This window comes from Haliotis cracherodii, unplaced genomic scaffold (genome assembly GCF_022045235.1).
Source record: "Haliotis cracherodii isolate W230 unplaced genomic scaffold, xgHalCrac1.p SCAF_12, whole genome shotgun sequence".
In the NCBI taxonomy this organism is placed as follows: domain Eukaryota; kingdom Metazoa; phylum Mollusca; class Gastropoda; order Lepetellida; family Haliotidae; genus Haliotis; species Haliotis cracherodii.
In genome coordinates, this window is record NW_027266267.1 from 24,170,289 (window position 1) to 24,306,831 (window position 136,543).

The 136,543-nt window shown below is 42.7% G+C and overlaps 5 protein-coding genes across 6 annotated transcripts; 2 read left to right on the forward strand and 3 right to left on the reverse strand.

Moving 5' to 3' along the window:
* Positions 1-5,953: 5,953 nt before the first annotated feature.
* LOC139457689 (multidrug resistance-associated protein 1-like) lies at positions 5,954-60,654 on the reverse strand. Its single transcript, XM_071239044.1, has 30 exons — positions 60,457-60,654; positions 51,622-51,801; positions 49,697-49,822; positions 48,713-48,841; positions 44,570-44,698; positions 43,491-43,552; positions 41,768-41,905; positions 40,026-40,331; positions 39,458-39,638; positions 38,152-38,472; positions 37,006-37,143; positions 36,261-36,407; positions 34,340-34,424; positions 33,251-33,317; positions 32,599-32,725; positions 31,028-31,204; positions 29,544-29,711; positions 28,516-28,702; positions 22,653-22,746; positions 21,892-22,018; positions 20,500-20,731; positions 19,652-19,962; positions 17,819-18,018; positions 16,257-16,380; positions 15,549-15,650; positions 14,057-14,203; positions 12,522-12,680; positions 11,166-11,332; positions 9,130-9,324; positions 5,954-6,573 (listed from the first exon to the last, which is right to left on the reverse strand). Exons 1-30 carry the CDS (start codon positions 60,496-60,498, stop codon positions 6,462-6,464), a joined length of 4,680 nt encoding a protein of 1,559 aa, XP_071095145.1. The 5' UTR covers positions 60,499-60,654; the 3' UTR covers positions 5,954-6,461.
* Positions 60,655-79,731: 19,077 nt separating this feature from the next.
* Positions 79,732-82,124, forward strand: LOC139457216 (phospholipid scramblase-like). Its single transcript, XM_071238632.1, has 2 exons — positions 79,732-79,827; positions 81,399-82,124. The coding sequence occupies exons 1-2, from the start codon at positions 79,732-79,734 to the stop codon at positions 82,122-82,124; spliced, it is 822 nt and encodes a 273-aa protein (XP_071094733.1).
* Positions 82,125-96,137: 14,013 nt separating this feature from the next.
* Positions 96,138-103,560, reverse strand: LOC139457690 (uncharacterized). Its single transcript, XM_071239046.1, has 4 exons — positions 103,059-103,560; positions 99,808-99,938; positions 98,033-98,163; positions 96,138-96,440 (listed from the first exon to the last, which is right to left on the reverse strand). The coding sequence occupies exons 1-4, from the start codon at positions 103,553-103,555 to the stop codon at positions 96,207-96,209; spliced, it is 993 nt and encodes a 330-aa protein (XP_071095147.1). The 5' UTR covers positions 103,556-103,560; the 3' UTR covers positions 96,138-96,206.
* A 3,871-nt stretch (positions 103,561-107,431) lies between these two features.
* On the forward strand, positions 107,432-123,909 carry LOC139458282 (uncharacterized). 2 transcript variants are annotated; one of them, XM_071239658.1, is made up of 8 exons: positions 107,432-107,523; positions 113,052-113,279; positions 114,717-114,762; positions 116,860-117,026; positions 119,204-119,270; positions 119,977-120,198; positions 122,081-122,194; positions 123,609-123,909. In XM_071239658.1, exons 1-8 carry the CDS (start codon positions 107,479-107,481, stop codon positions 123,845-123,847), a joined length of 1,128 nt encoding a protein of 375 aa, XP_071095759.1. In that variant the 5' UTR covers positions 107,432-107,478; the 3' UTR covers positions 123,848-123,909. The 2 variants fall into 2 exon arrangements, with proteins under 2 accessions (XP_071095759.1, XP_071095760.1); XM_071239659.1 differs by having other exon boundaries at positions 119,204-119,252.
* A 2,233-nt stretch (positions 123,910-126,142) lies between these two features.
* LOC139457691 (conodipine-P3-like) lies at positions 126,143-130,193 on the reverse strand. The gene is made up of 3 exons (XM_071239047.1): positions 130,140-130,193; positions 127,943-128,122; positions 126,143-126,433 (listed from the first exon to the last, which is right to left on the reverse strand). The coding sequence occupies exons 2-3, from the start codon at positions 128,111-128,113 to the stop codon at positions 126,191-126,193; spliced, it is 414 nt and encodes a 137-aa protein (XP_071095148.1). The 5' UTR covers positions 128,114-128,122; positions 130,140-130,193; the 3' UTR covers positions 126,143-126,190.
* Between the last annotated feature and the right edge of the window lie 6,350 nt (positions 130,194-136,543).

The following is a 136,543-nucleotide window of genomic DNA, read 5'->3' on the forward strand; positions in this document are numbered from 1 at the left end:
CTCGAACGTATATAAACAGAGCAGCCAAGGATAAAAATGAAATCATATCAATATAAGAAAATAGAAATCATATCAATGCAAAAACAGAAATTATGTGAACACCGAAATCACAATAGATATGTGAACCCTTCTCACACACAGGAGTCCCAAAGAGGGACAGGTCAGCCGAAATTGCAGAAGGCGACCTCTTAAACACCTAATGCAACAACAACAACAAAAACTTCACCAATTTAAAAGTACTCCCATATATGATAAAGGACAAATGTATCAGAGAAGGTAATTTTTAATCATTAATGTCCAAAGAAGGAATTTAATTAACGGTAGTAACCATAATTTGTACCAAGCACCTACGGTATTCAGTAATAACATCTACAGTGTAAATCATAAGTCCCAAGCACGGAATCTGATGGCATACAAGTTCTGTAGGGTGTATGGTCACCATGTGTGTTGACAACTGCCACACAACGCCTCCGCATGGACCTTGTGATGCTTGTGAACACATGATTGGGAAGACGACGCCATTGTTGCGTCAAAATGGTGCCAAGATCTTGCAAATTCTGTCGGGTTGGTTCTAGAGAGTGCGCAGACTACTGCCAAGAGCATCCCAGACGTGTTCGATGGGATTGATGCCGGAAGACCTTGACGCCCAGTCCATGACGTTGACTCCCGCATTCTGAAGGAAATTCCTTGTCAAAATTGCTGTGTGGGGTCTGGCATTGTCGTGTTGGAAGATCAAACCGGATCCATGTGCCTGGTTGCGGTAAGCAGCAGCGTTGATGTTGCCACGAATGACAAGAAGCCTGGAACGTGCATTGCCACAGAAAGCACCCCACACCATGAAACTTCCACCTCGAAATCTGTCAACTTCCTGTACACAACAGGAACGTTCATGACGGCGCCTCCACACCCTCGCCCATCGAAGATTAAATCGGGATTCATCACTGAAGACGACTTGATTCCAATTCCTGAGTCCATCGTAAGTGTCGCTGTGCCCACAATTGACGTTGACGTCTGTGTAATTGAGTCAGAATTGGCCCGCAGTATGGCCGGTTTCGAACAGTTTGCGCACTCAGTTTACCCCTTAACAGTTCATTTCTGGTTGATGTAACCGTCAAAAGTCGGTAACGGAAGGGGACGTAAGACAATCTGACGATCCTCTATCACGGCGTGTCAGCTTAATGTGGAAGGAAAGCCAGAAGTGATGCAGGTCTCAGACGTTTACCACTTCGGTGAAACCCACGAGCACGGGTATGGTGCTGACAAACCTAGAAACATAATCGGGGCGAATAACATTTTATAGAATTATGAAAGTAGAAATATGGTTCGGATTTGAGTAAAATATCATGTTTGGGCTTTCAGTCCGGGAAGCTTATGGAAAGAATATCTACACCGTCTTCACTGAACCCACTTTTGATTCTCAACTTTAAGTCTAGTTTATTAAAGACGTCCCCAAGATGAGGCTGCCACCACCAATTGCGTGGATCGATGCTCATGATGTCAGTCACTGGATTGTCTGGTCCAGACTCGATTATTTACAGACCGCCGTCATATAGCTGGAATATTGCTGAGTGCGGCGTAAAACAACAAGCAAACCAAACAAAGAAACAAGCTTGAAAACCTTGTCAGCATATGCAGTAAAGGTCTCTCTTATTTTCATTAACAGAACATGCAGGATGATCTTTTCTAATTTTTTGTGGGTGCCAATCATGGGGGTTCATCATGAATACCATCCAATTATTCACTCTGAGTCTCGTTTGCCAGAATACTACTGAGCACAAATCCCAAAATTGTGTTTGTTTGTTGTTTAACGCCACACTCAGAAATATTACAGCTGTATGACGGCGGTTTGTAAGTAGCAGAATCTGGACCAGACAATCCAGTGACTGACATCATGAGCATCGATCCACGCAATTGGGATACGATGACATGCGTCAACCAAGTCAGCGAGCCTGACCACCCGATCCCGTAAGTCGCCTCGTACGACAAGCATAGTCGCCTTTTACGACAAGCATGGGTTCCTTAAGACCTATTCTACCCCGGATCTTCACGGGTTAGATTTTCAAGTACGCAAGACCATGAACTCAATATGTGAATTTAAGTTTTGTTTGTTTTCTTGTTTGTTTAACACCACTATCACAATATTGAAGCTATTCATTACGAAAGTTGTACATTTAAAATACGTACATGTAAATCATTGGGGCTTACCTCCAGCTACTTTCTGGAGGGATTGTTTCTAAATGTGTCTTTAATTTCACTGTATAATCTAAAGTGTTTCGGTAATATAATTAGTTACTTTATGCAAGGGTTTTGTCGCTTTATTTAGAGGAACGACAATTGCAGTCCATTACATGTCAGAAAAGGTTTGTTTGTTGTTTGTGGTTTAACGCCGCACTCAGCAATATTCCAGCTATATGACGGCGGTCTGTAAATAATCGAGTCTGGACCAGACAATCCAGTGACTGACATCATGAGCATCGATCCACGCAATTGGGATACGATGACATGCGTCAACCAAGTCAGCGAGCCCGACCACCCGATCCCGTTAGTCGCCTCGTACGACAAGCATAGTCGCCATTTACGGCAAGCATGGGTTCCTTAAGACCTATTCTACCCCGGATCTTCACGGGTTAGATTTTCAAGTACGCAAGACCATGAACTCAATATGTGAATTTAAGTTTTGTTTGTTTTCTTGGTTGTTTAACACCACTATCACAATATTGAAGCTATTCATTACGAAAGTTGTACATTTAAAATACGAACATGTAAATCATTGGGGCTTTCCTCAAGCTACTTTCTGGAGGGATTGTTTCTAAATGTGTCTGTAATTTCACTGTATAATATATTAGTTTTTCGGTATATATAATTTGTTGATTTATGCAGATATTTCTGTTGGATATGGAAGGGTTTGTCGCTTTATTTAGAGGAAAGACAATTGCAGTCCATTACATGTCAGAAAAGGGTCGAGTCTGGACCAGACAATCCAGTGACTGACATCATGAGCATCGATCTACGCAATTGGGATACGATGACATGCGTCAACCAGGTCAGCGAGCCTGACCACCCGATCCCATTAGTCGCCTCGTACGACAAGCATAGTCGCCTTTTACGGCAAGCATGGGTTGCTGAAGACCTATTCTACCCCGGCGTCTTCACGGGCCTGTCAGAAAAGGGTATACCTGAATGTGTTATCACCACAAATGAATGTCGAGGTTAGAGTTAAACTTAGATAAAGGATGGTAGTATGGGCATATCAGTGAAGATAAGCTACATAAATGATTGAACAAGCGACAATCACTCCTATATACATCAGTGATGTCATTGAGAAGGTTATCAGCATAAACACAGAGACAGAAGTATATCAAGAGTAAGATCCAAACGCTGCTGATGTGATTGTATCTCACATGATTGAATAATGTATTTGCAAGACGTAAGTGATATTGATTAGAGTTTGAGTGGTAAAAGTAGTTTCTGGGTGACTAAACATTTCACATATGCACTCTTCACCAAGCAAACACTACTGGCCGTTCAAAAATAAAGAGGACAAAAATCGATTGTGAGCTCATGCACGAGAATGTAACCCATATACCGTCTAAATGCAAGAAATACCAGAAAGAATTAGAAAACATTAGGATACCTTAAAGTAAAACGATACAGTGCGTCGTGATATAAAAGGAATACGATGAAAGCGTGCAGGGAAGACCACGTGCAGAATGGACACAACTGAAGTCATGACATGTAAGATTGAACACACTTCCCACACCTGATCCGGTAGTTCAATGGGAAAACAGAGGGTTACAAAACGAAACCCATAATATGAGGTTGCAGGTTTGATTAACTTCATCGAATTTTCATGTGAAACATATGGCGACTTTTAACCAATAAAAATCAGTATTAGATTCGTATAATAAGGCCAGTTTATAATCTTCAACTGTAAAACCATGGTCTTCGAATTCAATTGAAGCTGAGGTATTTCCGTCCTAATGCCTGGTCAGTGAATGCATTCACAATTTATCAGCATGTTTAAAGAACCTACTCGCACAGCAATGTTACGTCACAAAAGGTTTATAGGCAAAGTGGTGCGAGAAATGACCCGAGAGTGAGTGAGTGAGTTTGGATAAACGCCGCTTTTAACAGTATTCCAGTAATATCTAAACATGTCAGCTTACTGAGGGAGGAAAGCCCGAAGTGATGCAGGTCTCAGACGTTTACCAATTCGGTGAAACCCACGAGCACGGGAATGGTGCTGACAAACCTAGAAACATAATAGGGGCGAACCGGGATTCGAACCCACTATCAAAGGTTTCTGTCGTGTCCAAGGGACGCATCTCTGCACAGCGAATCGCGGCGCTCTAGACGACTGGGCCACCAGTGCCTCCCTATTACAGCATGACGACCAGTTACCTATTCATTATGCTTACAACCTTGAATGGCAAATTCTACAATTGTGTGAACTCACTATACATTCAATATTACCTTTAACCTTTTGTAACTATGACAAACTGAGGATGGCTGATGATTGTGTCCAAGGCCATTTTAATACGCATACATTTTAGTATGCGGGCGCAGATGTTAGGCAAGGTGAAATGGGGTTTAACGTCGACGATTGCACTAATACAGCGAAATGCATGCACTGGAAGTGTATAGCTGTTTGTACTAGTCCGTACTGATGACGGTATACTAGTGCTAGCCCACTGAGATACCATGCCTCAGTTTAACATGGATAACCAACTCTGAAACAGTATACCGACTCCGAGCCGACCAGTACTTGTTTCATCACCTTACTATCGAACGCCAGGCATGGTAACGACAAGCACCATCTTTTAAAGTCTTTGGGTCTGACGCGACCGAGGGATCGACCCACATCCTTCCCGTCAATGGGTAGACGCTGTATCCACTACCCCATCGATGTACTTTTTCTGACGTGGAATTCCAGGTTATCCCAATCCTATGGGATCAAATAACAATAAAATGACTATGTAGAGCATATTTCTTTCTATTTATTGAGATACACGTTACCAATGGTCTATATCTCAAGTTCAGCTATCGTTAGTGTTCGATACCTATATTTCACATACGATCTTAAATACAAGTCAACAGCGGAAATATCTCCGCTTTAACAATGTTGGGGACGAGCTATAACACGTGCCACATTGTTAAAAAGAACAACTGTCCTTTGTATAACTACTGATTAGTATTATCAATAACAGTAAACAATGATGATTCATGTACACAGAAATACATTAATTCAGAGTGAGTGAGTTAGGTTTAATGCCGCTTTTAACAGTATTCCAGTTATGTCGCGGCGTGTCAGCATAATGTGGGAGGAAAGCCCGAAGCGATTCAGGTCTCAGACGTTTACCACTTCGGCGAAACCCACGAGCACAGGTATGGTGCTGACAAACCTAGAAACACAATCGGGGCGAACCGGGATTCGAACCCACAATCATAGGTTTCTGGCATGCCAAAGTGATGCAACTCTGCATAGCGAATCGCGGCGCCTCAGACGACTGGGCCACCCGTGCCCCCACATCAATTCAGAAGTCAGGTGGCAAGATACTCCTGATAAAAACGAGCACCGCTTTCCACCCATTTCAAAATAAAAATGTCATTTGATATTTCCTGACCGCAAACTTGTTAATTTAAAGTGACAAGCGCATATTTAAACACAGAACCTGAAATTGATAATATAATGATGAGTTTGTTTTCAGTTTTCTATCTGGTCAATGGCAACCTTTTTCATTGATCCCTCCGCTTCTTTGCGTCATTTAACCCGTGAAGATCCGGGGTTGGTCTTCAGCAACCCATTCCTGCCGTAATGCTTGTTGTAAGAAGCGACTAACGGGATCGGGTGGTCAGGCTCGCTGACTTGGTTGATGCATGGCATCGATCCCAATTGCGTAGATGGATGCTTATGATGTCAATCACTGGATTGTTTGGTCTAGGCTCGATTGTTTATAGACCGCCGTAATATAGCTGGAATATTGCTGAGTGCGGCGTAAAACAACAAACCAACAAACTTGCAAACACCCGGGAGACCTACAGCATCCTCTACAACGGGTATATCTGCAATCTTAGACAATAATGAAAACGAGATCAATGTCTTTAATGTGAAGTTCGTGCTATGTACAGAAAGGGGTGGTGCTTAACTTTTTTTCAAGGTGTATATATCCACAATAAACTGACAGCATCAGGTATCACAGTTACAAGGTTATCAAACCATCCATCCATCTATCCAACCATCCATCCATCCATCCGTTCCTGAATCAGTACAGTGTAATTAATACTGAGAGACTGACAGACACTTCATCAAGTTCTTTCTTGGTCACGTGATCAATGTGGTCTTTTGCAGAGACTATATAAGGCTCCTGCGAGTCATAAATGCAGATTCAATAGGTCATATTTGAACCGTGACCTTGACATGTGGTGTGAAAACTTGACCTTCGGTAGCATGTAGGTCAAATTCATATCAGTCCGGCATTTTTGGCCAACCCGTAGAACAAACTGTCTGGGTTCTTGAGCAGAGATTCGGGAGAGTCAAATTCTTTAATTATTCCAGCGTCCATTACGATGATTCTGTGGAAAAAAGAGATAGCCATATTAATTCAAAACGCCAACACCATATAATAATTAATCTCGTATATCCACCAAACCACGTTCCGTGTGGTTGTCGGTTGGCTGGTTTCCAGCGCACTCAGCAATATTCCAGCTATATGACGGAGGTCTGTAAATTATCGCGTCTGGACCAGACAATCCAGTGAATGACATCATGAGCATCGATCCACGCAAATGGGATACGATGACATGCATCAACCAAGTCAGCGAGTGTGACCACCCGATCCCGTTAGTCGCCTCTTACGACAAGCATGGTCGCCTTTTTCGGCAAGCACGGGTTGCTGAACCGAAAACAAGGAATCAATCCTGCGAACAGCACCATGATGCCACTACGCTTCCACACTAAAGTATAACAAGGATAGTCAAATCAGACTCCCAGCCGCCCGGTCCTTGGTTTATCCTCTTAATGCCAAGCACCATGCAAGGTATCAAGTACCATCCTTTAACGGCTTTTGGTACGACGCAGCCGGGGATCTGACACCGACCTTCCGCTCCCTGCCAGACCAAGGATGCGGTGACAAACTTAAGATAATAAGATAAGATAAGATAATACGTAATTATCGCAATGGAAATTCATATTGCACCGCTAATCAGCACTTAAATATGAAAAAAAAAATATGAAAAAAATATGTGATACCGTATTCGACCCATTAAGCGCCCAGGGCGTTTAAAAAAAGACAGAAAGGGTGGGCGCTTATTGTGACCAATTCAGGTCAAATTGGCGTAAATTCATTAGTAAGCCTTACCGTATTTTCTTGAGAATAGTGCGCACTTTTTTCCCCAGAAACACAGCTGTGTACCAGGGGGTGCGCATTATACACGAATTAATGAGTTCTGATGTTTTTTTCCCCCATGGAAAGACATTACTGTGAGCACGTAATACCGGAAATACCATGTCAACAAATCCATACTGAAGTTCGCAAATTATTCATGTTATTACACTGTCTGGCTATAAAAAGTGTTCTTTGTATATCTGGACTTTTGTTTGTAACTTATTTCATTAATTTCATTCAAAATTCCTTTTAATATTGTTTTGATTAATTTCGGCGAAATCGTGTGTGAAGCGATCGGAAGATCGCACAACTCCCCGTTATTAACAGCAACCACGGTCAGATTACCGCTATTGACGCCTTGAAACGAACTTAAGTTGACAGAGAATGGATACATATATCATAAATGCCATACTTTGAATCGTTAAAAGTCATATTTGTTTTCGTTGGACGATTCTATGTCAACACGTAATTCTCGCGATCACGCGATCACGCGATCACGTGCACGGGAGCCTTGACGGTGACTGGTCAGACTGGTTCCATGTAAAAAATAATACCCGACAATAGCGATCAGCTGCTTCGCTTAGGGTTATTATTATTTGAAATATGTTTAGTAAAAGCTGCATCTAAATTAACAAGATATTGGAATATATTATTCCTGATAAAAAAATAGTTTCAGATACAACTTTTGCCGATCCTTGCATTTAAAATCCCGTAAAGTTATATCATTGGGTGTGTCTTGACTGAATCACCGGTAGATTCCAAGAAAACGTGTGTACAGCTGATTGCTTTGTCCGGCTTAGTTTACGAGAAAGTACACAAGGTAATCTTAATCCCTGGATATAAAACGATGCCTAGCTGAACAAAAAATACAATTTAAACGGTAAATCAACATGTCTGGTGATTTTTTTATCTCAAATTTCGAATTGGTATACTGACGAAGTTTCTCATCATCCGTTCGTTTGCCGGACTTCGCTGAAGGGTACGGTGTAATTTTTTTTTTGCGCATAATATTCAAAGTCACAAATATCTAAAATAAACAGAATACAGTCATGCTCCGGGAAGGGAGGGGGGGGGGTCTTATTGGGGGAGGGGCGCTTAATGGGTCGAATATATATATTTATATATTCGAAAATAAGACATCATATTGTCACGGGTAAAAATATGTGTAAAATTGAACATTATCACAGTGACAACAAGGGATGGTATTTAAAAGTATATAGTAACTTTAACATTAGGGATAATTTCCGGGCGAGATTTGTATACAGCGAACTGTTGATAACATATGAAATAGATAATCATTTAATTTCCTAACACCGTCTGGTATGAATACTTGTTTTCGGCATCAACATGCGCGGTCGGCGGCCAGAAGGAGTGAGTGAGTGAGTTGGGTTTAACGCTGCTTTTAACAGTATTCCAGTTATGTCAGCTTAATGTGGGAGGAAAGCCCGAAGTGATGCAGTCTCAGACGTTTACGACTTCGGTGAAACCCACGAGCACGGGTATGGTGCTGAAAAACCTACAATTTTTTAAACATAATCGGGGCAAACCGGGATTCGAACCCACAATCCGAGGTTTCTGGCGTGCCCAAGGGACACAACTCTGCACAGCGGATCGCGGTGCCTTAGACGACTTGGCCACCCGTGCCCACCTAATCAATAATGGTGCCAAGATACTAACATCGTTCAACCAAGTCAATATTTTCGTCATCGATAACAGGCAGAATTTCTGCTTCTTCAGTACCCACCTATCATAATCCATGACCGTGTTTAACCTGTGAGCAATTGTGATGATGGTACAATTGTCGAAGGCTTCCCTGATTGTTTTCTGAATCAAGGAGTCTGTTTCCATGTCAACAGCTGCCGTTGCCTCATCAAGGACAAGGACTTTGGTGTGACGCAATAACGCACGTGCAAGACACACCAGCTGTCTTTGTCCAACGCTGCCAACACAACAAGAATTCATTAAATGTGAGGGTTGATTCAAGAACCCAGTCCGCCAAATGTTCTAATGTCATTTTTTAAATTTTAATTTGTATATCAGCTCATGATCATAATCAAGGATACAATCACAATTAAACACATATTCTGTATATGCAGTAATCACTGATGTAAGTGAGTGTTGTGTAACACCACACTCACAACTATTCCTGCTAAATGACGGCAGTGTGTTAGTAATCGAGTCTGGACCAGACAATCCAAGGATTGACATCATGTGCATCGATCCACGTAATTGGGTACGATGACATGCATCAACCAAGTCAGCGAGCCTGACCACCCGATCCCGTTAGTCGCCTCTTACGACAAGCATAGTCGCCTTTTTTCAAGCATGGGTTGCAACTTGCTGAAGACCTATTCTACTCCGGATCTTCACGGATCAAACTGCTTGTAATGTATACATTCTTTCATTGGCTGATAGTGTGCGTGTAAGGGCGTCACTGTCTGGACACTCGGACATCAGCTGTTCGTGTACGTAAAATGAACACTATCTACACATTCGCACTTCACATCATGCGTTTTGTTAAAAGGACCTGTCTTACACACCTGAGCTTCTCCCCTCTTTCTCCACACTCCTACATCATATATATGTGTGTATATGAAATGGACACTGCCTACACATTCGTACATCAACTCGTGTGTATATTAAAGGGGACTGTCTACACTCGTACATCACATCGTGTGTTTTATTAAAGGGACACTGTCTACACATTCGTACATCACATAGGGTGTTTATTAAAGGAACACTCTCTACACACTCGTACATCACATTGGGTGTTTTATTAAAGGGGTACTGTCTACAGAGTAATACATCACATCGTGTGTTTTATTAAAGGGACACTGTCTACACTTTCGTACATCACATAGGGTGTTTTATTAAAGGGGCACTGTCTACACACTCGTACATCAAATAGGGTGTTTTATTAAAGGGGTACTGTCTACACACTAATACATCACATCATGTGTTTTATTAAAGGGACACTGTCGACACACTCTTACATCACATAGGGTATTTTATTAATTAAAGGGGCTATGCCTACACATTCGTATGTCACATCGTGTATATTAAAGGGGCACTGTCTACACATTCGTATGTCACATCGTGTATATTAAAGGGGCACTGTCTACACACTCATACATCACACATCGTGTGTTTTATTAAAGGGACACTGTCTACACATTCGTACATCACATAGGGTGTTTATTAAAGGAACACTGTCTACACACTCGTACATCACATAGGGTGTTTTATTAAAGGGGTACTGTCTACAGAGTAATACATCACATCGTGTGTTTTATTAAAGGGACACTGTCTACACTTTCGTACATCACATAGGGTGTTTTATTAAAGGGGTACTGTCTACACACTAATACATCACATCATGTGTTTTATTAAAGGGACACTGTCGACACACTCTTACATCACATAGGGTATTTTATTAATTAAAGGGGCACTGCCTACACATTCGTATGTCACATCGTGTATATTAAAGGGGCACTGTCTACACATTCGTATGTCACATCGTGTATATTAAAGGGGCACTGTCTACACACTCATACATCACACCGTGTGTTTTATTAAAGGGACACTGTCTACACATTCGTACATTACATCGTGTGTTTTATTAAAGGGACCCTGTCTACACATTCGTACAACACTGCGTGTGTTTTATTAAAGGGACACTGTCTACACATTCGTACATTACATCGTGTGTACATTAAAGGGACACTGTCTACACATTCGTACATTACATCGTGTGTATATAAAAGGGACACTGTCACACACCTGAGATTCTCCCCTCCTTCTCCACACTCGTACAGCAGCTGTCCAGGGACGTCCACCACGAACTTCTTGAGGTGAGCCCTGTCTAGCGCCCGCCATATGTCGTGGTCACTGAACTCGTTGAATGGGTCCAGGTTCATCCTCATGGTGCCAGAAAACAGCACAGGATCCTGGGAAGGAGAAAAGTGAAAAGAAGTATGAATATTTCGAAAACACAGGGTCCTGGGAAGGAGAAAAGGGAAAAGAAGTATGAATATTTCAACAGAAAACAGCACAGGATCCTGGGAAGGAGAAAAGGGAAAAGAAGTATGAATATTTCAAAAGAAAACAGCACAGAATCCTGGGAAGGAGAAAAGGGAAAAGAAGTATGAATATTTCAACAGAAAACAGCACAGGATCCTGGGAAGGAGAAAAGGGAAAAGAAGTATGAATATTTCAACAGAAAACAGCACAGAATCCTGGGAAGGAGAAAAGGGAAAAGAAGTATGAATATTTCAACAGAAAACAGCACAGGATCCTGGGAAGGAGAAAAGGGAAAAGAAGTATGAATATTTCGAAAACACAGGGTCCTGGGAAGGAGAAAAGGGAAAAGAAGTATGAATATTTCGAAAACACAGGATCCTGGGAAGGAGAAAAGGGAAAAGAAGTATGAATATTTCGAAAACACAGGATCCTGGGAAGGAGAAAAAGGAAAAGAAGTATGAATATTTCGAAAACACAGGGTCCTGGGAAGGAGGGACAGCATAACTAGATATGTCTGATATATACCAGTAGATACCAGGACACAAATAAATATTATACTGCATTTACAGTCAAACCTCTCACTTTTTTAGATGAGGTGAAATGGGCTTTCAGATAGTTGCACTTCTATTGCGACGTGCATGCACATGTGTGTAAGTGCGTGCGTGTGTGTGTGCGTGCGTGCGTGCGTGCGTGCGTGCCTGCGTGCGTGCGTGCCTGCTTGCGTGCGTGCGTGCGTGTGTAGCTGCTGGTACTGGTCTGGACTGATGCCGATTTATACTGCTAGCTCACTGAGATACCATGCCGCAGTTTATCATGAATACCCCACTCAGACACATTATACTGACTCCGAGGCGAGCAGTCATTGTTTTAGCCCATAAATGCCGTGCAGAGGGCAGGGAAACAACAAGCACCATCTTTTAACATCTTTTGGGATGACGCGGCCGGGGATGGAACCCTGGACCTTCCGCTCTCCGGGGTGAGGCTCTACCAAAAGCCACGGAGGCGGTCTGCCTTTTTGAGAATTGCTGGTCTTGACCTGACTTCATTCAGATTAGAGTTATCCATCACAATCTATATCTACATGATGACAGTTATTGACAGTTAATCATATATTACCTGGGGTAGAATCGTCAGTCGTGATCTGACGTCATGCAACCCGATCTGAGCAATGTTGATCCCATCAATCACAATTGAGCCTCCGGCGGCCTCGAGGATCCTGAACAAGGCCAAGGTGAAAGACGACTTGCCGGCGCCAGTTCTACCCACAATGCCCACCTGAAAAAATAAATACAAACTTTAAATGCCATATACTTTCATAATTCATCATGATTACTTCGAATAACGAGCAGAAGAGCCTGGAATTTCGGAATAGGGTGAACAGTTCGGCACAGTTCGGCACAGTTCGGGACAGTGCGGAAAAGGCGGAATATGCGGAAGGGATGGAATATGCCGAATGTGAGTGAAAGGGCCGAAGAGTGAGTGAGTATGGTTTTACGCCGTTTTTAGCAATATTCCAGCAATATCACGGCGGGGGTCACCAGAAATGGGCTTCACACATTGTACCCATGTCGGGAATCGAACCCGGGTCTTCGGCGTGACGAGCGAACGCTTAAACCACTAGGCTACCCGACCGCCCCGAAAGGGCCGAAGAGCCTGGAATTGCGGAATAGGGCGAAACAGTCCGGCACAATGCGGAATAGGGCGGAATAGTGCGGAATAGTGCGGAACAGGGCGGAATAACGCGGAATAGGCGGGAGAAGTGGAACAGGCTTTCAGGCGGAACATGCGGAATGGATGGATTATGCCGAAGATGAGTGAAAGGGCGCAATAGGCTGGAAACGCGGAATAGCGCAGAAAAGGGCGGCATAGCTTGGAAAGGCGGAATATGTCGAAATAAGAAGATGACGAATGTGTGGAATGTGCGAGACAAGGCGGATTAGGTGGTACGAGCAGAACGACCCGAATAGAAGAGTGGGTTCACACACACATTTGCCGGATGTGAGCTTATCTGGAGTAACGAAACATCCAAAGATGGAACAATCCTAATAACAACGCGCGTGTGTCTGCATGATAATTAATGAATAATTTGCATACTCGTATATGCAAGGGGCCGACGTATGGTTCTCAGTAGGAAGTGACAACTTGGAGACGATGGCTTGCGGTATATACAGTTTTACTTTATACATGTACATATATACATACAAAAGACACTATGTGTCAGGTCAGCACATAGTGGTTGTGGTTGTTGTCTAGGTGCCCCGAAACACCCAGCCTAACCCTAGCTAGGCTAATGGTAAGACCTTTTTTTCTCCTTTTTTCTCAGTCTCTCTCGACCAAGGCTTATATAGCCAAGGTCACCTGACATATAGTAAGTAATAAATATAAATGTAAACAGTAATTCATCAGCAGGGTGGCAGACGGTCGATGTACACAAAAATAGGGATCAACAGTTAGGATTAGCATCTTATAAATAAAAGTGTTTCAAGGCATATAGATGTCGTGGCTCCAGGGTAATGAGGCTTTGCAATTAAATGTTCTTCAGACATGGGTGTCGTACATCAGTCGCTATGACAACACATTGAAAGCAAGGTCAGACACATCTTTATTCACACACACACACACACACAACAGACGTTGTACTTGGCCCTTACCTTTTGCCCTCCTTCAACAGTACACGTGACCCCTTTGAGGACGAGGTCAAGGCCATCTCTGTACCTCGTCATGTAGTTTTGCAACTCCACTGTTCCACTCTGGGGCCAGTCCACAGGAGGTCGAGCGTGTGGAAGAACCCAGTCCGCCTGCCAAGATGCATCACCATACACACAGACAATTCCAGACAAACACGTAGAAACATAGAAACAAGGAGCTACATATAATACTTTTTGTTTAACGCCACACTCAGCAATATTCCAGCTATATGACGGCGATCTGAAAATAATCGAGTCTGGACAGGCAACAGTTTGGTCTGGGCGGAAGGGAAACAGTTTGGTCTGGGCGGAAGGACAACAGTTGGGGCTGGGCGGAAGGACAACAGTTGGGGCTGGGCGGAAGGACAACAGTTGGGTCATGGCGGAAGGACAACAGTTGGGTCATGGCGGAAGGACAACAGTTGGGTCATGGCGGAAGGACAACAGTTGGGGCTGGGCGGAAGGACAACAGTTGGGGCTGGGCGGAAGGACAACAGTTGGGGCTGGGCGGAAGGGAAACAGTTGGGGCTGGGCGGAAGGGAAACAGTTGGGTCATGGCGGAAGGACAACTGTTGGGTCTGGGCGGAAGGACAACAGTTGGGGCTGGGCGGAAGCACAACAGTTGGGTCTGGGCGGAAGGGCAACAGTTGGGGCTGGGCGGAAGGACAACAGTTGGGTCTGGGCGGAAGGACAACAGTTGGGTCTGGGCGGAAGGGAAACAGTTGGTGCTGGGCGGAAGGGAAACAGTTGGGGCTGGGCGGAAGGGAAACAGTTGGTTCGTGGCGGAAGGACAACTGTTGGGTCTGGGCGGAAGGACAACAGTTGGTGCTGGGCGGAAGCACAACAGTTGGGGCTGGGCGGAAGGGCAACAGTTGGGGCTGGGCGGAAGGACAACAGTTGGGTCTGGGCGGAAGGGAAACAGTTGGGGCTGGGCGGAAGGGAAACAGTTCGGTCTGGGCGGAAGGACAACAGTTGGGTCTGGGGGGAAGGACAACAGTTAGGGCTGGGCGGAAGGACAACAGTTGGGGCTTATATATATCATATTGCCTTATATTATGACGAATGATATACTTGGACACTAGGAACCGACAATTTCATATTCTAGAGAACTGGCTTTGGTGTTTTGTTAGAGGCAGATAAATTCAGTCTTTGCTCCACGACATATATTTTTGTCTCCCCGAAAGGTTGAGCAGAACATGGGGACCCAAAACAGTTTTTGTATTCAAGCATGTTCAAAGACCATTTACTCATTTATCTATTTCGAATTGCTTTTTCAGCATTTCCGGGAACCGATAATGTTTTTCAGAAAAAGCCACACTGGCATGATATGAGTTGTTTTATGCTAAACAAGACTGATCCACATAAATGTGCTTTTATGTTTTGATATCGATCTACCGATGATAACCATCAGAACAACACTACATGTTTTCCTTTTTTTTTAATTATGTCGGCCTACCTCTGTTTTCAGCTCAGAATACTCCTTAATCCTCTCCACAGAAACAATGTTGGTTTGAAGGTCACTGATCTGCTTGACCATCCAGCCCATAGCGCCGGACACCTGCAGGTAGATGGTTAACAATATTGAGGCTGTCATGTGGACATTTCTTGCCTGTGTTAAAGGTTTATCTGTTTCTATCATGCGGTCTAGATCATATATTCTACTATCACAAAGACAAACACAAATTACATCCTTATACCTATATTAACAACAATAGATATATAATTACAAATACAGTGAGAGGGTAGATTTTCAAGTCGCTTATAAACTATTTCAGCCATATTACGGTGAGGGTGTAAGGAGGTGAGGCGGGGTATAACGTCGCGTCCAAGATTATTGCACTTATATAGCGACGTGCATGCAAGTGTGTTTGTGGCTGCTTGTACTAGACCGGACTGGTGCCGATTTATAGAGCTAGCCCACTGAGATACCATGCCGCAGTTGAACATGAATACCCCACTCAGACACAGTATACTGACTCCGAGCCGACCAGTCCTTGTTTTAGACCCTTAAAGCCGAGCGCCAGACAGGGTAACAACAAGTACCATCTTTTAACGTCTTTTGGTATGACGCGGCCGGGGATCGAACCCCGGGCCTTCCGCTCTCCGGGCGGACGCTCTACCACTAGACCACGGAGGCGGTCACCTTAAACTCGACTATACAAACCTGTAGAGCGTATGACACCGACAGACCCAGTTGGCCGCCACTGGAATCCTTAGAGATCACAGCAAACATGGCGGAAGAGAAGATAATGATACTTCCAATCATGTCGAGATAATAGGCGAGCCATCTGCATCATTAAAGTGAGTGAGTGAGTTAGGTTTAACGGTACTTTAAACAGGATTCCAGTTATAACACGGACTGTCAGCTTAATGTGGAAGCACAGCCCCAAGGTCTCAAACGTCTCAAACGGTTACCACTTTGGTGAAACCCACGAGCACAGGTACGATGCTGACAAACCTAGAAACATTATCGGGGCGAATAAGGGCGAACCGGTATTCGAACCCATGATCAAAGGTTTCTAGTTTTCCCAAGGGACTCAACTCTGCACAAGCGACAGAGCCCGTGCCCCCTGCGTCTTTAAAATTTTGTTTGTTTGTTTGTTGTTTAACGCCTTACTCAGCAATATTCCAGCTATATGACGGCAGTCTGTAAATAATCGAGCAGACAATCAAGTGATTAGTATAATAAGCATCGATCCACGTAACTGGGATACGATAACATGCATCAACCAAGTCAACGAGCCTGACCACCCAATCCCGTAAGCCGTCTCTAATGACAAGCATCGTTGCCTGTTACGGCAAGCATGGGTTGCTGAAGACCTATTCTACCCCGGATCTTCAGACGTAGTCATTAAAATAATATATGGTTAATTATAGAAGTAACGTACTGCTACATCATTGCCCATTGATCTAAGGAGGTAACAGAAGTATATATTTATATTCGATCATGTCGGAATATTTTTTACGATGAGGCCAATATAATTATCAAGACAAATATTCTCATTCTTTGAACACAAACTGGACAAAAACGCTAGGCATCATGAATATTTTGGGGATATTTTTGTAGTGAAACCTGATCACACAATTTCATTAAAAGTGTCCTTAAAACTTTTTGGGTTCAGTACATTATCCGTAAGATGGGTATAAAAAGTGAGTGAGTATAGTTTTACGCCGCTTTTAGCAATATACCAGCAATATCACGGCGGGGGACACCAGGGCCTACTTGCACAAAGCGATCTTAGCGCTAAGATGATCGTAACTCCATACTTTAATACCACACTTTAACATAGGCTTACAATAGTCGTAGCGCTAAGATCGCTTTGTGCAGAAATGGGCTTCACACATTGTACCCATGTGGGGAATCGAACCCGGGTATAAAAGAAAATTAATACAAATGTTTTCCATTTAGCAAACATAATCTGTTTTTTTATTGGAAGAAATTATCTCTCCTCCCACAAAACAACATGGCAACTTATTCCCTCCCGCCATCACCACGCTTCTTAAACATAATAGTAGGGCACGTTCAAGTGTTGCCATGGTATTTTGTCTTTATTGTATGACGCCGCAGTGAGCAATATTCCAGCAATATTCCAGCGATATCGCAGCGGTATTTACATCATTGAGTCTTGACCAGACAAACCATTGAGCCTTGACAAGACAAACCATTGATTCATTTGAGCACCATCCCCCGCATTTAGAGTCGTCTTGACGAGACGCGACCTTCACCTGTTTGAGACGATGCCTCCAAAGTAGAAGACCTGATTCCTGTCCACCCTCTTCTTGGACTCGTCTATAAATCTGTCCACGGCTCCGTAGGCGCGGATGCTGCTGGCGCCGGTGATGGTCTCGCTGAAGTGGATGTAGACGGGGGAGCGGGTGACGGACTCAATACGCTTCAGTTGGCAGGAGGTGGGGATGTAGAAATTCTGCAAAATTTGATGAGGATTTAATCAGAGGAGCTTGATACGCATCCTAGATGTTGGTTAATAATAAGAAAACATACACCTCTATGTATTGCAACTTGGGGTTTATTGCTGCAGTGATAACGAAGTAGTTTTTACATGGAAACGTCGCCAAATGTTATAAACAAGAAGTTGCTATCCATAACGTTATATGGATCCTCCTACGTGGTCTAGTGGTAGAACGTTCGACCAGAGAGCGGAAGGTCCGGGGCTCGATCCCCAGCCGCGTCATACCATCAGACGCTCACAGTGTATGGCTGAAACAAGGACTGGTCGGCTCGGAGTCAATATACTGTGTCTGTGTTGGGTATTCATGTTAAACTGCGACATGGTATCTCAGAGAACTAGCAGCCACAAGCAGTACAAGCAGCCACACGAACTCACACGCACGCACGCACACACGCACGCATGCACGCACGCACGCCGCTATATGAGAGCATTAATCTTGGATGCGACGTTTAACCCAATTTCACCTCACCAAAGTTTGTATGTATTTTGAGTCATCCCATAGTATGTAAACATTTGCGAAAATCATTGTAAACGACATCCGATTCAAGAAAAAACCTGTCGCAATCATCACTTGCATGACTGCGCTCTTTGGTGTGGTGGGAATCACGTTTTATCATTGTACAGTGAACGGGTTTGGTTCTACGCCGCTTTCAGCAATATGTCAGTTTTGTCACGACCGTAAAGGAGATACGGTGAAATGGTGTTTAACATCGCGTTCAAGGTTATTGTACCAAAACGGAGGACTATGTTCGTGCGTGCGTGCGTGCGTGCTTGCGTGTACTAGTCTGGACACATGCGGGTTAATAGTGCAAGACCACAAGACCACATTATGCCAACTTGCGAGCCGATCATTCTTTTTTTTATTCCTTTAATTGCGGGGAATAACCCTGTAACGTATAACGCAGCCGGGGTCGAACCACCGATCTTCCGCTATGTTGCCAGACGCTCCATCCACTAGACCACGGATGCGATCCCAATGGGGAAGAGAAGCCAGAGGAGTTGCCTTATCACTTTGGGTGTGAGTGAGTATGGTTTTACGCCGCTTTTAGCAGTGTTCCAGCAATATCAGGGGCGGTCGGGTAGCCTAGTGGTTAAAGCGTTCGCTCGTCACGCCGAAGACCCGGGTTCGATTCCCGACATGGGTACAATGTGTGAAGCCCATTTCTGGTGTCCCCCGCCGTGATATTGCTGGAATATTGCTAAAAGCGGCGTAAAACCATACTCACTCACTCACTCACTCCAGCAATATCAAGGCGAGGGACACCAGAAATGGGCTTATCACATTGTACCCATGTCGGCAATCGAACCCGTCGTCGGCTTGACGAGCAAACGCTTTAACCACAAGCCTACCCGACCGCCCCTTATCACTTTAGTGAATCCTGAGTATCATAGGTTCGTGTGTACTTGAACATGATTTTTAGCGGTCCATACACGATTATTACGTTCAGTTATGTCCCTTAGATGAAGGTTATGCACATCAGAAGTTGAGTCGTGAAAAACATTTTGACCGATAGAAAATCTTGGACATGCAAATTATTTCACCAAAACTGAAACTCTATAAATATATATGAAATCTGCGTTGTCTCACCTGAACAAAGTAGTATAAAATAAGAAGTGGAACCAACACCGCAATAATGAGGGGTGTATTTATGCTGATGATGACGACAGTGCCAACGACGTTCGTCACCGTCGACATGAACATCCTAACGATGACAGGCAGAGTGTTGTCGACAGTGTCAACGTCACGTGACATCCGGTTGAGGATGCGCCCGAGGGGCGTGGTGTCGAAAAACGACATTGGTGATCTGAAGACGCGGCTGAGGATGGCGTCGTGAAGACGCGCAGCGGCTCTTACTACTCTCGTCCAGAACAGATAGCCACAGACTGCCATTATAGCAACTGAAAAGTAGAAAGAGATATGAAATTAGGTGTAACGCCCCACTCAACAATATTACGATTATAGGACAATAGTGGTTGACCGAGTTGGATTTAACGCCGCTTTTAACAGTATTCCAGTTATATCACGGCGTGTCAACTTTATGTGGGGGGAAACCCGAACTGATGCAGGTCTCAGACGTTTACCACTTCGGTGAAACCCACGAGCACTGGTATGGTGCTGGCAAACCTAGAAACATAATCGGGGCGAACCGGGAATCGAACCCACAATCCTAGGTGTCTGGCGTGCCCAAGGGACGCAACTCTGCACAGCGAATTGCGGCGCCTTAGACGACTGGGCCACCCGTGCCCCCAACTTGCTAACAGCACACACACCTTGCTAACATCACATCCATACCTTGCTAACAACACACACCTTGCTGACACCCTGCTAACAACACATACATTACAAACACCACAAAAACTTTGCTAACAATACACACACACATTGCTAACAACACACCCACATTGCTAACAATATACACAGATAACAGTACACACTCATAGCTAAAGCAAAGGTCCAGTATGTCCCAAGGTACTTCTTATTCAGTGCCGCGTACTCGTCCGGGGGGAGGGAAGAGGAATTGCCAAGTTGTGGATCCTCCGTCCAGTCGGTGAGGTAGAACCCCGCCCCCGTGTTAACGGCTTGGAATGCACAGAAGAGGAGGAGTGACAGGGTGATGGTTGGTAGCCCCGCAGCTCTTCCGTACATCAAGAAAACGTTCCATCCGACCTGAAGCGAGTGACTTGGATTTAAAGGTATACATTGAGCGCAAATTATAAGTCCTGCTTAATGCCAAAACATTATTATGGTAGTTACAGCGTCATGTATTTCAACAGTTCAAAGGGACCGACCATTTGATTATTCTGTGTTCGTGTGTGTGTTGAACGCGATCCGACCACTAGTTTTTTTCCCATAATGTCGAGCCGTTTGATAAAGTGAGTGAGTGAGTTATAATATAACAACTCGGAAACATTGCTGACATCAATGGATGAGTGAGTGAGTTGGGTTTAACGCCGCTTGTAACAGTATTCCAGTTATATCACGGCGCGTCAGCTTGATGTGGAAGGAAAGCCCGAAGTGATGCAGGTCTCAGACATTTACCACTTCGGTGAAACCCACGAGCACGGGCATAGTGCTGACAAACCCTAGAAACATAATTGGGGCGAACCGGGATTTGAACCCACAGTCCTAGGTTTCTGGCGTGCCCAAGGGACGCAACTCTGCACAGCGAATCGCGGCGCCTTAGACAACTTGGCCACCCGTGCCCCCCGTTTGATAAAGACAAGCACTAACATTTAACGTCTTTTAATATGACGAGGCCATGGGGTCGAACCATCCACCTTCCGCTCCCTGGGGAGACGCTCCATCCAAAAGACCACGGACCAGATAATTAAATGATGGGCCCCCAACGCCAGGCAGGGTAACAGTCAGAACCATCTTTTGTCGTCTTTTGGTTCCATTTTCAGCGTAACTATTAAGAGCACACACACAATCCCACGCCTCATCCCACTGTCCCCACTCCTTACGTTGCTTTTGTTTGTTTGTTTGTTTGTTTGTTTGTTGTTTAACGCCGCACTCAGCAATATTCCAGATATATGACGGCGGTCTGTATATAACTGAGTCTGGACCAGACAATCCAGTGAATGACATCATGCGCATCGATCCACGCAATTGGGATACGATGACATGCGTCAACCAAGTCAGCGAGCCTGACCACCCGACCCCTTTAGTCGCTTCTTACGACAAGCATAGGCGCCTTAAAAGCTTTTACGGCAAGCATGGGTTGTTGAAGACCTATTCTACCCCGGATCTTCAATGGTCTCTTACGTTGCTAAACTTACGGAATTACGATTTGTCGTCGGCATGAAACGTTTGAACGGTCCCCTTACCTGTCCTTTCTCCATCGTCTCAATCTGCGTCAATCTCCCTTGGCGTTCCTTGACGGTGATGGACTTCGCTTTCTTTTCGGGGACCGATGTGCTTTTCACTGACTCGGACAATCCCTGGCTTTTGCGCCTGTCACAAACAGAAGATGGGCACGGCTAGAGCTGTTCCTTACCGTGTAGACATGACGTCACATGATTGAAGTAACGGAAGTGAATGTTGTTTGACGTCGCACTCAGCAATATTCCAGCTATATGACGGCGGTCTGTAAACTAATCGAGTTCACACACACGAAAAAGCTCATTAATGCCGAAAAACATTCTTGAAATTCCGATCCGTGTTTAAGGATCATAAAAAAATCCTGATGTGAATCATGCGAAACATAAAGAAAACCTAACTTTAATCATTGGAATCATGAAGAAAATAATAATTATAATGATGATAATCTAAACAAAAGGCTATTTATATTGCGCATAATTCCACACCACTGGTTGGTGCGGAGCTATTATAATCTCGATCACTGGATCAGTGTGCACTCAAGAATCATTCTCAGCTCCCTGGGAAGTATACAACCCAAGCAGCCTGTTAAGGTTAACAACCACATTGGCTTTCGTCCTACCATTCACTGCTGGGTGAACAGAGGCACATTTCGAACAAAGTCACTTGCCTAAGGAGACACCACATGTGGTACATGTGCTTCAGTGTGGGGCAGGACCGAAGCCCTAGAAACTCGCAGGAGCCAAGCCGACGAACATGTGTAATTTACCTCTTTCTGCGCCGTAATGAGGCCTCATCGGCCGATGTACCATCGGATGTCACAGATTCTATCCTTGCGAGCATTTTCTCCTTGATCATCTGAACTGTAAAGTTGATATAAAAAAATAGCTTTATTTTTAAAATGTGAATGGGTTATGTTTTACGCCGATAAGATCGAGTGTGTAACTTATTAACAGTCATACAAATACTTCAAAATTGCATTTTTTTCAAATTGCATTATTTACATATCTAAGAATTTAAAGAGATCTTTCAACTGAAAAAAACAACTACCTATATCTGGCCGCCGTCATTTAGCTCGCTTATTGCTGAGTGCGGCGTTAAACAACAACCAAACAACAACCCTATAGCTGGTGTATTTCTTTACAATAACTATTATTTCTATTCATCATTTTCCAGAATGTCCAAGGCGTGCGCTTACTTGTCTTGGGAAATGCTTTATTTATATATAAAAAAAATATTATTATATATATATATATATATTATAACTTCAGTTACGTTTATTTATAAACATATTATAAAGTACATAGATATCAGATAATGTGCTTCATTAAGTTGCGAGCTGAATTTTAAAAATGCATTTTAACTTTTTTAAACTTCTTTCGCAAAAATGACTTGTTGAGTTTCTCTTATGTTTACAACACGTATAGCTGTTTAACCCCGTCAAGGTAACATTTTGGAACCGTTTTATTCAGTTATCTTCAAATCAATTCAAATTCATGAACAGCAGTTAAACATGGTTACTCCACTCAGACACTACATTAAGTCCGAGACGACCATTCCTTGTCTTATCCCTTAATGCAGAGCGTCAGGCAGGGAAACAACAAGTTCCGCCTTGTGGCATGACGCGGCAAGGGATCGAGCCCCCGATCTTCCGCTCGCCGGGCAGACGCTCTATCCACTAGACTGCAGAGAATGTCACAGACCATAAGCTACTCAGTATCAAGTATTGGTTTCTGGGAACAACGTGATAACCGGGATGCTTTTTCGCAAGTGTAACACGCCTAAGTTTTGTTTGTTTCTTGTCTATCTATGAAGGATTTGAAAACTGTTTGTTTGTTTGTTTGTTTTTTAACGCCGCACTCAGCAATATTCCACCTATAAGACGAAGGTCAATGAATAATCGAGTCTCGACCAGACAATCCAGTGAATGACATCATGAGCATCTATCCACGCAATTGGGATACGATGACATGCATCAACCAAGTCAGCGAGCCTGACCACCCGATCCCGTTAGACGTCTCTTACGACAAGCATAGACGCCTTTTACGGCAAGCATGGATTGCTGAAGACCTATTGTACCACGATTTGAAAACTGAAGACATACAGTAAAAATATCTTAAAACGTTTTACATGGATAATTTCTTATCACCGCAAAAACCTAATAAAAAAACACCAAGCCTTATCTACAAAAGTAAATAAATCTACGTATAAAATAGTTGGCATCTTGAATTTAAAGCAAAATCATTGTCATTATACTTGTTTCTTATGACTTTTTTTGTGGAAAAGTATTTAGCTCAGCTGATGTACTTTTTTTATCCTTCCCGTATTTTTTTAAGTTTGTCGCTTTCCATCGATTTTAGATATATTAATAAATTACACCAGCTCTGTCCAGGCGGCCTGTCCACCATTTATCTGTTGTTGGTTGGTTGGTTTGTTGTTTAACGCCACACTCAGCAATATTCCAGCTTAATGACGGCGGACTGTAAATAATCGAGTCTGGACCAGATAATCCAGTGATTCACATCCACGAAATTGGGATCGATGACATGTCAAGTCAGTGAGCCATTTATCTGTAATCTGGGACCTTATATTTAACATTTCATCAATATAAGCACTGGACAAATGATATAATGATAATAATATAATGACATAACAACAAACAAAATCAAGCATATATATGATGCACAAACACCCCATTAATAGCATTGACAACAACAAAATGTATATATACATAGTTCCTCTTCCTCGTGTGGCTGTGTCTTGCACACAGACGATCCAGCGTTCATCCCGGCGTGCATTAGCAAGTGAATAATGTTTTAAGCCGCAATGTACACTATATTGATCAATATTCCATAATTTGTGTATGTGAACAAAGGGGACCGGAAAGTTTAGCCACCTGATCCTTATTTATGAGTGAGTGGGTGAGTTGGGTTTAACGCCGCTTTTAATAGTATTCCAGTTATATCACGGCGTGTCAGCTTAATGTGGGAGGAAAGCCAGAAGTGATGCAGGTCTCAGAAGTTTACCACTTCGGTGAAACCCACAGGCACGGGTATGGTGCGGACAAACCTAGAAACATAATCGGGGCGAACGGGGATTCGAACCCACAATCATAGGTTTCTGGCGTGCCCAAGGGACGCAACTCTGCACAGCGAATCGCGGCGCCTTAGACGACTGGGCCACCCATGCCCCCCTCTCATTTATGACAAGCATCGGGTACCAGGGTACCAGGGTACCAGGGATCCATTCTGCCCCACGGGAGGCAACTTGAGTCAGCTGTGGCTCTGCGTAGCTTTGGATACCTTGATACAATTACAAAGTCGCCGCTGATCATGATACACCTGATGTCCAATTTAATGCTTGAGGCGCGTGAGTCAGTATGGTCTTAAGTGCATGTATCCAAACTACAGTGATAAGATTTTCTCATCAAACATTGGCTTCACACATTGCGCCCCTGTGAGGAATCGAAGCTCGGCGTTCGGCGTGAAGAGTGAACGCTTTAACCAGCATTTTACTCCACCCCCGTGCATGAATATATGTATATTGGCACGATATGTACACTCAATACATTACAAAATATAAAACATCGATATACAAACACTTACATATATACTAAACAAAAAAGTTCGATCACGAATATTTTTAGGGATATGATTTCGAAGGGAAGAGTATTTTTTAGAATTTCGACGGTATATAAAAATATTTCATGATCTTTTTTTTTGTTCAGTATACAAGCAGGTACACATCAGACATGTTTGATATATCAAATCATGCATGTATAATTTGAAATACAGTAAACTACGGTTGTAGCGAACACGCTTATAACGAACTGACGGATATAACAAACTTTCTTATTTGGTTCAGACTATTTGCTGTAGTTATTCTGTATATATGCTTATAACGAACTACGGTTATAACGAACTTAAGTTAGTAGTCCCCATGAGTTCGTTATAACTTTAGTTTACCGTATATGTTTTAAACCACGGATATCCCTCGTTTCAGTAAAGTTTTTTTAACTTTAAGTTCGTTAATAAACATTTGGGGGGTACGACACATCAAGGTTTGACATCAACACTTGTAACATCTATGGATTTGGAACAACACGCGTAGGATCACAAGCCCTTGTGTCGTTGCTTAAATACTTCAAGATCAATTAATATCACTAGTGCCATAAATGCATTGTCGTATTATACCTTTACAAAAGACCAGACACTCCGTACAACTCCGCTCGCCTTATATCGTTGTTTCTAACGTAACATCGCAAATCATGCACAAATTCATATCTACCTTGTCTGGGGTTATTGTTCTATCGATTCCAAGACATTACACCTCCCAATTCTTTGTTGCTATGAAATTATACCGCCCAAAAGCCGTCGACTCGTCTCTTTGAACCCAACTGGGCACAAATGGCTGGCAGACCCACTCAGAATCGGGGTGTCGGGAAGCAGTTCTGTTATTGGTCGATATTTTTACCATCGTTAATTGCGGGAAGTTCATGCAGTTTTTCAAAATTCGTCTGCTCAGCCTGTAAGCCCCGAATCATAACAGCAAGCCATAGGAAAGCTGATTAGCATCAAGACATGCTAGACCATTGGTGTTTGTTGTTTAACGCCGCACGCAGCAATATTCCAGCTATATGACGGCGGTCTGTAAATAATCGAGTCTGGACCAGACAATCCAGTGATTGACATCATGAGCATCGATCCACGCAGTTCGAATACGATGACATGCATCAACCAAGTCAGCCACTCGATCCCGCTAGTCGCTTCTTACGACAAGCAAAGTCGCATTTTTAGGGCAAGCATGGGTTGCCAAAGACCTATTCTACCCCGGATCTCCACGGGTTCGCTACCAGCCCACTGAGATACCATGCCGCAGGATAACATGAACTCGCAGTCAGGGTAACAAGAACCATCTCTTTACGTATGTTGGTATGATGCGACTGGGGATCGAACCCCGGACCATCCACCCTCCGAATTAACGCTTCACAAATTGAAACCATTGTGGAGTATAGAACCTGGGACTTTCGCGTGATGGGCGAACACTTTAACCACCTTATTGTCCATTTAACAAGCAACATAGTACGATGATCTATTCTAACCCTGATCTAGTGAGGTTTATTGAAATGTTTATCTCTGTATTCCGGTATTTTACATACTCCATTGTATTTACTTCCCTTATAATCACATATGAGTGAGTGAGAGTACGGTTTTACGCCGCTTTTAGCAATATTCCAGCAATATCATGGCGGGGGACACCAGAAATGGGCTTCACACATTGTACCCATGTCGGGAATCAAACGCTTTAACCACTACCCGACCGCAACTAATCACATACGAATACACATGAATATTTTCAACATCAAAATAAAGAATGAAAAACGTGAAACTGCACCTTAACCTGACCAACCCCTCGTACAGTATCTTAACAAACAGAAGCATGCATACACGAATTAGTATGTATGATATACAACATCAATAATATCGACAACGGAACAGTATGTACAGAGCTCTTCCTCATCCTCCTGCGGCAGTGTGTGGAGTTCGTAGGATTGGGCAACGTTTTGAGCAAAATAATCCTCCTCAACGACTGAGCAGTCGTCGCTGAAGTAACTGATGTCTTTGGTCTGTGGACGTCCTGTGTGCAGCGGTAAACACACACATGAATTTATATGTAAATTTTTGTTGTTGATTTACGCCGCACTCAGCAATATTCCAGCTATATGATAGCGGTTTGTAAATAATCGAGCCTGGACCAGAAAATCCAGTAATTGACATCATAAGCATCGATCCACCCAATTGGGATCGATGACATGCATCAACCAACTCAGTGAGCCTGACCACCCGATCCCGTTAGTCGCATTTTACGACAAGCATAGTCGCCTTTTTACGGCAAGCGTGGGTTGCGGAAGACCTATTCTACCCCGGAATCTTCACGGATGTCGCGCACATGACAACAATTGGAAGAAAAAGGTGTGATCATATTAACACTTATGAGTGAGTGAGTTGGGTTTAACGCCGCTTTTAACAGTATTCCAGTTATATCGCGGTGTGTCAGCTTAATGTGGGAGGAAAGCCCGAAGTGATGCAGGTCTCAGACGTTTACCACTTCGGTTAAACCCACGAGCACGAATATGGTGCTCACAAACCTAGAAACATAATCGGGGCGAACCGGGATTCAAACCCATAATCATAGGTTCCTGATGTGCCCAAGGGACGTAACTCTGCACAGCGGATAGCGGCGCCTTAATCGACGAGTTACCCGTGTTTTCATTGTTATGTACAACCAGCATAAAATATAAAAAGCAATATAAAGGTTTCTTATTATTCATTCGACTCTATTCAAAGAATTGTTTTGCGAACTGCAGGTTTGAGACGCTGCCTGAATGTCAACATGAAAACGATTCAAGGGCTGAGATGAGAAGAGGTGAAATTGGGTTTAACGTCGCATCCAAGATTATTGCACTTATATAGCGACGTGCATGTACGTATGTGTGTGTGGCTGTTTGTACTAGTCCGGACTGATGTCCTTCACGGGCTGAGCTGTTGCAGAGCTACGTCTGTGTGCGCCAGCCTTAAGATGACAGGAAGAACCAGAGACGAATTAGAGATCAGTATTGTCACGACACTTACTTTCTTGATCTTCATCCTCATCATCGGATTGTTCTATGAGGTAGGTCTTAAGAAACTGTGCAAAATGGCCGTCGTGGGACATCAGTTGATCGTAACTTCCGGTCTCCGTAATAGTGCCGTCATTCATGACAATGATCTGGTCCACCATGGGAAGCCAATGGACGCCATGCGTCACCAGGATCCGGGTCTGTGAAACAAGGATTTAGTGTTGCAATTGAAAATTTTTTAGTAAATAGTGACTTACGCTGTTTTGAACAACATCTTCAACACCAATGGTAAACAAGGGAAAGGTACCTAAACAGACATCAGTCGATAAAAGACATATTATCCTGTTTTTTTTGTTTGTGTGTTGTTTAACGCCGCACTGACCAATATTCCAGCTATATGACGGCGGTCGGTAAATAATCGAGTCTGACCATCATGAGCATCGATCCACGCAATTGGGATTGATGACATCCATCAACCAAGTCAGCGAACCTGACCACCTGTTCCCATTTGTCGCCTCTTACGACGGGACCAACGATCCCCGTGAGTGAGTGAGTTGTGTCTAACGCCGCTTTTAACAGTATTTCAGTTATATCATGGCGTGTCAGCTTAATATGGGAGGAAACCCCGAAGTGATGCAGGTTTTAGACGTTTACCACTTCGGTGAAACCCACGAGCACGGGTATGGTGCTGACAAACCTAGAAGCATAATCGGGGCGAACCGGGATTCGAACCCACAATCATAGGTTTCTGGCGTGTCCAAGGGACGCAACTCTGCACAGCGAATCGCGGCGCCTCAGACGACTGGGCCACCCGTGCCCCCTCCACGTGATCGCGTTACGGTGACGTGTTATCAGACAAGTCACCAAGCCTGACTACCGATCCACGCAACAGGAGTACGATAGCAAGAAACCAGCCAAGTGACCGAGTCTGTCCTGGTAGTCTTCCACAGTTGGCGCTAACACGACCAGCACTGGGAACATAGTCTTCCCTGAAATAGATTTGATTACATTGAGATGACACATTCTTGTTGTGCTACGTACCTTTCCCTGGAGTAAGCCATTTGGGCCAACGACGTTCTTGAAGATGTGTTTCCCCACGTGACTGTCCACGGCGCTCAGAGGGTCATCGAATAGGTAGATGTCCGAGTTACTGTAGACCGCACGTGCAAGACTCACGCGCTGCTTCTGACCTCCGCTCAAATTGATACCCTGAAGATCAAGGTCACCGATACATATTTAGAAAACGTTGCTTTATGTTGTTGCAAAAAATATTCAAACAATAATTTCTAAAATACATAATGCCATTGTACAATCAGGATTGCCACTTTGGTGAACTGGTATGGTGCTGACAAACCTAGAAACATAAGCATGTCGAACTCGGATTTGATCCCACAATCATAGGATTCTGGCGTGCTTAAGGGACGCAACTCTGCACATCGTCGGTTTCAGAGTCTGTGTCTGGAATAATATACCTCTGATCGCCACTTTCTCTATTCCTTATCATGTTTCCTTCTCGTCATCAAGGGGGCACGGGTGGCCCAGTCGTCTAAGGCGCCGTGATTCGCTGTGCAGAGTTGCGTCCCTTGGGCACGACACAAACCTATGATTTTAGTTTTGAATCCCGGTTCGCCCCGATTATGTTTCCAGGTTTGTAAGCACCATACCTGTGCTCGTGGGTTTCACCGAAGTAGTAAACGTCTGAGACCTGCATTACTTCGGGCTTTCCTCCCACATTTAGCCTACACGCCGTGATATAACTGGAATACTTTTAAAAGCGGCGTTGAACCCAACTCACTCACTCACTCTCGTCATCGAATTGTCTCGTCTACTTCACAGCAATTTCAACTTCGCTTAAGGGTTCCAAACAAAGATAGCAGCTCATTCGACGAGTCGAAATCATCATACCAATATTTAAATATTCTCGTTTTTATTTTTTCTAATCATTATTTTTTTTATCTATTGTCATTTATCATATTTTTTATTGTAGAATTATAACGGGTTGCTATATGTTGTGTGAAGTTTCTTCATGAATATCACTGCCCATGATTCCAATCTTTTATTATTGTTATTGGTAAGTATTAACATCCCTTGAGTGAGTGAGTGAGTGAGTATGGTTTTACGCCGCTTTTAGCAATATTCCAGCAATAACACGGCGGGGGACACCAGAAATGGGCTTCACACATTGTACCCATGTCGGGAATAGAACCCGGGTCTTCGGCGTGACGAGCGAACGCTTCAACCACTAGGCTACCCGACCGCCCCACATCCTTTGAGAGTTTTACAACCACATCATGATGTCATCTCAACTATTTAGGTCCCCATTTCCGGATGAACAGTTCAAGTTTTCAAATTGGAGTGAGTGAGTATGGTTTTACGCGCTTTTAGCAATATGCCAGCAATATCATGGCGGGGGACACCAGAAATGGGCTTCACACATTGTACCCATGTCGGGAATCGAACCCAGGTCTTTGGCGTTTTCAAATTGGAAAGGGCCCGGTTCAACAGGCTATCACAGTATGTCTTACCTTTTCTCCAATTTCGGTCTCGTCCCCAGCAGCCAAAATAGCTAGATCCGGTTGTAGTGCGCATGCGTCAATCACTGCCTGGTACTTCTGCTCACGGAATCTTTTGCCGAAGAGAATGTTGTCTTTGAGAGTGGCGTTTTGGATCCAAGCTTGCTGAGGAACGTATGCCGTTGATGCCTGCGAAATTGTGAGTTAGTGATTGACTGAACAAATAAATGGTTGTTCAAAGGTATTTGTTTTCCCATAGCCAGTTTGGGTAATTTAAAACGTCACAGGCTTTGGTGAATACATGTTGAATGATTTAATGTGTTTGTCAACAGGTTGCCTATCGTGGTCGATCAAAACGTATTGTTTTTGGTTGTTTAACGCCACACTCGGTAATATACCAGCTACATGACGGCGGTCTGTAAATAATCGAGGCTGGACCAGACAATCCATTGATTGACATCATGAGCATCGATCCCCACAAATGGCATACGATGACATGCATCAACCAAGTCAGCGAGCTTGACCGCCCGATCCCATTATAATTAGTCGCCTCTTATGACAAGCATGGGTTGCTGAAGACCTAATCTCAACCTGGATCTTCACGGCTCTCGATTACACCGTCAAGGCATTAGGCAATCACATGGTTAATGTCTGAATGGAGTTGTTAACAGGTTGGGAGTACTTCACTGACGACTGGGGAGAATTAAAACGTCAAAGGTTCAGTGGAATTGATATAAACATATCTATCCCATGACCATATATAAATTCAAGAAAACAAATCAAAACAGGAAAGTTTCATGAATGTATTGCGGGATTGCATTTGGCTGTCGTCATCATCTTCTAAAAGTGTTACTTTATGTAATATTTTGATACTAATTAATATGTTTCGAGGTCAACATCCCCGTCCAGAACTTCGTTATCTCACCAGCATTGTTTCGTTATCTCTCTTGCAATGTTTTGTTGTCTCACAGAAGTGTTTCGTTATCTCACAGCACTGTTTCGTTACCACAAAGAAGTGTTTCGTTATCTCACCAGCACTGTTTCGTTACCACAAAACAGTGTTTCGTTATCTCACAACTGTTTCGTTACCACAAAGAAGTGTTTCGTTATCTCACAGCTGTTTCGTTACCACAAAGCAGTGTTTCGTTATCTCACCAGCACTGTTTCGTTACCACAAAACAGTGTTTCGGAATCTCACCAGCACTGTTTCGTTACCACAAAGCAGTGGTTCGTTATCTCACCAGCACTGTTTCGTTACCACAAAGCAGTGGTTCGTTATCTCACCAGCACTGTTTCGTTACCACAAAGCAGTGTTTCGTTATCTAAAAGCTGTATTTCGTTATCTCACCAGCACTGTTTCGTTACCACAAAGCAGTGTTTCGTTGTCTAAAAGCTGTGTTTCGTTATCTCACAGCTGTGTTTCGTTATCTCACAGATGTGTTTCGTTATCTCACCAGCACTGTTTCGTTATCTCACACCTGTGTTTCGTTATCTCACCAGCACTGTTTTGTTATCACACAGCTGTGTTTCGTTATCTCACCAGCACTGTTTCGTTATCACACAGCTGTGTTTCGTTATCTTACCTTGACAGTAACGCTGCCTGACAGTTTCTCCATCTCACCCAAGATGGCGGATAAAAATGACGACTTCCCGCAACCCACGTGACCAACAATGGCGACCAGTTTTCCTTCCGGGACACTCAGATTGATGCTTGTCAAAGAGAAGGGATACGGTTAATTCACACAAAAACACGGGACTGTGAGAGAGTTTTTAGACATCAGTTATTGCCAGCGTCGGTGGTCAAGTTTTGTTTTGTTGTTTGTTGTTCAACGCCGCACCTAGCAATATTCCAGCTATATGACGGCGGCCCCTTAGGCACGCCTACAACCTGCGAAGTAAGTTAATAATGAGTGAGTGAGTGAGTTGGTTTTAACGCCGCTTTGAACAGTATTTCAGTTGTATCAGTGTGTCAGTATACTGAAGAAAAGCCCGAAGTGATGCAGGTCGATCTCGCCGCCCGAGAAACCCACCAACACGGGAATGGTGCTGGCAAAGATAATCGGAGCGAACGGGTTTCGAACCCACGTTCATAGGCTCCTGACGTGCCTAAGGGACGCAACCCTGCACAGCCACTTGATATGAAGTACACGAACACATAACATGACATTAATCTTTCACACCGTTCCAACAAATAGGTATTTTTTTGTGATTTGAAAAAGTCTTGGGAAAACTTACCCCCTCAAGTTGGGGGACATACTCCTGTCCCAAGTGAAAGTACCCTTCTCTACCTGCACTGCATAATCTGAAACAAACGTACATAATCATATTAGGACCCTTGCTTAACTCCGATTTAAGAATGGTATAATGTATAGTATTACGTAGCATAAACAGTTAAGTACTGTATGAGTGAGTGAGTGAGTTGGGTCTAACGCCGCTTTTAACAGTATTCCAGTTATATCACAGCGTGTCAGCTTAATGTGTGAGGAAAGCCCGAAGTGATGCAGGTCTCGGACGTTTACCACTTCGGTGAAACCCACGAGCACGGGTATGGTGCTGACAAACCTAGAAACATAATCGGGGCGAACCGGGATTCGAACCCACAATCATAGGTTTCTGGCGTGCCCAAGGGATGCAACTCTGCACAGCGAATCGCGGCGCCTTAGACGACTGGGCCACCCGTGCCCCCACCGGGATTCGAACCCACAATCCTAGGTTTCTGGCGTGCCCAAGGGATGCAACTCTGCACAGTGAATCGCGGCACCCAAGACGACTGGGCCACCCGTGCCCCCTAAATATGTTTGAAATATGCATCTGTTCACCCCGTCAGGAGGGGGTGGTAAAGCAACTCTAAACCTTCTGGCACATCAGGGGGTATTTGGATCCCCAGGGAGCTGATATTGAAAATCGAGGGCCCACTGATGCAGCGACCTGGGCAAGAACAACCTTCATCATGGTCTAAGCGCTGTATGATATGAACAGTTATAATTTGGAAAGTGCGCTATACAAATTCATTATACAATACTTCCAACTCAGCAATTACGAACATAGCTTCTTACGGGAGGACTCGTGAAGATCCGGGGTAGAATAGATCCTAGCAACCCATGCTTGCCGTGACTATGCTTGTCGTAAGAGGCGACTAACGGGATCGGGTGGTCAGGCTCGCTGACTTGGTTGAAGCATGTCATCGTATCCCAATTGCGTGGATCGATGCTCATGATATCAATCACTGGATTGTCTGGTCCAGAATTGATGAATTACAGACCGCCGTCATATAGCTGGAATATTGCTGAGTACGGCGTTAAACAACAAACAACAACAACTTACCGGCGTGTTCGTCGTACGTGACGTTGCTCCTGTCGAGGTCTTCACTGCAGAGGTACGCATTCACTCTCTTGACCGAAACGTAGGCCTACAACAGTACGTGAAGCAACATGATATATCTCACTGTATGTTACTAATTCCAGTGCTATCTACGAGTGAGCGAGTGACTACCCGATTCTGGACCAGATAAACCGGTGATACACAGAATCATAGGACCAATGATCAACGTCGTCTGGCAATCAACAAGCGGTCGGGTATCAAAGTGGTTAAAGTCCCGGGTTCGATTCCCGACATGGGTACAATGTGTGAAGCCCATTTCTGGTGTCCCCTGCCTTGATATTCCTGGAATATTGCTTAAAGCGGCGTAAAACCATCCTCACTCACTGTAATAGACAAAGTCATCATTTTAGTCGGATCTTGGGATTTATTCTGCCCTGGAATCACTCTTCATTGCCCGGGTACCATAAACCACATCACCAAGATAAAAAATATGAACATTGAGGGCAAACTCATCAGCCAAAATGTCCACTGGGTTCCTACTCAGCAATGTTAAAAGCCGCGTTAAACCCAACTCACTCACTCACTCACTCACTCACTCACTCACTCACTCACTCACTCACTCACTCACTCACTCACGGGGGAAAACGTTCGACCGGATCAGAAAATGGTTGGAAGGATGAAGAATGGCAAACGCCGTTGGGTATAATGACAGACATCGTCGGGTATAATGACAGACATCGTCGAAGTATAGTGACACACAGTGTCGGGTATAATGACACACATCGTCGGGTATAATGACACACACCGTCGGGTATAATGACAGGCACCGTCGGGTATAATGATAGACATCGACGGGTATAATGACAGACATCGTCGAAGTATAGTGACAGACATCGTCGGGTATAATGACAGACATCGTCGGGTATAATGACACACACCGTCAGAGTATAATGACAAAAGGACAGGTCAAACAGTGTCACCGCCCATTTCGTACCTACTTTCGATACTTATGGACGTATTGGTTACGAGCTCAGAAATCTGATCCGATTTTAAAAATGGCGCAATTTTAAAATGTACTTTCTGCCAATATCCCTAACTTCTGATGTTTTGTATGATTTTCAAGTCAGGAATTAGTGTCCACAATACTAGTATGTCAGCAATCACGTAAACTACGGCTTGTCACTCACTGTGACACGTCGTTGTCTGTGTGTTTGTTTGTTTGTTTGTTGTTTAACGCCGCACTCAGCAATATTCCAGCTATATGACGGCGGTCTGTAAATAATCGATTCTGGACCAGACAATCCAGTGATATCATGAGCATCGATCTACGTATTTGGGATACGATGACATGCTTCAACCAAGTCAGCGAGCCTGACCACCCGATTCCGTTAGTCGCCTCTAACGGCAAGCATGGCTTGCTGCAGACCAATTCTCTACCCGGATCTCCACGGGTCACTACTTAAGTGAGTGAGTGAGCGAGTTGGGTTGAACACCGCTTTTAATAGTATCTCAGTTATATCACGGCGTGTCAGCTTAATGTGGGAGGAAAGCCCGAAGTGATGCAGGTCTCAGACGTTTACTACTTCGGTGAAACAGACGAGCACGGGTATGGTGCTGACAAACCGAGAAACATAATCGGGATTCGAACCCACAATCATAGGTTTCTGGCGTTTCCAAAGGACTCAACTCTGCACAGCGAATCGCGACGCCTGAGACGACAACGGGGAATTGTTCAAAGGACTCTGATTTCAGTAAAGATGTCTAAGGATTATGGAAAGGGTGTTGTCGCTTTTATTTACTGGGAACCTGTTCTGTCCCGAGATTCCCATTAAATGGACGTTTCATACATCCAATGAAAGGTTGTGCCTTATCGTGCCAAACCAGAATGCAGGTGTGCTACTCAAGGGAGATAACTGTCTCTTACCTGAACAGTATACGACATGATGGCGGAGAGAAGGTTCATGGGGACCCGGAGGATGTTGAAGAGGGAGAGGGTGACGAAGGCTTTGTTGGCGTCTAACTGGTTGTTGGGGTCGGCGAGGACGTACGTTGCGAACGTTGCTGCAACTACCTACAACACATAAAAAGCACAAGTGATAATCAAGATTGACTGAGTTTCGATTTGAGTAAAGACAATAAGTATAAGATTATTTGTTTGTTGTTTAACGCCGCCCTCAGCAATATTAAACGTTTTATGACGGCGGTCTGTAAATAATCGAGTCTGGACAAGACAATCCAGTGATTGACATCATGTCAATTGCGATGGATGACATGCATCAACCAGGCCAGCGAGCCTGACCGCCCGATCCCGTTAGTCGCCTCTTACGACTAGCATAGTCACCTTTTTCGGCAAGAATGAGCTGCTGAAGACCGATTCTACCCCGGATCCGCACGGGTCTTTCCCATGTGGGGTGTGAGCCCGTCTGCGGGGTGTTGAGCGAACGCTTTAACCATTAGGTTAACCAACCGCCTCTTCCAGGTATATGACGCCGGCTTGTTTGTTTGTTGTTAACGTTTAACGCCGCACTCAGCACTATTCCAGCTATGACGGCGGACTGTAAATAATTGAGTCTGGGCCGGACAATCCAGTGATTGACATCATGAGCTTCGACCAACGCAATTCTACCCGGATCGTCACGGGTCTAGGAACAATGTATGCGTATCTGTACCAGAAATGGTGCGACGGTCCAGCCAAGCCCGGTGAGTATGGAGAGGTAGGAGATCTTTAATTGTGAATGGATCTCTCTCTTCCTGATCTCCTCGACCTTTCCTTTGAACGACTCCTCCCAAGCGTATAGCTTCAGCACCTGCAACAAACAGCATCTCATGGGATGAATAATGTTTTACGCCACTGTCAGTGAGTGAGTGAGTATGGTTTTACGTGATAGTGTATGAGTATTGCAGAATTAAAGTAGTAAGCGTCTTGCGGGGCGGTGAAGTCGTCAAGTGGTCAGTGCGTTCGCTTGTCCATCCTCCCGAGGCAAGGGAGTTATAACTGACCATAAAAGTCCAGTTTCCACCCTTGCCGAGCAAGGCTGGAAATATGGAGTCATGTTTTGGATGGACTAACGAGTCCATGAATAGTCCAATCAAAATTGCACAACGAAATCAAAATCCGGTTCATAAATTGTCGTGGGGATTTCGGTCGATTGCAAGATTTGCAAAGCACGTGTACCGCCAACTCGGCGTCAACAGATATTTTCCAAATCTTTTCATGTTTGATTTGATCCACTTTGCGAAGCCTTAATATGACAATAAGGATCTTCATGATCGATCAGATCGGACACCACCATTTTGTTTGAGTGAGTGTATGAGTATGGTTTTACGCCGGTTTTAGCAATATTCCAGCAATATCATGGCGGGGGACACCAGAAATGGGCTTATCACATTGTACCCATGTCGGGAATCGAACCCGGGTCCTCGGCGTAACGAGCGAACGCTTTAACCACTAGGCTACCCGACCGCCCCTACGCGAACGGACGGATGAGTGAGCTCTTCAGGAACGAGTAAGCAATTGAATCGGTGTGCCGCCCACAGCAATATTCCAGCTATATGACGGCGGCCTGTAAATAATAAAGTCTGGACCAGACAGTACAGGAATCGATGTGAGGAGATATGATCCACGCCGTCGGGGTAGGATGACACGCAATCAAGCAAGTCACCGAACCTGACCACAAACAAACAACCAAAAATGTTGAGAATCCAACAAGGGCTTTCAGCGTGAGTGCGTGAAGTGCTCGGACCTTCCGCTCTCCGGGCGGACGCTCTACCACAAGGCCACGGAGGCGGTCAGCTAGTGTGTGTAGTTTTCGAACCTTTATTCCATTGAGGATCTCATTCAGCAGTTTGATCCGCTGATCTTTGTCCTTGAGGTTGCGGGTCTGCAGATGACGTTGTATGTTGGAGAGGTAGCCGTTGAAGGGAATCATGATGAGGAGGACGGCGAGACCGGCGAACACGGACGGTCCTATTGTGACATACAGCAGGACGATGGACAGAATGATCTGGACAGGCACTGACCACAGCAGGAAGAGGTAGTTCATGACGTCGTTGATGCGTTGGCTGTCCACGGACATCAAGTTGACAATCTCGCCGGTAGTCGTGGTTTTCTTGGCCTCGTTGCTTAACGTCAGAGCCTGAAAATAAAACAATCTGATCACTACGGAGCTATGTTTCATGATCAACCATTGAGTGTGTACTTAAATTGTACGAATTACATTGTATAATGACGTTTGATGACCATAAAAAGGTGACATATGTATGTATAATTATCATAATTCATTACTTGGGGTGTTCATTTCAGTTGTTTAAAATGGGTGTTCATTACAATTCTTTACAGTGGGTGTTAATGACAATTCTTTACAATGGGTGTTAATGACAATTCTTTACAATGGGTGTTCATTACAATTCTTTACAGTGGGTGTTCATTACAATTCTTTACAATGGGTGTTCATTACAATTCTTTACAGTGGGTGTTAATGACAATTCTTTACAATGGGTGTTAATGACAATTCTTTACAGTGGGTGTTAATGACAATTCTTTACAATGGGTGTTAATGACAATTCTTTACAGTGGGTGTTAATGACAATTCTTTACAGTGGGTGTTCATTACAATTCTTTACAGTGTGTGTTCATTACAATTCTTTACAATGGGTGTTCATTACAATTCTTTACAGTGGGTGTTCATTACAATTCTTTACAGTGGGTGTTCATTACAATTCTTTACAGTGGGTGTTCATTACAATTCTTTACAATGGGTGTTCATTACAATTCTTTACAGTGGGTGTTCATTACAATTCTTTACAATGGGTTTTCATTACAATTCTTTACAATTGGTGTTCATTACAATTCTTTACAGTGGGTGTTCATTACAATTCTTTACAGTGGGTGTTAATGACAATTCTTTACAATGGGTGTTAATGACAATTCTTTACAGTGGGTGTTAATGACAATTCTTTACAGTGTGTGTTCATTACAATTCTTTACAGTGGGTGTTAATGACAATTCTTTACAGTGTGTGTTCATTACAATTCTTTACAGTGGGTGTTCATTATATATCAGTACATGGGGTGTTCATTATTATAGTCAGTGCCGGTACAGCCACGCCCTCGTCGCCTCACCTTCTTGTAAAGGGCCGCAATGAGGGTCGTCTTCATCTGCATCCCGAGGATGGCGGCCTGGTTGAGACTGGCCTGGTAGAAGATGCTCCTGAGCGTGGACAGCAGCAGCAGCCCTGTGGCCAGCACGTACCCCTTCCACTCTTCCCCGGGGGTCTTGTTGGAGATGTAGTTGATCAGCACGCTGCAGTAAGGGTGAATGAGTGAGTGAGTTTGTTTAACACCGTTGTGTGCAGTATTTCCGTTATATCACGACATGTCTGCTTAATGAGGGAGGAAACCCGAAGTCATGCCGGTCTTTTACGACCTTGTTGAAACACACAAGCAAGGGTCCGGTGCGAGGCGGGTCTAGGACTCGAACTCACGACCAAAGGTTTCATAGGCTAGGTCCAATAGTCAAAGACACATGCTAGCGAGTGAGTAAGGCCCTATGCCGTTTCAGCAATATTCTAGTAATATTACGGCCGAGACCAGAACAATAGCCTTCCCACATTTTACCCATATGGGCAATCTTCGATCTCCAGCACGACGACCGGACGATTTGTTCATTGGTGAGCCACGCAACTCTTACCTCATCACAAGAGGCCCTGCCATCTGTAGAAGATCAGCGACAAACTTGACGCCAAACAGCGCGAGGAGGCTGCAGCCGTATAGTCGCCATAGGACTCTCATCAGTGATGGCCGCAGCAGACCACGTGCTGGGTCGTCCTGGTCCGCCTTCTTGTCCGTCAAGTTGACCATACCCTTGACCAGTGGGCTCTCGACATTCTGTTTGGACTTTTTGGGTGGGATAAGTGAGGTTCTTTCATTTTGCGTGTTACTGACACTCACTGCACCATTTGTGTAAATTATTTTTCTCTTCGCTCTCAAAGATAAACTGGAAAGGAAGGGTTTTAAGAATTAGTATTTATATTTTTTATGAGAGATGTAGGAATTTTCTCATAATTTAATATGTGTGTGTTTGTATTACCAGTGTTTTAGAAATAAAAGCGCGAAACCCCTAAATTTTAACCAAAGCAGAGATGATTGTACGATTCCGATAATATCTTGAGAATGTGTTTATGAATCATTATCAAATAAACCACGCATAATATCTTTTGGTTATAAATGTTACGACAACAATAAACTAAGTTATTAAGTTGGGATATCGGAAAGGAACGACAGACATTGAACTAGGCATGTGAAGGTGAACTAATAGTTTAATGTAATTAAGCATACCACATACATAAGACGCTGTGTAATCCGGCTCTGCTTCGACAGGGGAATTTTCGATTAGACAGTTGTCGGTTCAGACAGTTTCGTGGCCGAATTCAACCTCAATGATTCACTCAGTTCATGTGTAATTCAAATGAGGATTATCAATTGAGGATTATCAATTGAGGATTATCAATTGAGGATTATCAATTGAGGATAATCAATTGAGGATAATCAATTGAGGATTATCAATGAGGATTATCAATTGAGGATTATCAATTGAGGATTATCAATGAGGATTATCAATTAAGGATTATCATTTGAGGATTATCATTTGAGGGTTATCACTTGAGGATTATCAATTGAGGATTATCAACTGAGGATTATCAATTGAGGATTATCCTTCGTGCTGCACAAAACATGACACTTTCATTGGTACATTGTAGATTAATCCCCGTTAAGCGTTGAGTGTTTACTGAAGGTTGCGTACATCTTCGCTTAAGAAAAAAAAATCAATTTTTTTAGCGTTTATTTGAAGGTTGTTCTTGCGTTAATGTCGGAATACAAAAAGTGGATATGTTCAAACGACCACAAAGCAATGTCGGAATTCGGAACAGACAGATGTCGGAGTACACAAGGAAGGGGCTGAGCTGGGACAAATGTCGGATTAGACAGATGTCCAAATACACAGTCTACTGTACTTGATGTGAGTCAAATTAAAAGTGGCACATGAAACAATATGCCAGGACGGCATTTACAACGTGTCTGACGTTTGTTTGTTTGTTTGTTGTTTAACACCGCACTCAGCAATATTACAGCTATATGACGGCGGTCTGAAAAAAATCGAGTCGGGACCAGACAATCCAGTGATCGACGTCATGACCATCGATCCACGCACAGGGGATGCGATGACATACATCAACAAAGTCAGCGAGCCGACCATGGGATGCTTAGGATCTATTCTTACCCGGATCTATGAATGATAATATCAGAACTTTTCATTTTTTCTTGTTATTGGTATAGACATCACTACCTACACTAATGGTGTTTGTTTGAAATGATTACAATAATTATGAGTTTGATATTTTATAAGTTTGTTTAAACTTTGATGAAACTTACTTTTTGGTTTTCACTTTATTTACTTCTTGAGTCCATGCTTTCTCAAACGGTGGCACCAATGTCCGGCTCTGGTCACGTGGGTTGAGGTCCCAGAGATCGTCCTCTTCTATGCCTCGTTTGTAGCCAATGAAGACCAGCCTAGAGTGAGTGAGTGAGTTTGAACACATTAGTTAGCGTCAGCTTGTGGAAGGACAGCCCGAAGATGATGAGTGAGTATAGTTTTACGCCGCGTTTAGCAATATTCCAGCAATATCCCAGCAGGGGACACCAGAAATATACTTCACCCATTGTACCCCCATTATACCGGGATTGCGGCATGACGAGAAACAACTTCACGAGGCAAGGGCGTTAAGTGACTTTAAAAGTCCAGTTTCCACCCTTGCAGAACTAGGCCGGAATTTCTGGGTTCGATTGTAGCGCACTAGTGGCTATTACGAGTTATATCCCCTTTATGTCCCTCCTATAGACCAATCAGATTCCACCTCTCATATCTCTTGCATTTGCTTCAAACAAAATGAGGGCGGTTGGGTAGCCTAGTGGTTAAAGTGTTGGCTCGTCACGCCGGAGACCTGGGTTCGATTCCCGACATAGGTACAATGCGTGAAGCCCATTTCTGGTGTCCCCCGCCGTGATATTGTTTCAATATTGCTAAATGCGGCGTAAAACCATACTCAAACAAAATGGTGGTGTCCGATCTGATCGATCATGAAGATCCTTATTGTCATATAAAGGCTTCGCAAAGTGGATCAAATCACGCAAGCACCTTGATTAAAACATGAAAAGATTTGGAAAATATCTGTTGACGCCGAGTTGGCGGTACACGTGCATTGCAAATCTTGCAATCGACCGAAATCCCCACAGCTTTTTATGAACCGGATTTTGATTTCGTTGTGCGATTTTGATTGGACTATTCATGGACTCGTTAGTCCAGCCAAAACATGACTCCATATTTCCAGCCTTGCTCGGCAAGGTTGGAAACTGGACTTTTATGGTCAATTATAACTCCCTTGCCTCGGGAGGATGGACAAGCGAACGCACTGACCACTTGACGACCTCACCGCCCCGCAATTCGAAGACGCTTACGACTTTAATTCTGCAAGACTCATACACTATCACCACAGAAGAACAATGGGTGTCACTGCACCGATGTCGGGAAATGGAACCCGGGTCTTCGGCGTGTCGAGCCAACACTTTAACAAATGAGCTACCAAACAGACCCAGCGACGACCATTATTGTGGTGAATTTGAGATTCGATCCCATGATCAGAGAAGCATGACCACAGGGAAGTAACCTGTTCGTTTCGGGAGAATGAGTGACAATCAATTTACGCCGCTTTTAGCAATATTCTAACAATATCACGATGGGGGACGTCAGAAATTAGCTTCACACATTGTACCCATGTTTTCTTGTTGGTTGTGTAACGCCGCACTCAGCAATATTCCAGCGATATGACGGCGGTCTGTAAATGATCGAGTCTGGACCAGAGAATCAAGTGATTGACATCATGAGCATGGATCCACGCAATTGGGATCGATGACATTCATCAACCAAGTCAGCGAGCCTGACCACCTGATCCCGTTAGTCGTCTCTTACGACAAGCATAGTCGCCGTTTAGCAAGCATGGGTTGCTGAAGACCTATTCTACTCCGGATCTTCACGGGTCGCCAAATGACTGAAGAGAAAAACTAAGGAAGCCCTTGTACTTTAATGTGCGTCACTTACTTGGCAATCCACCAATACACTAATCTGGACGGAAACGAGGCTGTAACTTCCGGACATGGCCGCTGAAATTAGATAGAAAACGAACCATTGAATGATTGAGTGAGTTGGGTCTAAGGTCGCTCTGAAAAGTATTCCAGTTGTATCACGGTGTGCTAGCTTGATGTGAGAGAAGCGCCCGAAGCAATGCAGGCCTTAGTCGTTTGCCACTAGAAACAAACCTAGAAACATAATCGGGGAGAACCTGGATTCTAACCCACGATCATTGGTTTGTGGCGTTCCCAAGGGATGCAACTGTGTGAATGTTTACCACTTGTAATTTAACTTATACTGTTATAAATGTTTAGCATAACAGATTCTGATTTAAATTTACCAGAATATATATTAGTTCCTTTAAATAAAAGATCAACTGAACTGATACTAAACATTCATTAAAAAGGTTTACAATTGCAACAGTGATCTTTTGGCAATATAAGGGGATGAGACCTTTTGGTCAATTGGAAATGGCAGATTCTCTTTACGGCAATGGTGAGATTATGAACATGCGATCTAGCAATTGTACATTAATCAAGCTAAAAGCTGTGTGGGGAGGGGAGGGGGGAGGGGAGGGGGGAGAAGAGAGGGGGGAGAGAAGAGCGGGGGGTGGGGGGGGGGGGGGGGGGGTATATGTTCGAATATCAGGAGCAAAAATTAACCGAAGGCCAGAGAGATGCAGGTCTCAAACGTTTGGTGAAACCAACGAGCTCGGGTATGGCGCTGACAAGCCTGGAAACATAGTCAGGGCGAAACTGGTTTTCGAACGTGAGTGAGTGAGTGAGTGAGTGAGCGAGTGAGTGAGTGGGTGGGTGGGTGGGTGAGTGAGTGAGTGAGTGAGTGAGTGAGTGAGTGAGTGAGTGAGTATGGTTTTATGCCGCTTTTAGCAATATTCCAGCAATATCACGGCACCTTATATATTTCAATATTGCCCGCTTGCCTGCTGTCTGTATAAATGTGTATGGAAAGGGCACTGTGAATTGCATAACTTTTGCCTAATCCATTTGACCAGCTTATGTCAATAAAATAAGTTTAAAACAATAACTTACGTTCCCAATGACTTCGTATCCCTGTCGGAGTTTCGGGGTGTCAGAAAACCATTGAAGTATGAATTCGAAAAGAAGCAATCCAAATTTGATATAAAACACTACAAATGTTGCCAAATCGTCTTCGTATTCCTGAAAGAAACGAAACCAAATATAAACATTTGCAATTAATGTGTACATATACACATATTGCACAAAATCACCCCTGACAATGAATTGTTTGAAACGTTCATAAAAGTAATCTTTTTTTCAAGTGTTTCAAACTGAGACCTGACCGAAATATTTCTTTATCACAAACATGACCTACATGTTAAGTACACACGCGACAGCATAGATGTTATCTGACACGTGTTAATGTTTACACACGTGTGGACTGTTCTGGATCACGAGACTGAGATAAACATGCTATATAATAAAGGTCTTCACGTTTCATGTAGCTCCAAGCTTATAAAACAAGGGTCGCTACGTTTAAAGTAGCTCCAAGCTTATATAACAAAGGTCTACACGTTTAAAGCAGCTCAATGCTCATATAGCAAAGGTCGCTACGTTTAAATTAGCTCCAAGCTTATATAACGAAGGTCGCTACGTTTAAAGCAGCTCCAAGCTTATATAACAAAGGTCTTTACGGTTAGAATAGCTCCAAGCTTATAAAACAAAGGTCGCTATGTTTAAAGTAGCTCTAAGCTTATATAACGAAGGTCTTTACGTTTAAAGCAGCTCCAAGCTTATATAACAAAGGTCTTTACGTTTAAAGCAGCTCCAAGCTTATATAACAAAGGTCTTTACGTTTAAAGTAGCTCCAAGCTTATATAACAAACGTCTGTACGTTTAACGTAGCATAATGCTCATATAACGAAGGTCTTCACGTTTAAAGTAGCTCAATGCTTATATAACAAAGGTGGCTACGTTTAAAGTAGCTCAATGCTTATATAACAAAGGTCTCAACGTTTAAAGTAGCTCAGTGCTTATATAACAAAGGTGGCTACGTTTAAAGTAGCCCAATGCTTATATAACAAAAGTCTCTACGTTTAAAGTAGCTCAATGCTTATATAACAAAGTTCTCTACGTTTAAAGTAGCTCAATGCTTATATAACAAATGTCTTTACGTTTAAAGTAGCTCAATGCTTATATAACAAAGTTCTCAACGTTTAAAGTAGCTCAATGCTTATATAACAAAAGTCTCTACGTTTAAAGTAGCTCCAAGCTTATATAACAAAGGTCTTTACGTTTAAAGCAGCTCCAAGCTTATATAACAAGGGTCTTTACGTTTAAAGTAGCTCAATGCTTATATAACAAAGGTCTCAACGTTTAAAGTAGCTCAGTGCTCATATAACAAAGGTCTCAACGTTTAAAGTAGCTCAATGCTTATATAACAAAGGTCTCAACGTTTAAAGTAGCTCAGTGCTCATATAACAAAGGTCTCAACGTTTAAAGTAGCTCAATGCTCATATAACAAAGGTCTCTACGTTTAAAGTAGCTCAAAGCTTATATAACAAAGGTCTTTACGTTTAAAGCAGCTCCAAGCTTATATAACAAGGGTCTTTACGTTTAAAGTAGCTCAATGCTTATATAACAAAGGTCGCTACGTTTAAAGTAGCTCCAAACTTATATAACGAAGGTCTTTACGTTTAAAGCAGCTCCAAGCTTATATAACAAAGGTCTCAACGTTTAAAATAGCTCCAAGCTTATAAAACAAAGGTCGCTATGTTTAAAGTAGCTCCAAGCTTATATAACAAAGGTCTTTACGTTTAAAGCAGCTCCAAGCTTATATAACAAGGGTCTTTACGTTTAAAGTAGCGCCAAGCTTATATAACAAACGTCTGTACGTTTAAAGTAGCTCAGTGCTCATATAACGAAGGTCTTCATGTTTAAAGTAGCGCAATGCTTATATAACAAAGGTGGCTACGTTTAAAGTAGCTCAATGCTTATATAACAAAGGTCTCAACGTTTAAAGTAGCTCAATGCTTATATAACAAAAGTCTCTACGTTTAAAGTAGCTCCAAGCTTATATAACAAAGGTCTTTACGTTTAAAGCAGCTCCAAGCTTATATAACGAAGGTCATTACGTTTAAAGTAGCTCAATGCTTAAATAACAAATGTCTTTACGATTAAAGTAGCTCAATGCTTATATAACAAAGGTCTCTACGTTTAAAGTAGCTCAAAGCTTATATAACAAATGCCTTTACGTCTATATAGTAGCTCCATGCTGAAATAACAAAGGAAGGTCTTTATGTTTAATGAAGCTACCTGATTATGTAGAAAAACGGACATCGGTGTTTGGAGGATATGAACTTAATACTTTAAATAATCCGCATGAGAATTTTGATCAGACACATATACTGAAAGAACGACTTAGGGATCATGAATAATTTTAGGAATAATTTTAGGGACATTTTCATGGAAGTGTCTGTTCAATCTTCACTACAAAAAATAATACCCCCAAAAATATTCTAATCATCATACCCAACTTTTTTGGTTCAGCATACAGTAAACTACGGCTATAACAAACACGCTTATAACGAACTGATGGATATAACGAACTGTATATTTTGGTCCCGCCTATTTGTTGTATACGCGTTGTGTATACGCTTATAACGAACTACGGTCATCACGAACCAAAATAAGGGGTCCCTTTGAGTTCGTTATAACCGTAGTTTACTGTATATTGAAAGTTGATATATTTTTTAACAAATTTTTAAAAAGCGATAATTAACCTTTTAAAGGCGATACAGGTTATGGCGGATACACATACAGAAGACAACAGTGAGTGAGTGAATATGGTTTTACGCCGCTTTTAGCAATATTCCAGCAATATCACGGCGGGGGACACCAGAAATGGGCTTCACACATTGTACCCATGTCGGGAATCGAACCCGGGTCTTCGGCGTGACGAGCGAACGCTTTAACCACTAGGCTAACCGACCGCCCCCAGAAGACGACTCGATGCCGTTCACGCACATACATGTACACCTGATGACGACATCGAGCGTTTTAAAGCTCGATCGACTCGATTGTTTTCATATTTTTTATATTTCCGTATCTTAGATTCGTATGATAATCATTTTGGATCATTCTTTTTTTTTTGGGGGGGGGGGGGGGGGGGTATAAGAAAACGTTCTTAACTTAAAATAAGTATTTCAGTTACCGAATGTCGCGAAGATAGCTATGTGGGACGAAGCCCAGATCCTGAGTGGTGATGGTTTGAATGTGTAAAACGGGCGGAATCTGGGATTGGAATGTCGAACGTTAATCAGTGTGGTGGTTGGTGCACGGGTCAGCGAGCCTGACCCCCCGATCCTATAAGACGCCCCTACGAGAGAGAGAGAGAGAGAGAGAGAGAGAGAGAGAGAGAGAGAGAGAGAGAGAGAGAGAGAGAGAGAGAGAGAGAGAGAGAGAGAGAGAGAGAGAAACATGGGGGGCTTTAGGGCTGCATATTAAATTTTGAGGAAATTTTGGGTTGGTTGGTTTGTTGTTTAACGCCGCACTCGGCAATATTCCTGCTATATGACGGCGGTCTGTAAAATAATCGAGTCTGGACCAGACAATTCAGTGATTGACATCATAAGCATCGATCCACGCAGTTGCGATCGATGACATGCATCAACCAAGTCAGCGAGCCTGACCACCCGATCCCGTTAGTCGCATCTTACTGGGGACTAAGGGCGTGTTGTGTGGTGATAGCACCGTTTTGCAGTATATTAGATGCGGCCTAGTAGGCACGTTTTATTTAGGAAAATGCCTAATGCTTTGAAGTTCAATCCAGTGATTAATATCATGAACACCGATACACGATTTCATTATTGTCTAAGACTGCAGATATACCCGTTGTAGAGGATGCTGTAGGTCTCCCGGGTGTTTGCAAGTTTGTTGGTTTGTTGTTTTACGCCGCACTAAGCAATATTCCAGCTTTATCACGGCGGTCTGTAAATAATTGAGCCTGGACCAGACAATCCAGTGATTGACATCATAAGCATCGATCCACGCAGTTGGGATCGATGACATGCATCAACCAAGTCAGCGAGACTGACCACCCGATCCCGTTAGTCGCCTCTTACGGCAAGCATAGTCGCATTTTACGACAAGCGTGGGTTGCTAAAGACCTATTCTACCCCGGATCTTTACGGGTCCGATTATTGAAGAACCAACCTTTTGAATTATGTAGGTATAGAAAGGAATTACAGCAGCAAGGACCTCCAGTGTCCAGTAAACGAACAATATTCCGGACGTGTACACCCCTCTTAGGCGATCTATCTGCATGATAACGATCGTCAGGAACTGAAAATACAACAAACGAATAATTCTCTTTACAGGGATGACTTTGGGAGGTTTGTCATAAAATGTTATGATGTTTCTTTACGAAATATCCGGGCGAGGTATATGAAATTGGTTTCGACCGTTTTTTAGCAATATCACAGCCTATCGCGGCGGAGGGCAACAGTGAGTGAGTGAGTGAGTTGTGTGTAACGCCGCTTTTAACAGTATCCCAGTTATATCACGGCGTGTCAGCTCAATGCGAGAGGAAATCCAGAAGTGATGCAGGTCTCAGACGTTTTCCACTTCGGTGAAACCCACGAGCACGGGTATGGTGCAAAAAAACTAGAAACATAATCGGGGCGAACCGGGATTCGAACCAATAAGCATAGGTTTCTGGCGTGCCCAAGGGACGAAACTCTGCAGACGACTGGGCCACCCTTGCCCCCTTGTTTGAAGTTTAACGCCCATTCAGCAATATTCGAGCTATATGACGGCGGTCTGTAAATAATCAAGTCTGGATCAGACAACCCAATGATTGACATCATGAGCATCGATCCGCGCAATTGGAATACGATGAGTTGCATCAACCAAGTCAGCGAGCCCGACCACCCGAAGCTGTTGGTCGCCTATCGCGACAGGCATAGTCGCCTTTTACGGCAAGCATTGGTCGCTGAAGACCTATTCTACCCCGGATCTTCACGGGTCGTAAACACACGAGTCTAGGCCATACAAACCAGTGATTGATATTGGGAGCATCTATCTAGGCAGTTGGGATAAGATGGCATGTATCAACTGGTTGCTACTGCGCCACGGGGGCGATCATAAGTAGTTGAATAAGTAATTATCTTTATTTTTAAAATCACCAACCCGACTTACATATGTAATACACTGCAGAGAGAAACCTAGGTATTCAGCCTGTGAAACGGTTTTCCCCTGTTTCTCGTTGACCGCCAGGAGGAGAATGACGACAAGGGTCAGCAGGGACAGCATGCCGCTACTGAACTGTAACAAGAAGCATCAGAAGTGAGTTGAAATTGGGATTAACGTCGCGTCCAAGATTATTGCACTTTTATCATCCAAAACTGGCCCCCACAGGAGATATCGCTTGGGTGAGATCAAGCGATATCTATACTGTAGATATCGCTGCAATGAAATTGCATCTCAAAGCTTTCAGACCATTGTGGCGTTACTGGTTACCATGACGTCATTATGAAATGACATCACTAATGCATCACATCTGCTACTGAAGCTGTTAGCAGTACTTTTCACACTTAAGACACTGCTTATTACTTTCTATGAACTGAAAAAGTATGAAGAAGGATGTTGGATGATAAATAAAATCTCACCCTCGTGTCTTTTGATATCAAGACACTTGGTTGAGATTCTCTTTTTATTGCGACGTGCATGCACGCGCGCGTGTGTGTGTGTGTGGCTGCTTGTACTAGTCCGGACTGATGCCGATTTATAGTGCCAGCTCATTGAGATACCACGCCGCAGTTTAACATGAATACCCAACTCAGACACAGTATACTGACTCCGAGCCGACCAGTTCTTGTTTAAGCCCCTTTATGCCGAGCGCCAGACAGGTAACAACAAGTACCATCTTCTTTTGGTATGTCCCGGCCGGGGATCGAACCCCGGACCTTCCTCTCTCCAGGCGGACGCCCAACCACGGAGGCTGTGCGAAGCATCAGCGTGAAGGGGTCGACATGTTTGTTTGTTTGTTTGTTTAACGCCGCACGCAGCAAAATTCCAGTTATATGACGGCGGTCTGTAATAAGCATGGGTTGCAGAAGACCTATTCTACACCGGATCTTCATGGCTCGACATGTCCTGCATCAGAGTGACAAACGCACAGTTCAAGATGTTATGGCACAGCTGTCCCTGGACGCAATTAGGAATAATATTTTCTTAAATAAATATCACGAGATTATGTATATTATGCGAAGTGAGTAAGTGCGTACGTGAATTTTGTTTGTTTAGTTAACGCCGCTTTCAGCAATAATCCAGCGATATGACGGAGGTCTGGAAATAATCGAGTCTGGACAAGACAATCCAGTGATTGACAACATGAGCATCGATGCACACAATTGGGATACGATGACATTCATCAATCAAGTCAATGAGCCTGACCACCCGATCCCGTAAGTCGCCTCTTACGACAAGCATAGTCGCCTTTTACGGAATGCATGGGCTGCTGAAGACCCGGATCTTCACGGGAGATTACAGCATTTCAAACACAGCAGTGTTCATGTGTTTGCAATTTCATTTTAGACCCCAGTCGTCACTGAACCAATTTTTTTTCACACAAAGTAACCCAGCCACAGCTTTGTATTTACAGACTGTTGAAGTGAGTGAGTGAGTTGGGTTCAACGCCGCTTTTAACAGTATTCTGGTTATGTCACGGCGTGTCAGCTTAATGTGGGAGGAAAGCCCAAAGTGATGCAGGTCTCAGATGTTTACCACTTCGGTGAAACCCACGAGCACGGGTAGGGTGCATACAAACCTAGAAACATAATCGTGCGAACCGGGATTCGAACCCACAATCATAGGTTTCTGGTGTGCCCAAGGGACGCAACTCTGCACAGCGAATCGCAGCGCCTTAGACGACGGGACCACCCGTGCCCCAATATAACCTTAGAAACTGACTGTAGATTCACGTGGTTGGTAGCAACGCTATCGTATTGCAAACACAATCCTAGATTCGTTTCCCATTCGTTTGAAAAGTGGCACGAGGCTACGTCAGATGCATTGTTTCAAGAACATATTCTTAGCAGTCTTTTGAGCATCTTTACACTTACAGTTTTGACAATGTTGAGCGCCGAGACGGGGAGTCTGGCCTTTGCCGTGTGGGAGATCATGTAGGGCAAATAGAAGGCAGCTGACACCCACAAGAACACCAGCGGTGCCCAAATAAGGACTGTAAACCGGAAGCATGACGTCAGCTCTGGCCAAGAGTTCTCCAAGAGCTGCGTGTCGTTCTGAAACATGACGGATATTGGTTACATTCTACATTGCTTTTCTGTAAATTGTTGTTGTTTAATTCCACACTCAGCAATATGACGGTCTCTAAACATTCGAGTCTTGACCAGATAACCCAGTGATTGACATCGTGAGCATTGATCCACGCAATTTGGATACGATGACATGCATCAACCAAGTCAGCGAGTCTGACCATCTGATATCGTTAGTCGCCTCTTACGACAAGCAAAGGTTGCAAGATAATAGTTGGTTGGTTGGTTTGTTGTTTAACACCGCACTACAGCTATATGATGGCGGTCTGTAAATAATCGAGTCTGGACCAGACAATCCAGTGATTAATATCATGAGCATCGATCCACGCAGTTGGGATCGATGATATGCATCAACCAAGTCAATGAGCCTGACCACCCGATCCAGTTAGTCGCCTCTTACTACAAGCATATATGTGTAGTCGCCTTTAACGACAAGCATGGGTTGCTGAAGACCTATTCTACCCCGGATCTTCACGGGTCCCTTTCGCACGTTCATGTCGTCATTGCCAAGTATGTTTAACTTCCAGTTAAAGTCAGAGACAAAGGTTAGAATTCGACCAAATGATAAACCGCGGTTCAATTCCGAACTACAGAAAGCAATAAGGAAAAGAAACAGATTAACAGATCAAGAAAAACAATTAAAGACAAGAACAGAACATTGTGCAGTAAACAAAGAAATAAAGTAAATAATATGAAATATTATGCAACGGAAATGTCCTACTCCAGTTTAGACAGTTTCGATTTAGAATTCTACTTAGAAAAAAAATCTTCTTATTGGAAATTGTTACGATAATTATTTAGTGAAAAATACACGTAAGACTTCACCTCAAGACCAATATCGTTGATAAGCTGTTTCGGGAAAGTATTCGAACAAATTGTGTTAAGGCACTTGCAAAATTATTTTCATGAGAATTCGTTGCTATGCAAATAACTGGTGGAATTCTATAATCAAGTGTATAAAGCAGTCGATAACAAAGAGTTCTATTGTATGGTGTCGTGGCATATTTCAAAAGCGTTTGCTAATGTATGGCATAGTGGGCTTATATATACATTGTCATGTTAAGGTATAAAAGATGAATTACTACAGTGGCTGATAACGTAACAAACTCGCAAACAATCTGTGTTTTTCAAATGGAACATTGTCTGACACTGAAGAGTTAAAAGCTGGTGTGCCACAGGGATCGGTACTAGGCCCTATCTTATTCCTTGTGTACATCAAAGATATTACTGATAAAATTGAACTGTGCAACAAGATTATTTGCCGATGACACGTCCCTTGGCATATCATCTAATAACACTGAGTATATAGAAACAAATTATATGAATGGGCTCAAGTCTGGCTAATTCTATATAATCCAAGCAAAACAAAATCAATTCTTGCTTCCACAAAAGAGCCGTAGAGAAATGTGAAATGATTGAAAATGTTAAAACACACAAACACCTATGTGTTATATATTGTCGTCATCGGGAAGTGGCCACGTCACATTGATTCAATTATTAAAACAGCATGAAAGATGATTCATTCAATGAGGAAGCTTAAGTATATGCTCTGTCGTAGTGTGTTGAATAAGATTTATGTAATGTTTATAAGACCACATTTTGAATATGCATGTGGAGTTTGGTACGGTTGTACCAAGGAGCAGAGTGACAGATTAGAAAAACTCCAACTGGAAGCAGCAAGAATTAATCGTAACTGGTTTACAAACCTATACTTCCGTCAAAAATAAATATTTCGAAACTTCCTGGGAGCCCTTATCAGAGCGCAAGAGAAACGTAAATAGTGTTTATTTTATAAAATATATAACAATATGACACCTCCATACCTTAAAGATCTAGCACCTCACTCTGTCGGGACAAACGTAGCATAAAACCTTAGAACTGCTCACAATATAACTATGCCTTTATTACGTACTAAGTTATCAGAATCCCGAGTGTTTAACGCCGCACTCAACAATATTCCAGCTATATGATGGCGGTCTGTAAATAATCACATGCATCTACCAAGTCATCGAGCCCGCCAGCCTGATCCCATAAACCTCTCACGACAAGCACAGTCGCCTTTTACGACAAGCATGGGTTGCTGAAGACCTTGGTTTCTTTAACAGTGGCCATTGTTAAAGTAGCTTATATCACCCTGAACGCCGGGTCTATGACCTGGTCATATAACCGGTCTATACGTAAACAAAGGTCAGTCCACTCCAATCCTGGTGTCTTATCGTGGGTATGAATACTTAGATGACCATAACCAGCTGACATTTATATGTATGTTAAGCCGTTGATGTGGCTACCTTTCATTCCTGTAATATATACGTGTGTGTAATATAAAAACTGTGTCCAAATTTAAACAGAGGTTGTTTGCATAAACCGTTGTGTAATCACGATATATTTGATTGGATTGTATACGTCCTGGTGTTTCATCACACCTGATATGACGGCTTTGTATTAAGCATTGTGTTGCTATGACACACAGCTGGAATATACAAACGAACAAACAATGGCCGTGCAGGCGTTAACCTTAGCGCTGTCGGACTTCAAACGCAATACCTTATATAATACCCTAATTATACTACTGATGGCCAAATAATAGAATCAATACTTTCAGTAATATCGACATCGGTTCGATAGAGTGAGTGAGTGAGTATGGTGTTACGCCGCTTTTTAACAGTATTCCAGTTATATCGCGGCGTGTCAGCTTAATGTGAGAGGATATATATATATAACCAATTTAGCGAGTCTGATCACCCGATCCTGTTACGACAAGCATGGGTTATTGAAGACCTTTTCTATCCCGGATCTTCACGGGTCGCTGACCGTGAATAGCACTAGCCTGGGTCAAGGAGACATTGTGTTATTGTTTGTGGCGCTCAGCGTTTATAAAGAAAGCTTTAAGCTGTCTTAGTTTGTTTCCGCCTTCGGAATGTCTAGGTTCAGCGGAAGAAACAGTATTTATCCCTACTCAAGTTACCTCTGACAGACACTTAACACATGTGACAGTCGTCTAAGGCGCCGCAATTCATTGGGAACGCCAGAAACCTATGATTGTGGGTTCGAATCCCGGTTCGTCCCGATTATGTTTCTAGGTTTGTATGCACCATACCCGTGCTCGTGGGTTTCACCGGAGTGGTAAACGTCTGAGACCTGCATCACTTCGGGCTTTCCTCCCACATAAAGCTGCGACGCCGTGATATAACTGGAATACTATTAAAGCAACGTTAACCCTACTCACTTCAACTGGAATTCTAAGATGCTTCGCTAAAAGATCAAAGGCGCCGACTGTATACAATCCTGCGATGCAGTACACTTTTTGAGTTACCTCATAAGTGGCTGACGTCATGGCGCTGTTCAAATTACCTCCCCTGTGATCTAATATATCCTTGGTAACATTGTTCTTTCATTACCGTCAATCAAGATGGCGCATCCACATCAGTTATCGACGAATTATTTCTTTGTACTTGCCGAATATGAATATTATTACTCGGAAAGAAATAGGGCAATATGATGTCAACCATCTCTCGTGCCGCGGGGTTTACTATTCATGTTCGATCCGTTAAGATCCGGGGTAGAATAGGTCTTCAGCAACCCATCTTGCCGTAAAAGGCGACCATGCTTGTCGTAATAGGCGACTAACGGGATCGGGTGGTCAGGCTCGCTGACTTGGTTGATGCATGTCATCGATCGCAACTGCGTGGATCGATGCTCATGATGTCAATCACTGGATTGTCTGGTCCTGTCCTGATTATTTTACAGACCGCCGTCATATAGCTGGAATATTGCCGAGTGCAGCGTTAAACAACAAACAAACAATTATCTGGCAACCTTTGCTTTTCGTAAAAGCATGGGTTGTTGAAGACCTATTCTATCCCGGATCTTCGCAGGTCAGGTCATTACAGATTACATTTTAAATCCAGCTCTTACACAACATAAGTTTAGTCTTAAATTCGGCATCTAGGAAAAGTAATAAACGTTATTTCTAAACTATATTTCTGAATCAACCGAGCAGAAATCCGATAATGATAACTCTCCCTGAGTGTTTTACGCTCCACAAATGTCATACGTAGTATTTCATCAAGATCACGTGGACCAATCAGATCTCATCATTCTGACGTGTAGGTTTGATAAAGTACATGTGTTATGTCAAAATGAATAATAAGAATCTACCAGCTTGCGATTCTGAGATACCTAGTCACGTCAAAGGTCAAATTGTAGGATGAGTACATTAATATTCACCAGTCACATCTTTTAACATTGTGTTTGTCCTGTGATAATTCATGTTGTCAAACGTTTCGTGCGTGTCCAATTTGGCGTGTAGCGGACTGTCAAGGATAAAATGACGACTAGGTGTATCTTCAACGTAATTGACCAATATTCCGTGAATACGCAGTAGAATAACCCATAATACATCAGTGTTTGTTTGTGGTTGTTTGTTGCTTAACGCCGCACTCAGAAGTTTTACAGCTATATTTATGACGGTGGTTTGTAACTCATCGAATCTGGTTGGTTGGTTGGTTTGTTGTTTAGCGCCGCACTAAGCAATATTCAAGGTATATAACGGCGGTCTGTAAATAATCGAGTCTGGACCAGACAATCCAGTGATTAATATCATTAGCATCGATCCACGCAATTGGGATCGATGACATGCATCAACCAAGTCAGCGAGCCTGACCACCCGATCCCGTTTGTCGCCTTTTACGACAAGCATAGTCATCTTTTACGGCAAGCATGGGTTGCTGAAGATCATCGAATCTGGACAAGACAATCCAGTGATTGACACCATGAGCACCGATCTGCGCAATTGGGATACGATGAAATGCATCAGTCAAGTCAGCAAGCCTGACCACCCGAACCCGTTAGTCCATCTTACGACAGGCATAGTCACCTTTTACGGCAAGCATGGGTTGCTGTGAATATATTCTCAACCCGGATCTTCACGGGTCACTTGTGAAGTACACTACTTGGATTGATTGGTTTGTTCGGTTGGTTGTTGTGTAACGCCGCATTCAGCAATATTCCAGCAATATGACGGCGGCCTGTAAATAACCGAGTCTGGATCACCCGATAGTCGCCTCACTGGACAAGGATAGTCGCCTCATTGGACAAGGATAGTCGCCTCATTGGACAAGGATAGTCGCCTCATTGGACAAGGATAGTCGCCTCATTGAACAAGCATAGTCGCCTTTTTACGGAAAGCATGGTTGTTGAAGACCTATTCTCTACCCTAATCTTCACGGGTCAAAGACATCACTGTATAAGGAGGATATTCCACCCAATCCATAGCCTCTCCTGAATCCCGAATAAGTTTTGACTGAGCATCATTTGCTGATTCCTGAATCCCGAATCTTAATAAACACAACTCTCAAAAGCCCTTGTCTGAGTTCACTCTTCTCATGCATTACGAAAACCTGTAGAACACGTTCCTTTGTCATAAAAAAATGCTGAAAAGAATAACCTGGTTGTTTCTGCTGCCCGTATGACGGTTGACTGAAGTACAATGCATCGGTTATCCTCATCCTGTTTAAAGTACCCGGGAATGGAACGTTTGATCATGAATACCCCGGGGACATATATACATCCATCATCCAAAACTAGCTTCCACAGATTGAGTGAGTAAGTGAGTTGGATTTAACGCGCCTTTGAACACTTTCTCTGTTACATCACGGAGTGTCAGCTTAATGTGGGAGGAAAATCCGAAGTGATGCAGGCCTCAAGATATACGCAATGGGGATACGATGACATGCATCAGCCAAGTCAGCAAGCCTTGACCATCCGATCGCCGTTTACGCCCAGCACAGTCGCCTCGTTTGATAAGCATGGCTTGCTGAAGACCTCTTCTACCTCGGATCGTCACGGCTTCACCTGTGCCCTGTGCATTTGGGTACCTGCCACCACGCTTGAGGCCACTTTTAACAGTTTTCCAGTTATGTCATGTTGTGTCAGCCTCATTTGGAAGGGGGCCCGAAGGGACTCGTGAAGATCCGGGGTAGAATAGGTCTTCAGCAACCCAAGCTTGTCGTAGGAGGCGACTATGCTTGTCGTAAGAGGCGACTAACGTAATCGGGTGGTCAGGCTCGCTGACTTGGTTAATGGATTTCACTGATCCCAATTGAGTGGATCGATGCTTCTGTTGTCAATCACTTGACTGTCTGGTCCAGACTCGATTATTTACAGACCGCCGTCATATAGCTGGAATATTGCTGAGTGCGGCGTTAAACAACAAACAAACAAAGGAAGCACGAAGTCATGCATGTCTCAAACGTTCACTGCAAGTGTCACAGAATTAAACTTGTATCGTCTTGATATATTTAGTTCTCCGCGTGCCTCCTCAAAACCTGCTTTCCATTTTTAATCACGTTTTTTTCACAGCCATTCAAAGAGTCCAAATGACCCTCAAAATTTGGAGGGGTCATTCAAAATGACCATAGAAATATGTAGATATTTCCAAAGTGGGACCGCCTCCGTGGTCTAGTGGTAGAGCGGAAGGTTTTGGGTTTGATCTCCGGTAGCGTCACACCAAAAGACGGTACATGTTAATGCCCTGCCTTAAGGCATTAAGGGGGGCTAAGACAAGGGCAGGTCGGCTCGGAGTCAGCACAGTGTGTCTAAGTGGGGTATTCATGTTAAACTGCGGCATGGTATCTCAGTGGGCTAGCACTATAAATCGACATTCGTCCGGACTAGTACAAGCAGCCCCCAACCCCCCTCCCCTCAAACACGCGCTACTAAAGTGCAATTCTTCGACGCGACGTTAGACCCCATTTCACCTCACCTCAAAAGTGAAGTGGTTAAATAGTTCTCTCGTCACATAAGGGTCAGGGAAGGACTCCACGCATTGGTGCAATGTGTTGAGAGCACTGGCGATGTCCAAGCTGGCTTGACCCATAAAACCCTCATTCACGTTGACTGATTCGTAACAGAATGAGTTTGCCTAAATACGTTCTTACGCTTACAGATAGACTTGCACAAGCCTACAAGACAAGAATTATTAATTTAAATCATAATTTCAAGATGATGTAAATTATACGAAAAAGTTGTCGCTATAAGAGACTGATCATGAAGTCCTCATATCTCGATTTGCCTATTAGGATAAATAGAATTCCTACACATCCATGGATAACCTTGTTTCAGCACAGCCTTGGAGCAAGGCTAGCTTAAAGACGGTTTGAGGTGTGTTCTTGCCTGGCATGCAGCCTAAAGGGGCTAAAACAAGGACTAGTGTCCTCGAATTTAGTCTACCGTGTTTATTTGTTTGTTTGTTTGTTGTGTAAGGTTATGGGTTCGATCCCCGGCCGCGTCAGATCAAAAGACGTTAAAAGATGGTACTTGTTGTTACCCTGTCTGGTGCTCGGCATTAAGGGGCTAAAACATGGACTGGTCGGCTCGGAGTCAGTATACTGTGTCTGAGTGGGGTATTCATGTTAAACTGCGGCACGGTATCTCAGTGAGCTAGCACTATAAATCGGCATCAGTCCGGACTAGTACAAGTAGCCACATACACACACACACACGTGCATGCACGTCGCTATATAAGTGCAATAAGCTTGGACGCATCAAACAGCAAACAATTAATCCACACAAGGGCTGGGACAAGTCCAAATTTACTACCCGGGTACCCACCCCACTATTATCCGACCCTACCCAGGTACCCACCCCACTATTACCCGACCCTACCCGGGTACCCGCTGTTGGTCTCAAATGTCCGATTGGGGATAGTTTGACCGTAGCTCTTGCAAAATGTATTTAGATACTCGAATAAAACGATCTGGTCATGCATACACTGAAGTTGACTGAAGTTTTATCTCTATTCAAACTTATTGTCAGAAGGAATGCGGGCATAGTCAGAAAGAAATGCGAACATTAGTCACTTCTAGTGTAACCGTGGAAGTTCTAGATAATTTTTGCTATTAAACAATATATCACGTGACTAACCACGTGTCCGGGTAGTACTGTGGGTACTCGGGTCCTACTCAGTAGTACCCGAGTACCCGAGTTACCCGTCCCAGCCCTACCCCACACGCATATATGCATGCCCGTAGCAATATTAGTTACACCCCATTTCACCTCACCTCAAATCTCATCCGACATAAATACAAGAAAAATAACACTAACAATACCATCGATCACCGGTCACTTCCATCTAACATATTGTTATGTACTCATTAATTAAGAGAGAATGTATTTGTATTCCTGTTGGTGATGATACACGCATCAAATAACGAACAAATGACCTATCATCTGTCAAGCAATAAGACCAGTCAAGTTAGTATTCAAATTCTAAAATACCGAATGCATCGACAAAAACAAAATCGCGTAACGGTATCATCTTGTACGATTTTGTTTGATTGTGTATGCCTGAATAGTCATTGTTTTGTCGTATTTGTCAATAAAGTACTTACTACATGAGAGGAGGCGACTAACGGGATCGGGTGGTCAGACTCGCTGACTTGGTTGATGCATGTATCCCAATTGCATAGATCGATGCTCATGATGTCAATCACCGGATTGTCTGGTTAGGATTGGATTATTTCCAGACCGCCGTCATATAGCTGGAATATTGCTGAGTGCGGCGGTAAACACAAACGAACATACTTAAAGGAAAGGAATCTTATATTTATTGTCTTTACTCACCCAAAATGTCCCTCCACAGAAGTCTTCGAAGCTGTTAGCCATTATGTCAATTCCTTAATCACTGCTAATCCATAAACTAGAAACCGCAAACTTTGTCATCAACAGGTTCGTTATCAAGTCTTGGTCAAGCAACGTCCATCTGACGGCCAAGACAGCTGTGCCCTGTCCCTCTTCTGTGAACGGAACTTGAACTTAGGCCTTGACTTAAAGGCCACGTGACCCTGCGACTGTAACACTCGCTGCACGCGCTGTTCGCTTTACTTCACGCAGAGCAATGCGCACGAACTCCTCACATGCCGCTACTTGCACATTCACCTGTGTGGAGTTTGCATTAACAATGCCGCAATGCTTCTGAATGGGTGCGCAGCTGAAACAGGTTTCTGTGACCTGTTCGACAGGTCGGTGAAGGTCGCCAAAGACTGCCTGCTGTTTCCCTGCCAGGAGAGAGCGAGAGACAGATAAGACTGGTTTCCGTATCGTTTATATATTGACAAGACTGATCAAGATAGCTTTTTCCACAATGCGATGTGTGGCCGAGCATTTAAATAATTATGAAGCGATAATATCGATAATTCCCCGACCACCGACAACCACCACTACTACCACCTGAGATGGCAAAGTGTGATTATCGTCAGTGGAAAATAGAATCATTTAACGTATTGTCACCGTAAGGCGAAAATCCGACCTCATGCGGGCCCTTAAGCTTGTTGTTACATGTTTGATGTAGAGAGGAATGTCCTCTTCTTTTCTCTCTCACTCCCCCCTCTCCCTCACCCTCTCCTTCTCTCTCTCCCTCTCCCTCTCTCTCTCTTCCTCTCTCTCTATCTCTCTCTCACTACCTCTCCTTCTCTCTCTCTCTCCCTTTCCCTCTCCTTCTCCCTCTCCCTCTCTCTCCCTCCCTCCCTCTCTCTCTCTCCATCTCTCCCTCCTCCTCTCCTCTCCCTCCCTCTCCCTCTCTCTCTCCCTCCCTCTCTCCAACTCTCCCTCCCTCTCTCTCCCTCCCTCTCCCTCTCTCCCTCCCTCTCCCTCTCTCTCCCTCCCTCTCCCTCTCTCCCTCCCTCTCCCTCTCTCTCCCTCTCCCTCCCTCTCCCTCCCTCTCCCTCTCTCTCCCTCTCCCTCCCTCCCCTCTGTATTATATGTTTTAAGACAGTGACCACTACGGGAATACTGTTGACAAATATTATCGCAAAAGCATGTGGGTAAAGCGTTCCCCCGACACGCCGAGGGCCCGGGGTCGTCCTAACATGAACCCAAGGTGATAATCCCACCTGGTACAAAAGCGAAACTTTGATACCTGTATCAAATACATCACCATCGAATAACATCACTTGTTTGTTGAATCTTAAGCCACCATCAAACATTGATGTAAACTTTTGTTTGTCCGGCAATTAATATCAGCAAATGGACCTTTAAGATCCTACATACACACAACCTATTTCTTATTACGTTTAATCCGGTAAACATACATGTTCCGCAGTATTTTACTAGGAACAAATAAGTCACAGTGCACACGTGTTTAAACCATGTATGTACACTCTGGCGCTGTTTTATTAACAGTGTTTCTGTCAAAGGCAGGAAGTAATTCACACCGCCACTAGTCCGTGTTATGTCACTGGACTAGTTAAATCTCGTTGACCCTGACCGCCGAGCAATGACCGCTGTGCTTGTGGTCAAAAGGGTCAAGGAGATTTTATAGTGGGGGGTTTAAAGCAGGAGCGTGACACCGGTGTCATTGTGTTCGGTCGACCATATGTTTAAGAATAGAAAATAGTGTGTGACCGATCTGCACTGAATATTGAAGCACTGTCGAGGGATCACACCCGGAGACTAACAACCTCAAAACAGGACAGTTCACCATTTATCTAGTTGGGCGTAAAGATAAAAAAAGATAGCGTGTCAGCACTGTTTTATTGAATACGTTTATTGAAAAACAACATGAAATAGGACGTGATATAATCAACACGTGGGAGTCAAGAAAAGAAACTGTTTGGATGTTTTCGCATCTGGATCTTGAAGTTCGTTGGATTACACTTTTCATTTAAAGAGAGTTTTGTCCCACACGCCCAGCAAGTTAGCAACGGACCCGTGTACTCCATGGAAGTTTGTTTGTTTGTTTGTTGTTGTTTAACGCCGCACTCAGCAATAGTCCAGCCATATGACGGCGGTCTGTAAATAATCGAGTCTGGACCAGACAATTCAGTGATTAATATCATGAGCATCGATCCACGCATTTGGGATCGATGACATGTATCAACCAAGTCAGCGAGCCTGACCACCCGATCCCCTTAGTCGCCTTTTACGACAAGCATAGTCGCCTTTTACGGCAAGCATGGGTGGCTGAAGACCTATTCTACCCCGGATCTTCACGGGTCTCCATGGAAGCAATTTCAAAGTTTCTATCTATCTTTCTGTCGTCTCAAACCTTGATCCACAGCTGTGTATTGCTTTCTCCAGTCTGTGTTCGACAACTTGAGCCGTATTTACCTCACTGCTTGACTGTTCCCGACGCATCATGGTTTTATAAAGTCATAGATGGTGGAATGGCACGATCGCACGTTTGTGGTGCCACTCTTAACGTCTTTGTTGGTCCTGTGGTTGGTTGTTTGTCTGTTGTTTGACGCCGCACTCAGCAATATCCCAGCTATATGACGGTGGTCTGTAAATAATCGAGTCTGGACCAGACACTCCAGTGATAAGAGGCGGGTGGTCGGGCTCTCTGACTTAGTTCATGCATGCCATCTACGCCAATTGCGTAGATCGATCCTCATGATGTCAATCACTGGATTGTCTGGTCCGGATTCGATTACCAACAGACCGCCTTCATATAGCTGGAATACTGCTGAGTGCGGTGTTAAACAACACACAAAGAGATATTATAGCTTGATATTTAATCTGTAATGTTATAAATAAATATTTGATTTATTTGAGTCCATAAATAAAACCTCATTTTGCCATTGCTTATGATATGATATACATAAAACAGCAAAGACCCTTATTTTTCAGACAACCAAATTGCATACAACACAACAATTATTAGTCCCTTCTTATCACACAGGGGCGGTGGGGTAGCCTAGTGGTTAAAGCGTTCGCTCGTCAAGCCGAAGACCCGGGTTCGATTCCCGACATGGGTACAATGTGTGAAGCCCATTTCTGGTGTCCCCCGCCGTGATATTGCTGGAATATTGCTAAAAGCGGCGTAAAACCATACTCACTCACTCTTATCATGCATGTTTCATGGTATAACCCTACACCTGTGTATGTGTCGACCTTCACTTGCTGATCAGTTAATGAACTATTACGGGTGGACTCGTAATTTGTGGAAGCTCCACCCAGATTGCTCGAGAAAAGTTCCCATTTGGCATTTATTGGGTCTGGGGTAATTATTCAATATCTGAGATTGGCTTATAAATCCAGGTCTGAAGTGGGGTGAATTATATGTAATATAATATGCACGTGACAGCGTAGCAAGAGAGGAATGATCAGTTGAGTTACCAAAAAGATCCATCAAAGGACTAACCGAAAATATATTGATTGATTAATCACTGTTTTCCGCACAGTATCTCTATCTAAAGTACATGTATGTGTTTACATGTGTAGGTTTACTTAATCAGAAGGAACACACACATATCTGCGCATGAAGTGCCTATGTAACAGCAACATACTTTGTTCAAAGGATGCGTTAATACGTTGATTGACTGCTCATTGTTAAATAACGCAATGGATATATTTCAAGAACTGTGGGCTCATGCAAATAGCTGTGACGTGTGATGTTTCAACTGACCAATAAGACTTGACACCTAAATGAAACGCCAGAAACAAACGTCAGTGGTCAGTTGTGAATTTATTGCAGGTATAATAAGTGGTAGCTCCATTTTGAATACCGGACAGGTTCCCATTTGGCCTTTCCAGGGGCAATTATTCAATCTAAATCCAGGTTTGAAGTGGGGTAAGATGTATTAAATATGTTATATGCACGCCCGGTACAGCGGAGCAAGAGAGGAATGAGTTAAAACATACAAAAACTCCCATCAAAGGCTTAACCAATATTGACTGAGACACTGTTCTTATGCAAAGTGAATTTGTCAAAATTAAGTGTTTACATGTGTAGGTTTACTAAATCAGAAGGAACACACACATATCTTGGCATGAAGTGCCTGACTGTGTAAAACAACATACTTTGTTCAAAGGATTAGCCGATAATACGTTGATTGATTGCTCATTGTTACTTTTTGGCTGACATTTAGAAGTGATACACATAAGGAAGAGAATTTATGAATGTCAACTTCTTTATTATAAGGAACACAACGTTTCGGTGTATATACTTACTCCTTCACAGGTGAATAAACGCTTTGAAGCGGGGAACATATATATATATATATATATATATATATATATATATATATATATATATATATATATATATATAAATATATATATATATTATGTATATATATATGTAATAAAATTATAAAGTCCACGTTAGTCCATCATCTTCTTTATATCAGTTTCAGACATAGTACTTTCGCTGTCTCATGACAGCTCTTCAGTGTACCTGACAATGACATATAATATGACTAACGTGGACTTTATTATTTTATTATATATCACTTGTACACCGAGTGAACATTTACCTCATTTTATATACATATCATATCATATCATATCATATCTATATATATAGTGAGTTAAGTGAGTTAAGATTATATATATATATATACACACACACACCTCTATGTACCTCTAAGAACAACGGGGCGGTCGGGTAGCCTAGTGGTTAAAGCGTTCGCTCGTCACGCCGAAGACCCGGGTTCGATTCCCGACATGGGTACAATGTGTGAAGCCCATTTCTGGTGTCACCCCGCCGTGATATTGCTGGAATATTGCTAAAAGCTGCGTAAAACCATACTCACTCACTCTAAGAATAACAAAAAGTAAGACGATAACAAAGGTGGAAACTTAACATACCTGATCTGCTTGACAAATGTAAGCATACTGGTGTTACTAGACAGGTTTAATTCCAAGTTTTGATAATGTGTATACACAGTCAGTGGTAGAATCGTAAGCGATAAAGGTATTGGAGAACACACGTGTAAGAATGCCAGTGTCGCTGACTATTGTTTAGCCTCAGTCGACATGCGAACAGAAATAAAGACTTTGAAGTTTGTGACTTTGATGGAATAATGTCAGATATCCACTGTGCTCCGTCTTTCAAGTTATCATATGACGGACAAATGCGCGATACAGAACAAGATGACAACAACGATGCTCAATGTTCTACATAAGCCAACTCATGGGATGAAAACAAAATTTGTTTGTTTGTTTAATATTGTTTAACGCTGCTCTCAGCAATATTCCAGCTCTATGACAGCGGTCTGTAAATGATAGAATCTGGACCAGACAATTCAGTGATTCTCATCATGGTTGGTTGGTTTGTTGTTGTTTAACGCCGCACTCAGCAATATTACGGCGGTCTGTAAATAATCGAGTATGGACCAGACAATCCAGTGATTCCCATCATGATCATCGATCCACGTAATTGGGATACGATGACATGCATCAAACAAGTCAGCGAGCCTGACCACCCGATCCCGTTAGTCGACTCTTACGACAAGCACAGTCGCCTTTTTACGACGAGCATGGGTTGCTGAAGACCTATTCTATCCCGGATTGAAATCAAGGGAACACATTCATTCTGAACATTTGACAGTGATAGATATCGCCACGGAGATATGTGAACTCTAGATGACACGGACGTGAAAGATATGTATAAATATAATTACAAATGCCATTGGAAATAAGCTAGTCTCCGCATTTCTAAATACCTTTGGGCTGGTTTAATAGGACTTGTAAATCGGCCCGAAAACATTATCGTTGGAAAATATTTGGATTACGCAAGGACCAACCAGAAACGCAAATGCTCCTATGTGCACGTAGGCATTACAGTAGAAGTATCAAACCGCCACAGTATGTGCAGAACACAACATGTGCCCAGCAGCTGCGTGAAACAAAAGGTAAAGACCCAACAAGTTGAGGCATCATTAAATCATTTTGGTAAAAATGAATGTAAAAACTGTCCTATGGACATAGCTGCATTGTCTAGTCAGTTTAGTAATCTAAATACAGTAAACTACGGCTATAACGAACACGCTTATAACGAACTGACGGATATAACGAACTGTATATTTTGGTCCCGCTTATTTGTTGTATATGCGTTGTATATACGCTTACAACGAACTACGGTTATTACGAACTAAAATAAGGGGTCCCTTTGAGTTCATAGTTTACTGTAGAAATACCATTGTTGATAAATTACATGTAGATGTGCTTGATGCACAACCAGTTGATATGTTAGATTGCCGTGTTAATCGAGAAGATTATGTCACGTGTTCAAGATCTCAAAAATAACAAAGCCTGCGGTTTAGACATTGTAAGTCATAAATACATCAAAGCCTCCATTCACGTAATGATGCCAGCTTATGTTTAGCTATTTAACCTTATTTAGATCATGGAGTTTTCCCATAAGTCTGCTCTGATTGGTATATAAGACCTATCTTTAGGAACAAAAGTCTATCCTGAAACTTACAGACTAGAGGCATTTCTATTGCTAGATGCGTAGGTAAGCTCTTCACGACAATAATATTTTCCCCAAGCGTCTGCAGAAATTCTCTGATCATACACACTTGATAGGGATAGACCAATCTGGATTTCGTAAATCATATTCTACAATAGACAATATATGTGACAAGATTGACACAATTTTATGGATAACAACTTCTTTAATACTGTAAAAAGCGACGTTTCGGTATAGATCCTTATACCGTTGTCAAGCAAGACTGTCTTGCTTGACAACGGTATAAGGATCTATACCGAAACGTCGCTTTTTACAGTGAGTATTAAAGAAGTTGTTATCCATAAAATTGTGTCAATCTTGTCATCCGCCAACTTCTAAGTAATGCCTATCAAACAAGACAATATACTGTAAACAGGGAATTTTTTGCGACCGTTTTATTATTGCGAGTTTTGCGAACGAGACTCAATCGCAAAAATTAAAAACGCAAAAATAAGTATAAATAATACATACATACTTTATTCATTGCAACACGTCATCAAATGTTGAAATCATCAACCAGAACCACAAGTTACTCATAAGTTAAAAACACAAATGAATGCAGAATGGTCACACAATACATCACACATGACAGTGTAAACAGACCAATTAGTGTCACTGTTGCCTCACAGTAATCCTGCCTTCTTCCAACCTCGCTTGATTGCGTCAGTGTCCTTTGCAATTTTGTCCACACAGGAAACAAGCCATCTTGCGTGAATCGGTTTCATGACACTGGTCAACTTTCCGGCCAACTCAGATAAACTAGCTTCGGAGAGAAGCTATTGTTTGGTAATCGAGGTGTCATCTCAAAACGGCAACTGTTCAGCAAGAATGATCGTTTTCGTAAAGGCATAAGGCGGCTTCTTGACCAAGGTCCGAATGTTAGAAGTACTTTTTCATTGCCAATTAAAGCTATTTGATCAGCTTATACAACCGATGTTACTGCATGACTCGAACGTTTGGGGGTTTGAAAAAAACCTGACAGAATGCTTGCACATTGCACATTAAATTTTGTAAATATATACCGAATGTTAAACTCTCTAGCCCTTATTATGTTGTTTACGATGATCTTTGCAGATATCACCAAAGCAATTATTGTTAAAGTTAGAATGATCTTATTATGAATTAAAATGTTGCCAAAGCCTGGTCGCTTGTCATATAAGTTATCCTCTCTCAGGTATGACCTCTAGCCACTATCAAAGATAGTTAATGTGACACCGGCTTCCCTTACGTCCGGACGACCCAACACGTACCTGATAATATCAGTTGAAGCCGTCTATTAAACGTGTGCTTTTTCACCAGTTTCAGCCGATGTGACTTTAAATTAACTCATTATCACTCACTCCAACAATGGAACGCATCTGTAAATAATTCATCAAAAGATCAGTACTATAATACCTACTTATTCTGCCAAATAAACAAACAGCATGGTTCACACGTTTTGGACTATCATATCTAACCATAGTTTACCGGTAGAAACCGAGAGGGGGCATAAACCTGACCATGCGAAAAGAACGTGTACATTATGTTGGGTAGCTGTGGGCGGCGAGTATCACTTTCTGTTGGAATGCTCAAGTCTTTGTCACCCAAGAAATCTCATGTTACCTCAATATTTTTGTAAATATTCAACTCAAGACAAAAATATTTCCTAATACAATGTACTTACAAGCCAATTGTGATACAACTTGCTACACATATCAGAGGAGGCCGATGTATGTATGAATGTATTACGGTACAGTAAACTACGGTTATAACGAACTCAAAGGGACCCCTTATATTAGTTCATAATAACCGTAGTTCGTTGTAAGCGTATATACAACGCATATATAACAGATAGGCGGGACCAAAATATACAGTTCGTTATATCCGTCATTTCGTTATAAGCGTGTTCGTTATAGCCGTAGTTCGCTGTATTAGTTAATCGTAAATGATTTATCAAACATCTGCTCCATAAAACGCTGAATATTCTCATTGAAACTACCTGTGATTAAATTTTAGGAGAATAAACTTTTTCTTCTTTGTCTTCGTTTCGCTGTTGATGAGCGGGACGAACTTAGGGTGATAGGTATAATCCAACCACGCCTCGTAAACTTGGTTCACATTTTATCATAACGTCGTGTCAGTGGTTCCATGTTAGTAATCTATGTCTTTTACTACAATGAGCATGGGATGGTCTTAGTGTTTTTTTATTAACAAGAAGGAAGTGTGCGCTTTGGCGTAGACTACAATCCCTGTCTCCCAAAACGTAAAGTTTTATGTAACCTTTTCAAGTGATCAACCACTGTTTTTAATTTTTGGGTAAAACGTGTCACAGCTCTACTTGCACGTGTTGACATTGATAGTGAGTGAGTGGGGTTTAACGCCCTTCTAACAGTATTCCAGTTATATCGCGGCGTGTCAGCTTAATGTAGGAGGAAAGCCCGAAGTGATGCAGGTCTCGGACGTTTACTACTTCGGTGAAATATAATATATTCGAACCCATAAATCATAGGTTTCCTGCGTGCCCAACTCTGCACAGCAAATCGCGGCGCCTTACACGACTGGGCCACCCGTGCCCCCTGACACTGATATCCCAAACATGTCGTTAAGCTTTGCCAGCATAAAGGATGACTACTTACAAAGGGACACTGATGAATGGTAAGATTACTTGTGGCCAGGCAACGGTAAGCCTAATGGTAACAAATTGCACACTCTCGTCTTTTTAAAAAAAATCTTTCCTTTACTTACAAATATGTGAAACATATTTTCTCGAGGGAAAAACGCAGTATTTTCGATGTCCCACCCTTCCTCTTGAAGTGGAGCTTGTCGTTATGACCGCCCCAAAATCCCTCTAGAAAACCGTTTACGTAAACATTTTGATTGTAACACTGTTGAAGATGAATGTCACGCTTTTGTCATGTACCCATTTTATTCCTATTTAAGGTATGATCTACAGTAAACTACGGTTATAACGAACACGCTTATAACGAACTGACGGATATAACGAACTTACATTTTGGTCCCGACTACTTGCTGTAGTCATGCTGTATATGTACTTATAACGAACTACGGTTATAACGAATTAAAATAAGTAGTCCCTTTGAGTTCGTTATAACCGTAGTTTACTGTACTTTACAAAATTGCCTAGTTTGAACCAGCTTTTCTCTCTGTGGGGCCTCTAGATAAACATCTCTATGTTATGATTAACGATCTATTTTCACAATCTGTTGCCGCAACACTTTGCAAAACGTATAACAAACTCACGACACCCATATCCTATGAAGTTCCAGTAATATATTCCAATTTAAAAAGTTGAAAATCAAAGTTGAGATGCCGTGATACTTATGTGTGCACATTTGTCGTGAGCAGGAAAATGTTCTTTAATACAGTAAACTACGGTTATAACGAACACGCTTATAACGAACTGACCAATACAACGAACTTATATCTTAGTCCCGGCCATTCTTTGTATATATGTTGTATATATACGTATAACGAACTACGGTTATAACGAACTAAAATTATTGGTCCCTGTGAGTTCGTTATAAACGTAGTATAAACAGCTAAAACTTGGTTGAATTACGTAGCAAATTAGTTCAATGATGTGTCATGATATTTTTTTCTAATTACACATTTGTGATTTGGTAAATTAAAAAGCTTAGTTTTACTAATATAAAACGTTAATACCAGAGAATAACCTGTCTCGATTTTCCCACAAAACCGGTTTCATTGGGCGGTGAAAATATTTCACTGCTGTGAAAATACTACTTTGAGAGAACTATTGTTACACAAGAGTTACCTCCTCTTAAATTGTCTCCCTTTATCGTAAGTGTCTGACCCGAACACAAACTGTTGACTCCCTGTTTACGTTCGTTCCACATTGACAAGGAAACAAAATGACAGATGGTGACTTATGCATTTAATAGCGCTTCATTCCATGTGTTATTCTCTCGAAAATGTTTCGTTATAAACTGTAAATTTCTATTTAACTTTTAATTGAGACTGTTCGTTTCGCAAAGCGCCATTTTCGTTACTTGACCAGCGTGTATTCTTTTGCTTCCAACGGAGGTCACAAGGGGTGCCGTACCGTCCTGTGCGTTAGGAAGGGAGAAATTACGTTTAAAGGTTTTACATTTGTAATGAAATAATTTAATGTTCCTGTAGAACAAAAAGTATATAACAAATACGATATCCCATGTGTCTCGTGAAATAATATAACATGTTTCTTTCATCCCATGACTGGGGAAGAGGAGATACTTTCCCTCGTGTGGTTGCATGTTCTTATCGGCGCGCGACGACCTCGTCAATCCGAAAAGTAGGACAATGCCACGGTATTCAGCTGTGTTTAACTACATGTAACGATGACATTCAAAGTTATCTTTTTGAAACTCGTCTGACAGCAGTCTTTACTTTTGTTACGGTACGTGATCACTGCCATGTCATTGTATACAAACAGTCTATGTCTGAAGAGAGAGAGGAAAGAGTAGCGTTCATAATACCGCCTATCTCCTTCCCTACCACTCTCTCTCCCCTTCTCTCCCTCTCTCTCCTTCTCTCTCTCCCTCTCCTTCCCACTCTCCCTCTCTCTCCTTTTCTCTCTCCCTCTCCGTCCCACCCTCCCTCTTCTTCTCTCTCTCACTCCCTCCCTTTCCCTGTACTCCCCCTCTGCCTCTCCTTCTCTCTCTCCTTTCCTCTCCTTCCCCCTCTCCCTTTCCTTCACTCTCTCCCTCTCCCCTTCCCTTTCCTTCTCACCCTCCCTCTCCCTCTCCTTCACTCTCTCTCCCTCTACTTCCGTCTCCCTCTACTTCTCTCTCCCTCTCCCTTTCCTTCTCTCTCTCCCTCTCCCCTTCCCTTTCCTTGTCTCCCTAGCTCTCCTTTTCTCTCTCACTCCCTCCCTCTCCCTCTTCTCTCCCTTTCCTTCTCTCTCTCTCTCCCCATTCCCCTTCCTTCTCTCCCTCCCTCTCCTTCTCCCTTTCCCCGTCTCCCTCACCCCTTTCCTTTCCTTCTCTTTCCCCCTCCCTCTCCCCCTTCCTCCCCTCTCCCTCCCTTTCCTTCTCTCCCTCCCTCTACTCCCCTCTCCTTCTGTCCCTCCCTTTCCTTCTCTGTCCCCATCCTTCTCCCTCTCCCTCTACTTCCCCCTCCCTCTCCTTCTCTCTCACTCCCTCTCCTTCTCTCTCCCTCCTCTCTCCCCCTCTCCCTTTCCTTCTCTCTCTCCCTCTACTTCCCACTCTACCTCCCTCTCCCTCCTTCTCTCTCCCTCTCTCCATTTCCTTCTCTCTCCCTCCCTCCCCCTCCTTCTCTCCCCCTCCCCCCTCCCTTTCCTTCTCTCTCTCCCTCCCCCTCTCCCTTTCCTTCTCTCTCTCTCCCCCCCCTCTCCCTTTCCTTCTCTCTCTCCCTCTCCCTTTCCCCCTCCCTGTAAAGCTAATTTCTGGTGTCCCCCGCCGTGGTCTTGTTCGAATATTGCTTGAAATGGCGTTAGACCATATTCATTCGCTCTGGCAGTTGAAACAAAATCTTTCTTCTCTGGTTTATTTGGGAATTTTATATAAATTGATGGGATCCGCCGGAAAATGTGGAAAGGATCCCCTTTAAAAATGTGTAACTTTTCATCAAATATACGTATAACATATCAGGTGTGCTGTCAAACATTTATCATAGGGTTCCGGGCGAATTACATGGACACAGTCAGCCGCTGCTTGCTGAGTGGTAAGCCCGCCTATCTGAACACTGACAGGTCGGGGCCAGTTAATGCTGAACTGATTGCCCGAATGTGGTGAATGGTGCGTTGACAATGGGGATGCGGTTTGTTGAAGATAACCTGTTTGACTAGGTTGATAGTAACAAGAACAAGTTTGTTTATGCTAAAGGTTATTTCCTAATGTTGCTATATGTGTGCTTTAAATAGATTTGTAAACGAAATTCTTTACATTTTCAATTTCATTAAAAACAAACTCGTTGTGCTTTCGTACTTAATATTAACGTGCGCTTTCCGACATAATGCGCATGCCGCACACGGTGTGTTCTTTCTTTTGCTTACGCATTATGTCGTGATCATAAGATGTTTTGGTTTGTTGTTTAACGCCGCACTCAGCAATATTCCAGATATATGACGGAGGTCGGTAAATAATCGAGTCTGGACCAGACAACCCAGTGATTGACATCATGAGCACGATCCACGCAATTGGGATAGGATGACATGTATAAAACAAGTCAGCGATCCTGACCACCAAATCCCGTTAGTCGCCTCTTACGACAAGCATAGTCGCCTTTACAACAAGCATGGGCTGCTGAAGACCTATTGTACCCCTGATCTTCACGGGTCGTGATCATATGAACTTTGAACTCTGACCTTGCTTTTTTTAACACGTTTTTATTCGACTGTGGGAATATTTCAATCGTTACCCCCTATATGTATCAGGTTGTTACCAACTTCCAGCTTCGTCGGAAAAATGTTTGTCTTTGCGTCATCATTAGATAACCTGAAGTATTAAAAACGAAAGAATAAACTAAAGCCGAAAAAAACTCTTTCCAAATAAATTTAATTAATTTCATGATATAATTACATACATACTGGCATCATGGAAAGAGCTAATGAAATAGTGATTCGGTAAAATGTTAATGATACAATGTTAGACATATTCGTTACTACGCTACTACGTGAACGTTACTAAGCTTCTCTGTTTCTACGCTTCTGTAGAGAAAGTGACCTTTTATTTGCAAAACAACAAAATCATGAAATTTCAGCAAATGAAACACTTCTCGCTCATGGGCCACTGTTTAAATTTTGAGTCTTTTTCATTTCTGCTTCCCTGGCCATGTTATGTACAAATGTAACAGCGCGTTGGATTTTGTAAATACCGTTGTATAGTGAGACTGGCCACAGCGCGGGGAGTTTCTGAACAAATGGTTTTCCAGAATTAATGTGGGACGTGTTCTACCTATTTGTATGTCAGGCATTTGAAAACAATAGGAAATGTTTTGCTCATAGAGAGTTTTATGTTAAACCAAAAGTATACAAATGAAATATCTCTTTAATAGCTCAAAATTCGATACACACAAAAAAATGTTGAAATTTTGATTTAAAATTATGGTTACATTTTGAAAATATTTGTTAGGAAACCACTGTATTACTCTACATGCTGGCATCATGGAAAGAGCTAATGATATCAGTGATTCGGTATTAAATGTTAAAACGGCTTGCTTTAACAGTGCACCCATGACACAGTGTTACTACATATTCGTTACTACGCTACTACGTGAACGTTACTAAGCTGCCTGTTTCTACACTGCTGAAGAGAAAGTGACCTACCCTTGACCCGTCATCACCCCTCAACAATGCAGTTAAAAGATAGAACTAGAGCCAAAAGCTCTCCCGCGTACCTCGTCACTTGACACCATGCGACCTCCCCATTCACCTCAAGGACTTGAATGGGGTAGCGAAAGGGGAAGCGAAATTGTGTTTCCGTCGCGTTGTGTGTGTGTGTGTGTGTGTGTGTGGGAGGGGTGGGGGGGGTGTAGCTGCTTGTACTCGTCCAAACTTTTTACCGTATTTTCAGTACGTGCTACCCACTGAGATACCACGCCGCACGTGAAGATTAATATTGTGAGTGAGTGAGTGGGTGAAAGAGCTTGTCCACTTAAATGTGGGAGAGAGGCCGACATGATGTGGGTTTTGTTTCTTGGTTTGTTTGTTGTGAAAGGCCTCCCTCAGCAATATTCCTGCTTTACGACAGCGGTCTGTAAATAATTGAGTCTGGACCAGACAATCCAGTGATTGACATCATGAGCATCGATCCACGCAATTGGGATACGCTGACATGCATCAACCAAGTCAGCGAGCCTGACCATCCGATCTCGTTAGTCGCATCTTACGACAAGCATGGGTTGCTGAAGACCTATTCCCCCCCGGATGTTCACGGTACGGTATGACAAAAACTTTGTCTTATATCGTGACGGCCTGTAAAGTGAGTAAGTGAGTTGGGTTTTACGCCGCTTTTAACAGTATTCCAGTTATATCGCGGCGTGTCAGCTTAATGTGGGAGGAAATCCCGAAGTGATGCAGGTCTCAGACGTTTACCACTTTGATGAAACCCACGACCACGGGTATGGTGCTGACAAACCTAGAAATATAATCGAGGCAAACTGGGATTCGAACCCACAATCCTAGGTGTCTGGCGTGCCAAAGGGACGCAACTCTGCACAGCGAATCGCGGCGCCTTAGACGACTGGTCCACCCGTGCCCCCGGCCTGTAAAGAAGCAAGTCTGTCCCATACACAAGCCCACCCATTAAGCACCGCTTTGGACAGCCTCTGTGCAGGCAGGTTGTTGAAAATTAACTCACACACACAATTGTTGTAAGAAAATGCGCCATGTCACAAGTGTCTTGTCTGTGAGCCGAGCCAAGCCCTCAGTTGAAAACAGACCACAACCCACCACTTACCAATAAATAGTATAATTATTATTAAAACGTTTGAAATGAAGGGAATTGATCACTGATCAGTGACATTGTTGCCCTCAAATAGAGAATGTTAACACTGCACTGTCATACAACATGGCTGATATCATCATAGAATTTTGAGTTAACCACGGCTACACATTTAGAGTCCAGAGTTGGACAGTGACGGTGTTTCTCAGTGTAGGATATTGTCCGAAAAGTCACGATTATTTTTGCACGTCGGGTCAATTCAAGGCCGTCAGTCCCATTCAAAATACATGTTAAACTAATGTCCACCAAATATGCACGTGCATATATAATGGAGGGTTGTTCTTGTTAATGCTGAATCGATTGGAACTGCGCGCATGAACGCGCTAAAGTTCGAGTAAAACTATTGGAGGTCTCGTCTGATATGAGCGCGGAAAAGCACGTGCGATTTCTCATTTAGCTTTCAGTCTTTGAACGTGATGGACATTCATTACACAAAATCATTTTCGAAGCTCGTACCAGGCAGCAATTAATTCTGATTTTGAAAGACCCATAAATACTCATACTGAAACACTTGACGTGGCTGTACCAGATTTTGATGTGGGTAAAAGTGATATCTTGGTATTAGATGAATTGTCTGGAAATGATACAGATTTGGTGGAACTCTCTCAACAAGTAGAAGCATGTATTCCCCAGTCCATACCAATTCCCGTTGCTACTCATACCATTGATGACGCAGATAGTATTTCCGGAAATAACGCGGGTGGAATTCCTAACCGTTTAGCAAGCCTGTGTCAGAGCATGATATGCAACGTCTTTGTAATTCGCCTTTTTCTCAGAACACAAAAAACAAGAGTAGGACGGCCCTCAACGTCTTCCAAGCGCGGGTCAAGGAAAGACAATCCCATGGGTTTACGTGATGACGTCGTGTTAAACCCCGACAGTGACCACCTCCGTGGTCTAGTGGTAGAGCGTCCGCCAGGAGAGCGGAAGGTCCGGGGTTCGACCCCCGGCCGCGTCATACCAAAAGACGTTAAAAGATGGTACTTGTTGTTACCCTGTCTGGCGCTCGGCATTAAGAGGTTAAAACAAGGACTGGTCGGCTCGGAGTCAGTATACTGTGTCTGAGTGGGGTATTCATGTTAAACTGCGGCATGGTATCTCAGTGGGCTAGCACTATACATCGGTATCAGTCCGGACTACTACAAGCAGCCACACATACATGCATGCACGTTGCTATAGAAGTGCAATAATCTTTGACGCGAGGTTAAACCCAAATTCACCTGACCTCACCGACAGTATTGTCCTTTCGCATCGTGAAACAGATCTTAATAAAACTCTCATGCGTTTCTTGGTGGAAGTACGAAACCTAAAGCCGTAAAAATATCGGGGAAATACGTTATATGAACTGATCGCGTCATTACAATACTATCGCCGAAGACATGATATTGTCATAGTTGTAAAATTGGTCATTTTTTCCTCAATATTTATATAATAGTTAACTGTGGTAATAGTCTTTATTGTGTTATATTAAGTTAAATGTAAGGTGCTGTATTCAATCAGTCTCACATGTGAAGGTCGCAGCTATCTAGAAAATTACATATTAACATCCTTGGAGCATGGTCAGTATTATCTATCTGTCTATCTGTCTCAGCCTCCATCGCAATGACCGCTTGTCACACGTTTGCTGATACGTCCAACTCATATCAATATTTTCGGACTACTCATCAATTATTATTCAACTTATGTGGACATCACTTGGTCAAACTTCTTAGGCAAGCCTTAATCCCTATTTTCGGCGCACGAATTCAAATTTTCTTATCAAGCTGATAATTGAACATGCAGTATATTCGTGACCACTCAAGGTGTCTAGAGTATATATACTGGCTAGCCCCGGGGGTACCTCACTGTCGAGAAAACCCCAATAGAGGAGCTGGCCATAGACACTTTGTTTAGTTTCTTAGAAGGTAAGTCATGTTCACCTTACTATTTCTCTAAATTTATAAATTAAATTGTTTTATAATTTGTATCGTATATGGAGCAATATTATCAGCTGTAAAGCTATTTCATCTTATGTTATTGACCATGTTTAAGTGTAAATATATTAAGTGGGTTGTATCTATTTAACGGACTTATCTGTCAAATGTATGTGCGTTAGGTTTAGACAAAACTATCGTTTAAGTATTAACTCATCAGTATAGCATATATTGAATATCAAACATGTTCCGAGTCGGAAATAAGATGTTAACATTCGGGTGTCGTGGTAGCAAGCTGTGTATTTTGTCTGCGTGTTGATATTTTAGTGTGATTCAGTTATTTTGTATATGTGAAAATGTCGCGTAAATGCAGACGAACTATTTCACTTTGATCAGACCTTTTATATCACACGAGGTATGTACATTATCTTTTAATGTAAGGATTCTATGATGAACCATACATTGCATGTATTACTTGTTCATAAACAGAATCCAGACTGTTTTAAATAATTTTTATAAGAGTTATTTGATGGATCTAGCCTGGCAGAAAACGTTAATTTCTGTAGCTAATATGTGATGTATTTACATATTTATGCTAATAGCACAACTAAGCCAGAGCTAAAATCAGTACTAATATCCATGTAATCATTTAGTTAATATGTTAGCAATGTACAAATAAGATAGGTAACTCTCTTGTACTTACATAGGTCTGAGCATCATGCATTTGTAACACAGCTTCTGCAAACATGTCTACATTACGAGCAATGCCTAAAGTGTACATATATCCATACATTATACCATTCAGTAATGTGAATGGACATTGGTTAATGGGCCCGTTAACTCGGTGTATGTGGATGCTATCAGATACAGTTTGTTTGCTGCGGTAGTTTAGATAAATTATAGATATGGCCTTCAAGTATAACATATACCAGCATAAAAACAATGACTGATATATGCTCAGAAGTACAGCCAACGCATGTTGTTATTTATATTTAAATATCTGCGTACATTCGATTCCGATATTGGGTTTAACTAGGTTTATACGTAAATAAGACATACCTTATGGCAGTCCCATTTAGCAAGGCGTAATCATAATTAGGAGTGGCTGAAAATAAGAATCACATAAGATTATGTAAGCTTTGTTCACAGGTATCTTTGTAGACTGACTTAATATTGTTATTCGTAATTGGTTGTTTTATCACTTAGCCCATGATGCACTGGTGTATCATGACATTTACACTCTTATGTATAATCATTGTTTAATATCACGCACTATTGTGATAACTGCTTCTTTTGTGAAAACTGTAAATGCTCTACATGACTTTGTACTTTATATGTAAATATATTTCTTATTTTAAATGTGAATGACTGTCGAGAAATCCCCAATAAAGGAGCTGGCCAGAGACACTCTTTGTTTGGTTTCTTTGAAGGTGGTGCCCGATCCCGACCTAATTCCCCAAGGCTAATTCTAGATATTGTGACGGTTTGAATACGAAAGTGTCAAACCATCATAATATAGAGATTAACGTTTACGAGTCTCCTTATTTCAAGGGAATGAGAAACGTCTTGGATGCTCGCATGAAGTCATTAGCTAAGCCGGGTATTGGCATTTAGAAAAGACAGGCAAATGTTCAGAAATCATGATAGTTTTATAGTGTTAACACAAACAGGGGACGGTTCCTGTATTTGGGGTTTAGTGCCCTATTGGGGTCTGCCGCCTCTGGTCCTGCAATGTTGACAACTACAGCGGTGACCCGTGAAGATTCCGGGGTAGAATAGGTCTTCAACAACCCATGCTTGCCGTAAAAGGCGACTATGCTTGTCGTAAAAGGCGACTAACGGCATCATGTGGTAAGGCCCGCTGACTTGGATGATGCTTGTCATCGATTCCAATTGTGTGGATCGATGCTAATGATATCAATCACTGGATCGTCTGGTCGAGACTCCATTATTTACAGACCGCCGTCATATAGCTGGAATATTGCTGAGTGCGGCGTAAAACAACAAATCAACCAACCAACCTACAGCGGTTCTGGATTAAACGTCAACTCTCGCAGTAACTGAATCAACTACAGCCGAGAGTGCAGCAAAAAAATCCATGAAACTCGTATTACCAGATGGGGCAACTTTGTCGTCGTCTTTCTGAAATAAATTTATTTCTAATGTGTCTCCGTTTCATTTACCCCAGAGGTCAGAAATCATGGCAGTTTTATAGTGGTAACACATATACAGGACGGTTCTTGTATTGGGAGTTTAGCGCCCTTTTTAAAAACAGAATTTCAGTTACATCATGGCGGCATATTTCATTTCAGAAGAAAAGCCTGCAAAACCAGGCTATGTGTTGCAGGGTAACGTGCGAACGTCGACTGGTACATGCAAACCAATGGTGAGCGTAGTTCCTTAACTGATGGAGCGGGTGCGTTTCTACGTTTTGTCTATCAAAGATCACAAACACGGTTCAACTGAAATGATCGGGTAATGGAGTTTAAAACTATTGGAGGGCGAACATTAGTTAATAACTATTGGAGGGTGAACATTAGTTAATAACTATTGGAGGGTGAACATTAGTTGTTAACTATTGGAGGGTGAACATTAGTTGTTAACTATTGGAGGGTGAACATTAGTTGTTAACTATTGGAGGGTGAACATTAGTTGATAACTATTGGAGGGTGAACATTAGTTGTTAACTATTGGAGGGTGAACATTAGTTGTTAACTATTGGAGGGTGAACATTAGTTGTTAACTATTGGAGGGTGAACATTAGTTGTTAACTATTGGAGGGTGAACATTAGTTGTTAACTATTGGAGGGTATACATTAGTTGTTAACTATTGGAGAGTGTATCTGCAATACACCGACTACTGGAGGATTACAGCATGAATGTGCATGACCCAGTTCACACAAACATTCATGTGACTTTGCTTTAATTGTATCATATGCCGGGATAATGATATATGTATAGTATCAGACGTTTCACGTGTGTGTGTGTGTGTGTGTGTGTGTGTGTGTGTGTGTGTGTTTGTTGATTGACATTGCATTCTGTTTGGGCAGTGATTAGTCGTCAGGAATGTAGTACTATTTGATTTAAGCAGTGTTCAGGAAGTTATGATATTTAGATGATAGTGGTGTAAACATCCGGTCCGGTATGCCGCGGGCGGTGACAGTATGTTATGGAAACATGTGGAATGTTCCAGTGTCGCAAGACTGGTGAGGACACTGTGTAGAAATTTCCAGTAGGGTCTTTGGCTGTATCTATGGTGTGTCAAGAGCGTGTTTAGGTATCTCTGACGCATTTCATCGCTTCGGAACCAGCCTTCATGTGAGGATCACTCATCATTCCTGATTCCCTGCCTTTCCTGTCTTGGAAGCTTGACCACTGTTGCCGCCGGGCTAATATATATTATTATCACTGACTTTTGCTATCACAACTGTATTTTTGCGTTTGATACTAACCTCTGCCATCATATCATATATTGTCATTGAATATCTTTCTACCACTCTTTTGTGGACTGTCATTGTAAGTGCTGTGCATAATATTTTTTTGTAATACATTTGTTGACTGTATACCATTTGTTTAGTGTTTGTTTGTTTCACAGGTCTTTTGCGTTCATATTTCTGGGTTAACATATTGATTCAATTTGGGAATCGACACGACACAAAATCAAATAAAACATACATGTATATCAGTGTGTAGTTTTATGCTCGTAGAATACGCTATTTTACACAACGAACTGATATCATTTGCATTATTAAGTAAAGAGACTATTTGTCAGTTTTGCCAAAATATTATCAACATATTACAAAACACGAACAGCTTGTGTGGAGTCATGTTTTCACTTTACTGACTTATTGTTGTTTGTTTGTGTATTATTGCTCAGATATAATATTCGTTTTATAAAAAGAATATAACAACATGGGCAAGTACTAATTACAATAATACTTTATATATTCTGTATAGATACATTCAAGGTCATGTGACAAGCACAGTGACACCTTGATAATCTGGACATCGTCACCCTGGGCATCGTTATCGGAAACACCTCTAATCGTTAACACGGACAGCGTAAACACCGACACTGCTAACTCAGACATCATTAACCCGGACACTGTTAACCCAGACATCATTAACCCGGACACTGCTAACCCAGACACCAATAACACGGACATCATTAACCCTGACACTGTTAACCAAGACATCATTAACCCGGACACTGCTAACCCAGACACCAATAACACGGACATCATTAACCCTGACACTGTTAACCCAGACATCATTAACCTGGAAACTGTTAACCCGGACACTGCTAACCCAGACATCATTAACCCAGACACTGCTAACCTAGACATCATTAACCCGGACACTGCTAACCCAGACATCATTAACCCGGACACTGCTAACCCAGACATCATTAACCCAGCCACTGCTAATCCAGACATCATTAACCTTGATACTGCTAACCCAGACATCATTAACCTGGACACTGTTAACCCAGACATCATTAACCTGGACACTGCTAACCCAGACATCATTAACCCGGGCACTGCTAACCCAGACATCATTAACGCGGACACTGTTAACCTAGACATCTTTAACCCGGACACTGCTAACTCAGATATCATTAACCTGGAAACTGTTAACCCGGACACTGCTAACCCAGACACCATTAACCCTGGACACTGCTAACCCAGACATCATTAACCCAGACACTGTTAACCGAGATATCATTAACCCAGACACTGCTAACTCAGACATCATTAACCCAGACATCATTAACCTGGAAACTGTTAACCCGGACACTGCTAACCCAGACACCATTAAACCCTGGACACTGCTAACCCAGACATCATTAACCTGGACACTGCTAACCCAGACATCATTAACCCAGCCACTGTTACCTGGACCTGCATCACTTCGGGCTTTCCTCCCACATTAAGCTGATACGCCGTGATATAACTAGAATACTGTTCAAAGCGGCATTAAACGGAGGCGGTCGGGTAGCCTAGTGGTTATAGCGTTCGCTCGTCACGCCGAAGACCCGGGTTCGATTCCCGGCATGGGTATATTTTGTGAAGCCCATTTCTGGTGTACCCCGCCGTGATATTGCTGGAATATTGCTAACAGCAGCATAAAATCAAACTCACTGACTCACCCAACTCACTCATTCATTTAGACTGTAAGTGACTGCATTGTTATTAGGCAGAAGTGTATATTCCAAAAACATCTATCACAAATAGTAAAAAAGGCAAAAGAAAGTATACCGAATTTGTTATTTTATGAAACTGAAAATTTAAAAAGAGATCTTGTTAAAATTGATTTTGTCTATTTAATGATCATTCAGTCTTGCGACAGTTTGTAAACGTGTGGCTGGGTCACAAAAAAATGGTTCAATGAAGACTGGGGTAAAAACAGAATTTGCAATCACATGAGCCCTACCATGTGCGAAATGTTATAAATTTATGTCGAAAAAAACATTTGATTGATATTTAAAGATACTGTGTCTAAGATATACCCATCAGTAGTTGTGTATTATTTGACCTTTTCTAATTTTTGAAAGTTTCAAATTAAATTATTTTGAGTAAAAACAACAACACATATTCTTTGAGTGCTGACTAAGCGTCAGTATAGTTAATGTTTCGGACATAATATCGCTAACTTATGACACTTTCAATTGAAAATCAACCATATAATAAAATAAGAGACACAAAGTTATTTTAGGTCTGCAGTTTAGTACATACATTAACTTGGTTGGTTGGTTGGTTTGTTGTTTAACGCCGCTCTCAGCAATATTTCAGCTATATGACGGCGGTCTGTAAATAATCGCGTCTGGACAAGACAATCCAGTGATTGATATCATCAACTATGATCCACGCAATTGGGGTCGCTGACATGGGGTCAAGGCACATACATTAACTGAGGTGATTTACAGGCAATCACAGTCTTTGACGTCCACGATGACATTCAGAAAAGTTTATAACCAACTTATGTCTAATACCGTACTTCCTCGAGTAAACGCCCGGTATTGCATAAACAGTGGGCATCGATTGAACGCCGGGATGTAGCGTATGAGTAAGTTGGGGTGAACGCCGTTTTTAACATTATTCCAGTTATATCACGGCGTGTCAGCTTAATGTGGGAGGAAATCCCGAAGTGATGCAGGTCTCAGACGCTTACCATTTCGGTGAAACCCACAAGCACCGGCATGGTGCTGAAAAACCTAGAATCATAATCGGAGCGACAATCATAGGTTTCTGGCGCGCCCAAGGGACGTAACTCTGCACAGCGAATCGCGGCGCCTACGTCGACTGGGCCACCCGCCACTGCAAATGTATGCTGTTTAACGCCGCTCTCAGCAATATTCCAGATTTATGATGGAGGTGTGTAAATAACAGAGTCTGGACCAGCGATCTAGCGATTGACATCATGAGCATCGGTGCACGCAATTGGGATAAGATGATATACCTCAACCAATTCAGCGAGTCTGACCACCCGAACCCGTTAGTCGCCTCTTACGACAAGCATAGTCGCCTTTAACGACAAGCATGGACCTATTCTAACCCGCATCTCCACGGGACGTTTAAGACGTGTACCAGTTTGGCGACACGCATATCGTGTTTATATATTTAGAAACAATTAGTGCGATCCGGGATTCGAAGTCACGATCATATGTTTCTGGCACGATGAAGGTACCCCCACACGGCTGGGCCACCACTATTGGAATTTTGTATCGAGATTTGACAGTTGTTCAGTTGAGGCTTCAAACCTAGTTATATATATTTTTTATTGAGAACTATGAGCCTGAATTTTATGTTGAGAAAAACGGCTTTCAACAATATAAGTTTTGTGACAATTACTTTTCTTTTTTTAACAGTCTGAAGCATAGTTGTTCTTTTTCAAGAATTTTCGGGGACAATATATTCTTTTTGATAAAATCCCACCTCCAACCCCTTCAAGAATTTCAAAGGATGGGCCCAAAACAACGTAATTGGTGGTGGAAATCCCTGGATGCGTTGCAGCGTTCGGCCGGTGACTACAGAGAGTTTCAAGGGCTTCTGCCCTGCCTCACACCGAAGCAACTTTTTCACATGTGGTATCTCCTCAGATAAGGGATTTTGTTCGAATTATTAATTTTTCTTGAAAAACAAATTTTTCACATCATATTACAACATCAAATAGGGGAAACAAAACTCCCACAGGAATTTAAAAGCATCTTCAATGTTGTATAACAGGGTATAGTGATAATAAATGTATATCCGAACTCGAATTCGTTATACAAACTCGTAAAACCCCAAGAACAATCTCGTGCTTACTACGCACATAGATAACGTTAGGTCTGCTCCCTGTGGCTAAGTCCTTGTTCAGTGGAAACAGCTTGTGTATTGTCTTGGGGAATATCAATTGTCAGGAAAACATATTTATCGGGTAAACATATGTGACTATATCAGCAATATCAAAACACCGCTGATGGTATCATATTTGGTTAACTATTATACATAAACAAAACCTTGGCTATGGTATTATAAAGGAAAATGCCAGTGCACTATCAAATTGATTCTTCATGCGAAAAGATAAAAAGTTCCACGTGTGTTGATAAATGCAAGTACATATGGTTAGAAAAAAAGTTAATATATGATATTATCTAATTTCGGTGTGGGAATAATATTATGTGTTGTTGACGCTATTGGGCCAAAATCAGTTCTTGCAAGGAGAAAAACATCTATTTCATTCTACTAACTTAGATTTTTAGTAAACAGCAAATGTACTATCCTGTCTGGTAGACTGCATGCGGTAGAGCAAAGAGAAACGGGTTTTCCTATTTCAGTTTCGGCGTCAAGACCACGTGATTTTCCTCACTTCCGCCTTGGTGATTTAAACATATATATTTTCACAAAAATGTGAACATGGATTGGTAAACAAGCGAAGTGCTTATATTAATACCACTCCATTACACACAAGACATTATGCAATAAATACAACAATAAAGGTTAGATGTTACAAATGAATTGTACATGCCAAGCCACTATTAAATTGATTCTTCATGCGAAAAGATAAAAAAGTTTCCCGTGTGTTGATAAATGCAAGTACATATGGTTAGATTGGTTGGTTGGTTGGTTGGTTTGTTGTTTAACGCCGCACTCAGCAATATTCCAGCTATATGACGGCGGTCACACATATGTTTAGAAAAAAGTTAATATATGATAATATGTTATTTCGGTGTGGGAATAATATTATGTGTAGTCGACGCTATTGGGCCAAAATGAGTTCTTTCACGGAGACAAAAAAATCTATTTAATTCAACTTAATTAGGAACTGCGGCCAAATGTTTAGTAAACAGCAAATGTACTATCCTGCCTGGTAGATTGCACGGGGTATTTATTTTCACAAAGATGTGAACATGGATAGTAAACAAGCGAAATGTTCATACCGCTCCACTATACATTATACAATAGATACATCATTGACAGTTAGATGTTAGAAATGAATTGTACATGCAAAGCTAGATGTGTATATATAATAAATATATTTGGAGTTTATACTAAACAATTCATAGAATTGAAAATCTGCCATTTTTGAATAGAATCTAATGTTTGCTTCGCTCTTCCTTACTCAAATACGAATTTCCGCAGTACCCTGTTTGTAAAGAATAACAATGTTGATAAAAATACATTTCATTTCGAAGAACATAGTAATTTCTATGGTCAGTGTCACGCTCGCGATTTTGAGACAAGTAGGTAATTATGAGTCGGTGTGTTAAGTATATATTGGATTTGTAACGTTAATGTAATTCTTTTATGGCTGACAAAATTTAGATCTTTTATAGCATGTATTCAACGTAGAAGGGAGGTTTCTTAAGTTTGCCAATGTAACACAATATTTGTAAATTTACCTGTCAATTACTTTTTCTTAGAATTGTGTAAGTAAACTTAAAATACCAGTGAAAATCATTATCTGTACTGTTTATGTCATTTGTTATTTCCTTGTTTTTTTGTCAAATTGTATTCAGTAGCTGTCTACAGGAATCGCAAAATGACCAAGAAACGAGACTTTACTAACGTGTAGTAAAACGTGGTAAATTGTGAGAAGATTTTGTTAAAGATTGACAGCAATCCATACTAAACGATTAGCGAATTGTACTTATCTACAAAAGGCCACCTAAGCCTTATTTCCAAACAACTTACTAACTGGTTAGTAAAGTCTACTAACATGTTCGTGTTCGTGTTGGAGTGGACACTAACTAGTAAACTACACTAACAAGTTCGGTCAGTGTGGTACGGTTGGAAAGGTCTCACAATGGTACTTCAGATAAACCCACCATCACACGTGAAAGCCACAACGACGATATTAAGAAAACAATCTTGCTTTATCTGAAAAGAAGTTGCTTGTTTTCATAATAATCATTTTGATTGTCAAATCCGATGATACTATGCGTTTGATTCTTTGTTTGTTGTTTAACGCCGCATTCAGCAATGTTCCAGAAATTTGGCGGCAAACTTGACCAGACAATTATATACGAGGGGTGTTCATTAAAGATTTCCCCTTAACCACCTAGGGTTATCATATTTGGTTGAAATTTCACATGTATAATGCTACATGTATCTATGGGTTATGTCAGAATTTGGAGCACCGAACTATTAATCTTACCACTTTTACAGGTGTTATGATCGAGTAGGGTGTGACCATGGAGCCAGTAGAATACCGAGCAGTGATTAGGTTTTAATATTTGAAAGGTCGCACACAAAAAGAAACTTTCGATGAAATGAAAGCAACTTATGGGGAGGATGCCCCATCATATGACGTTGTTAAACACTGGCATCGCCAGTTCAAGTGTGGTCGGACATCTGTGGAAACAGCTGTCATTCCTGGTCGCCCCCATTCAGCCATTGATGAGGACACTATCCATCAAGTGGAGACCGCCATCTTGGCAGACCGACGTATAACTGTTCGCCAGTTAGCACAAGATGTCAAGATCAGTGAAGGGTCTGTGGAAAAAATCATCCATGACAATTTGAACATGCATATGGTGTCTGCACGATGGATTCCCAGGCTGCTCACACCCTTCCAAAAGCAGGAACGAGTCAATTGCTCAAAGGATCTTTTGGACATGTGCCAAAAAAACATTGCAAACTTTTTGGACAGACTTATCAGACAGGATGAAACATGGGTCCATCACAATGATCCTGAGACTAAAGTTCAGTCGATGCAATGGAAACATGTGGAGTCACCACCCCCAAAGAAGGCACGTGTCCAACCCTGTGTTTTGGGACCAGCACGCAGTAGTGATGATGGATTTCTTGGCAAAGGGTACTACAATTACAGGAGCTTATTATGCTTCACTGCTGCGGAAATTGCGGGACGCTATCAAGCTTAAGAGGCGTGGAATGCTGACCAAGGGTGTCCGTCTCTTGCAAGACAATGCTCCAGTACACAACTCTCATGTTGCCCAGACAGAAGCGCTGTCCTGTGGCTATGAAATCCTTCCACTCTCCTGACCTTGCACCATCTCACTTCCACCTCTTTCCAACCATGAAGTCACTTTTGAAGGGAAAACGTTTCACAGATGATGAAACACTGATTTCTGAAGTCAAGTCCTGGTTTGAGACGCAAAATGAGGGCTTTTACAAGCGAGGTCTCCATAGTTGCATAAAACGATGGGAGAAGTGTGTAACTCTTGGTGTTTCCTATGTGGAAAAAGACTAATACCTATGCCAAGTTTCATTCCACTAGGTCCATCGGAAGTGGGTCAGGGGAAATCTTAAATGAACACCCCTCGTAGAATACAATGACATGCATCAACCAAGTCAGCAAGCCTGACCACCCGATCCCGTTAGTCGCCTCTTGCGACAAGCATGGGTTGCTGAAGATCAATTCTAACCCGGATCTTCACAGTTCTGATACTATGCGACACAATTCCTTGACGTTAAAAAAATCTGACCTTCTCGTTTCCATCTAAGACAATAAGGTAGTATTTGTTACAAAAACACCAATACGTATATGTGAACTTCCAGTACGATTCATACAATATTGTTTGCTGAAAGATGATTTACTTAGTTTTGTGGGATAGAAAACTTGAATTTTAAGATTGACGAACAGTCTATAAATAATATACTGGTCTGTGTAACATATAGAACAATATAAGCTAAACAATACCCGTGAAGATCCGCGGTAGAATAGGACTTCAGTTACCCATGCTTGCCGTAAAAGGCGACTATGCTTGTCGTATGAGGCGACTAACGGGATCGGGTGGTCAGGCTCGCTGTCATCGTATCCCAATTGCGTGGATCAATGCTCATGATGTCAATCACTGGATTGCCTGGTCCAGACTCGATTATTTATTTACAGACCGCCGTCATATAGCTGGAATGTCCGTGGGTTTACCAAACTGGTACACGTCTAAAAAGACCCGTAAAGCCCCGGGTTAAGAGTAGGTCTTCAGTTTCCCATGCCATGCTTGTTGTAAGAGGCGACTAACGAGATCGGGTTGTCAGACTTGCTGATTTGGTTGATGCCTGTCATCGCATAGATTGGTGTTCATGATGTCAATCACTGGATTGTGTGGTCCAGACTCTATTAGTTACAGGCCGCCGTAATATAGTTGAAATATTGCTATTTGCGACGTTAAACAGCAAAACAAACAAACAAACAAAACACGTCTAATACCTGCATCATTCAGACATTTCTCCCACATCAAAGTGACACTCCTATTTAACGTTTGATTAAATTCAATTTGGCTTTAAACCCATCTCACTAACAACTCCGACACGCGATCTATGATAGAAATGTATTGTAGTAAAATAATATTGTTTGAGGGTTTTTTTTACACAACTTTTATGCATCAGGAATGTATCAGTAAAACATCAGATTGTAATTAGGCTGGTTTCTGCAATATACCCGTAAATGTTGCGTGCGCTGTGATGAATTGGAGAGGTCGTTTTGTAAACCTTTATTTTACCAAACAGCACTAAAAAGAAGGCAAGTTCCACTAATCTAGTTATGTAAATATCTAGCACTGGGTTTCAAATGGGTTCTTATAGAGAATTGTTGGAAAACAAATTATATTTTTATACCTTGCATATTTACCATATATTTAAATTTACTGAAATAAAAAGGTTAAAGGCGCAACTGTTATTTCTGTATATTTGCACAAATATTGTGCCAACACCAGGTTAATTCTGAAATATGTTATTATAATATCATTAAGAAAACGATAGCGTTTTGCAAGATTCGCGACCACTGCAGTGATCCGAACACACTCCAGCCTAACGACATTCAATGTTGCTGTTGCTTTAGTTGACGATTTACAGTGCACTTACAGTACAAAAATAGTAGCCTATAATTCCGACTACAATTTCTGTTAATTGACATTTTGGGTGTTTAAAACACGTCAGCAAATAATTTAGTTATGATTTTGTATACGTCAACATGTTCAGTAGGCTTGACAAAATGTGTGTTTGTGTGTATGTGCGTGCGTGTGAGTGTGTACGTTAGAGTGCGTATGTGTGTGCGAGTGTCTGTATGCGTGCTTGTATGTGAGTGTGTGTATGCGTGTCTGTGTGTGTATGTGCGTGCGTGTGAGTGTACGTTAGAGTGCGTATGTGTATGCGAGGGTCTGTATGTGTGTATGCGTGTCTGTGTGTGTATGTGCGTGCGTGTGAGTGTGTACGTTAGAGTGCGAGTGTCTGTATGCGTGCTTGTATGTGAGTGTGTGTATGCGTGTCTGTGTATGTGCGTGCGTGTGAGTGTGTACGTTATAGTGTGTGCGAGTGTCTGTATGCGTGCTTGTATGTGAGTGTGTGTCTGTGTGTGTATGTGCGTGCGCGTGAGTGTGTACGTTAGAGTGCGTATGTGTGTGCGAGTGTCTGTATGCGTGCTTGTATGTGAGTGTATGTATGCGTGTCTGTGTGTGTGTGTGTGTGTGTGTGTGCGCGCGCGCAGCCCTGAAATACAGCGATGACAGGCCTTCGAATATTAAAGAAGAAGTGAAACAAGATGAAACGTTAATGGTCGTCGTTTTCCTCCTATTTCAAAATCGACTTATCATGGACATATCGCGTTGAGTCCGAAACAGATATAATTATACGTCACCTATTTGACTGTTCATGAACACATTCGACAAACAAAATACTAAGCAAATCGGATAATCTTAAATTGAAGACGTGGATAATAATTAAAGAGATGAAATGTGTAAAGCGTGTCACGTAAATGACCCAAAGTACTCACAGAAACAATCCCGTTTGTTTGAAGACGACACAGATGAATCACGAGGGGTGTCACCTTTCGCTGTCGTTCCCAGCGTGTGCTATAGCTACTTCCCAACATAAACGTAACCGCACAAATGAATGCAAAAGCCGGTGAACATGTGGGACATAACTATTAATAAAGCAGGCCAATAACAGGTAAATGTTTCTCGGTCATCAGAGCGTCAATTTATATGTTGAGCGTTAGTAATTTGTATTGTCCCCAAAAGAGTTTCAAATATCCCCATTATATAAAACAGACTGTTGCTTGACAACTGACATTGTATTGTGTTGTTTTGTTTGTTGTTTAAGCCGCACTCAGCAATATTCCAGCTACATGACGGCGGTTTGTAAATAATCGAGTCTGGACCAGACAATCCACCGATTGACATCATGAACATCGATCCACGATTAAGATCGATGACATGCATAGTCGCCTTTTACAGCAAGCATGGGTTGCTGAAGACCTATTCTATTCGGATCTTCATGGGTCACATTGTATTAAAGAGCCGAGTTCATGTGTGGCCACGAGTATTTGTTGCAATAGTTGCTGCGGACAAATGAAAGGTGTCCTTCTCTCATTGGAAACGTTTTCAACGAATAAATAAATAAATAGCCTTACCGTTTGAGAACATGTGCCCTAGAAACAGTTAATTAGGTAGCATCAGTATTGCAATCTTTTGAAGCCGCCACCTTATTTATTTAACTTGATAGAAACCACGCATGTGTGACGGATGCTGATTATGCAAAGCTATATGACAATCAGGGCTTTGTCCCGGCGTGGCGCAGATTTAATCGAGTCAGTCAGGTAAATTGTTTATGGTTCGAAATGGCTTGAATATATCAAAAACCATTCAACGAAATGGATAGTGTTCGTTGGCATAATTATGATTTTTTCTATAACATAATTGTGCTGAATAGGATATTCGACACAACTGGTAATAAATCACATCCGTGTGAAATAAACGATTTAGGTTTTTTTCTATATCACAGCAATTATTGAATAATAACACATATAGATCTAACGCTGAGCAAGTCTTCGTATTGTTGTACATGTATGGCTCACTGTAGGACAACCCATGAGGGATTCAAGGTGAGGTGAGGTGAGGTGAGGTGAGGTGAGGTAAGGTGAGTTGAGATAAGGTGAGGTGAGGTGGGGTGAGTGAGTGAGTGAGTTAAAATTTAACGTCGCATCGGCATTATTTCAGCCATATAGCGACGAGACCAAGCTAGTATATACACAATAATGTCAGTTGCTAACAGCATCACACCACATTTAAAACAAGCATTTAATTATTCACATACATATTTAAAATTTATTATACAGACCAATTTCTTTCAAGTAATTTATGATGAGATACCCGCTGACACGGGAAAAGAGATCTTTTAGATTTACACTTTGATAATGTGAATCCCTTGCGATTGCAAAGTCCACACAGTCAAGCAATATATGCTTGACGGTAAACCTTTCATCACAAGGGATACACTTAGGAGGTTCGTCCTCATCTGTCTTAAGCAGATATTCGTGTGTAAACCGACTGTGGCCAATACGACACCGTCGTAAAACGACCTCGTCATGTCTTGACTGACAACCCAAGTAGGTATGACCGATTGTTGGTTTCAATTCATGTAGTTTATTGCTTCCTACTTGGGTGTCCCATCTCTTTTGCATGAGATCCCGAGTATGAGATTTGATGGTTGGTTTGAAATCACTGTGCGGGATAAAGAGTGGAGATAACGGTTTGTCAAGAGCTGCTTTAGCTGCAGTATCGGCTTTTGAGTTACCTGTTATGCCTACATGATTTGGTAACCAGCAGAAGACGATGTCATATTGGCCAGTGGAAAGATCATTATAGAGTTCTAAAATGTCAAGGATTATAGGATGATTTGTGGAGATACTTTTAAGTGCCTGAAGGCTGGTGGGGTGGGGTGACGTGTGGTGAGGTGAGGTGAGGTGGGGTGAGGTGAGGTAAGGTGAGGTGAGATAAGGTCAGGGCGTTCAAGATTACTGGACTTAAATAGTGAGGTGCATGCCCGTGTGTGTGTGTGTGTGTGTGTGTGTGTGTGTGTGTGTCTGCTTGTACTAGTCCTGACTAATGCCGTTCTAGCCCACTGAGATACCATGCCGCAGTTGGAGTTTAAGCTCCTTAATGCCGAGCACCAGGCAGGGTAACAAGAAGTACCATCTGTTAACGTCTTTCAGCACCACACGAATGGACAGTATTTCCCAAATTGATGCAGGTTGGGAAAAAAAACGTGTCATCCATTTGACCAACGTTTGAAATGTATATATCTATTGGCCGCCAAATTTATTTTTTTTTACGAAGGTCATGACAAGTGAACATTCAAGTGACTAAATATGGCTATCGCTGTCATGTATTCCTCACGTGAAAGAAAGTAACGGTAAATACTGTTCATAGATTACACATGTTGTGTTATGCCATGACAAGGTTAGATGTATCCTGTTTAATACGCTCACAATATTTGATCACGGGTAAATATGATAATAAAACCATTTCCATCTTGAACGAGGAAAACAAAGACTGAAACAAAACTAGGACTAGAAAAGTCGGAAATGCTCGTAAAATTGCGTTTTGCCCGTTACAACAAGACACAATGCTTTACAGACTGTTCCTATTGAAGTATCATGTTACTACGCATCTACCTACCTGTGGTTTGAAGTATTTAACTCACAAAGGGTCCTATCGACAATTGTACAGGAGTAAAAGTCGAACGAAATCAGCCTGTTCAGATTTATTGTAAGTCCAATGAGGGAAGTCTGAAACGGACTATAGAAATATGGGCATGCGGTTGGTTTGGTTGGTTTGTTGTTTAACGCCGCACTCAGCAATATTCCAGCTGTGTGACGGCGGTCTGTAAATAATCGAGTCTGGACCAGGCAATCCAGTGATTGATATCATGAGCATCGATCCACGCAATTGGGATCGATGACATGTATCAACCAAGTCAGTGAGCCTGACCACCCGATCCCGTTAGTCACCTTTTACGGCAAGCATGGGTTGCTGAAGACCTATTCTTACCGGAATCTTCACGGGTATGCGCATGCGACTCCGTAATAATAATAATAATAATAATAATAATAATAATAATAATTGCTGTTATTAACGAAACATCTCATCCACAAAAGAGTCAATTGGAGAACATTCCAGCTGAGCATATCAGAAAAATAACAAAATGACGCCACGTTTGTTTTGTCAACACTGCGCCCATGATGCATGTTGTATTATACGAGCAAAGCCATAGCCATGGTACACGACATGGAGTCTGCAGTAGGAGATGTTTACAAGGTCTTTACGCTCGAGGGAGATAGCGGGAAACCATCTATTAGCCGAAATGCCTACACACTGGGGCTTCCATACCAACAATGGAAAGGTATCATAAATTTTACAATGAAGCTGGGGGTCGTCTCAAAAACAAAAACCGGTACGTAAAAGGATATTCGAAAACTTTTGTGCAGGGGTGATTAGGCGTACTATCAGCAGGATGTTCTTCGACATGTAGTAGAATTCGGGTGGAAATAGACTTATTTAGTCTCTGAAATCTTATATTACACAATATCCTTCTTGACTCTAAAAAAAAAAAATCCATATGCTGATTTGTGGAATGGAGCTAGCTTGAGCTTGTTAGACTTGCTTTTGTATGCGTTTCTAGATTATTTTTTCATAAAATAAATATATTCCACGGTCATGGTGCAGGACTAGGGTGGAAAATAAGACACAATTAATGTTTTCCGGACTACATTAATTATTGCTCTCCGAGCAGTGATTTCAGTACACTGCACGTAGGTTTTCAGAGAAAAATATTCCCTCCTCTCTATGAGGTCACAGTATCTCCGGACCCGTGAAGATCCGGGCTAGAACAGGTCTTCAGCAACCCATGTTTGCCGTAAAAGGTGACTATGCTTGTCGTAAAAGGCGACTAACGGGATCGGGTGGTCAGGCTCGCTGACTTGGTTGATGCATGTCATCGATCCCAATTGCGTGGATCGATGCTCATGATATTAATCACTGGATTGTCTGGTCCAGACTCGATTATTTACAGACCGCCGTCATATACCTGGACTATTGCTGAGTGCGGCGTTAAAGAACAAACCAACCAACCAACCAACCAACCACAGTATCTCCGGACCATTCATGACCATCACAGTCAGGGTTTCCACACCATTACATTTGATGAAACCTGGGTCAATAAGAATCATTCCACTGACTGCATGTGGCTACGGTCAGGTGTACGAGAAGCACCCATAGTACTCTCAGGTGAAGGTAATCGTGTCATTGGTTTGAAGTCGGAACCCGTCTGAAGGCGACCATGCATGAATATCTGACATTTTGCAATGTCGACATCCATCCGATACGAAAGTGTCCTCATGGAGAAAATTCGCCAGAATAAGAAACCAGTAAAGTACAAGACAGACGTCCTGGCGGCACACCACGGTTAGCTGAGTCAGATACTCAGATCATCTCTTTAGCAAGAAATATTTCTTGATACTAAAAGACCCGTGAAGATCCGGGTTAGAATAGGTCTTCATCAACTCATGCCTTCCGTAAAAAACGACTATGCTTGTTCCACGAGGCGACTAACTGGATAGTGTGGTCAGGCTCGCTGGCTTGGTTGATGCATGTCATCGTATCCCAATTGCGTGGATGGATGCTCATGATGTCACTCACTGGATTGGCTGGTCCTAGTCGATTATTTACAGACCGATTATTTACATATCTGGAATATTGTTGAGTGCGGCGTTAAACAACAAACAAACTTGATACTAAAATCCCAACCTTCCAAAACTAATGCCGTTTTATAGCTTTCATTTGGAACTATATATATGTTATTTGCTACCCCAGTTAACGCCTATCTCTATAAAGTACAATAACAGCAACATTTTGGGACCATCCCCAGCTCAGGAGACATTTCCACCGAGAGAATGCAGAGGTTAGTGTAAGGTCATCACCTCGAGACATGTTTCGTGATACCTTAGGCTATAGGCCGTTTCTTTAATGCATGGCTACACACGAATCATTTTAGCTGTAAAAGTACCTTTTTATGGCTTGGTTTGTTGTTTTACGCACTTTGCTAAATAAGATAGGTCTGACATACGACAACAATACTAATAGTTTTAACAACAAAGGACCCGCGAAGATCCGGGGTAGAATAGGTCTTCAGCAACCCATGCTTGCCGTAAAAGGCGACTTTGCTTGTGGTAAAAGGCGACTAACGGGATTGGTCGGCCAGGCTCGCTGACTTGGTTGATGCATGTCATCGATCCCAATTGCGTGGATCGATGTTTACGATATCAATTACTGGGTTGTCTGGTCCAGATTCGATTATTTACAGACCGCCGTCATATAGCTGGAATATTGCTGAGTGCGGCGTTAAACAACAAACCAACCAACTCTAACAACAGAGCATTTAATCAGTTTCATCACATACACTCGCCTGTGGTGAGAGATCATAGCGTTCACCAAGTATAAATATTCTTCTAATTCTGTACAATATTGACTTTGCAAATGTATATTCAGGGCATCTGCACGATATTTCGTCTTGTGATCGACGCAACCATCATGCCGTAGTAACTTGGGTGGTGGTTGACAAGGAGATCCGGTTGCCATGACAACAGACCTGATGCAGAGAACACCCCGTGCATCATGACGAGGCCCGTGTACCCACACGAGAGAGCCCTGTCCACCAAATGCGAGGCAGTGACCAGCAGCGCCTTCTCGTCCAGTGACCCCGCCCACTCACCTACAGCCTGGAAAGATAAAGTACTCAGTCAACTCCGGTTATTGCAAATAGTCGGTTATAAAGAATGTGATGCCTTATCCATAGGTACTTAGTGGTTCTTTTTCACCTGAATAACGAACTTAGGATTGTACGAACTGATCTATTATTTGTTTGTTTGTTGTTTAACGCAGTACTCAGCAATATTCCAGCTATATGACGGCGGTCCGTAAATAATCGAGTCTGGACCAGACAATCCAGTGACTGATATCATGAGCATCGATCCACGCAATTGGGGTCTACTAAGTCAACGAGCCTGGCAAAACGATCCCGTTAACGAACTGATCTGAGGGCACCTTGGCCTAAGAACTCAAGGGGAATGAGTGAATGAGTTGGGTTTAACACCGCTTTTAACCGTATTCCAGTTATATCGCGGCGTGTCAGCTTAATGTGGGAGGAAAGCCCAACGTGATGCAGGTCTCAGACGTTTACCACACGGGTATGGTGCTGACAAACCTAGAAACATAATTGGGGCGAACCGGGATTCGAACCCACAATCATAGGTTTCTGGCATGCCCAAGGGACGCAACTCTGCACAGCGAATCGCGGCGCCTTAGACGACTTGGCCACCCATGTCCCCACTCAAGGGGAGTGTATTTTAGCAATATTCCAACAATCGGGAGGCACCGTGCGAGAGGTTTCACGCCAGTTTTTTTCAAAATATTACAGCGGTGGCGCCTTGAAAGGATTTCATACCCTCACTCTTCCCCATGGGAAAATCCAACCTTGGTCTCCGGTGGGACGAACGAACGTAAGCTCCTCCAATGTGCTGACGGGGATGTTTTTATGTCGTTGTTTGTTTGTTTGTTTGTTGTTTAACGCCGCACTCAGCTATATTACAGCTATATGGCGGCGGTCTGCAAACAATCGAGTCTGGACTAGACAAGCCAGTGATTGTCATCATGAGGATCGATCCACACAATTGGGATATGATGACATGCCAAGTCGGCGAGTCTGACCATCCCGTCCCGTTAGTCGCCTCTTACGTCAAGCATAGTCGCCTTTTACGGCAAGCATGGGTTGCGAAAGACCTACTCTACCCCAGATCTTCACGGGTGATGACACCATGTAAACCACTGGTCAGGGCAGCGTTATACCAAACCCACCTTCTGACGTTTGTTTGTTTGTTGTTTGTTTGTCTTTGAACGCAATATTTCAGCTAAATGACGGCGGCCAGGACATAACAGAGCAATGATCTTCGCCATCATCCAAGTCACCGAGCCTGACAACATGTTCCTCGCATCGGTTTGTTTGTTTGTTTAACTCCGCACTCAGCAATATCCCAGCTATATGACGGCGGTCTGTAAATAATCGAGTCTGGACCAGACAATCCAGTGATTGACATCATGGGCATCGATCCACGTAATTGGGATACGATGACATGCATCAACCAAGTCAGCGAGCCTGACCACCCGATCCCGTTACTTGCCTTTTACGACAAGCATAGTCACCTTTTACGGCAAGCATGGGTTGCTGAAGACCTATTCTATCCCGGATCTTCACGGGTCTCGGACTGACGTATCGAGTGGAGGCATCATTTCGGAAAATTCAAAGATGCCTTACCATATCAAAAGGCTCCGACGTATTGGAGTAACCGTAGGGTCCATCTGGCAGGTGTGTGTGAGCCAGGTCAGCACTAATGATCATCACTACTCGTTCTGGTAGCCCTTCCAGGTACGTGTATAGGTCGGAACCTGCACAGACGTGAACACTACATATACATGTACATATAGTTGGTTGGTTGGTTTGTTGTTTAACGCCGCACTCAGTAATATTCCAGCTATATGTCTGGACCAGGGAATACAGTGATTGATATCATGAGCATCGATCCACGCAATTAGGATCGATGACATGCATCAACCAAGTCAGCGAGCCTGACCACCCGATCCCGTTGGTCGCCTTTTACGACAAGCATAGTCACCCTTTACGGCAAGCATGGGTTGCTGAAGACCTATTCTACCCCGGAATCTTCACGGGACACATGTACATATACCTTACATTGTACACTAAACAACAGCGGAAAGTTTTTAAAAAACACACAATACACACAATCATTTAGTTTTCTGCAGAAGAAATATCTGATGCCTTATCAATTAAACTGTCTACATATAATTTTGTAATTAAGTTTCATTAACTTAACGGTTAACAGGTGATACCATTTTGAAACATTCGAATCTACGTCTGATATTTGTTTGTTTGTTTGTTATTTAACGCCGCACGCAGCAATATTCCAGCTATATGACGGCTGTCTGTGAATAATCGAGTCTGGACCAGGCAATCCAGTGATTGACATCATGAAAATCGATCCACGCCATTGGGATACGATGACACGCATCAACCAAGATCGCGAGCCTGACCACCCGATCATGTTAGTGCGCATGATGTCAATCACTGGATTGTCTTGTCCTGACTCGATTATTTACAGACCGCCGTCATATTGCCGACCCGTGAAGATTCCGGGGTAGAATAGGTCTTCAGCTACCCATGCTTGCCGTAAAAGGTGACTATGCTTGTCGTAAAAGGCGACTAACGGGATCGGGTGGTCAAGCTCGCTGACTAGGTTGATGCATGTCGTCGTATCCCAATTGCGTGGATCGATGCCCATGATATTAATCACTGGATTGTCTGGTCCAGACTCGATTATTTATAGACCGCCGTCATATAGCTGGAATATTGCTGAGTGCGGTGTTAAACAACAAACCAACCAACCAACTATACCCCCGACCATTTTAACACGACATGGTCCCAAACCAAGTAACCAACATTTGTCTTAGCCCATGTCAAAATAGCTGCAATGGAAATTCTAAAATGTTTGGCAAGGAAACATTTATCAGTTTATTTGTTATACTCCATAAGTGAACCCACACTATATTAAAACTTAAATCCAACTTGTTGTCATGGAAACTTAAATAATGAAAAATTGATGCGAAATACCAAAAGGCACCAGTTCAGTATGTGTCTGGTAGACATTCAAAGTTATGTAAGTAAGTACAGAAAGTATTTAACGGTTTTTGAAACGAACACCACCCTTATAGAATCAAAGTTCAACTTGTTGCTATGGAAACGTAAAAAATAAAAAATTCTAAAATTCCTAAATAGCAAAAGGCACGAGTTCAGATAGACATGCAAAGCTTCGTAGATAAATATTCAACGGTTTCTGAGTTATGCTCCGGAAACGATTTCGGGACGCACGCACACACACGCACATCCGGACGGAACCCATCTCAATATCCCCCGCCAACCTCGTTGGGGCGGGGGATAATATCGATACACTCAGGTAAGGTTGCTCACATTAAAGGAGTACGTTATAACGAGGTTTCACTGCACTGGGTATTGACCTAGTTTCAGGAGTTCGGGGATCATGGTGACCTGCTCGGTGTAGCGGCGACTGGGCTGTGACAGGATGACCACCCGGGATCTAGACAGGGCGGGGCCACCCACGAAGTGAAGGGGGATCACCTCTCCCCATCTGAAACGTACAGCGTGTTCAACATTCATATGTTCCATCATATAAAGCTTTTTCAAAAAAGTTTCTCATGTTCTATCTGTCCCTAAAACTGTTATTGGTCCTTATATTACAAATACAAAATAATTGAACGCTGTTTAGAAACGACAACTTCAAATTCATACTTCGTTTTTGCACGAGATTTAAACTTTTTGGACACGCTATGGACGCTATGTTATTCGTAGTGTGTCAGGTTTGCAGCAGTAAGTCGTGGTCTCGTGGTGCGACTCTTTATAATTTGAGTGTGGGTTTGGTTTCACGCCGCTTTTAGCAATATTTCAGCAATATCACGGCGGGGGACACCGGAAAATGGGCTTCACACATTGTACCCATTTGGGGAATCGAACCCGTGTCTTCGACGTGACGAGCCAACGCTTTAACCACTAGGCTACCCCGCCGTCCCTGTCTTAGTTTGAAGACTGAGAGGCGTGGCTATAGGGATCAAGTAGAACATTTGAGTAAAGTTTAGTTCGTAGATTTGGAACCCCATAACACTAGAATATCATCCTCTCTCACCAGACAGTTTTCAAAAACAAACTTTACAAACAATAATAGTAACCTCAGGGAGAATTTTCAAATGTTGAGTATTTCACATAAAGGGTCCTGTCAACCACTGTTTGTGTCATTAGTGTGGGCTGTGCAGAATTGCGTCCCTTAGGTGTGCCAGGAACCTATGACCATGGGTTCGAATCCCGGTTCGCCCCGAGTATGTTACGAGGTTTGTCAAACCATACCCGTGCTTGTGAGTTTCACCAAAGTGGTAAACGTCTGAGACCTGCATCATTATTTGGGCTGTAATCCCACATCAAGCTGACGTGCCGTGATATATTTGTTTGTTTGTTTGTTTGTTGTTTAACGCCGCACTCAGTAGTATTCCAGCTATATGACGGAGGTCTGTAAAATAATCGAGTTTGGACCAGACAATCCAGTGATTGACATCATGAGCATCGATCCACGCAATTGGGATACGGTGCCATGCATCAACCACTATGACCTTTAATTAATCGAGTCTGGACCAGAAAATCCTGTGATGATATTGTGAGCAACGAAAAGTGAGTGACTATGGTTTTACACCGCAATATCAATGCCTAGGTCGGGTCTCGTGCTTCTCCAACTGACCAACGCTTAAACCACTTACATGTAGCTACCCGACCAACCCCTAGATACATTTTCCATGTTCATGATGTCAATCACTGGGTTGTCAGATTCAGACGCGATTATTTTCAGACCACCGTCATATAGCTGCCATATTGCTAGGTGTGGTGAAAACAACAAACAAACAAACCTATTAACATTGATTGTATTACATTGTACGACACGGTCACCCACCCCTTGTCTTGGCGCATGTGTCAATATTCTCAATAAGGTCATTCCCGCAAACTGCACAGTCAGTAATAAGCTTGAACACGTGGCTAATTATTTACTGTATTGTCTAAAAGATCTCTTTTCCCGTGTCAACGGGCATCTCATCATAAATTACTTGAAAGAAATTGGTCTGTATAATAAATTTTAAATATGTATGTGAATAATTAAATGCTTGTTTTTAAATTTGGTGTGATGCTATTAGCAACTGACATTATTAAAGGCTCTGTCCATTAATTGTCATCAATTGTTTTTAAATATGACATTGCATAAATAACTAAATTGTGTATATATTAGCTTGGTCTCGTCGCTATATGGCTGAAATAATGCCGATGCGACGTTAAATTTTAACTCACTCACTCACTGTATTGTCCATAACATGTCCATCACCGTACGGTAATGATAGATCTCTTGGCGTTCACCTCTCATTCCATAGGTCAGTCAGTCTGAACGGGTCATGGACACAAAAGAAAGATTCGTGGAAGCGCCTTTAAAATGCTTTTTGTGTGCATGTTCATATTGACTATGACTTGCAAGGGCAAAGTCTCAGGGTTCTGATTATATAAAAAATAAGTAATGGCTGTTCAGTAAAAGACAGTTTGTACAAAACGCCATGATACAACAGTGCTGAAAATGTTTTAATGTGCCCTGGTTCTCTTGCCATTTGTGGCTAGATTGACTGATTTGGTGTAATGGTAGAGCGTCCGTCCCCGGTTAGGACCCCGGGCGCGTCATACTAAAAGACCCCAAAAGATTATACTTGTTGTTACCCTGTCTGGCGCTCGGTATTTCAGGCTAAAACAAGGACTGGTCGGCCCGGAGTCAGTGTACTGTGTCTGAGTGGGGTATTCATGTTAAACTGCGGCATGGTATCTCAGTGTGCTAGCACTATAAAATCGGCATTAGCCTGGACTAGTACAAGCAGCTACACACACACACCTACAATCAATGCAAATGATGGTTTGTTTGTTTGTTGTTTTCACCACACCTAGAAATATGACGGTGGTCTGAAGATAATCGCGTCTGAATCTGACAACCCAGTGACTGACATCATGAGCATGGAAAATATAACTTGGGGTTGGTCGGGTAGCTACATGTAAATGGTTTAAGCGTTGGTCAGTTGGAGAAGCACAACACCCGACCTAGGCATTGATATTGCGGTGTAAAACCATAGTCACTCACCTATCGTTGCTCACAATATCATCACTGGATTTTCTGGTCCAGACTCGATTATTTAAAGGTCACAGTGGTTGATGAATGGCACCGTATCCCAATTGCGTGGATCGATGCTCATTATTATCACTGGATTGTCTTGTCCAGACTCGATTACTTACAGACCTCCGCCATGTCGCTTGAAGATTGCTGAGTGCGGTGTTAAACTATAATAATTGTTGTTTACTATTGTTTGTTGTTTAACGCCGCACTCAAGCTATATGACGACGGTCTGTAAATAATCGAGTCTGGACTAGACAATTCAGTGATTGATATCATGAGCATCGATCCACGCAATTGTGATCGATGACAAGCATCAACCAAGTCAGCGAGCCTGACCACCCGATCCCGTTAGTCGCCTTTTACGACCAGCATAGTCGCCTTTTACGGCAAGCATGGGTTGCTGAAGACCTATTCTATCCCGGATCTTCACGGGTCCGGAGTTAAACAAACAAACAAACAAACAAACAAACAAACAAACAAACAAACAAACAGACAGACACTGTTTACCTGAGAGGAAAGGGTTCGCTGCTTTGACCTGGTGGTCCGTAGCCAGATATCCCTGACACATTTCTGTCATATCCAAAATTCGCTGCAAGTTGCTGTGACACATTGACATCCATCCCCACCGACACCTTGTAACAACATGGGGGACACTGACAGTTGTCGGTATCAGCCCCTCCCTCCGCCTCGGGATTCAAATAAAATCCAAAATTTCTCAAATCGGAAATCCCGTGAGGTGTACTCAAGAATATGAGATCCGGCGCGAACTCGTCTATCTGCTGCCCGACTGCGACACACGCCTTGTGTATTTCCCATGCCTCCGTTCTCGATGTCGTGTTCGTTGTGTTGAAGTGGGAAGGGTCAAGGGCGATTCCTCCATGTGGCATAACATACCCTGCAAGGAGCTTGCATGTTACTTGGACACCCCCGCCCATGGCAATAACAAGTAGCGTCAACAAATTGATACATTTGCTGTAACGGATTCTCAGTCTTGTGATCGTCATTGTTGTTGTTGTTGAGAGATAGTTATTTAGAGTTACCTCCCTTTGATCGGTTTATAACCAGCTCTTTCCCAGCGCGTGACACCTTCGTTATACACTCTCGGTAACATCGCTGCCACCACTGTCGGCGCGGCCATTACAAGAATCTTGAAATTTGGCCTCTAACCCCAAATATAGTAACGTTTATACTTTTTTTCTGTCTTTGGGAATGCCATCATATTTCATTTTTGAAAAGGTCGACGACTGACCATGTTTTCCAGATGAATTTACTTTGTTGTTTGTATCATCAGATTGGTTCGAGATTGCAGACTAACGGAAAATCAACCAACTTCTCCTTTACATTCTTACTATATCAATTAAAGATGGTAGTTTTAATGAAATAAAAATTTAAATTGACAAACAAAGAAAGTAATTTAGCAGCGGTAAGTGTATTCGGCGTCACGACAGTAGTCACTTGTTTGAAAACATAACGGTCATTCGGTTGCGAGTTCAACTCCAAGCATGGTTGGGGCCACCTATCACAGTGGGGAGTTTTGACTGGTGGCAGCGAAAGTATAGAGAGCTCCGCGTATCGACTATCGCTGTGAGGAGCTTGGGTTTATTATAAAGTTGATCAACTATAGCGAATTACAGTACTTTTGTACATGTTTATGCATTTCGTTTTTTTCTGATATTTGTTTTTGTTTTTCATTTCAAATATTGTGAGATAATATTTTTTCGCTTCTGTTTTCACCCATTGCTATTTAATGTAGTTCTAAAGTAGGTTACGGTATGAAAACCAGACAGTTTTTCCCAGGTAAATCGTCCGACTTAAAATAATCAGGCCACGGACGAATCCAGCGTCTTGTGTCTCTGCCTACATGTATAAACACGTTCCATGGAGAAACCGTGTGAAAGGCAAGATTTCCAGGCTGTAGTGTTATATTGTACATGTATATTTGGTATGAACAATATAATTGTGTTATTTTCAGTTGTATTTTTACATTTCAACGGAAAGTGGATACAAGTATATACCTTTCAAACTCCTTGTTTTCAACCACGGCTTTTAACAGCAAAGTGTTTGATTGACATACTTCATAACAAAATACATTTGCAGTAAACTCGGATCGTCATGTAAAATATAGTTGACATCGATCAATTCGATTCCTTAATTCTGTATACAGTATATAGTCAATCAAGAATTACCATATGCAACTGTGTATCACCCCGTAATGAGTGAGTGAGTACGGTTTTACGCCGCTTTTAGCAATATTCCAGCAATATCACGGCGGGGTACACCAGAAATGGGCTTCACACATTGTACCCATGTCGGGAATCGAACCCGGGTCTTCGGCGTGACGAGTGAACGCTTTATATTAACCGCTAGGCTACCCGACCGCCCCTCCCGACCGCCCCTCCCGACCGCCCCTCACCCCGCAATGAGCTCCTCATCCACATCTACTAGCATTGTCTTTCACATATGTCCGGTGTTGATGTGAACAATCTTTAATTCGGGATATTAAAGTTGACAATTGCCTTGCTGGTCCTCGCTGTGCAGTTGCGTCCGTTGGGCACTCAACAAACCTGTGATCGTGGGTTCGAATCCCGGTTCTCCCCGATTGTGTTTCTCGGTTTGTCAGCACCTTGTCCGTGTTCGTGGGTTTCATGTAATGAAATTGGAATTGTATTCAAGAAGGCGTTAAACTCACTCACTCATTCAATCAATCAAAAAGGCTGAAGTCGTCAACCTCATTATCTATGAGGGCAGTCGGGTAGCCTAATGGTTAAAGCGTTTACTCGTCACGCCAAGGACGCTGGTTCGATTCCTGACATGGGTACAAAGCGTGAACTCCATTTCTGGTGTCCCCCGCCGTGATATTGCTGAAATAATTTCTTTATTTTCCAACCGTCTTAAGAATAATTTCATTTTCAAGCATGTTTTCCTCGACAATACTGATTGTTTTAAATACTCACACGAACCACACAAGGTCTGCCTGGCGTAACATGAAAAAACACTACCTATCAACTATATACACTACCTGGGACCACCAATACCTCAATTCATGAATGTTGACTGGTTTCTGAATGGTAGTTTTTTTACCCTCAATGGCGACCCGTGAAGATCCGGGTTGGAATAGGTCCACTGTTGGCTGAAAGACCGTTGTCAGTGGTAAATAATTTTATGATAAAATGTTTATGACAAATTTGATTTTTAAATATGACTTTGCATTCATTACTCAATTGAATATTTATCAACTCGTACTCGTCGCTATATGGCTGAAATACTGCCGATGCGACGTTAAATATCAACTCACTCACTCACACTAAATTTCACACCAGGAACTTCAAAGTACTTGGTGTTGGTCTGATCTGAAATCTGTGTTCCAGAAATATACCAGGATAACAAACAACACCTGCTGTTGAATAGCAATTACGTTCTACATAAATCGGAATACTCAAAGACAAGATAAAAGTACAGGTGTTACTGACAAGACAGCGTTTTAAAAAATATACAAAACGTGTAAACAAACTTGTTCGTAAAGGAGTGAACAGAATTGTATTTACGTGAATAAGTATACAGTTGGGAAAAAATATGTCTTTCTGACCACTCAGGTCATATTATTTCTTATGGACAAGGATTTTGTCTGAAAATATTTACGTGTATGTGACATGGGTGCATAATAAAAATTCGTCGTCATTCGCTTGGTGTTCAAACATGGCAGAAAAAGGCCGAGAAGAGCGGTAGACACTTTACTAAAATCGCCATATTTCGCAATCCGTAGCATTGTATAAAGTATGAGTTACACGATGTTAAAGCTAAGATGATTGGGGTGATGATGGTTATAAGTCTGACTTTGTGCACTCAGTGTTTGATATCTAAATTCACGGTTTAAAAAGTGCATTTTCTCGGGACCATATATGGTCCCTTGTCACTATGCGGGTGTGAAAAGTGAGTGACCATATATGGTCCCGTGGCACCAAGAGGGTTAAATAAGCTGAGTAGAATTACACTAGTTTTATATCAATCCATTGTGCAATAAATAAAAATTTACCCAGACAGAAAAATACTTTAATGAAAGTTTACAATCATACAGTAACTAATATTTCTGAGGTTTTGTCTTTCCTGGAATCACATTTGAGCAATTCAAGAGGCAATACTATTATTGTGATCAGTTATGTCAAAATTGGTGACTTATAAAAAATTATCACATTTTATATCTGTTAATTCATTTGTTCAAAAAACATTTCAGCGATGGTTGGAAATTACAAATATGTTCGCTGTGCAGAGTTGCCTCCCTTAGGCATCCAAGACATATCTGATCGTGGCTTCGAATAACGGGATCAGGAAGTAAGACTCGCTGACTTGGTTGATGCATGTCATCGTATCCCAATTGCGTAGATGGGTATCAATCCATGTCTGGTCCAGACTCGATTATTGACAGACTGCCGCCATACAGCAGGAATATTGCTGAGTGCGGCGTCAAACAAGAAGCAATTATGATTTTATACTCCTTTCCACGCCGACCAACCTCATTATTGAATGATACAAAAAGAAATTGTTCCAGAATAAAATATTCTGACGTCAACCCCACCCAAGCCGATATCATCCACCCCCAATATTAAATTGAGGAGGCCCCAATATAAACAACTCCGAAATGGAAAAATGAGGGCTCTCTCAATTATAATCAAATATGACATCTTCCGCTGTTTTTCCGAAAAACAAGTACTTGAGAATAGAACGGCAAAATATAATTGCGTTGTCATTCGGCGATGTACATTACCCTGGTATATATTTACAACGCCATGTTTGCAGTTTAAAAAAAAGCAAGGTAAATTTACCCTGTGTTTATTCACGTCACACTTTACAAACACGATAAGGAAAGTCAACCGAGTTTTCTCTGTCAGCTGACGTGACATACATTTACAGTTATAGTCAAGTTGCCCGGATGTACTTCCAGAGGGCGCTTCAATTGAGCTGGAACTCGCTGAAGGTCAGTATTGCTTGTGTAGTTATTGGTTGTGTTCGCGATTACTTCTTTGTTATACTGATTCAGCTTGTTACATGAACGTAACAATGTTTCACTTAATTTTTAACGTTGGCGTGTTTTACACAGCAAATAATATTACCCTTTAGTGCGGACATGACAATGAGTCAACATCATACATAATCCAGTTACAAACCAGGAAGAAGATAGTTTGAGGAAGTCCCCCCTCCCCCTTCCCTTTTATAAATAACTCAGCTGACTGAATTAGCTGTGGCAACATAGAGACATTCATATAAATACCAACGTCACGACTTACTTGTATTTTTAAGCCGGTTGTTTGTTTGTTTAACGCCGCACTCAGCAATATTCCAGCTGTATGACGGCGGTCTATAAATAATCGAATCTGGACCAGACACGAGCATCAATCCACGCAATTGGGACACGATGACATGCATCAAACAAGTCAGCGAGCCTGACCACCCGATCCCGTTAGTCGCCACTTACGACAAGCAGAGTCGCCTTTTACGGCAAGCATGGGTTGCTGATTAGCTATTCTACCCCGGATCTTCACAGGTCCTTTAAGCCGGTAGTCAGGGTGAACCCATTGTATGTCGCAATGTGTGTAACATATTTGTTGCTTGATTCATAACAAATGTTATTGCAATAGGGCAATGGAGGTACAGGATTAACACAGTCCTTGACCCCTGGAAGGGTAAATTTCAAAAATTGAATTTATTTGTCAAAACGATATCATTAAGGGCCGACCATCTATTACAGGGAGTGGGTAGCTCAGAGTATTTCATCAACGTAATGACCCCCCGGATCCACTAATGCCTGTCATAAGTTAAGATGACCCTCAGAATGTCCTGTAAGTTTTTTTCAGGGCCCTCCCCGAATAGACAGAATGCAAAAGCACTTATATAGACTACATATTATATTATTAAAAATCCATTTCTCCATGACCCTCCGGGGCGGTCGGGTAGCCTATTCCTATTCTATCCGGGATCTTCACGAGCCGGATGATCTGTGAGCCTAAATACATTTAGATTAAGGGCGGTCGGGTAGCCTAGTGGTTAAAGCGTTCGCTCGTCACGCCGAAGACCCGGGTTCGATTCCCGACATGGGTACAATGTGTGAATCCCATTTCTGGTGTCTCCCGCCGCGATATTGCTGGAAAATTTCTAAAAGCGGCGTAAAACCATACTCACTCACTCACTCACTCAATGACCCTCCCCTAATTAGTTATTCTTTATGACCCTACCCTAGAGACCGTCATATTTCATTTATTTTTGGTCACACACTCACACGTCCACGCACGCACACACGCACACGCACACCTCCATATGATAAATGACAGGTCCCTTATTAAGCAACAATATCCTCGACAACACAAATCACATGGTTACGTTGCCCTATGACACCAAAGGCTCCTGTCTTTCTGGACCGCCTCCGTGGCCTAATGGTAGAGCGTCCGCCAGGAGAGCGGAAGGTCCGGGGTTCGATCCCCAGCCGCGTCATACCAATAGACGTTAAAAGATGGTACTTGTTGTTACCCCGTCTGGCGCTCGGCATTAAGAGGCTAAAACAAGGACTGGTCGGCTCGGAGTCAGTATACTGTGTCTGAGTGGGGTATTCATGTTATACTGCGGCATGGTATCTCAGTGTGCTAGCACTATAAATCGGCATCAGTCCGGACTAGTACAAGCAGCCCCACAAACACACACACGTACATGCACGTCGCTATATAAGTGCAATAATCTTGGACGCGACGTTAAACCCCATTTCACCCTACCTCACCTCCTGTCTTTCTGTCGCGTAACAAATTTCATTTCTTATACTAATGACCCGTGAAGATCCGGGGTAGAATAGGTCTTCAGCCACCAATGGTTGCCGTTGGCGACTATTCTTGTTGTAGGAGCCTACCTAACGGGATCGGGTGGTCAGGCTCGCTAACTTGGTTGATGCATGTCATCGATCCCAATTGCGTACCAGTGATAAATGTACAAGTACACGGACGTCGGACAATGGAAATTTTAAAACCGACCACGTGTGGCAATCTGTTGAGTGTGCTCCTTCGGTTTAGTTCATAGAGTTCACACAACCTGTGACACATGCTTATCAGTGACCCCGCGTGTGTGACAAACAGATGACAGCACATTTGGGTTCCAGTTTTTGTTTTACTAAATGTTTTGTCACATCTGAACATAATATATCTCCAGTAGCCTTGTCTGTCATAAGAGCTGACAGATGATGGTCGGGTGATTACACTGTCAGTGTGTACGGGTAGCCATTGTCGTCTAAAGCGTCGCCTCCTTTGGGCACGCCCGAAACCGATGGTTGTGGGTTCGAATCCCCGTTCGTACCGATTGTTTCTATGTTTGTCAGCACCATACCCGTGCTCGTGGTTTTCACCAAAGTGGTAAACGTCTGAGACCTGCATCACCTCGGGCCTTCCTCCCAAAGTACGCTGACACGCCGTGATATAACTGGAATACTTTTAAAAGCGGCGACAAACCCAACTCACTCACTCACTTACTCACAATGAGAACGTGAGTTAGGTTCAATGCCGATTTAAACATTACTTCAGCTTGATCACGGCCGGTCCTCGGTGGTCTGTAACATAACCGTTTATTTAAACCCACTGGTATAGTGCTGACAAAAACGACACTTTATCAGGCCAAAAATAGGATCGGAAACAATAATCGCAGGTATTCTGAGGGCGACGCAAACACACATATATAAGAGGCAAAATTCACATTTGTAAAGGAATTGCTCTCCTACGTGTTGTGTCGGGTATTTTATTATTATTAATAATATATATATTTCTGTGTGTAAGAAATAATATTTATTCATGTGATATACGGATGCAAGTACATCATGATTAGAAACAAACAAGGATGTGTGTACAGATATGTATTACATATGTGCTCTTCGTGACACGGCATCGTATTTACAAATTGAATATGTTAGTGACGAATCGTGTTGCAATCATGACAAGTGGTTGAACTTCCCTCCATACTTTCCCACTCGACACTCCCTCTTAAAGGCATTGTTTACTCGCCAACCATATTCGTGCTCGTGGGCTTCACCAAAGTGGTAAACGTCTGAGACCTGCATCACTTCGGGCTTTCCTCCCGTGATATAACTGGAATACTGTTAAATCAGCGGCGTTAAACCCAACTCACTCACTCACTTCTAAAGTTAAAGGTCATCTGATTTTCTTATCAATTTTCTGTGATGTGCGCTACACATGACACTGCATTAGCCTTACAGCAGTCGTGGCCTTGTTCTGAAGGTTGAACATTTTTATACCCGAGGGATCAGTTCATTCGTTCAAAAAGTGTTAATCATATCTCTAAAATCGGCCCTAAAACTGAATTGTGAATACGATAACTGGTGAAGGACTTGGTCTACACCAACCCATACTTGTCGTTAAAGGCGATTTACGGGATCGGGTTCTCAGCCCTAGCTGAAGGATTTAGTCTTCACCGACCCATACTTGTCGTTACAGGCGACTAACAGGATCGGGTGCTCAGCCCTTATAGGCTTTGCTGAAGGACTTGGTCTACACCAACCCATACTTGTCGTTAAAGGCGATTTACGGGATCGGGTTCTCAGCCCTAGCTGAAGGACTTGGTCTACACCAACCCATACTTGTCATGAAAGGCGACTAACGGGATCGGGTGCTCAGCCCTAGCTGAAGGACTTGGTCTACACCGACCCATACTTGTCGTTAAAGGCGATTTACGGGATCGGGTTCTCAGCCCTAGCTGAAGGACTTGGTCTACACCAACCCATACTTGTCATGAAAGGCGACTAACGGGATCGGGTGCTCAGCCCTAGCTGAAGGACTTGGTCTACACCGACCCATACTTGTCGTTAAAGGCGATTTACGGGATCGGGTGCTCAGCCCTAGCTGAAGGACTTGGTCTACACCGACCCATACTTGTCGTTAAAGGCGATTTACGGGATCGGGTTCTCAGCCCTAGCTGAAGGACTTGGTCTACACCGACCCATACTTGTCGTTAAAGGCGATTTACGGGATCGGGTGCTCAGCCCTAGCTGAAGGACTTGGTCTACACCGACCCATACTTGTCGTTAAAGGCGACTAACGGGATCGGGTTCTCAGCCCTAGCTGAAGGACTTGGTCTACACCAACCCATACTTGTCGTTAAAGGCGATTTACGGGATCGGGTTCTCAGCCCTAGCTGAAGGACTTGGTCTACACCGACCCATACTTGTCGTTAAAGGCGACTAACGGGATCGGGTGCTCAGCCCTAGCTGAAGGACTTGGTCTACACCAACCCATACTTGTCGTTAAAGGCGACTAACGGGATCGGGTGCTCAGCCCTAGCTGAAGGAATTGGTCTACACCAACCCATACTTGTCGTTAAAGGTGACTAACGGGATCGGGTGCTCAGCCCTAGCTGAAGGACTTGGTCTACACCAACCCATACTTGACGTTAAAGGCGACTAACGGGATCGGGTGCTCAGCCCTGCTGACTTAAAGCATGTCATCTTATATCAATCCCAATTGCAGAGATCGGTTCTCCTGATGTCAACCACTGGATTTCTGGTCCAGACGTCGAAACTGAAATAGGGTACACCTTCTCTACACCGCTGCTGTGCAATCTATAAGGCGGGAAAGTAAATTTGCTGTTTACTAACTTTTTGCCGCTGTTTAAAATTCAATATTGCTGGCGGACCTATTCTTACCCTGAATCCCCACTAGCAGGGAGTTCTTGAATATAAATGAAGCGACAAAACCCTTTCCATATCCAATAGAAATCTCTGCATAAAGCAGAGTCGATTGTTCGATTCCGACTATATCACAAGCATGTGCATGAATCAATATCAAATAGTTATGATACCAGGTGTTTGCGAAAAGGTGAGCGTATCCTGCCCCACCGGTAGCACACGTCACAAACACATGCATAGGCAAGGTAACTGTTCACCAAAATAGGGAATTGCATTGGACATCATTTTGGTCACTGATCCGTAAGATTTGGAAATGTCCTCAACATGTCTTTCATTAAACTTTTTGAAAGCTTTACTGAGGCCTTGAATGTTGTAGCCTTGATCAAACAACTTCTGAGCAAGAATCATATGACGCTTTTTGAAATCTTTGTAGAAAGAGCATGCTCGATTGTATCTCAAAAGTTGTGAAATGATTACAGTAAAGTCTGGAGCTGCTGGAATACTGCTCTGCATGAAGGTTGGTTGGTTGGTTTGTTGTTTAACGCCGCACTCAGCAATATTCCAGCTATATGACGGCGGTCTGTAAATACTCGAGTCTGGACCAGACAATCCAGTGATTAATATCATCAATCCACGCAATTGTATCAACCAAGTCAGCGAGCCTGACCACCCGATCCCGTTAGTCGCCTTTTACGACAAGCATAGTCGCCTTTTACGGCAAGCATTGGTTGCTGAAGACCTATTCTACCCCGGATCTTCACGGGTCTCTGCATAAAGGGAAAAGAAGTTGTAACCAATGTTGTTACCTCCTTACATCATCAGCTTATTTTTTCCAGATGTCCCTAGTTATTGTCTCCCTTGTCCTGGCACTCAGCAGTCCGGCATGTACAGCTCCAGCTAGCCAGTGCGCATGTGCGTCTGTAGACACTGTGATTGAGCGGGTATTCGGGTCCAAGGACAACAGTTTTGGGACACTCAGTTCCCCGAGTTGTCTCCCATATCAAGGGGACCAGAAGGCCATCAATGACGGTCGAATATACGCCCATGTGTTGTATCAAGGACAGGTAAGACACCGTATCTTTTTCTTCAGTTGCTGATAATAATTGCATTTTTCCTACAATTTACCTTATGTGGTGGCACGTTGTCCTGTGCACAGCGCACAGATCACAATTCAGGTGAAGCTAATCAACGTCGGTCTCGGAGAGTAAATGGATGGGTGACCACGTTCAGCAGCTTGGCTCCTGAGTTTCTAGTGCTTCGGTCCTGCCCCACACTGAAGCACATGTACCACATGTGGTGTCTCCTTAGGCAAGTGACTTTGTTCGAAATGTGCCTCTGTTCACCCAGCAGTGAGTGGGTACCCGGTAGGATGTGATGGTAATGTGCCTGTTAACCTTCTAGCGCCTCACAGGCACCATGCGTTGTATACTCTCCAGGGAGCTGAGAATGAGAATGAGTGCTCACTGATCTATTCACCGGGGTTATAATAGTATAGGGGTATGAGCATCCACTTTGTGAATGGAATCTGGCGCATTATAAATGCACTTATTATTATTATTATTATTATTATTATTATTATTATTATTATTATTATTATTATTACAAGCCAGATTTGAATAAGGGTCAGTCGGTAGGAATGTTACTTTCAGTTGTACACGAAAATCAAATACATATAGGATATTTTTTGTGTCGAGTGAAATATCATGTTTGTCTAATCGAGTGACGTGGGGAAGGAGATATACGTCACGAGATGAGAGAAACATGATGGTTCACGAGACACATGGAATATCCTTTTTATTACATACTTTTCGTGTAGTGGTCTATCGGAATATTAAATTATTTCATTACAAATGTAAAACCGTAAATTTTCCCTTCCTAACACAACAGGACGGTTCACCATCCCTTGTATTTGCAACTTAAAAAGTAGTTTCGTGTTCACCATCCCTTGTATTTGCAACTTAAAAAGTAGTTTCGTGTTGTAAAATCTTAAAAAATAAAAAACAAAAGTTTCAAAACATATTTAGCGTCACGAACATTCTTTATCATACATTCAGATATGATTATATACAAATTCAACTTTGAGACCTCTGTTGGAAGCGAAAGAAAACACGCATGTCAAGTAACAAAAATGGCGCTTTGCGAAACGAACAGTCTCGATTGACGAATTAAATAAGAAATTTACAGTTTATAAGGAAACATTTTCGAGAGAATAACAAACGGCAAGAAGTGATAGTAATTTCATAAATAACAATCTGTCATTATGCTGCTTCCTCAATGTGGAACTAACATGAAAAAGGACGTCAACAGTTTGTGTTTCGGCTTGCAGTCAAATATCAAAAGTTATGTTCACTGCAATGAAAATATCCCTTTTCTCAACTTTAGAATAACTTTCACACTGAAATATATAATAAATATTGGAAGGCGAGGAAAATGTATTTTGAATTGTTTAAACTGAGCAGCTGCTTAATATTCAATGACGTTGACCTTGACCTTTTTCTCAGAGTGCCTGGTTGTTGACGTCTGATATCTACATCAAGAATTGTCATGGTAAGTAACCTTTTTATAGCAGAATACCATTCCGCTGACACTGGGGGCATGGAGTAGAAATTATGTAGAGTTGAAACACAACACTTATGATGAGCGACACCTTCTTCCCTGCATGGGGGGCACGGGTGGCCCAGTCGTCTAAGGCGCCGCCATTCGCTGTGCAGATTTGCGTCCCTTGGGCACGCCAGAAACCTATAATTGTGCGTTCGAATCCCGGTTCGCCCCGATTATGTTTCTAGGTTTGTCAGCACCGTACCCTTGCTCGTGGGTTTCACCGAAGTGGTAAACGTCTTAGACCTGCATCACTTCGGGCTTTCCTCCCACGTTAAGCTGACACGCCGCGATATAACTGGAATACTGTTAAAAGTGGCGTTAAACCCAACTCACTCAGTCACTCCCTCTTCCCTGCATAGAGTTAGCTGCAGATGCTCTATTTGAAGTAATTACTGCTTTGTGAAAACTCCAGGAAGGTTATCAGTTATGCAGGGGGGTGGTGAGGTGAAATGGGGTCTGACGTCGCCTTCAAAACTATTGCACTTACATAGCAACGTGCATGTGTTTGTGAGTCTGCGTGTGTGGGTGCCTTTTTACTTGACAGGACTAATGTCGGTTTTAAAGTGCTAGCCCAGTGAGATTAACATGGTTACCCCTACTCAGACACAATATACTGACTCCTAGCCGACCAGTTCTTGTTTTGGCCCCTGAATGATGAATGCAGACGCTCTCTTCACACCAAGAAGACGACCGCTCGTTAATGGGACCTCAATGTATTGATTTAGTCAGGATCTGTTTTTATCTTGTGGTTTGAAAACACCCCAAATTTGGTAAACAAGGTGTCTCGCACATAACACATTGATAAAACTGATTGAACCAATGTTTCGCGCTGTATTTCGCTTTATATTTACAGCTGCCCTCAGCTTAGACCGAATTCGCCCTGTTTTTGTATGTAGGTTCATCAGCACCATTCCTGTTATCGTGGCAAAGTATTAAACGACTTGGACCTATATCACAACGAGCGTTCCATATTAAGCTCGGGGACACGGGTGGCCCAGTCGTCACAAGCGCCGCGATTCGCTGTGCAGAGTTGCGTCCCTTGTGCACGCCAGAAACCTATGATTGTGAGTTCGAATCCCGGTTCGCCCCGATTATGTTTCTAGGTTTGTCAGCACCATACCGAAGTGGTAAATGTCTGAGACCTGCATCACTTCGGGCTCTCCTCCCGCATAAAGCTGGCACGCCGCGATATAACTGGAATACTGTTAAAAGCGTAGTTAAACCCAACTCACTCACTCATATCAAGCTGACACACCGGGATGTAACTGAAATAATGACACTTGTCAAAGCGGCGTTAAACCCAACTCCCCCCGTTTGGTATTGCCTGTATCTGGAGACCACACGCCGGAATGCATGTGCAGAAATCTGAATTAACCATGGGACACGCCTCCCGTGTGTGGTGGTTGGAACACCTGCCCGGAAAACGAAAAGTTGTCCAATTTGATCCCCGGCCGCGTCTTACCAAGAGACGTTAAAAGACGATAGTTGTTGTTACCCTACATGGCGCTCTGGGTAAGGGTATAAGTGAGTGAGTGAGTGAGTTTGGTTTTACGCCGCTTTTAGCAATATTCCAGCAATATCACGGCGGGGGACACCAGAAATGGGTTTCACACATTGTACCCATGTCGGGAATCGAACCCGGGTCTTCGGCGTGACGAGCGAACGCTTTAACCACTAGGCTACCCGACCGCCCCTGGTAAGAGTATAAAACAATGGCTCGGAGTCAGTATACTGTGTCTGCGTGGGGTATTCATGTTTAGCTACGGCATGGTATCTCAGTGGCCTAGCACTTTAAAACCATCATTGGTCCGGACTAGTGCAAGCTGCCACATTCACACAGGGGCCCGTTTCACAAAGAGATCGTAGCGCTAAGACGGTCGTAAGTCTATGTTAAAGTATAGGAGTTACGGTAGTCGTAGCGCTACAATCGCTTTGTGAAACGGGCCCCTGCATATGAGTGTAATGTTATTGAACGCGACGTTAAACCCCATTTCACTTCACATATACGCATGCAATAATACAGCCTTCCAACAACCTCCACAGAATCATTCGACTGTGTCTGCGCCACGGCTGCGGTAGATGTCTTGACTGGATATGTTACCGGAAGTACTACAATCACGACCTTGACCTCTGGTCAGTGTGTGACCTTGCAAGGGAAGACGTACAACTCCACTGCAGGGACCTGGGTACAAGTCAACGCCAACAACAAGGTCAGCGGCTGCTTATAGTGTCTATAGTGTACAAATCCTTACGCGGTCAAGGTTAAGGTCACCGCCAGAGTGTGGGTAAGTTTAAATAATGTTACTGACAACGGCCACCTTTCTGGAAACGCACTCGGGCAACACACTCGAAGATGAAGCTACACATTGTAAATTCTGTCAGACAAAGTCTTTAACAGCCTTTTACACTCCTTGACGGTTTGGGAGGGGCGTGTTTCCTCGTCCAGCACCTGCGTTTGCATAACAAGGCTCACCGCACATTTTGTACAGTGTTTTGAACACAATTAATAGATGGCGGTGATCCCCCCGAAGTGATAGTACATGTATTCATGGTCTCTGATGTATGATGGATCATCACTGTTTTACACTCACTGCGCTCTTATATTAGTAGGGGGCACGGGTGGCCCAGTCGTCTAAGGCGCCGCGATTCGCTGTGCAGATTTGCGTCCCTTGGGCACGCCAGAAACCTATAATTGTGGGTTCGAATCTCGGTTCGTCCCGATTATGTTTCTAGGTTTGTCAGCACCATACCCGTCGGAGACCTGCATCACGTTGGGCTTTCCTCCCACATAAAGCTGACACGCCGTGATATAACTGGAATACTGTTAAAAGCGGCGTAAAACCCGACTCACTCACTCTTATATTGGTAGACGGTGTAAACGCTTAAGCAACGCTTTCAGCATGCTTTGTTGCGTGGACATCAGCGCACTATTAGAATTCTTACCATGTATTTTAATTTGATTATAAGTACAGGTGTGATTGACTCTTGAAAGCTTAACATCAGTCTCATTAAAATCAAATCTTTGTACTCGCTACCGCTAAACAAAGATCTGAGGACATCCCATTAGGGGTCACGTCAGAACGACCTTACATCAAACCAATCAGAGCGTCGCTTACCAGATCATGAAAGTGAAAGTCGGAACGTGTTTTCTAATCATGCAACCACGAAATATTTGACACGGCGTATTCCGAACGACAGTATATCCATACAATCTAGGCCATCTATAAGCCATTCCAGAGTGTTCTTCTTATCAGTTTTAATTTCTTTAATCGAGAATACGTCAAAATATGTTTCGAAGTGTAGTCACTAGTTTGAAACTAGTGTCGTAAAGCTCGAGAAAGCTGCCTTCTGATTGGCTAATGACGATTTCTTGTCATTTCATTGGTCCGTCAAAATTCGAGAAAGGTCGTTCTGACGATGGGATGTCCTCAGATCTTTGTTTAGCGGTAGCGAGAACTAAGATCTGATTTTAATGAGATTGGCTTAACATTCAGTTGTGATCGTACTAGATCAGGGGCCTACATCACCACAGCACCCAATGATCATTAACACAGTCATGTTTAAAGTCTTTGTTTTGCAATATGGCATTTTGACAGACTGAGTCCTTACAGAAGTGGTTTACAAAAAGATTACGTAAACCTACATAAGAGGTAGTGCACACGCTGGTTGGTATATAAATGACTAACCAAATGTTTCTGCCGTTGATGTATGGCTTCTTGAAAATGTTACGGACATGGTTGACGAAGCTGCGACAAAAGACTCCGAGAAAGTGTGCTGAAAAGTCATTTCGCCCTCTGTTGTCTTTGAAGAGGGGGCGGTCGGGTAGCCTAGCGGTTTAAGCGTTCGCTCGTCACGCCGATGACCCGGGTTCGATTCTTGACATGGGTACAATGTGTGAAGCCCATTTGTGGTGTCCCCCGCCGTGATATTGCTGGAATATTGCTAAAAGCGGCGTAAAACCAAACTCACTCACTCACTCACTTTGAAGAGGCTCGACTGGCCCGCTAGGCTGTGTCGTCACGCCCGGTTGACGCCACACGTGGATACATTTTGTTAAGCTCATAACGCCTGAAGGATTTGACTGGACTCTTACAAGCGACGTGTCGAGATTAGATATTTCCTTCAGTCTGCAAAACTAGATACTTTTTAAAAATTTAAAACGACGAGCCAGAATTATTGGTTTAAACAAAAAATCGCGACGATGTATTTTTGGTTGCAGGCAATGTCATTTTTTCAAAGGTCTGAAACATAATAGCGTTTCATGAATTTTCAGGGTTAATTCTTATTTTTCGACAACATCCACGTTTGCTCTTCAAATCCTTCAACTTGTTTTATCAACAAAGAAATTGTTTGTCTAACGGTCGTCTTTCGTTTTGTTTTCTTCCAGGTCGGATGGATTAAGAAAGGGAATGTTGTGTTCCATGAGAATTGTGGAGGTGAGTTTTGCATTTCAGGTGCACCTGTCTTGTTTATACAATAAACGTAATTAAGTAAATAAAAAACTAAGTCTGATTAATGCAAAAAAATAAGTATAATTAGTTATTTTCAACTCTTTTTTGGGGTCGTATACTGCTCCACATTTTTAGCATAGATATTTAGTAACAGCCTACTAACGGGATCGGTTGATGTATGTCATCGTATCCCAGTTGCGAGGATCGATGTTCATGATGTCAGTCACTGGATTGTCTGGTCCAGACTCGATTATTTACAGACCGCTGCCATATAGCCGGAATATTGTTGAGTGTGGCGTTAAACGGACAAACAAACAAACAAACAAACAAACAGCACTCGACATCAACAACACATCATGAATATAATAGAATTTTTCACTACTTGGAATATGTAAATAATTTCGATGGGGCATTGGCTGCCAAATCGCCAAATTCGCCACCATTCGAGTTGTGTCCCTTGGGTACCGCTGTAATCTATGATCGTGGGTTCGAATCTCGGTTCGCCCCGTTTATGATACATTTCAAGGTTTATCAGCACCATACTCGCGGGTTTGACCAAAGAGGTAAACGCCCGAGACCTGCATCACTTCAGGCTTTCCTCACACATTAAGCTGACACGCCGTGATATAACTGGAATACTGTTCGAAGCGGCGATAAACCCAACTCACTCACTCATTCATAATTTCCAAGTCTGCATGTTTATTTTCAGGCCATTCCCAAGCCGTTTCTTCCATTGTCCAACTGCCCGGATGTCCTAAAATCATAACACGTGCAGAGTGGGGAGCACGTGCACCACGCAATCCACACGTGAAACTCGCCCATACTCCGTACTACGCATTCATCCACCACGGTGCGACAGCAGGCTGTTTTACACGAGGAGAATGTGTCAGGATGATACAGAGCTATCAGAACTTTCACATGGACGGACACGGTAAGGAGCTTCCTCCCACACAAACGTTTTGAACTGGCGCCCTTTTTGATAAGCGCAGCGGCCAATAAAAATCCATTCGTCACCACTCGCCCCTTTCCGTAACCTGCAAGAAGACTCGTCCCCCTATCGATGAATGTTATGTGCGAAAATACGACAAACCAATCAGAATTCGCGTATGATTTCAAGTTCTTCGTCAAAGAATCCCTCAGAAATAATTTTTGATTTTACATATGTCTTGCATCTAAAAATATACCCAAAGCACAGTTAAATGTGTTCAATCATACTGTATAATTTCGCATGTCCCGGTGTGCTTTGAATTGCATCTGAAATATACAAACTACATGTTGAAATAATATGTGAACCATTACAGGAGGTTACCAGAAATGGGCTTCACACATTGTATCCTTGTCGGGAATCGATCCCGGGTCTTCGGCGTTACGAGCGAACGCTTTAACCACCGCCCTTAATCTAAACGTGATTAGGCTCACAGATCATCCGGCCCGTGAAGATCCGGGGTAGAATAGGTCTTCAACAATCAATGCTTGCCGTAAAAGGTGACTATGCTTGTCGTAAAAGGTGACTATGCTTGTCGTAAAAGGCGACTATGCTTGTCGTAAGAGGCGACTAACGGGATCGGGGTGGTCAGACTCGTTGACTTGGTCGATGCATGTGGATCGAAGCTCATGTTGTCAATCACCGGATTGTCTGGTCCAGATTCGATTATTTACAGACCGCCGTCATATAGCTGGAATATTGCTTAGTGCAGCGTTAAACAACAAACAAACAAACACAGATCATCCTTTACACTGTACGCAGACTATTCTTACATGTAGAAAGCGAAATGAGTTAGAATACTTGAGTTACGAAATATATTTTTAAAGGACTACAAGACAAATGATTCTATATTCTCTTCAAAAGAAGAAACGCATAGGTGGTATCAATATTTTCAAAACAAGATTTCGTATTTTGGTTAGTATTCCATGTTGTCCTGCTACGCGAAAATGACAGTCTACATGTTCGTTTTTACCGATATAGTGTCACAAAATGGATTTATCGTTGACATTGGAAATTTGTATTCTTGGGAAAGTGAAAAGCAGGGAAAGTCATGGAATTTCTAACGGGATCAGGTGATAAGGCTCGCTGCCTTGGTTTGATGCATGTCATCCTATCCCAATTACGTATATCGATGCTCATTATATCAATCACTGGAGTGTCTGGTCCAGACTCGATTGTTTACAGACCACCTGCAATTTTCATATACCTGGAATTTTGTTGAACAACTAATAAACAAAGAAACGTTCACAGAAGATACGCCTTATGACGACACATATGATGTGGTAGATTTAGAACTAAAATGAAAACACGTTCTTGAAAACAATTCAAAGAGTCACTTCCTTTCTTGGTCGGCAAATTAAAATTGGTATTTGTTACGGAAAAGAAATCATTTACCTGTCTCGGCTGTTGATTTATTCAACTTTTATGAAATGTTTGATCGTCGGGTACGGACTTTGAAACCAAACTAACACGCCTACCAATGGCAACAACGAAAAGTACACACGGATGAAATCGTGGCAGATGGTTTCAAAACGTAACGTTTTGAATAAACTTCAAAGACTACAATAGATCGATATTTGTTTTGCGTGGAGGGTTAGCTTCGTAGCTATCCTTTCGCTCGTCACGCTGAAAGACCTGGATCTACTGCCACATTGGGTCAATGTGTAAAGTCCATTTATTGTGTTCCCTGTCATGATGTTGCTGAAATATGCTTTAAAGCGGCGTAAAACCATACTCACTCATTACAGTTGTTTGTTCCTGGGTTGATATCGTGATGTTATTTGTTACTACATAACGATTGTTCACCTCTGTATTTTTGACCTTTCAGGCTGGTCCGACATCGGCTACAGTTTCGTCATCGGCGAGGACGGCAACGTGTACGAGGGACGTGGCTGGGACGCTGTGGGGGCACACACCTACAACTACAACAGTAGAGGACTTGGTCAGTGTTCATATGTGGTGTTCTATCATGTAGTGGTGGGTCGATGTAGTACCCAACTAAAACAGAAGAGGACTTGGTCAGTGTATATTGGTAGTGTCCTATCGTGTAGTTGTGGGAAGTAATAGTACACAACTAAAACAGAAGAGGACTTGGTCAGTGTACATGGGTGGTGTTTTATCATGTAGTGGTGGGTAGATATAGTAGACACCTACAACAGGACAGGATTTGGTCAGTGTATGGGTGGTGTTTTATTATGTTGTGGTGGGAAGGCGTAGTACACAACTACAACAGGAGAGGACTTGGTCAGTGTGTATGGGTGGTGTTCTATCATGTTGTGGTGGGAAGAAGTAGTGCACAACTACAACAGGAGAGGAATTGGTCAGTGTATATGGGTGGTGCTCTATCATGTAGTGATCGAAAGAAGTAGCACACAACTACAACAGGAGAGGACTTGGTCAGTGTATATGGGTGGTGTTCTATCATGTTGTGGTGGGAAGAAGTAGTGCACACCTACAACAGTAGAGGAATTGGTCAGTGTATATTGGTGGTGCTCTATCATGTAGTGATGGAAAGAAGTAGCACACAACTACAACAGTAGAGGAATTGGTCAGTGTATATGGGTGGTGCTCTATCATGTAGTGATGGAAAGAAGTAGCACACAACTACAACAGGAGAGGACTTGGTCAGTGTATATGGGTGGTGTTCTATCATGTTGTGGTGGGAAGAAGTAGTGCACACCTACAACAGTAGAGGACTTGGTCAGTGTATATGGGTGGTGTTCTATCATGTTGTGGTGGGAAGAAGTATCACACACCTACAACATGAGAGGACTTTGTCATTGTATAGGCTGGTTAGTGGTGGTAAGATTTATTACACAACTATAACAGGGGATGACTTGGTAAGTGTATATGGGTGGTGTTCTATCATGTTGTGGTGGGACGATGTAGTACAGAACTACAACAGTAGAGGACTTGTATAGTGTACGTAGGTGGTGTTCTTTCATGTAGGGGTGGGAAATGGTTGCTATGCCGAATACCACTTTTCCAATGGCGTTATGACATAAAACACAGGTTATGAAGCTCAGGGAATTTCAAGTCTTCGACTCCCTCTTAAAAGACACACTCTCCCATTTGCGAGAGTATTGGTGACGTAGCCGTTGTGCCAGAGTAGAGTGGCGTCACAGGCGTGGCAGAAAAAATAGAATCGATATTTTGAGGCTGAGTCCCAGATTCCACGTGATAATGTTTCTGGGTTTTTAGCGCCTTACCCGTGCTCGTGGGTTTTACCAAAATGCTCAACGTCTAAAACCTGCACCTCTCCGTATGTCCTTCCACCAAACAGCTGACACGATGTGATTTAACTTATTGACTTTAATCGTTGTTTGCGGAGTTTAACTATTCTCTTTGTTTCTCAGGGTTCTGCGTCATTGGGAACTTCATGCAGCGTCTCCCAAACCAGGCGGCACTGGATGTCCTCCAGAAGATTATAGCCTGCGGGGTCAGCAACGGCAAACTGACGTCCACGTACACGATGCTTGGCCACCGGGACGTTGGTGCTGCATCAGGGGGAACGTCTTGTCCAGGGGATATGTTCTATGCCCTCATACAGAAGTGGCCCCATTATAACGCGCCTGTCGTCCCAAGCACAAAATAGAAGCAATTCAAGATATTAGTAATAAAACATATCTGATATATATATTCACAGATTTTAAAGAATGTCGTACTTTTTAAAATCTTTTTCATCCCATTTGGCTTATGCATCATTATTATTCTAAATGATTTGAGGCAGCATGGACTATTAATAGCAGCACGTATCAACTATTTCTTATTAATTTTTTCTTGATCCCCAATCACATGATTTCACAAAACACATCAAATATATATTTTTATCATTATCTGCCTTTTTGTTATTTTACCATATTTCAGTCATACAGTACATCCAAAATGTATACATATGTCAATATGTCTGTCACAACGTTAATTTCATCACACTACATCAACTACACTCTTTTATAGTTCCTTCCAAAAAGAAAATGTTTTTGTGAGGTTTTCATTTTTTGCTACTGTCGTGGATGATAGTCACTTAAAATAAACCACAATGATATAAAAGTACAGTGAGTGAACTGAGTGAGTGAGTGAGTGAGTGAGTGAGTGAGTGAGTGAGTGAGCGGAGCTGAGCACGGGTATGGCGCTGACAAACCTAGAAACATAATGAGGGGTGAACCGTGTTTCGAACTCACAATCATAGGTTTCTGGCGTGCCCAAGGGACGCAACTCTGCACAGCGAATCGCGGAACATCAGAAGACTGGGCCACCCGTGCAGCCCTCAAAGTCTTCCAAAGTCACGGGGCGGTCGGGTAGCCTAGAGGTTAAAGCGTTCGCTCGTCACGCAGAAGACCCGGGTTCGATTGCCGACAGAGGTACAATGTGTGAAGCCAATTTTTGGTGTCCCCCGCCGTAATATTGCTCGAATATTCCTAAAAGCGGCGTAAAATCAAACTCACTCTAATTCTTATGTAGACATGACACGTATATGTATGGAAACAATCAAGTGTTATCAATTATACGATTCTGACCCCAACTGTTAATCCCCACCCCAATTATTTAACATTTAACGAGCTGTACAACCGTCACTCATCATCGATTACTATTGTACATGACCCGTTAAGATCCGGGGTGGAATAGGTCTTCAGCAACCAGTTCTTGCCGTAAAAGGCGACTATGCTTGTCGTAAGAGGCGACTAACGGGATCGGGTGGTCAGGTTCGCTGTCTTGGTTGATGCATGTCATCAATCCCAATTTCGTGGATTGATGTTCATGACGTCAATCACTGGATTGTCTGGTCAAGAGTCGATTATTTACAGACCGCCGTCATATAGCTGGAATAGTGCTGAGAGCGGCGCTAAACAAACAAACAAACTATAGCCATTGTTTATGTTGATGACATATATTCCATGTCAGGTGACCCTGACCCTGGGCACACGATGCAGCAGAGTCCTGGCACGCCTAAGGGATGCAATTCTCTTCAGAGATTTGCAGGGCTAGAGACAACTCGACTTGCATGCACCCCACCCCCTCTCCACTCTATAATGATAAACATGGAATACTTACCACCATAGCTGGGATTCGCAAGTGACGTCACCGCCTCCATTGGCCCAATCTCTACGCTAGCACATGATTATTTCTCTCTCTTGGGAGTAATTTGATTGTGGAGCTATTTTAGCGTCGTATTTTTGTACATGTCATCGGTCCCAATTGCGTGGATCGATGCTCATGATATCAATCACTGGATTTCCTGGTCCAGACTCGACTATTTACAGTCCGCCGTCATATAGCTGGAATATTACTGAGTGCGGCGTTAAACAACAAACCAACCAAACAACTATATGTACATGTATATGTAGTGTTCACGTCTGTGCAGGTTCCGACCTATACACGTACCTGGAAGGGCTACCAGAACGAGTAGTGATGATCATTAGTGCCGACCTGGCTCACACACACCTGCCAGATGGACCCTACGGCTACTCCAATACGTCGGAGCCTTTTGATATGGTAAGGCATCTTTGAATTTTCCGAAATGATGCCTCCATTCGATACGTCAGTCCGAGACCCGTGAAAATCCGGGGTAGAATAGGTCTTCAGCAACCCAGGCGTGCCGTAAAAGGCGATTAACGGGATCGGGTGGTCAGGCTCGCCGACTTGGTTGATGCATGTCATCGTATCCCAATTACGTAGATCGATGCCCATGATGTCAATCACTGGATTGTCTAGTCCAGACTCGATTATTTACAGACCGCCGTCATATAGCTGGAATATTGCTGAGTGCGGCGTTAAACAACAAACCAACCAACCAACAACCACTTAGTTAATCGAGGGTGACCTCACCCCTCCACCCAACGCCCAGAGAACACAAGGGGAACGACACGCCAATGACAACACCGAGTCAACGTCAACACACCACCGCAAGATTTATTTTTTTAAAAACAACACTCAGACATCAGGGCATACAGCTTCTGACCCAGGACTGGGAACACCAACTGGCCGAGCTTGATGGGAAGTGGGATCCGCCGAAGTGGCTGACAGCCTCGTAGTAGCTGAGTGATATGGCTTTGCAGAACTCCTTCTCTGCTGCAGTCAGGGTACTGACGATGAAGCGTTTCCTCATAGATGAGCACACCCTGTTTGCCTCATTGAACAGCATGCGGTCACAGTCATTCTTAGTTCTCCCGTAATGGGACGCCTGGGGAAAGAGAAGAGACATTTACAAAATTGTATGTTTTTTTTCGTGGGAGGCTTGATATATTTTAGTTGGTTTATTGTTTAATGCCACGCTCCTTCCAGTTGTATGAGACCCGTGAAGATCCGGGGTGAAATAGGTCTTCAGCAAGCATGCTTGCCGTAAAAGGTGACTGTGCTTGTCGTATCGGGTGGTCAGGCTCGCTGTCTTGGTTGAAGTGAGTGAGCTGGGTTTAACGCTGCTTTTAACAGTATTCCAGTTATGTCGCGGCGTCTCAGCTTAATGTGGGAGGAAAGCCCGAAGTGATGCAGGTCTCAGACGTTTACCACTTCGGTATGGTGCTGACAAACCTAAATCATAATTGGAGCGAACCGGGATTCGAACTCACAATCATAGGTTTCTGACGTGCCCAAGGGACGCAACTCTGCACAGCGAGACTTGGTTGAAGGATGTCATCGATCCCATTTGCGCGAATCGATGCTCATGATATCGACCACTGGATTGTCTGGTCCAGACTCGATTATTTACAGACCGCCGTCATTTAGCTGGCATATTGCTGAGTGCGGCGTTAAACAACAAACCAAACTAAATCCAGTTGTATGGTGGCGGTATGTGAATACCTATACAGCCCAAACTGGACAAGGCCGTCAGGGAACGTGCCTGTTGCGTAGATATGTATGTTTTCGTTGTCCTGCGTAGAGGGGTGGGGTAAATGGGGTTCAACCTTGTTTTCAAGATTTTTGCACTTATATTGCGACATGCTTGCACGTGTGTGTGGGTTTGGCTGTTTGTACTTGTCCGGATAATGTCGATATCATAGTGCTAGCTCACTGAGATACCATGCCGCAGTTTAACATGAACACTCCACTCAGACACAGTATACTGACTCCGAGCCGACCAGTCTTTGCTTTAGCCCCTTAACGCCGAGCGCCAGGCAGGGTAAAAACAAGTACCATCTTTTGACATGACACGGCTGGGGATCGAACCCCGGACCCTCCGCTCTCCGGGCGGACGCTCTACCACTAGACCACGGAGGCGGTCTATAGCACCATTAAGATAACTTACAATTTTCAGTGGTCGGAGAACAAGGGCTTCAGTCTTCACTTTCAGATGATAATATTTTCTATCTTCATTCCTATGTTCATTACGACATCCTAGCGTGAAATATTTGCATTTTGATTTATTGAGAGTCTCCCCAATTCATGGACTGTAGTAGCGATACCTTGCTGACATGTTCACTTGACACCGAAGTATTGTTGCCACCTACAATTATAATCTATTTCATACACCCTGGTACACCATTGGTATCTCAATTTTACCTATAAACATGTGTTTGTGGTAAAATTGCATCAAAGTTAGCGATATGTCAATTGAGGTCAATGCTACTTAATAGGATATTTGGTACGATCTTTTCTTTATAGACTCTATTTTGAAAGAGAAGTGGAAAATTTAGTTTTCTTGCATTTCCGACAGTACTTTACCCCTTGTCGAGGTCGAGGTTTAAGTACTCACACATTCATAACAAACATCGTGCTTGTCACAGCTTGGCGTGAAGCGGCTCTTGAAGAAGTAGGGTAAGTTAAATGGAATGCTGCATCCGTTTGAGCGGGAAGCACAGCTCTGTGACGTCACAACCGTCAATACAGCAGCAAATAGTACCACAAAAGGGAGAATGGTCTTCATTGTGCCAATCTGAAGTTTAGAAACGACATTTTCAAAATCATACTTCGTTTTTGCACGAGATTTAAACTTTTTGGACACGCTATGGACGCTTTGTTATTCGTAGTGTGTCAGGTGTGCAGCACCAAGTCGTGGTCTCGTGGTGCGACTCTTTATAATTTGAGTGTGAGTATGGTTTCACGCCGCTTTTAGCAATATTTCAGCAATATCACGGCGGGGGACACCGGAAAATGGGCTTCACACATTGTACCCATTTGGGGAATCGAACCCGTGTCTTCGACGTGAAGAGCAATATTCCAGCAATATCACGGCTGGGGACACCAGAAATGGGAGACGTTAGTGAAAGTTATTGGATACAGACTCAAAGAAGCAAAGTCCTCGTTTAGTTAATTCGGACAATAACTTTCTTTTTAAAATGGCTGACGTAGCGGCCATATTGAAAATCATTTTAGATGCTCCTCCGTTACAGATCTAGACAGACAAGCAGGTGATATATCTCAGAGAGTCAAGTTATCGCACACCACCTGCTTGTCTGGCAAAATCTGTAACTGATGGACGTTGAATATGATTTTCAATATGGCCGTTACGTCAGCCATATTAAAAAGAAACTTATTGTCTGTAAACAATTCTCCTTTTCATCCATATACTATTATACAATTTGATTCCTATGCAGTGGGTTCGGCACATGTTTACTTTCGACATTTTTAATGTAGATCATCGGTTAGACATCTGCATTTTGGCCATGCCCTTAAATTCTCCCAAATTTCCATCGGAAATGCCTTGAATCTGATATTTGAGATCGGATATTATGTATGCTTCTTATGGATGGCGGTTCCGCTATGTAATGGTTTTATCAGATCAGTCATTGAACCGCTATTATATTTGTTCGCTAACAGTGTGTCTATAGGTGCTCCTGCTGTGAATGTAGAACTTAATGCAAGTGTGAAGTCAATGCGAAAAGTGGTCTTTGCTCGCTTAACAAACTACGCATTTACGCTTCAACAGTTAATGTTGACAAGGGGGTTCTCCCCTCGTAGCTCTTCAGGTAAACGAACAGATGATAACAGTGAGTGAGTGAGTATGGCTTTACGCCGCTTTTAGCAATATTCCAGCAAAATCACGACAGGGGACACCAGAAATGGGCTTCACACATTGTTCCCATGTCGGGAATCGAACCCGGGTCTTCGGCGTGACGAGCGAACGCTTTAACCACTAGATGATACCAAATTTGGTAAATCCAAATGTGAAATTTGCGATAAAATAAGACGAGACATGATGATTTACCATTTATGTTGTGCTTCCTGTTGTGCTATGCATTGTTTATATTCAGAGATTAAATTTACCGTGTGTATCTACCGGTGATCCAGTTATACCCAATATAACCCAATACGAAATACCCAATAATTTATAAAATAATTTTAAAGCAATAAACGTAAAGAATTGTATCTAAAACAATTTTTTACCCGGAATAAAATAGTTTTGGTTCACAGCGAAGTCAATGTAAACGTAAGAGCGAATGAGTGAATGTTGTTTAACGCCGCAACAGCAACGTTCAAGCTACATCATGGCACCACGTAATTTACATTGTTAATTATGTTCAGTATTTGCGAGAAGCTTCGGATCCTGGGGCCTAGTCTTTCCCCAGAGTTCCCACAGGTGTAAAAACATGCAGAGTGTGAGTGAGTTGGGTTCACCGCCGCTTTCAACAGCATTCCAGTTATATCACGGCGTCTCAGCTTAATGTGGGAGAAAAGCCCGAAGTGATGCAGGTCTCAGACGTTTACCACTTCGGTGAAACCCACGAGCACGGGTATGGTGCTGACAAACCTAGAAACATAATTGGAGCGAACTGGGATTCGAACCCACAATCATAGGTTTCTGGCGTGCCCAAGGGACGCAACTCTGCACAGCGAATCGCGGCGTCTTAGACAACTAGGCCACCTGTGCCCCCAAAATACATACAGAAGTGACCGGTATAAATATATCATAAATAAAACAAAACACTACATATATTCGCTCCTATACTCACCTATAAATCAAATGAGCGCAGATGTGACGCCAGTGGCTGCTTTATAATGCCAGAGATAAAGACAGTGGGAAAGGCAGGGTGGTTGAACGCACCTTAACAGAGTCAATCAACACACTGTCTCATCACGAAGTTCTCATTTCAGGACACACTGTGATTACACTCGGGAAAAGTCGTGGAAGATGAAGAGATATTATATTTCTTCTCAGTTCCCGATGCATAAAATCTTGAAATTTTTCACCTGACATTTGTACTTGTCCATGTGGACGTCCCAACAAATATTAGTCCAAAGGACGCATGCGCGCACGCACACACATACACACACAGAATAAAATTAAAAACAAACAATCAAAAAACACTCGATCATGAACAAGACCCACTTGCACAAATGGTATGCCTATGTTATAATAAGGAGTTTACGATAGACATTCTTCTACGATCGCTTTGAGCAAGTTATCACGAATTTAGTGTCTTGATACATTCAAACACAAATGTTTCACCAAACACAACTTTTCCTTAGTCTGTGACTTTCGACCTGGGAATGATAAATTTAGTAGATGGATCACATTTTGACAAACACGTTGCACCAAAAAACAAGTCTTCATAAGGCTGTTACATTTGACCTGGAAATGATGAATGTACCAGATGGATCTAAATTTGACACACATATTCCACCAAAAACAAGTCTTCGTACGTTTGCAATCTGCGACCTGGAAATGACAAATGTACTAGATAGATCCAATTTGGACACACATACTTCGCCTAAAGCTAGCCTTCGTATGTCTCTTACTTTTGACCTGGAAATGATAAATGTACCAGATAGATCTAATTTTACACACATATTTGACCAAAAACAAGTCTTCGTAAGTCTGTTACTTTTGACCTGGAAATGATAAATGTACCAGATATGTCTAATTTTGACACACATATTTCACCAAAACAAGTTATTGTACGTTTGTAATCTGTGATCTGGAAATGACAAATGTACTCGATAGATCTAATTTTTAAACACATACTTCACCAAAAACAAGTCTTCGTAAGTCTGTTACTTTTGACCTGGAATTGATAAATGTACCAGATAGATCTAATTTTGACACACATATTTCACCAAAACAAGTTATTGTACGTTTGTAATCTGTGGCCTGGAAATGACAAATGTACTAGATAGATCTAATTTTGACACACATACTTCATCTAAAGCAAGTCTTCATAAGACTGTTGTTTTTACCCGGAAAGGATTAATGTAGCAGATGGATCTAATTTTGACACACATATTCCACCAAAAACTAGTCTTCGTACGTTTGTAATCTGCGACCTGGAAATGACAAATGTACTCGATAGATCCAATTTGGACACACATACTTCGCCTAAATTTAAAGCTAGCCTTCGTATGTCTCTTACTTTTGACCTGGAAATGATAAATGTACCAGATAGATCTAATTTTACACACATATTGGACCAAAAACAAGTCTTCGTAAGTCTGTTACTTTTGACCTGGAAATGATAAATGTACCAGATAGATCTAATTTTGACACACATATTTCACCAAAACAAGTTATTGTACGTTTGTAATCTGTGACCCCGAAATGACAAATGTACTCGATAGATCCAATTTGGACACACATACTTCGCCTAAATTTAAAACAAGTCTTCGTAAGTCTGTTACTTTTGACCTGGAAATGATAAATGTAGCAGATAGATCTAATTTTACACACATATTCGACCAAAAACAAGTCTTCGTAAGTCTGTTACTTTTGACCTGGAAATGATAAAAGTACCAGACAGATCTAATTTTGACACCCATGTTTCACCAAAACAAGTTTTCGTAAGTCTGTAACATGTTGGACATGATGAATGTACAAGATAGATCTACTGTGACGAGGTGAGCGTGTATTCAAATCTATTTGTTGCAACCAAACTACAAAGAATGTTATTGCATGGAGGGGGGCACGGGTGCCTCGGTCGTCTAAGGCGCCACGATTCGCTGTGCAGAGTTGCGTCCCACGCCAGAAACCTATGATTGTGGGTTTGAATTCCGGTTCGCCCAAATTATGTTTCTAGGTTTGTCAGCACCATACCCGTGCTCGTGGGTTTCACCGAAGTGGTAAACGTCTGAGACCTGCATCACTTCGGGCTTTCCTCCCACATTAAGCTGACACGCCGCGATATAACTGGAATGCTGTTAAAAGCGGCGTTAATCCCAATCCACTCACTCACTATTGCATGGAATTCCCGACATGCAAACGCTCATGTTAGCGATCGCTTATTCATTTCCTCGAGGAAGTTTGTAGTCAGTTATATTAGTTGGCTGTCGGGGTACGCATGAGGTCAAAGGTACGTACGGAATGAAATGGTTTACAATCCTGCGACTGGAACAAAACATTTAAAGAATTGCCTTGACTTTGTGTTTACGTTCAAACCTCCATGGAGTGCGGCGGAAAGAAGGAGCAGACATAGCAGCCTATTCATGACAACTTTGTTTACTGCTAAGTCTAATTACCATGAGGCCATGACATGTATATGTGAAGAATGAATCAAGTGTTATCAATTATAAGGTTCTAATCCCAATTATGCATCACCCCATTTTATTTTACATTTTCTGTCCTCCATTCTGGAAGTGCAACTGTCACTCCTCATTGATTGCTTTATATTCATGATATATTCCATATTCCATGTGAGGCGACCTTGTCCGACCTGGGACCCGTTCCGCAAAGCGATCTTAGCGCTACGATTGTCGTAAGTCAGGGTTAAAGAATGGGCGTTACGATCGACTTCGCGCTAAGATCACTTTGTTGAACAGGGTCCTGGTACAAGGTGGTTCTAGTACATATCTTCTTGTTTTAAGAACTGAGTGAGTGAGTTTGGGTTTAACGCCGCTTTTAACAGTATTCCAGTTATATCGAGGCGTGTCAGCTTAATGTGGGAGGAAAGCCCGAAGTGATGCGGGTCTCAGACGTTTACCACTTCGATGAAACCCACGAGCACGGGTATGGTGCTGGCAAACCTTGAAACCTAATCGGGGCGAACCGGGATTCGAACCTACAATCATAGGTTTCTGGCGTGCCCAAGGGACGCAACTCTGCACAGCGAATCGCGGCGCCTTAGACGACTGAGCCACACTTGCCCTCTTGTTTTAAGGACAATTGTATACGCCGGAAGCCACTGCATCTTCCGACAGCGAATCGAACAAAGTTTATTTTGCACATAGGAGTAAGCAAATTGTACTTTTACAATCAGCGTCCCAAGCGTATATTAGCATGAACAAAAAAATGACATTCGTATAGTTGGGTTTTTATTTCCAAGAGGTTTTATTCACCGTTGAAGACAAACGTCACGGGGCGAAAAATCTCCCAAACTCTTCAGCGCCAGACCACACACAGTAGCAGTACCGTAGCATCTGTATGTGAATAACGTGGTAAAGATCAACCGAATTACCCTATCATTAATTGAACACATAGTGAATGAGATGATAAGACTCTCCTTCGTATACCCAACGCGAGGATTCCAGGCTAGAAATACTCCTGAACATCTTATGTTGGTTGTAAGTGACGACCTAATGGATCGTGTGGTCTTGTTTGGTGGCTTGTCATCGTACCCCGACGGCGAATACCTTTGGTTATCATATCAATCAGTGGTTTGTCTGGACCAGAAGCGATGATTTACAGAGAGCCGTCCTATAGCTGGAGGAGTGTTGAGTGTGGCGTTAATAACAAAAAAGGTACAGATCGTATTCGGGTCAACATCCGTCATCCTGTGCCCGCCATGCTGCCTTGTGGTAACAACTGCATGTTATCCAATGACATTTGTATCCGCTTCTTTCTGTGTAAATCATCTTTGCCGCCCCCACTGTCCCACTGTCTTAACCTGCTCGATCACGACGTTTCATTTGTCAGTGTGAATCATATTAATTATTTCACACAAAAAATATCAGTTATGATGTCATCACAATTTTTGCTTTTGGTTAATAGATATGACTCACCCCCATACATAAACAATGAAATGTTCACCAGAAGCTCTGCTTAAGGAGAAGTGCAATACATCTATTTAATGCTAATAGGGTATTTAAAATAAACCATCTCGCAGGGTAAATGTGATGTGCTCAAGCTCTCAGTTAAAGCAGGCCTTTGCCAATCTCGAGCCCCCATTGTAACTAAACCTACCTTCAATGTGTGTGTAAGTGAGTTGGGTTTAACGCCGCTTTTAACAATATTCCAGTTATATCGCGGCGTGTCAGCTTAATGTGGGAGAAAAGCCCGAAGTGATGCAGGTCTTGGACGTTGACCACTTGGTGAAACCCACGAGTATGGGTATGGTGCTGACAAACCTAGAAACATAATTGGGGCGAACCGGGATTCGAACCCACAATCACAGCGAATCGCGGCGCCTTAGACGACTGGGCCACCCGTGCCCCCACCTTCAACGTGACGTGTCATGACCCTTGATGCGATATACACAATGCTGTTTATTTACTGCTTGGTGAAGCAACAAACAGGGTTTATATTTGATGGGGACACGGGTTATCCAACCTGTTCTAAGATCCGTGAGGATTCTTGTGAAACAAAAAGCTCCCAAGTATCTCGGGTTTGTCCTCAGAACCAACTGAGCAGGACAGGACTCGTTGACCTCGGCCATTATCCACGATCTTAGAGGAACGATTGTCGTAAGTGTAGATGCAATTTAAAGTGTGGGGGTAGAGCCTAAGCGCTGAGATCTTTATTTACCGGGTCCCTAGTTGACTGCCTTTCATCTATCGTGCCCCGTTGATCTCTATTAATGTTTATACTGGTTTGCCAGGTTTGGGGTGAGTGAGTATGGTTTTACGCCGCTTTTAGCAATATTCCAGCAATATCACGGCGGGGGACACAAGTAATTGGCTTCACACATTGTACCCATGTCGGGAATCGAACCCAGGTCTTCGGCGTGACGAGCGAACGCTTTAACCACTAGGCTACCCGACCGCTCCTGGTTTGACAGGTTTGGATCGAAAATTGCTAAATGCGGTATTAAACAGTATGCGCTCCTTCACATCTGTTTGAAACATGGCCTTTGTTGTATTAACAAACAGGAAGAACGGGTCGAGTGGCGGCTATTTCGGTGCGCCGCCTTGTCATATCACTGGAAGTGGTTAATACTTCCTCATTTGTGACTCTACTGCCAGTTGATCCCGAAACTGGCAACTTCCGCCAGACACCAACACGGCGTGTGTGTGTAATTACTGGATCATACATGTATTTCAGTAACACTTCCTTCTCCGGTTTGGAGACACTTTGAACTTTTCGATTTGTTGGTTTTAGCGATTGACCAAACGATATTATAGATAATAAATAGTTCCGTTTTGTTCTTTCTGCTCGATGATGGATTTTGTTGACATACAATTTCAGAGTAACTGTTGACATTTTAGTAATTAATTGATCATGTTTTGCATTTAGTCTCTTCCCCCTTAACTTCAGAGTAACTGTTATGTTAAGAATTGAGGCTTTGCATTTAGTCTGTCCCCTGTACATAAGGCGCAAAAAACCAACTTTCTGATAAAAGTAAAATAACTGTCAAAATAGTAAACGTCCTTCACTTTAACAAAATTCTTCCCAGCTAAATTGACAGTCCCAAAAGCATTTTGCCCCCTCCCTAAAATTTAAAATCACAACCTATCAAAAAAAATTAAAGGAGAGATACATAGATGTATTTTTATAACATGTCGACCTACACCAAGTCAAATCACCATGAGAATAGATCCCCAGCTATCTTGATTGGTTGACTGCATGTCATCGTATTCCGACGCAATGGATCGTAGCTCATAGTATCAATCACTGGATTGTCTGGTCGGACAAGTATGTTTATATGTCGTCGTCATAAAGCTAGAAGAATGATGAATGCGGCCTTATACAACAACAAACTAACCAACCAAGCTTCGTGTAATTCTTAAGCAATAAATTCCTGATTCCAGGGTGTCTTCGTGACAGTCAATTGCCACTGAATATCTTCTTGGCAACCATTACCTCCAGCGATCATCTTACCTCTCTTCTGCATCCTTGGTGTCTTCGTGACAGTAAATTGCCACTAAATATCTTCTTGGCAACCATTACCTACAGAGATCATCTTACCTCTCTTCTGCATCCTTGGTGTCTTCGTGACAGTAAATTGCCACTAAATATCTTCTTGGCAACCATTACCTACAGAGATCATCTTACCTCTCTTCTGCATCCTTGGTGTCTTCGTGACAGTCAATTGCCACTGAATATCTTCTTGGCAACCATTACCTACAGAGATCATCTTCACTATCTTCTGCATCCTTGGTGTCTTCGTGACAGTCAATTGCCACTGAATATCTTCTTGGCAACCATTACCTACAGAGATCATCTTCACTATCTTCTGCATCCTTGGTGTCTTCGTGACAGTAAATTGCCACT

What these genes read in the sequence shown, in the direction of transcription:
- LOC139457216 (XM_071238632.1), top strand. Translation starts at nt 79,732, where the DNA reads ATGGCGGCATATTTCATTTCAGAAGAAAAGCCTGCAAAACCAGGCTAT. An exon ending in CTGGTACATGCAAACCAATG is followed by an intron (nt 79,828 to 81,398) that starts GTGAGCGTAGTT and finishes TATTCTGTATAG; the next exon opens with ATACATTCAAGGTCATGTGA.
- LOC139458282 (XM_071239658.1), top strand. Translation starts at nt 107,479, where the DNA reads ATGTACTTCCAGAGGGCGCTTCAATTGAGCTGGAACTCGCTGAAG. An exon ending in ATGTGTTGTATCAAGGACAG is followed by an intron (nt 113,280 to 114,716) that starts GTAAGACACCGT and finishes CCTTTTTCTCAG; the next exon opens with AGTGCCTGGTTGTTGACGTC. An exon ending in AAGTCAACGCCAACAACAAG is followed by an intron (nt 117,027 to 119,203) that starts GTCAGCGGCTGC and finishes GTTTTCTTCCAG; the next exon opens with GTCGGATGGATTAAGAAAGG.
- LOC139457691 (XM_071239047.1), bottom strand. Translation starts at nt 128,113, where the DNA reads ATGAAGACCATTCTCCCTTTTGTGGTACTATTTGCTGCTGTATTGACG. An exon ending in ACGATGTTTGTTATGAATGT is followed by an intron (nt 126,434 to 127,942) that starts GTGAGTACTTAA and finishes CTCTTTCCCCAG; the next exon opens with GCGTCCCATTACGGGAGAAC.
- LOC139457690 (XM_071239046.1), bottom strand. Translation starts at nt 103,555, where the DNA reads ATGACGATCACAAGACTGAGAATCCGTTACAGCAAATGTATCAATTTG. An exon ending in AGCGAACCCTTTCCTCTCAG is followed by an intron (nt 99,939 to 103,058) that starts GTAAACAGTGTC and finishes TGTACGTTTCAG; the next exon opens with ATGGGGAGAGGTGATCCCCC. An exon ending in CCCCGAACTCCTGAAACTAG is followed by an intron (nt 98,164 to 99,807) that starts GTCAATACCCAG and finishes ACGTCTGTGCAG; the next exon opens with GTTCCGACCTATACACGTAC.
- LOC139457689 (XM_071239044.1), bottom strand. Translation starts at nt 60,498, where the DNA reads ATGGCTAACAGCTTCGAAGACTTCTGTGGAGGGACATTTTGG. An exon ending in GAAGGAGGGGAGAATCTCAG is followed by an intron (nt 9,325 to 11,165) that starts GTGTGTGACAGT and finishes TTGTGTTGGCAG; the next exon opens with CGTTGGACAAAGACAGCTGG. An exon ending in ACGGTCATGGATTATGATAG is followed by an intron (nt 6,574 to 9,129) that starts GTGGGTACTGAA and finishes TTTTTTCCACAG; the next exon opens with AATCATCGTAATGGACGCTG.